We start from the raw sequence: 143,315 nt of genomic DNA on the forward strand, positions 1-143,315 counted from the left end.
TCAAAGATAACAGCCATGCTACATGTTTTCGCTTCTTCAGATGAGTTTGATGAACATGAAAACCAGGGAGGTTTGTTGGGAGGAGAATCTCACTCCTAAGCTTTTATCAAAATCTCCTGACACGTCCGCTCTGAACTTGAGTAATAAGCAGAAGTTTGACAAAAACTCTGAGAAAGATTTCAATCGTCATCCGCTTCCGTCCTCCATCCTTCAATCATCCTTTCGCTCTCACATCTGTCTCAGCAAAAGTTCAGAAAGTCAAAACATCCCACTTTCACAAAGGAAGAACGCTGTTTCTGTCTCAACTCCTCAAACATGAAACACAAATGGTATGTAAATGTCCTCTTTGATTCTGTTTAATGTTTCTGGGGTGCAAGGTGCAGAGAATGAAACAGCCTTCTCCTCTCTCCCTCTAAAGCATTATGGAACACCTTAACAGGACAGCGGGCTCCCTGCTGCGAGGATAATAGGAAGAAATTGTTTTGCAATGAGATGAAGTGATAAAAGGGAAAAGTATGATTTTTCAAAGACTTTTCAAAAACCCTTGATGCGCTCCTTCTGCAGTGCACAAGAGGAAAATGGCTGAGCGCTAATTGAGCGATGGTTGATTGCTGAAGTGCTCATCTTTGATGTTTTCCTTTTTTTTTTTCTAAACTCATGTAAATGAAACATCAAAATGTGAAGGATGTTTTTCGCATTTGGGTGGAGTTGAAGTTTGAAGGGGATCGTTTGCATTAGAGACGGTTGCTGGAGGAGGTGGGAGGCATAAAAGCAAGAGCTAAACGTTTGACCCATTCCACATGAGAGGCTTTTGGTTCCACTGGTTTTGGGTAACTGAGCCCAAAAAGCCTCTGTGTGTGCATTTGAATTGTTTCTAAAATGTACTGTATAAGACGAGACCTCAACTTAGAATGTCTTTATCTTTGGCCGAATCTGCAGCGGAATGAACGTTTCATGATCTGTGGGGTTATATTCTCTTCTAAAGTTGATGTGACCTATTATATTTTCTTTTCCTCAAAGGTTTTTCGTTATTTAACCTGACTTTTATTTAAAGTCCTTTTATGCATCTTCATCAGCTGCTCTGTGCTGCAGCATTCCAGTTCTTCTGTTCTCCTCATGAATCATTGGTAATGACATCCATTTAAAGGAAGACAACTTAAAAAACCACCAGACCTGTTATTTGGTCTAAGAGATTTGCAGGAAGGCTGCACGTTGGTGTAGAGGTTTGCATGAGGTGAGAAGGCCCTGGTTCAATCCCAGCTGGGACTTTTCTGTGGGGAGTTTGCATGTTCTTCTTGTGCATGCGTGGGTTTTCTCGGGGTACTTTGGATTCCTCCCATGGTCCAAAAACATACTTAATTAATTATTCAAAATATGTCCTTAGGGGGGAAAGTGAGTGCTTGTTCACCCTCCGACCGGCTGGCGAGCGGTTCAGGGTGAACCCCGTCTTCATCTAATGGGTTGGCTCCAGGAATCCTGTGACCCCAAGAGGGATTAGGCGGGTTCTGAAAATGAATGAATGAATTTACTGTAACTGAAGATTGCAACAGGAGGAGACTGCAGTGAATCATCCACACCACCAGGGGCGCTAGATTTACGTGAGGACACACAAAAAGAAATGGTTTCTTCCAGCAGTAAATTTTCAGATTTGATGTATGTTTTGTGGGAACAATGGAAAGGAACAACTATGCAGGTTGGTGATTCAGAATAATTTTGATGGATACATTTGACTCAGTTTCATTTTTGAAAAATTAAAATGGTAGCAAAAATGGCGAGCAATGTCAGATCAAACCAGATGTACAGCTGTGATCCAGATTCCAGCTCATACTAGGAAAACAAAGATGTACATGGATCTTTATGTCTGCAAGTGGATTCATCAGAATGGAGTGGAGCAGGAAGCGTGTTGCTCGCCAATTGTAGCACCTACATCATTACTAAAGAAATACTCAAAAAATCCATTTTAATCTCTCTCTATATATAAATCCTCCATCCTCAAAAAGATGCCACACGAACATGTTAAAATCACCCAAAATGGGATTTTCAAAAGTCTTAAAAATTGTTTTTTTAGTTTTTAAAATACAGGAACCAATGTGATTAAAACCACTTTTAGGTCAGACTTTTGCTGTTTGTTTCCTGTCCAAGAAATACTCTGTGTTCTTTCATTCAGTGCATGCATGAAAAACCAGAGTGAAACTGTGGCCCCTCACTGTCCGTTTTAAACACAAAAGCTCCTTTAAGGAAACACGGGTCTTGCGGTTCCACCAGCAGAGCTTCAGCACAGCTTGCTTCAGCGCCAACAAAGCGTGCGTGTGACCGGACCGGCAGGCCTGATCCAGCTGGGCTCGACAGCAGAGCGCACTTGAAAGACAGGGATGGAGGGATGGAGCAGGGAGAAGAGCGAGGGATGAACAGAGTCGCACACTGGGATCCTGCTGCTCACAGCAGCAGGTGCAAAGCCGGGAAGGGGGAAGGAAAAGGAGTGATGGGAGGCGGGGGGGTTCTGTACAAGTGTTTTTGTGTTTGAAAAAAAGAAAAACAGGGCTTGGAGGACTGTTGGGGAGGGCTGCATACAGTATGAGTGGCATTAAATGGATCCCATCTACAAGCCAATGGCGTGGCATCTCTGCATGGGTTCCTCCGAGCAGACTCTTTGTTTGATTTTGTGCTTCCAGGAGGCTCCTCATTACGATGCATTGAACTTCAGATGAAGCTCTGAACTCTGAGCTGCAGAGAGCCGACACTGACAACAGCAGGAGCACGCCCCCCCTCACCGTTTGCTGCTAACGGTGTGAAGGTAAACGCTGCCGAGAGCAGCGACCCTGTTACGATTTTACAGAAAAACATCAGGAAATATGAAAAAGATTGCTCAGAATTAGGGCTTTTTCTGAATCACTGTGCAGCTTCTGCGAGAACGTAAACCTACAACTCCTCTACTGCTTGACTGCATTACAACTCACCTGTGTTTGACAGATGACAGGTGATTTAAAGACCCACTCTGATTAAAAACAGTGTGTTAAACTGAAAATTGCATTCCGAGCTGGAATCTGGTTCAGAACGGCTGCATAGATGGATGTTAGGTCGGCGGTATGAGGAGCTGTAAGCTAGTGGGACATAAAGGGTCAACAGATAGATGATAGGAAATAGGGGTGGGCTTGCTCGAAGCCAACGGTCCCACCCACAACTCAGAGACAGATTTTTGATGAACTGCTGCTGTTCTGCAGAAACTACGTCACGTCAAGTTTTCGGATTTTGGCAAAAAACGGCATAATCATAATTAAAAGACGACTGGATAGCATTTTACAATATAGCACGAGAGGATCAGAGGAGGTCTTATACCAATACACTGGTTTGAGGGTGACACGTTCTAATGAGGTTTTCGTCGTGAAACGCTGAAAATTAATTGTTGATTTCCAGAAATGATCTGCTGTAACTTTTTGTCAGAGAATCCCAATCCTTTATTGTCATTGTACATAATAACACAATGAAATTGTAGCAGCCTTGGAGTGGTAAAAATACTGTAAAAATAATCAAAATATGTACAAGAAACAATTAATTACAAGTATGAAAAATAGAATGGACTGCTATAAAGTGCAGCATAATAAATGTGTGTAGAGGTATATGAAAAGTCAGTTATTGCACACATACGTATAAAAACAGTAATTTCTGCACAACATGAAGGCGGGCATTATTTACACGACCAAGCTTGGCCTTTTGTTTAGGCACTCGGACGCAAACTAGACAAGGAAAGCCTGGTTCTACTAAAAACAAGGATTTCTGTTCATTTAAATCCTTGGAATGGTTTAAATTCAGTGTGATGTTTGCTGTGAAGGCCCCGTGCACCATTCAGCTTGAGGCAAGAGGATATTAGAAAAAGTCTCATGGACAGACTTGGAGACGTTTGGAGGAACATGAACTTGTTGAATTCAAACAAAGCAAAGTTTTAAACCCGTATCAGCGGGTAAATCATTTGCAAGTACGGTGGCCTTGAAGTGAAAATCCCATCAACAAATCACTCAACGCATATTAAATTTCACAATAACAATTAAAAAAGGAAAAACTGTTTTGTTTTTTTATTACATTTAGGGAATCACAACAAAAACCCAAAAATGAAAAGAACATTTCATTTAAAAAAAGTAACATTTACATGAAAAAGAAGAAACGCTTCATTTTTTTTTTCTTCATATTTTTATAATTTCACTTTTTTGGTTTCTGTGAATTTGTTTTCTAAAATGTATTAATGTTTTGTTTATTATTTGCGCAGTTGGGTTTTAATTGTCATTGTGATCCTTAAAATGTTTTTTTGTTGAGTGATTTGGTGATGTGATTTACCCTTCAGGGCCACCGTACAAGAGCAATATGAAAGCAAACCTACCAAAGATCCTTTTTATTTTCAAACCAAACCAGGTGCTCACACTTAGACATACGTCAAGAGCATTGACTGCATATAAGAACTGGACTGAGCCCCCCCCCCCCCCCCCCCCATGTTCCAAACAGGAAGTATCCGCTGGTTCTAAAAAGCCAGAATCCCAAAGACTTCTACATAGAAATAAATGGCTACTACTCAAGCATTATACTTGTCAGAATAAACATTCTTGCTCTGCAACCATTTCTTCCAGCAAACTCACTCTTGATTGGCGAGAGTGGTTGCCATAGAAACTCAGACTGACTAGGACCAGTCACTGCTTACTGACGTTGTCTGTCTCCAAATTGGCGACGTCCGTGTCGTGAAAAAATGGCTACTGATTTTTTTTTTTTTTTTTTTTTTTAACTTGTCCTGTCCAACAGCTAGGCAAACAGATGAGAGCTGAGGGCCTCTTGTGTTGGACATATTTTATTTTAACAAGAGGGGTTATTCATCTTCAGACAAACCAGAGGTATGTCTGAATAAACCCCTTTTGTAATTGAGGCCAAACTTTATTAATTTCAATCATGTTTGAAAATCTTTGGTGTTGGACCGGACGGAAAAGGAAAGAGGGGAAGAAGAGAGAGGGACGTTAGAGAGAGGGGGGGGTAGGAGGGTGATAATAGGAGGGGAAGGGGGGTAAGACCATGAAGCAGCATAGAGCAGACAGGTTTACTGGTTGTTTATCGTTACGGTACGGTTCAAATGTAGTACAGAAAGGGCGGGGCCTGTTCACACACACTCAAATATTATCAACACACCTGCTAGCCGCAAAAATGTCCACATGTCAACATGCACACAAAACAGATAGTGTTCACGAACGCATACCTATGCCTTTAAACCAACTAGTGTGAAATCTTTCATTCATTCAATCATGCAAACTATTAGTGCAAAGGTGAGCTAACACCTGTGCTCAAGTGAGTGTTTATGTTCTTCTAAAATGGATGGTGGAATGTGAAAAGAAGGAGGAGGAGCGCCCAGCCACCCCCACACCCATACCCCCGCCGCAGCAGCAGCGGCAGCCGGAGCTCCCCCAACGCCACACGGGAACAGGCAGGGAACAACCGCCCCCCGGGCGACCAAGCCCGCCACCCAGGCCAGGGCCAGCAGGACCGCCGCGAGGCCCCCAGAGCCAGAGAGCAGGGAGGCGCAGAGGGAAAGAGAGCGCCGCCCCAGCCCAGCCAGGAAAGCAGCCCCCCGCCGCGCCGGAAGAGCCCAACGCAGGGCCCCACCGGAGAGGGACGCCCACAGCCCCAGACGAGCACCCCACCACCACCCAGGAGTTCCGGGCATCCCCCCGCCCCGACCCCAGGTACGAGCCAGGACCCCCCAAGGGAGACCCCCTCCGCACTCCAGGCTGCCACCCACCCGGCCCACGGTTGGTCCAGGTAGGAGCAAGGCAGGGGCCCGCCGCCCCCGCCCAGGAGGGGGGAACCCCGGGGAAAAAAGGCCGGCCCACAAGGGGTGTTATAAATATGGCCCGACCAGGCTCGGCCATGTTGGAAGTTTGGCGGGGCCCAGCGCCCAGGGGCAAGGACCTGTTTTTTGTCCCGGTACAAAGTGAACTGGTACCGGTGGTGAACGTGTCCGCTTTTGTTTTATAAACAGAAGGATCCAGTTGAACTGATTCTATGAAAGGACTCATCCTTTGTGTCACAGCGGTGACAGGAGACGGCGGTCACGCCTTTGCTTTTTAACGTGCTCCTTGCTGTGTGGAAGAAGTGACGAGGAGATCTAACCTCAAAGTGGGTTCACCATGAAGGCACAAAAGCAGAAGAAGAGATGACCCCCCACCTCCTAACCTCTCGGTGTCACGGAGACTATTTTCCTTTTAAGGTTTAATTGTGGCGTTGCTGGTATCTCTGCTTCTGCTCCCACTGCATGTTGGCGCCCTAAAAAAAAAAAAAAAAAAGTAGAAGGGATGGAGTTTGTGTGTGAAGTACATCAGTTTTGAGAAGACTCATCTTCTGACAGACAACAAGAGAACAGGGAGGGGAAGATCGCAGAAGATCTGCGCCTTTGATGAGACATAACAATATCCAAATCCCAGACCGTGTCTCCTTTAAGCTGCTAAAAAAAAAAAGGGAAGTTCTTCCAAAGTCACTCAGAAGCCGCCGCACTTTAGGTGGAGGGAGGAGGGAGCAGGAGGTAGCGTGGTGGGGGGAAAGAAGATACTGTTTATGCATTAGATTTTCAAAGCACCTTTTTTTCTGCAAGGAAATTCAGATTCAAAGGTCTCCTCCTTGCAGGAAGATCTAAAGGATTTTTTTTCTCCCTGTTATTGCATGAGTGACAAAGTCTTTCTGTAGCTTTGCCAAAACTGTATGCACATGCTAACCGAGCGTGAGAGGCCCTTACACGGCTACTGTAAATCCAGTAAAGCCCTGATGTCACTGTGCTTTCTTTTTTACTTTTTTTTTTTAATATAATATTATCTATGCTCTAACTGCACATTTCACATCAAAGTGAACATCACGACTCCAGTATGAAGCCCCAAAGCATGCTTCTGCTATCCTTTGTGCTAAAAGTGCAAATTCAAACTCATCGGAGCGGCGTGATTGTTGATGAGCGCCACAAAAACTGGAACTTTTTTTCAAAACGGAAGTTTAAACTCCAAAACTTCAGAGGCTGAGCGCTCTCAAAGAGCCAAAGGAGCGGATGGGCGGTGTGTGTGTGTGCCAGCTTTCATCGGATAGTTGCTGAGCGCAGCACTCGTACATACGTGTGATTAAAAATTCAAATGAGCGCCTTTAGAATCGATGGAGAGGCTTTGAGCCTCCGTAATGAGGCTGATATATGAAGTTTAAACATTAGAGGCTGCTGGAAGTGCCACCGTGGAAAAAGAGCCACAGAAAAGGGGGGTGGGGGGTGGGGGAGGTGGGAGATTTGTGGCTTTGATGCGTGGATATCACCGAGGGGCATGGCTGGCTGCTGTTTGGGATGCGGAGAGCCTTCAGAGCGTTTCCCCAAGACGCCATTTCTAGCAAGCCCCACCGCCGGCCCAGGACAGACTCTGAGTAAGAAAAGGAGGGAAACGAGTGCAATCAGAGTGAAACTTTGTGCAAGAAAGAGGAGAAAACAGTGACTTGGATGGGTTTGCACCTGGCAGTCATTTAGAAAGCACATGTAGGGCAAATGGAGCGAGGTGGAGAGCACATACATCTCTGTGGAAGCAGCGAGTCTGCTGCCGCTTTGAACTCGCCCACCATTAAAAGCCTGACAGAGTTTTGAAGAGGCCCATCGAAAAAGGGGAACCTGTGCATTTATGATGTAAATGCATTTCACCCGATCCTTTCTTCTCCCCTTTTTCATGAATCTTTGAAATTTGACGTCCAAATTTACCGGTCAGAAAAGACTTTTCCCTCCCTGCTTTCTCGGCTTTTTCAAAGAAAACTGCTGAATTTCTGTTTGGTTTCTCCGATATCAGAGGTGCTGCAGATGATTTGAAGTGTATATTACAAAAAAAAAACGTATTTAATATTTTGAAATCAATCTAAATGCAGCCATGAACAGAAGTGGGCATTGAAATGAATTTAAGAACTAAAGAGCACGTCTAAAATGACCCTGATAATCACAGACCCTTGTAAATTAAAACAACTGCAGCGTTTGATTTCACTTTGATTTGGGGCAAAACTTAAAATCTAGAAAACTTAAGTCAAGGCTTTTCTTTGCTCAGCCATAAGGAGCACCTTAAGGAGCAGTTTTTAACACTTTTTAATTATTATTATTTGTTTTTTACTTCAACACTGTGAAAAATAGGGGTGGGGTTACAGACGTGCTTCCCCATTTAAGCAATTAAGCAAACACTATTAGACATTCTGTGGATTGAATGTGTCGTGTGTGTACTGGGAGAGCAAATATATACATTTATGATTAAGACTAATTATAAAGTCAAGAAGATGGAATCCTTTTTTTAATTAACGGGTTCATATCTTAAGTAGATTTACATATCTATGGATTTTTCTGTATTTATCCTTTGTTTTTATTTCTGCAAATAAAGCAATCGATCGATAGAAACGGAGTTACATTTTATTTTTCTAATGCCAGTTTTAGTAATAGTTTGATTCAATAAGAGTCTTGCTGTTCTCATCAATAAAAATGTTGATTTTGGTTCCTTTTTGTGGAGCCTTAAACCTCTGTGGTTCCCGTAATTGTCCTTTTGTGCATAATACTTCATTAAATATATTAAATTAAATTATATTAATTAAATTTGAGCTTTGCTTTTGCTTAACTGCCTTCTCTGAGTTGACGTCCAGAAACGTTAAGTTGGTGTGAGGTTTTTTCATCCATTTTTGGTTTAAAATAAGAAAGAAAGGTGGGCTCTCAACTTTTCTTCACCTCACAACAAGAAGTTCCAGGTTTGAGTCCCGGCTGGGACCTCTCTGTGTGGAGCTTGCATGTTCTCCTCGTTGGTTTTCCCCGGGAACCCCACTTTCCTCCCACAGTCCAAAAACATGCTTCACCTGGCCTCTGTGTGGTTGTGTAGCCCTGTGACAGACCGATGGCTCGTTCCGCATGTACCTTCACCAAACTCTGAGACTCCAAAAGGGATTCAGCGGGTTCCAAAAATGGATGGAATAAAAGACAAAAATAATCACAAAAAACTGCTTTTATTTCAAAGCTAAATTTTGAATTTTAAGCATCGTAAAGAAAAAAGTGTTACTCTAATCTAGTTTAATTCTTTTATTAATTTAATCATTTTAATTCTTTAATTGATTGTCTTGTTGTTGCTGTTTATTGTCGTTGTGTCTTCTGTTACTCCTTCTATTTTATTTCTTTCTAAAAAAGATCAGTTAAAATTAAGGTTTTTTTTTTCTAATCTGCCATGCCTGTATTAATATTTGATTTGATTTGAAATGATTTCAAGCAATCGAAGCAAAAATAATGCACAAAACAAAGACGTATACAAAGACGTATCAAATTTAGGATAATTTAAAATATCCTGAGTAAATAACGGGGAAAAATATAAATAAATGAAAATATTTGCAGTGTAATACACAAACATTCGTGCAGTTTTTCATGATTAGTTTCAAATAGTTGATGCACACGACAAAGAGCAGGATTAGAGATAATCTGAGTCTTCTGAAATGAAAAAAGTTTTTGAACCTCTGTGACTCATCATTTCTGTAACTTTACTGTGTGTGTGTGTGTTTGTTTGTGTGTGCGTCTACATACTGTAGTTGTTCAGTTTTACTCTCCAAACAATTGCAGGAGCATTTTTAGAGATGAGGGACCTATTAGAGCTGATGTGAGTCTCAGACCACCTGAAGGTTGAAAGCGATGCTCGGTGCTGCATCCATCGCCGGCGCACACCTGTGCGTTGGCTTGTTGCGCCGTTGCCTGGTGGCTGAGTCTTAATAAAGCCTAATCCCCGCCGCGCATCCTCTCTCTGTTCCACGCCTCCCCGCTGCTCGTCCGTCTCGAGAGTGCCGTAATTTACTGTCACAGAACTTTTCAAACCGGCCACCACACACAGCGCTGAGGGCGGGGGTGGGGTGGCGGTGGAGGGGCTAGACAATACAGATCACTGCAAACCTGGAGAAAAGGAAGTATACCAACTTCCTCTTCCTCAAACACACAATAATAACTATAATATTAAGGCAACGCAGGGGGTGAGAAGGAGTTTTTTTAGAGGAACACTCACTGACTTTTTCCTGTCTCGTTGGAGAAAAGGGAGGAAGGGGAGATTTGCAGCGTGGCTGTCTGCAGTCAGAGCTCCAGCTGCACCTGGTTTTGCACCACCGCCCTTTGATCGCCGGTCCAGTGAAATTCCACCACTGGATTAAAGTAGATGGTGGTGACCGACTGGAAAGAGTGACCAAGGAGATCGTGTGTTTGGTTCCTTAAAAAATGTCCTGCATGATCCTTTTGGCTGTTATTAGAAACAATGCAAGGTATTTGATGATCACAAATGATTTCATGCTCCGATTTGTTCTGTAGCTCAACAAGATTTTTGTTCTTTTTGCTTAAGAACATCATCAGATGTGTGTTTATCCTGCCAATCCTGATGAGATGATCTGCTTTAACCCTTGTGCTATCCTAGATGTCCCCACCCTTACATTGACGTGTTCTCCCTACCATGACAAAGGTGGATAAAGGTGGAAAGATTTCATGTAATCCATGGACACCAGTGAAGATCACAAATCATTGAAGAAAAAAGGTTTAGAGCACTGTCAAGTGGGTCTAGATGACCCAACTCCCAACTAGGATAGCACAAGGGTTAAAGCTCTCGTATTGTCTACACCAGGGCTGTCAGAATCCAGGCCTCGAGGGCCGCTGTCCAACATGTTTTCTGTCCAACCTGCCACTGAAGCTCCTTATTGGCTAAACACACCTGATCCAGGTAATCAGTGCCAGATAATGCAGGATTTCTAGAAAACCAGCAGGAGGCCGGCCCTGGACATCCCTGAGTTTACCGGTAAAATAATAACCCTTTAACACTGGAGCTGTCATAGATGACGGCAAAATAACCCGCGCTCTTTGAACAACTACTTAAAGGATTCTGAGCTGGAGAAAAGTGGCTTTGCGCCGATAAGCAATCTGCGTCAACGGCTGAAGAGTGACGGTCCTTCAAATAACGTCAACTCTGGAACTAAAGCTCTGGAGTTTAAAGGTTGATGGGGCAAATTCAAGATTTCCTCACTTTAAAGTGGAGACGTTTGTCTGCTTTTATTTTTAGCAGTGCAAACTAATGAGCAGATTTGTTTTCTCAAACGGCAGCAGCGACTCCTCCTCCGAGCCTCTGGTGTGTTCTGCTGCATGCTGGAGCCCCGATATGGATCTGCAAAGAGGTGGTTAACTCCCTTTTAAACATGCCCGGACATCTAAGCTCAACTGTTGGTGTTACTGAGTTAACACCTACCGTGGGAGTCATGACAGAGCACCACTGCTGCCAATGCTGGGAGCGTCCTTGAGTGAAGCTCCAGGAATCCTCTGCGCTCTGCAGCTGGTTCTCACACACAGTTTTGACTAAGCATGTGCTAATGCTGTCAGAGATTTTTGGGAAGAGATCTGCTGGCACGCTAATCTCATTTCTGCTATGTTTGCCACAAGGCGAAGAGGAGCTGTCCGTGGCATGCACAGGGAGGTGTTGACAGTGGCGCTACCAGCTGGGGGATGAAAGGCCAGAGATTTCCTAGGTTGCTGAGGAAAACCACAGCAACTGCTTCCCTCTTCGGTGGGAGACGTGTTAGTCATGGCAGCTGCATCGACTGATGTCATAATTCAGCGCAGCCAGCTCTGGAAACCCTCCAGTAAAAGTTTCTTTAAAATAGAAAAATAATTTCTGCAGCAGCACAAAAAACAAACAAACATGAAAAGTAAAAATATGCTAAGAAAATTGCTTTATAGTAGCATACAAGAGAAGTTGGTCTCTAGATCAGTTCCGTCATGTGATCAATTTTTCTGTGAGGCTAATTTATCATGTAATTGATTATTACATATTTTTAATCTAACTTAATAACGGCCTCATTTTGTTTGATTGTGCCGCAGTAAAAGATCGAAATACAACTAATAAAATTGGCTTTATGAAGTTTTCCTATTATAGACTTCCCTCCTTACTTTTACACCACCAAGGGGGACTATTTAAAAAAAAAAAAAAGAAGAAAACTTTAGGTCCGGAGTGTTCTAATTTAACACATGAAAACAGTAGGAACACTTTTCTAAACAATCCAACAAATACTGACCAAAAACTTCTTATTGATGCCATATTACATATGTTGGCATCCTTATTCCATGGTTTACCATCCTAAGCGATCAGCCATTCGTGTTCCCTGTCATTTCTGATAAGGGAATAAGCGTCAGCTCATTAGGGTTTCTCCCTAGCACAATAGGTGTTAGAACTTCAAAGTCGCACGTTGATGACATCACAACAGGGACAGGCACGCACTGCCTAGTCCCTACAGAGACTCTTAGAGCAAAGGCGGGTTTTCAGCTGAGCTCAAATAAGATGTTCATGGAGGTAAACAGCTGGACTCTTGTTTTATATGTAAGGGATAATGCCCGACAAAGTTTCAGAAATTAAGGAATGACACGGAAGCCTGAAACTTCCTAAAGTCTGTCAATTTCTGATGTTGGACACCTCAAAGGCCATTATCCCACTTATGTGGTCACTTACTAAATAAATAAATATTCAATCAATTCTTAGTACTTTATTAGTGTTATTTTCTTCAGTTTAAATTGCTTTCTCACATAAAAAATGACAATGCTTTAATAAAGGTAGTTGAAGGCAGATTTAATTGACAAATGTCCATATCATCACAAGTTCTGAGCGTTAAGCACCCCCCCCCCCCCACGGCCGATTCCGAATCTTTGCCCTACCCTTACATTTAGCCCTCCAAATGAAGTTATAATTCAGACGTCACCCCCAATCGATGACGTCATCAATAATCGCTGGTCATCCATGGTGGAGCGTAGCTGCCAGCGCTTGGAAATACATAACATCAGTTTTATGACTTTATGAAGTCATGCTAAAATAAAAAGGCAATACTTGCGCTTCATAGCAAACCCTCGTGCAGAAATGTGTTTCTCCACCGCAGCACAGCGCAACGCGCATTACCCTCGTATCCCTCCGCCGCGAAGGTTTTCGATTAAAAAACCTATTTCAGACACTGCTATCCCTCCAAATGCCCCAACAATTGGAAAGTTAGAGAGAAGCCGGAGGGGTAAGGGAACAATTCAGATTCAAGCTAACAGTAACCCTTGTGCTATCCTAGGCACTTTACCATTGGGAGTTGGGTCATCTAGACCCACTAGACAGTGCTCTGAACCTTTTTTCTTCAATGATTTGTGATCTTCACTGGTGTCCATGGATTACATGAAATCTTTCCACCTTTGTCATGGTAGGAATAACACGTCAATGTAAGGGTGGGGTCGTAGGATAGCACAAGGGTTAAAGAACCTCCAGCAGAACCAGAATCCATTAAAGCGACCGTCTCCTGCAACCGATTTAAAGCAGAATAGAGGCCAGTCAGATTATTATTAACATGAAGAATAAGATGCAGCATTATTAATGTATAGATCTAAATCACGCCATTAAAGCTTGGATTTTTTTATGTTTTTTAGGCTCAATGCGATTTCTTCCCCTACCCCTACATTTATCCCTCCAAACGGAGAGTTAGAGAAAATTTGTCTCTTCAAATTTGGACATGACTCCCACTCGATGACGTCATCAATAGTTGCCGGTCGTCCATGTTGGCGTGTTATGAAAAATGCATACCAACATCAGTTTAATAACTTTAAAAGGGTCGTGCCAAAACAAAAAAGTCTTTACTTACATTTAAAAGTAATCTTCAGTTCTGAAAAAAATATTTCGGACAACCCTACACCACCAAATGCCCCGACAACTGGAGGGATGGGGAGAAGCCACAGGGGCAGGGGCCGATTTGCCCTTACACTAATATGTACACAGAAGATGCTTTAAAAATGGAAAAAAGCTAAACCTGATGAAGGCAACACATAGAAAAAAAACTAATTGTTAACGTTTTTTTCTTTTCTTGGCTAATATTGGGTAAAATGTCACTGAAATCAAATGTTTCAATTCAATTTTTTCAGTTAAAACACAAATGAAAATGAACACAAGAGTTTAAAATAGACATATTAAATAAGACAGTGTGCCGTTTTTTTTAAAACACCTGAGGATCTGTGTATTTCTATTTACAGTTTTGTACACGTTATACATTAACATTACATTTTGCATAGCACCTATGCAGAAGGGACATTTTTGTATTTATTGATCATTTCTTGCCTTTCAGTTTATGAACCAGCAAAGTAAAAAGCCTTTTCTCCAATAAAAAAAAACAACAAAACAGTCCACTATATATTATTTCTAAAGGCTCAGATCTGTGTTTTGCTTGTAAGGAATGGAACAGGATGGTAGAATTACTGACATCTAGTGGTCCAAGTGAAGAATGCACCCACCAGCAAAGTGCAAACATCATCTGTTTGTGCATTTAGATCTTTCTTTAAACATGTATGTTTCATTGGACAAAAGTAAACAACAAATGACAAAAACAAAAGAAAACCTCACCTGACAAAAACACTAATTCTACAAAAAAAGTCTCCCCAGTTTACTTTTGATCATATTTTAAGATGAATATTTTCCATTGCATGACTTGTTTTATTCGTTTCTGTAATTGCATTCATCCGTTTCAAAGTTTTTTATAAATTTAAATTTAAAGAAAAGAAATTTGATAAGAACATGAGAAAAAAAGGAAATTCCTATCATTGACTCTGACCTGAAAGAAAAACATAAACCTGCTTGAAAGTGTTTACCAAGGCTCCAAAATTAAACAATAAAGGTAAATTGACATGGAAAAACTGATAATTTTAGAAAAAAATTGTTGTAATATGTGTTATTTGAAGATGGTTCACTTTTTCTGGCAGATCTTCAATAGGTGTAAAGTCACCTTGAGTTAAATAAAATAAATAAATAAACATAATACAAAAAAAAGCTACAATAATGAATTTGAAATTCTTAGTTAGAAATAAGTTTTGACTATTAAATAAATCTGAAGGAAAAATCTCACATTTCATCCACAGGATGCTCTGCAGAAACTTCTGTCTGTACATGATAAATAAATATACAGTTGAAGTAGAAACATGTTTACCTGAAATTACTGACAACTTTTACGTTCAGGGATACGGACAGCTTGTAATTTGTTTTATCACAAGACAGATTGGAAAAAAGGAGTTGGTTTGTCAGATGCTGTTGGTTTGGAGCCCAACAAAGGTCGAAATTGTAAATTTAGTTGTAAAAGTGTCTGTTTTATTCTCAGGATTTTTGTGTAATCCCCTTTTATGTGGCCTGAAAACAACGTTTGTGTATTCTTACACTTGTTTCAGGAAAAATAACAATTTTAAGTTGCATCTCGTCTTTACCACACGGGAAAGGTTGTGAGAAAAAATGTTGGTGAAATAAAGCACAGAGTGACCCTGCCAACTCCTGGCCCCTGTGCTGCAGCGTCCCTCTCCTGAAGTCCCTGGGAATGCACAAACCCGCACGTTGTCTGTGTATGTCTGCGTGCACGGCTGCATATACAACCAAGCAAGGCTGGGGTAACCGCTGAAAGGCCTTTCCTCTTCGCAATAGTTCCATGGGAACCTGTGTGCAGATAATCCTCCTTTTTTGGTTGGAAAGGGCTTCTCCAAACAAATCATCCAGTTCTAAGACGTATTGCTCCTCAAGTGGGCTCCTGGCTCTCTCTGCCAAGTCCCACCATAAAAATAAAGAGAGAAAGCCTTTTTTTTTTTCATATGGTACACATAAAACAGCAACCTACCGTGAGGCAAATCCCTCTTCTCTGTTTCTTTTCTTCCAAGAGCAAGGCAAGGAGAAAGGAATGGGGTGTGGATAAGCCAAACCAGCAGGAGACTGTCAAGTTGAAGGTATAAGATGACCTGTTTTAGAAGTAGGGCTGAGTCTGAATAATGGCTGCTCATGATGGGGTCATTGTTTGATAGAAGACTCAAGGAAAGTGAGGATAAAGGGCTGGATCTCGCTACTTTGATGTGGCTCCTTCTGCTTTGCTTCATTATACATCACAGTGTGTGCAGCGAATGGGATGGAAATCATTGTGTTTGTTTACCGTGTCAGTCCGCGCCGCTTTCATTTCCTCTGCTGCATGTCTCATTTTCATATTGGGACACCTTGGGAAGAGTCTTCATCTGTTAGGACATTAAAAAAAAAAACACACAAACAAGTGATTAAAGTTCCTTTCACCAACTCTTGTTCCTGCATGCGCAATCAAACTGTTTGGAGTTTTTGCAAGTTTGTGGAGTTTAGAACGTCTGGATTACCTTTCATGCAAACATGGCTCTCTTTTGGATAAAAGAAAAACAAAAAAACACTGTATTATCCACTCATTTTGTTGGTAATCACATCTGAACAGCCTTTGCTGTCCACATCGCCCTCCTCTGGCACATTTTGTTAGTGTAGGTCCGGACATTTCTCAGGAAGTAGTTAAGTAGTCTCTCGTTTGATCAATAGCTGCATTTATGTTAAGGTTAGAAGCCATTAAAGTTGCATTTCTCTGTAGTTTGTCTCTGATTGTTTGGTGAAAACTGTTTTAAAGAAGAACTATTGCATCCTCTCTGCGTTTTCGGCTCAAAACTTTTATGATTTACATCTGACAATAAACAGGATCCCAAAGCGCAAAGGCTACATTTTTATTGATCATTACTTTTGTTCTTTATCTAATCTATTTATTTATTCTATTATCATTCTAATGCTGCATTCAAAGGCATATCCTGTGGAAAGAAGGCTGCAGAAATAAAACCCTGATGAAATTCTGGATATTTCTGAGTTTGAAACAAGGAGAAGGAGCTGAAAACATCAGGAAAGTTACAGTAAATGATGACTTTATGCGAAGAAGGAGACGCAGAGCAGAACAAAACTAGAGCTGGTGACCAGGTGAGTATGATCAGAGTATTTAGAGGACAGGAATTTTATTTAGAGGACAGGATGAACCAGACGGGAGGAGAAGAAGAATCCAGATCAGTGTGAGCAACTCAATCCCTAACTGCTTAAACTCTGGTTCATTTTTCAGACAAAAACAAGAAGGAGGAGGGACGACGAACCCACTAGCAGGCACAGAGAACCAGCCATTCACGAATTTAAATGCAAACGATTGTGATTGGCTGAGAAGATAGGTGGGCAATTCAAAGTAAAGAGCTAATTGATGAGTGGTGTGCAGAGTGACGTAATAACCCAGCGTACCTGTAAGTCAGGTAGATCCTCCTTACTGAAATTGCACTGCTATTTTTCTACACTATGACTGGCCAACCTTTGGGGTCATGTCACCCTCTTCAGCTCAGTGGTCTTGACCAGAATTTATAAAATGAAATGCCTTTCAGAGGTCACATTCAAAGACTTAGCTTTGTTAAAGGGAGGAGAGGGAAGAGATATTATCAATGAAAAGTAGAGTTACATTTTCTGATGAAGAGGACCGATCAGTGGGAGACAAAATTCAAGGTGTCAGAATGTTAAAAAGCTGAAACTTAGGGTAACTGACGGAAGGGCGTCACCAGGAGTGGAGCCTGCGGCTTCATTTGACCCAACACGGGAAATTTGGAAAGGATTGACAGATTGATAGCTTTTCAGTTCTGTGACGCAGGACTTTATGACTCTGGATTTGGTCTCGCAGCAAACTTCATTTATGATCTTGAAGTGAACACCTGACTTTTATCAGTTGGCCCAGATTTTTTGTGTCAGACTTCATCAAACATGAACTTTGGTATAAGGCCCAACTTCGAACGAGTTTTAGGTGTTTGGAAAACACCCAGTTGGGCGTTTTTATGGGGTTGACAGTTGAAATTAGGTTGTCAGTCAAACAGTCACATCCTTAAGGCCCGTACACACCGGGACGAATATTCGCCAGGCGTTATTCGCCAGCGTTTTTCGCCACGTTTTTTGTGTTCACACCCAGGCGATTTTCGCTGACGATGAGTGGAGTGAACATGCAATTTCATTCCCTGACATTAGATGGCGCTTAATGTAAAACAGAAATACTCCTGTACACAAGGTGGCGCTGCGCAACTTTACGCTTCTTAAAGTCGCTTTTCACTCAGAAGAAGAGAGCAAGTATTTACGCGCTTGTCAGAATCATACAAAGAAAACATGAATATTTCAAGCACCAGTTGCTCCAACTGGCGCTTGGTTCAGGGATATTTTAGAATTTCCATCATTATTTCTTCGCGGCTGTGTAGACGCTACTTGGCGTCTATCTTCTTCGCTGGTATGTGTGCTCAGCAAGGCAGTTTTGTGTTTGAGCACCCCAAAGTTGTGTTTTACTGTAACTTCAGAAGCTCCAGACACGTGTGCAAAAGCGCCATTCTGATTGGTTGAGTAGATTTCGACGCGACGCGTCAAAAAAAAAAACGAACCCAAGGTGTTTGTTTTTTTTTTGACGCGTGGCGTTTTTCGCGTCGGTGTGCACGCTCTCATTGGTGCCCTTTGTTCAGTCACGAGGCGTTAAACGTCGGCGATAATCGCGTGCGAAATTCGTCCCGGTGTGTACGGGCCTTTATTCTTTGCTTTCATCTCAAATATAAAGGCAGACAAAAAACAAAAACACCTGAACAAATGTGTTTTTCATTTTAAATCGAACCAGTGGGCTGAAACCTGTTGAAGCCACAGTGTGAATGTTTTATCTGTTGGGAATTCGGCTATGTTGTCTTTGGTGAGGACTCACTGGCTCAAACCATCAAGTGGTGCTCTGGTGAACTGACCGTCCTCCAGTTAATCTCAGTTTGTTGTTTATTATATTTATGGTATTTTCCACATAATGACACAAAATGAGACAAACAATCCAATCCAATCTGAAACTGTGGGTGGAGCTGGGTCCTTCCATTTGAGAGGAAATAAGCGTCGTGATAATAGCGTGGAAAAACAATGATTGTTTAACCCCACCTCAACAATCCCAAACAGATGCATTAGTGGGTTTAGTGTTATACTAATCCCAACAATACAAGTAAATGCGTCACATACATCAGTGGGGTTTTCAAGAAAAGAATGTTTACACTACCCGACTCTAAGCCTGAACTCTGGCTGAAATCCGCCTGAACTTGCTTACTCTGGGTATGTCGGTTCCAAAAGACTGGATATGAGTTGGCGTAATTACGCTCGACTTGGTAACCCTGGGTTAACGCACGTGCACGGCAGGTACATAAAGACATTCTCAATGGATCACCGATTTACAGAGTCACCATGGAAACGCGTGGAGAAAAAAAGAGAGCGCTATACTTCAGTGACACGGAGTTGGAGATTTTAATGACGGGGTATGGAGATAATACGTCCATCAAAAAAGTAATACGGCTTTGTTTGTGTGTTATTGTGCTAATGTGGCTTTGCTTTTTCAGTTACTTTTTCTTCTGATGCTGTTGTGCTTGGTAACTTGGATTTTTTACTTGGACTTCTTCTTTTCTTTCTGTTTGTTTGTTTAGGTTTATTGATATATTCTGTAAAGCACCTTATGTTGTTGAATGACAAGAAAGGTTCACTATAAATAAAGTTGAATTTGAATAAAATTCACCTCAGGATTTACCACAAGAACGGTCTATGAAACGAGGTGGAGCTGCAGACATCTACCATTGTTGGACTGTCAGGTGTTGTCTGTCATTGGAATCTTTCAATTGTAACAAATTTTATATTTAACAAACTTCATTCCCACATTTTGGATGAAATCACTGGCGTCACATCAGGATCGAGTGCATTTTTAGTGAAGACGACACGGAGGAGGAGAAGAAAGACTCAAAAGAATTTCATTCTTTAAAGAGGAGACTTAAAAGGCTCTTTGAAGTAACACATTAATATTGTAGAAGAAAGGAAGTTGGGGTGGATCAAAAGCTATTACACCGCAGTTTTTTTTTTAATAGACTTCCATTTTTCTTTAAAAACTAATTAGTTTCTCAAGTTTGCTTTTGTTATGTTTAGATGGGGGTGTAATCTGTAAATGTATGCGGTGCAGATTGTCAGATGATATAGAAAAGATGGTGCATGTAAAAAGTCCTTTGAACGTGACTTTTGTGAGGGTCAGAGGTCATGATTGAACAAATAGAATAAATTCACGATGGTTCAAGAGAAACATTGCTGAGAGAAAACACACAAACAGTTCATCATGTTTGACAAACTTCCAAATTGATTAAAACTTTGGGATATTTGCACCGGTTTATACAAGAAAGATATAAAGCCAACCGTGGTGCAGAGGTAGGGTGGTCGACCCATGATCGTAAGATTGCAGGTTTGAGTCCCGCCTTGCACGCCCATGTGTCGAAGTGTCCTTGGGCAAGACACTGAACCCCACCTTGCGGGCGCCTGTGTTCGGCAGCGGAGCCGCCACCAGTGTGTGAATGTGTGTGTGACTGGGTGACTGGGTGAATGGGTCTGTGACTGTAAAGCGCTTTGGGCCTTGTAGGTAGAAAAGCACTATATAAGTATACGCCATTTACAGACATGGTGGTGGCAGTGTGATGGTCTGGAGGCCCTTTGGAGCTTCAGGATCTGGACGATGTTCTATGATGGGGGTAGCCTTGAATTCTTACATGTGCTAGCAAATCCTAAAGGGGAATGTCAGAGTGTGAGTTCCTGACATCACAAAGAAAAGATCACCAGCGGGTCACTGATCCAAAAATGTTCTGGGATGGATTTAAAGTTTCAGCAGACTGTAGATCATATTTGCCCAAAGATTTGAGAAAGATGCAACTGGAGAGCAATGAAAGTCTCCAAATACAGTCATTTTTGGTGACATTGAAACACTTTAACGTGAGTTTCATGTCTCCTTCCAGAAATACTAAATGAACACATCAAAATCAGAAAAGAAAAAACAGCAAAAATAGAACACAGATGAAGGAGTTTGGTAAAAAGTTCAGTCCAACCTGGGTGTTGGTGTGTTTACAAGCACAGGTTGGACTTTATAGTTCTGATCTCAGAAGCAGTCGTACCTGCAAATCAAGTCCGTCTGTGTCTCTACAGCATCATTGCACTTTTTCTAACCAACCACACTGTGATGATTTTAGTTTCCGTGGTTCTGAAGGTGATTCTCGAACTTCACCTTCCATTTCCATGAATCCGAACAGGAAGTTCAAAAGTTGGAGTTCTTGGGATGACCACTGGAGGCTGGTGGCAAAATGATTGCATTTCTAATTAAGTGAACAGCAAACAATAAATTATTTTTCATCTAAAAGTATCCAAGTTAAACTGAGAAACAGACAAGGAAGTGGAAAGTGTTATTGTGTTTTTAACATAGCTATTAATTCTGAACGTTTTTTTACAGAGAAATCCATCACTAAAGTAAAAATATGTAAACCAAGGAGAAAAAAAACATCATTCAGATAAGCATGTAAATTTAAATGACTTTGGATCCAAACTTTGATTATCTTTGGATATTCTTTCATTTTGTCTTTATATCTTTGAAAACAGTCCATAGAAGGGACTAATGTTGATCCTAAGCCCCTATGTCATTTGTAGATACTGTTTCTCTGAGTCTCTGGTTATGTCTGAATTCCCACCCTAACCCCTTATAAAGTACGGCACTAAGTAGTGCCGTGAATTTTAAAAGCAATTCGGACACAATGCTCACTACTTTTCTTTTTTTAAACGGCGTATATAACGTCAACGATTTCACAAAGTTAGAATTTAATTAAAATGAGCGTTTTGTGATGATTATCTATGAGTCCACGGTCTTCTGAAGATAAAAACGTTGATGGTTTATCAAAAAAAATACATTTAAACACATTTTTTGGCAAAAGATGTTCCGACGCAATGCATTGTGGTCCATACTCCCCGATCCAGTGAGCATTGATACACACTAGTTTTTCGCAGAGACTTCTGGGAAATTTCCAGGGCATTGGATTTTGGAATTGTAGATTCGGACAGCACTTCTAGTGCACTATGTAGGGTTTAGGGTGAGAATTCGGACATACCCTCTGACTCCCCATCCTGTTGTCTGAACACAGACGTCTTCTTTACATATCGCTGACTCACTAATTATTTGCAGTTCAAGGAAAAGAAAATGCCTTTCAGACACGAGCCATCTCTGATTGTTTGCTTTCAAGGGTCATTCCTTTCTTCGCTTTCTCTTCTTCCTATTGGCACATTAGCTGTTGTTCTTGGTTTAGAAACACACTCTCACGTCGTTAAACAGAAATCAGTGAGTTCGTTTACATACGCAGCAGATATCCAATCACTTTCTGTTTTTTGAGGTTTTGAACTCTTTATGTAACCATATGAATGAGATAATCCTATGGCTTTATTGCCTCTGATAACATGTGTAGTACATGTACACGCAAGCTATTATCCACGATCACTGCCTAAATTATTAACCTTTTCCTGGTAACACTGGCTGTATATCCCACTAGATAATTTTGTGCAGTCTTTTTGCTGGTTTTTAGAGCGTCATTTGCTGAATGTTTTACTGTTTTACTGTTGTTCTCATGTCTGCCCTTTGTGCTGCCTGTAAACCACGTCTAAATAAAGGTTATCATTGAAAAGCTCATTTTTAGTTGGCACAGTAACTCCACCCTGAGGTGTCAAAATTGATAACGTGACACCTTCCTCTGTACCTTTCGACTACCTTCTTTAGTTTTAGCTTCTGCATCCTCATCCTCCTCCTTTACACCCTGATCATCTCAACGAGAACCTCATCATCTTCATCTCTGCCTCCTGTCTAAACCATGGCTCCTCCTCTTCTTCTATGCCTTTCCTTTAATTCTTGCTGGCCTTCTTTTGTAAAGGTTATCTATCATTTCTATTCTAACAAATCTACTGACAGGTGTGTGCATTTCTGCTTTACCCAGACCAATCCTAAAATGATTAGGAATAACTTCTAGAAAATTCATTTAATATAATTTGTTAAACGAGGCCCTTTGTTCAAAGCTTTTCAGAATAATAGCAATTTTCTTTTAAAATGCAACTCCCTAACAAATGAACATTTGTTATTAATTAATTAGTTACATAAAGAAGACTGCCTGTCATGGTCCCGTGGGAATTCGAAAGGACCCAGGCGCTGGAACCCGGAAGAAACTCGGAAACGAGAGGTAAGTATAAGGAAGATTTAATTTCTCTGTAGGAGAGTCTGTGACCAAGTCTTTGTTGCTGCGTGGCGGCTGACTGGAGGGTGGAGGCAGACGGAGCTCGAGACTGAGGCTTGCTGGATCCGAAGGGAAGACGTAGAGGGGAACTGGAGAACTGTAGCCCGAGGAGCACACTCGTGAGGATGATTCCTGAGAGCAGAACGGAGAAGCAAAATCAGCGTGATCAAGCCAAGGTAAGGCACAAGACATGCGAGAGCCAGACTATGCACCGTGGTAAGAACAACGGACTGGCGTTGACGTCAGGTCCTGGATCTCCTGAAGTAGGCGGTTTAACGAGGTGATGATTGGAACCAGCTGGTCGCGTCCAGAGCCGAGAAGGAGAGGGAGGGGGGAAGGTGACTGACAGAGGCGCCATGACAGTACCCCCCCCTCAACGACCGCCTCCAGGCGGTCCAGGACGACGGTCCGGATGGGCGCGGAAAAAGTCGTCGACGAGGGAACGGTCCAGGATGAGGGAGCGGGAGATCCAGGAGCGCTCCTCTGGACCGTAACCCTCCCAGTCCAAGAGAAACTGGAAACCCCGACCCCGGCGCCGGACGTCCAACACCCGGCTGACGGTGAAGGCCGGCGCGCCGTCAATGATACGGGCGGGTGGAGGGGAAGCGGACGGCGGGCACAACGGGCTTTCGCGGACAGGCTTGATTTGAGAAATATGGAATGCGGGATGTACCTTCAAAGCAGCAGGTAGGCGCAGCCGGACGCAGGAGGGGTTGATGATGTGGTCGATCTCGTAAGGGCCGATGTATCTGGGTGCCAGCTTACGAGAGGACGCCTGAACAGGAATATTGCGGGATGACAGCCATACCCTCTGCCCCGGTAGATAGACGGGTCCCACCACCCTGTGACGATTAGCGATCTGGCAGTTGCTCTCCTTGGTGCGGAGGAGAGCCGCCCTGGCCTGCCGCCAAATGTCCTGACACCGTTGAAGATGGAGCTGGACCGAGGGCACTGCCAGATCGAGTTCCTGAGAGGGAAACAGAGGGGGTGAGAACCCTAAGGAGGCTTCAAAGGGGGACATGCCAGTAGCGGTAGAGGAGTGAGTGTTGTGAGCATACTCCACCCAGATGAGGTATTTGGACCAGTCTGCTTCATTTTGCGCCACAAAGCATCGAAGAGCTGCTTCCAACTCTTGGTTTGCCCTCTCAGCTTGCCCGTTGGACTGCGGATGGTAACCAGAACTAAGACTGACCGTGGCCCCGAGGGCGGAGCAGAACGACCTCCAAACTTGAGACGTGAATTGGGGTCCACTGTCAGACACGATATCACTAGGAATTCCATGGTAACGAAACACATGATGGACCAGGATATCCGCAGTTTTGGAGGCAGAGGGGAGTTGTGCTAGTGGAATGAAATGGACAGCCTTGGAAAAGCGATCAATGACCGTTAGAATTACAGTGTGCCCTTGGGACGGAGGCAGACCGGTAACAAAATCTAGTGCAATGTGTGACCAAGGGCGACTAGGTGTGGGCAGAGGCAACAGATGTCCGGAGGGGGGTGAATTAGAGTTCTTAGAGCGAGCACAAACTGAGCAAGCTGCCACGTACTCACGGACGTCTTTCTCCAAGGAAGGCCAGAAAAACCGTCGACGTAGCAGGTTGGTGGTTCTACGAACCCCCCCATGACAGGCAATCTTAGAGGCGTGCCCCCACGTCAACACCTCAGATCTCAGAGAGTCGGGTACATACAAAGTTCCAGGAGGACAGGTAGCATGATCAGGTATCTCACCTTGGGCTTGTTGGACTTTGTTCTCGATCTCCCAGGTGAGATTACCTATAAAACAGGAGGTGGGGATGATAGTGGATTCAGAGGTAGGTTCCGTAACTGAGTATTTTCTGGATAAGGCGTCTGGCTTGATGTTACGACTGCCGGGTCGATAAGTGATGTTGAAATTGAATCGATCGAAGAACAGACACCAGCGGGCTTGACGGGAGTTTAGGCGTTTTGCACTGCGTAAGTATGCGAGGTTCTTATGATCAGTCCAAACAATAAAGGGTTGTTCTGCCCCCTCCAGCCAGTGACGCCACTCTTCCAGAGCCAGTTTAATTGCCAGAAGCTCTCGGTTGCCCACGTCATAATTCCGCTCGGCTGGGCTCAGTTTACGAGAAAAATAAGCCCATGGTTTTAATTTGTTGGAGGTTCCTTCGCGCTGAGATAGCACGGCTCCCACACCGGAATCGGAGGCGTCTACTTCAACAATGAATTGTTTCTTGCCATCAGGTTGTATCAGAATGGGTGCCGTGACAAAAAGTCCTTTGAGTCTTTTAAATGCCATGTCGGCAGCAGGGGTCCAAACAAAGGGCTTATTAACAGAAGTGAGCTGAGTGAGTGGAGCCGCGATGCTGCTGTAATTTCGGATGAACCTTCTGTAGAAATTTGCGAAGCCCAGAAATTGCTGTAACTTTTTGCGGGTTTGTGGGACCTCCCATTGAGTGACGGCGTCTATCTTTGCCGGATCGGGCCGAATGTTACCGGCTTCAATAATATACCCCAAAAAGGGGATAGAAGAAGTATGGAATTCGCATTTTTCCGCTTTTACAAATAGTTGGTTCTCCAGTAGTCTTTCCAGAACCAAGCGAACGTGATGCTCATGCTGGGTTTGACTGGACGAATAAATTAAGATATCGTCCAGATAAACGAAAACAAACCTATTTAGGAAATCACGAAGTACGTCATTCACGAGCCGTTGGAAAACAGCAGGGGCGTTCGTGAGGCCGAATGGCATGACCTGGTATTCATAGTGACCCCAAGGGGTGTTGAAAGCGGTTTTCCATTCATCACCCTCACGGACGCGGACCAGATGGTAGGCATTACGGAGATCAAGTTTGGAAAATATTTTAGCCTCCTTGACAGAATCAAAAACAGAATTAATGAGTGGAAGTGAATACTTGTCCTTAACAGTAATCTGATTTAACTCACGGTAGTCGATGCAGGGTCTCAGGGTTTTGTCCTTTTTCTGCACGAAGAAAAATCCTGCACCGACTGGAGATGTAGAGGGACGGATGTGGTGGAGGGAAAGGGCTTCCTGAATGTAGTTTTCCATGGCCTCCTTTTCAGGACCGGAAAGATTGAACAGTCTTCCCTTAGGGAGTGGGGCGCCGTTGAGCAGTTCTATGGCACAGTCATATGGTCTATGGGGTGGTAGTGTACTGGCTTTGGATTTACAAAAAACAGTTCTGAGGTCGTGATAGCAGGAAGGAACGTTGGACAGGTCGATATTCATTTCGGACTCCGAGGTGATGGAAACAGAGGAGGGAATGGCGGAATGAAGACAGTTTGCCCTGCAATAAGTACTCCAGTTGGTGATGCGAGGAACGGCCCAATCGATGCGTGGATTATGAGTTTGGAGCCAGGAGAAACCCAGGATGATGGGGGTCTGAGGGCATTGTGTGATAAAAAACTGGTGGTATTCTCGATGGTTGCCGGAGGTGAGAATGAGGACCGGTTTGGTACGAGACGTGATGCGAAAAAGTTGTTTACCACCTAATCCGGCAGCGTTAATAGGGGACTCGAGAGGTTCGAAAGGCAACGAGAGGTGGTTAACGAGCTGTGAGTCGGTAAGACTATGTTCAGCGCCAGAATCGATGAGAGCACTAAATTCACTGACTTGACCCTGATGAGTAATTTTGACAGGTACATACAAAAACCTTATTTCTTTGACGTGAACGTTTGACCCCCCGTGGCCTGTCATCTAACGAGGGGCTCTGGAGTTTAAACGTTTTCCACATTGGGAAATTACATGACCGGGACGCCCGCAATAGAAGCACAAACCTTCGTCGCGACGTTTCTGACGTTCCTCTGCCGTTAGTTTTGAATGGCCTATCTGCATGGGCTCCTCCAAAACATGTGTGGGGGACTCGTGTGCGGGAAAAGAAAAAACCTGACCCGGAGCTCCGGGGTTCCGAGGGAAACTGGTTGGTTTGTGGCTCCGTTCGGCTTGACGTTCACGCAGCCGCACATCAGATCGGAGGGCTGCTGAGACTAGCTCCTCAAAAGAGTCAGGTTCGGGTTGTGAACATAAATGATCCTTAATTTTCTCATTAAGGGACTGGTAGAAAATACCCTTGAGTGCGGGGTCAGGCCAGCCGGCCTCCACCGCTAAAATGCGAAAATCGATCAAATGTTCACTCACCGAGCGATTGCCTTGTTTTAAGCTAAGCAACCGTCGGGTGGCTTCCTCTTGTTTGCGAGGCTGATCAAACACGAGGCAAAATTCTCCGATGAAACGATCGAATGGCAGATGAGAAATGGGATTAGAAGCCAAAAAAGCCTGGGCCCACTGGAGTGCTTTGTTACGGAGGGCGTTTACAATTAATGATATTCTGCTGTGGTCTGACTGGTAGAATCTGGGGGCCTGCTGAAAGATAAGCTGACACTGTAGGAGGAATCCTCCGCAGGCTGCAACATCGCCGCTGAATGGTTCCGGCTGCAGGCGGAAGTTTTCGGGGGTCATGGCGTCAGCGGAAGTCGGGTTGTTGCCGGAAGCAGCAGTTTGAGCTGAGACTGTGGGATTCGAGGGTTGCCTTGTTAATTCTGCGAGAGTATGAGTAATACTGTCGAGTCTGCGGAAAAGGTCCTGTTGAACTACGGACAGTTGAGTAAGGGCGTCTGCTTGACGACTAAGGAGAGTACCTTGAACAGATATGGCGTGGCGGAGTCCTTCCGGGTCAGCTGGGTCCCGGAGTAGGGCCAGTCCGTTCTGTCATGGTCCCGTGGGAATTCGAAAGGACCCAGGCGCTGGAACCCGGAAGAAACTCGGAAACGAGAGGTAAGTATAAGGAAGATTTAATTTCTCTGTAGGAGAGTCTGTGACCAAGTCTTTGTTGCTGCGTGGCGGCTGACTGGAGGGTGGAGGCAGACGGAGCTCGAGACTGAGGCTTGCTGGATCCGAAGGGAAGACGTAGAGGGGAACTGGAGAACTGTAGCCCGAGGAGCACACTCGTGAGGATGATTCCTGAGAGCAGAACGGAGAAGCAAAATCAGCGTGATCAAGCCAAGGTAAGGCACAAGACATGCGAGAGCCAGACTATGCACCGTGGTAAGAACAACGGACTGGCGTTGACGTCAGGTCCTGGATCTCCTGAAGTAGGCGGTTTAACGAGGTGATGATTGGAACCAGCTGGTCGCGTCCAGAGCCGAGCAGGAGAGGGAGGGGGGAAGGTGACTGACAGAGGCGCCATGACACTGCCATGTTTTTAAAGACCTATAGTTGAGTTGTTTCAGATGTTGCATCATTTCAGGAGAAAGTGTGCCCTCTGCTGCTGATTTTACATGCATGACCGCATGAACGCCATTCTTCAGTTTAGGATTACTTGGAAGGTAAAACCCCTTCTGTTGCACAGTTTGGGATATGCAGTATGTTTAACTCTTCAACACACATCATTTTAGGTTGGTTTATATCTATCTATGGTGTGCAACATTGAAATAGATGTATCAAAAGTTGCAAGCCTTTAAATTAAACTTTTGTCTTAACACAAAGTTTGAAGGAGTCAGTTGAGGGTGAATATTGGCTTTCATTTGGTAGCAAACAAATATGATGAAACCCTCAAAAAGGGACAGTAGAAGTGAGGTCCACAAAGATTCTGCACTGCCCTCTGCTGGTTGAGAAAAACAATGGAAAAATCCCACTTGAATCACAACAGACACGAGTAGAAAGAGATACAGCAGAGAGGAAGACCGATATGGTAAAGGTCAGGCAAAGGGCCTTTGAAGACATGCATGAGAAGATAGACAGTTTCTCACATTTTAGCCCTTTCATGCATAAGTATTTCAAAAAGAGAGAGATTTTGCATTGATTTTGAGACTGCAAGTCTCAAAATCAATGCAAAATCAAAATCAAAACTTGCTGATTTTTGGGTGATCAATGTTCACCTGAGCTCCTTCTGGCTCCCAGGTGAGCACCTTTTGCCTCACCTGAGAGCCATTAGGAGCTCACCTGAGGCTGACATTTGAGTTTTACATTTTCCATCAAAGGGCAGCGGAACCGTACTTTACTTTGGCTCATCACCTAAAACCTGAGATGAGACAACCTACCAGACTGCATCACCCTCAGAATGACTCAAGCTCTTAAACCCTCCACCACAACTAGATTAGATTAGATTAGATGACTTTGTTTATCCCACGATGGGGAAATAGATGTATCTGTGGCAGCAAAAACAACATTCATTCATTCTCAGACCCGTTCGACCCACTGCCCTCTGGGAGGCGCTACAGAGGCATCAGAAGCAAAACTAACAGACTAAAAAACTGATTCTTTCCAAAGGCAATAACCATCCTCAATTCCCAAATGCACAGATAAAATCCAAATTCCTGTTTACTGACTCTTTCCACATTGTCAACTCTATACCTCATTACCACTTCTTGCACCTCTGACATGTTTACAACTAGTCTTCGTACGCAATTTTGCACAATTGTTTCGGCACTCTTCATTACAGTTTACAGTTTATATTTGCACGCTTTTACATACTTTTTGTTTGTTTGTTTGATTTTATTGTATTACGATGTTTTTGTATTTTTCCCTTCCTTGCTGTTCTTGCACTGATGGCGATGCTTAAATCTCGTTGTACTATGCACAATGACAACAAAGCAAATCTGAATCTGAATCTGAATCATAAATAACAGCAAAAAAAGGACATCAAAAATGACATTCTCATTATAAATAAATACAGCAACGAAAGTGGCGGGTGATCCACTGCAAACATATGATACTTTTTTTTAATATCCAAAAATAGATAAGTACACAAAAAAAGTACACACAATCAAACAACAATCAAACAATAATGTTCTTGGGAAGGAGGGATTAACAAAAGCCAAGAAGTTGTTTTTTTTAAGTTTTAGTTTTAGGTTAATAGTAAAACTTAAAAAAAATAAAACTTGAAAATGAAGTTTAAAAAACAAAGGTCTCAAATTGATTTGATTTTTGATTTTCTTGATTTATTTCAAGCATTGTAGTCAAAGCAATAAAGAATTTACACATATTTATCAAACTCAATACAGAATGATGAAATGCATAGATTAAAAAGACAGAAAATAAAACAAAACAAAAACCTCACTTGAATCACATTTGCTTAATTAAATACAGTGATCATTAACTAAAGTATAAGTAGAGTTTAATTCATTGCTTGAAAAGGAGTGGGAAGAAGCAAGCTTATATAATCCCACCCCTACTGAGTTCATTCATTTGATAGTTTAACAGTGTTTTAAATCCGGTTCTGATCAGATAGATTCTCTTCAAGTAACAAAATCCAGTGCCTAGAAAGGATTGATGATCTTCAGAAAACCTTCATTCACGATTTCAGTAAACAGTAACGATACCGATATGTAATAATAATTGATTATCATTAGAACACATGATAACATCAAACTAGTAATTATTGCTACACATTGCAGATCAAGTAAAAAAAATCAATAGCTTATTGATTGTAATTTAAACATTTCAGTAATCATTATTGCACATTACAATGTAACACTCATTGGTTGTAATTAAATGAGCTTTGATAATTTCACCACAATCAAGTTCACACATGGATTTGGAATTATTCAAACACCTGTTGATCCTTAAATCCTCTTATCTTCATATCCTGAAATAAGAGTTTCTTTATACATTTTCTTGAATATTGGAATATTTGAACATTTCTTGAGCTCATTACTTAAACCGTTCCAAAGTTTAGTGCCACACACCGACACACAGAAACCTTTCTTGGTGGTTCTTATCAGTTTGATCTTGAAGTTCCTACATCCCCTCAGTCTGTAGCCTCCTTCATTTTCTAAGAACTGTTTTTGGATATTGAATGGTAACGATTTCCCACTGGCTCTGTATAAAAGTTGTGCTGTGTAAAAATCCACAAGGTCATGCAGTTTTAAAAGTCTTGATTGATAAAATAGATTGTTTGTATGATCAAGATATCCGGCTTTATGTACAATTCTGACGGCTCGTTTTTGAAGTAAAAAGAGAGGATGTAGTGAGCTCTTGTAATTATTCCCCCAAATTTCTATACAGTAGGTGAAATATGGTAATATTAAGGAGCAGTACAATAAATATCTTCTGTTGTATCCTAATATATGTTTAGATTTATTTACGATTGAAATACTTTTTGAGACTTTAGTTTGTATGTGTCTGATGTGTGGCTTCCAAATTAGTTTGTCATCGATAAAAACCCCTAAGAATTTTATTTCTGTAACACTTTCGATAAAGACATTATTTATTTCAATTGAGAGCTCTTTATTTGCATTGTAGTTTCCAAAAAACATCACTTTGGTTTTATCTAGGTTCAAAGATAATTTGTTTGTAATCCATCCATAATTTTATTTTGTTTAACTCACCCACCTTAATAAGTTCCCTATGATTGTCTGTAGAATAAAATATATTTGTGTCATCAGCAAATAATATGATTTTCATAAGCTTTGAAACATTGAATATATCATTTATGTAAATATTGAATAGCAGCGGGCCCAGAATTGATCCTTGTGGGACACCACAACTTATCTCTTTGGTTTCTGATGTATATTCATCAATCTTGACAAATTGTTTTCTTCCCGTTAAATAGCTTTTGACCCAAGTTTGCGCTAGTCCTCTTATCCCATACACATCCAGTTTGTCAAGTAGGATGTCATGATTGAAAGTGTCAAATGCTTTTTTTGAGTCAATGAAAATTCCAGCTGCATATTTCTTTTTGTCCAGAGCGTTTGTGATTTCCTCCACAGCATCAACGATAGCCAATGAAGTTGATCTATTTTCTCTAAAACCATATTGGTTTTCATTTATAATGTTATGTTTTTCAATAAATAAAGCTAATTTATCATTGAATATTTTTTCTAAAATGTTTGAGAATTGTGGAAGAAGAGAAACAGGTCTATAGTTTGTAAATTGATGTTTGTCTCCACTCTTATAGATAGGAATCACTTTGGCTATTTTCATTTGGTTTGGGAATCTCCCAGTTTGTAATGATACGTTACATATGTATGTTAGAGGCTTAGATACACTATAAATGACTTTTTTCACCACCTTCATATCTATATCCTCACAATCCTTTGAGTTTTTACACTTGAAATTATTCACAATTGATATCAGCTCATTTTCGTTCACATCAGAGAGAAAGATTGAGTGTGGGATCCTGTCGATGCGTGTCTTTGCTAGTTTTGCATTTTGGAATTTCCGCTGCCAACTCTGGACCCACGTTTACAAAGTAGTTATTGAGACCGTTTGCTGCTACATTGATGTCATGGCTTTGACCCTTCTCATCTGTAAATAATCTGGATAAGTTCGCTTTTTTGTCCCATTTTTTAATGATGTTATTTAATACTTCCCAAACTCGATTTACGTTGTATTTATTTTCATTCAGTAGATTATTAAAGTACACTTTTTTACTGTAACGTGTTATTTCAGTTAGTTTATTTTCATACGACTTATATCTTTGTTCAGTTTCTCTTGTCCTCTGTTTTAAGAATTTTTTATAGAGATTATTTTTCTTTTTACAAGTATTTGTAGACCGGTGGTTAACTAAGGGCATTTGGCAAATTTGTTCTTGAATTTATGAATTGGACAGTTCTTATTGTAAAGTGAGCTAAATATTTCTAAAAAACATTTATAAGCAATATCGACATCTTTCTCTCTGTACACAGAGTTCCAGTTTTGTCTGGATAAGTCATTATTTAGAGCATTCATGTTTTTTTCATTTCTTAGCCTTTTGTAGACTGGTTCTTTTATCATTTTCTTTGTCTTCACCTTGATGTCAAATAGTGAAAAAACTGGTAAATGATCAGTTATGTCACATCTCATTAGTCCACTCATATGAGTGTATTCTATATTATTTGTAAAAATATTATCAATGACAGTAGCACTTTGAGTAGTGATTCTGCTGGGTCTTGTTATGGTTGGATATAAACTCATAGCATACATTCTGCTGATAAAGTCGTCGGTGGCTTTATGTTTGCTGGGGTTTATCAGATCGATATTGAAGTCTCCACAGATGTAAAATATTTTGTCATTTAGAGAGTTTAATAGTTAAATTGACAGCATTGGGATGGTTAAAGTCATGTATTTAAATCTATTATAGCGGTAAAACTATGTGTTACTGTACAGTATGCCTGCGACGATTTTTTAAATTAGTTCATATCTGTGGAGGTTTGTGTGTGCTTGTAACAAATGAAAGTTGTCAGTTCTGAAACCGAACTGTGAATAAAGTGACAGCTTTAAAAAAAAAAAAGGAGTTGATTCCGGAGGCACAAATGCTACTTCCTGTCTCCGATGCTCTGCTAATGTTGCAGGTTTGCAGTCACATCCTGCCAAAAACACTGCAAAACACCCCTGAAGTGCATCATGAAGAGTGTCTGCCACCGTTGCTCATCTTGTTGTGGAACGTTTGCATTAACGTATAAAAGCAGGGCAAAAACCACATCTCCTCTGTTTGCTACTGAAATGTTACTGTTTCATTTTTTGGCAGGATTCATTTCTTTAAAGTATTTGGACTTTAAAAGATTGATCTAGAAAAAGTTTCACTGCTACGTCTTCTAGATCAACCTTTTTAAGTTGAGCTGCTGCAAAGAACAGAATCCTTGGATAACACGACCAAAATGACTGAGTCTTTAGACACAGCTATCCTCACATTTTGCGTTTTGGTCAGTTTTGTTCCTCGGCTCAGTTTCACATTTAGAAGGAAGTCATTCATTTCCAGAATAACAAGTTAAAGATATTTTTAGGTTGTCATATAGCTTCATTTAAAAGAATCCAAATCAAGTCAAAACAAACTTTATTTATAAAAATGTGCTTCTCGAAGCGCATTAACATTTAAAATAAAAAACATGCACAATATTACAATAAAGACCCAACCCACTCTTCACCATTCCGTTAACACTCCGTTAGCACATATGACCTGTGACCCATGCGCATTCACATAAGGAATACTTATAAAAGTAACTTCTAAAAGAAACTTTAGGCCTGGCTCTGCTGTGAGGAAAGAGTATTTAGGAATCTCTTCATACCAGAGTCTTTTGTTGAAAGGAAACCTTTTAAAATAATTTTGAGGGGGTTTTCGGTTTTCAGAAACCTAATAGCAAAATTGAAAAATATTCTTCCTGAGTCTCAGACAATGCACACACAAAAACAGTTAGAGGCACCACAAACGCCATCAAGAAAAACTTAAGCCCTTTTTAAAAGGACAATGAAAACATTATTACTCACACAGCAGAAACGGATTAATATTTGATCTCAGTTATTCTGATTGTCTTTCTCTGACAGAAATATGGAATTATTTAGGACCAATTGTTTCAAAAACATTAAAACATAAAGACGCACAACTACTTTTTTGCTAGAAATATGATGTTCAAAATTTCGCAAGATTCAATTGAATAATTAACAACAGAGTGCTCAGTGACAAAAGGTGCTTTACAAAAAAAAAATCAAACATCTTGCTTCACCTTCATTTGTCATTGTCAGAGGTTACAATGAAATTCAGTGGTTTCTGATCTATGCAACACTCATACCTTAAACAAACTATGGTAAAAACTTACAACTGAAAATACATTCAAATATAAAGAAAGTGGATTAATAACTAAAAACACAAACTAAAAAATCATTTGTTGCTAAATACAAGTGCATTTTTGTTTAAAAAAATATCAGGATACCCAATTAAGGTGTTAAAAAATTCAAATTAAATATCCATCGCTGCACAATTTAAGCAGTCTAATAAATAAGATCCAGGTTTAACATTTCCCAGACATGTTTAAATTGTTTATTGCAGTTGGATAAAAACTGTTCTGGTGCGGACAGTTTGCTGTGGATAAACATTTTTATTGCAATTAAATGTATAGATTTTTGGTGCATCTAATTCAGATTCCTGCTGTGTTTTTTTATTTTATTTAAAAGTTACTTCAAATACCTGTAAATATTAACCACTAAACTGACAAATCTGGTGAAGAAAGACAGACATCTGACACGAAAATCAAAGTTTTGATTTTTCTAAACAAATTAGATAAAATCATCCGTTTGCATCAGAATAAGCAAAGCCATGCTCGTGCCGTCAGAGAATAAGGCACCGCTAAACGTGCACCTTGCCGCTTGCACCCACACTCATTTCCATTCACCCATCTCGGCTCATTTTTCCAAGTCTCAGTACGAAGAGGAAGGAATGTTCTTTGCAAAAATCAGCTTCGTCTCTCAGGGGAGTCGAGAGGATTCAGGTTCACCACAGATGAGTGAAGAAACGCTTGTTTATTCTGCAAGAACAAGCCTGCATGTCCTCAAACAATTCTAATTTACTACCGGGGTCTCAGAAAAAAGGGAAGATGATTTCGTGAGAAGTGAGTGTAGGTGGCAGATAACTCTGTTTGCATTCACGTTTATTGTGGTCCTTTGCATCAGCCTCCTGTAAGACTGAAAGTGAGCTGCCACAGCCTTAAACAGGAAGTAGGCGAGGTTTAGTTTCACTGCAACATTCCGCTTCATAAAATACAGAGCAAGAGGTATTATTTCAAACCGTGACTCTCTTTGAAGGAGGACCAGACTGAGTGGAGAACTTAAAAAAAAAGGATTCATCTCTTCATCTAACTTTTGTCTTTTTTTTTTTCATGTTTGAATTGAACTTTTTTTTCAGGATTGATGGTCGGACAGATATCACAGGATCTAAGTGGCTAAGCTTTTTTTTTTGTGACCACATTTTGAAGAACCCGGAGAAGGTGGACCTCAGGTGCCCCCTGGATTGCTCACACTCACCATGCCTGTGATTGTCCTGGAGGCCCGGGACTTCACCAGTCCGCTTTTTCTGACGCGGACATGGGAGGTCATTGCCGGCGGCGTAGCCTTCAGCCTCGCCGCCGTGGAGCACACCGACAGCAACGTGTTCAGGACCTTCTGCATGTTCACCTGGTGTTTCTTCTTCACGCTGACGTTTCTCATCCACGTTCTCAGCATCATTCAGTTTCACAGCCTCATCCCAATTTCCTGGAAGAACCTGACAGTGACGGTGGCAGTGTACGGGGCCCTGATGAGCCTCAGCGCCTCTGTTTACTTCCCTTGGAAGGTGATGCCTCACGAGAAGGCATTTGGCCGCAATGTGGTGGCAACGGTTGCCTCTTGTCTCACTGCAGTGGCCTACACCTCAGAGTCTGTCATGCTCGGCTCACAGGCTCAGGAGCAGAAAGGCTACATGGGCAGCCTGCCTGGGATGCTCAAGATCCTCCAGCTGTGGGGGGGCTGCCAAAATATAACATTGGTCGTGAAGACCATCAGTGAGCTGTCCGGCGAGGGACATACTTGGCAGACTTGGGTGCTGGGTGTGTGCTACGTATCCTGTGTCTTCATGTCTCTCGTCACGCTGTTGGTGATTTTAGGTGACCTGACCGGGCGATGCCTCCTACCTTTTGACAGGTTTTTGACTGGCTTCACGCTGAGTGGCGTGCTGTTCTACATGTTGGCCACGGTGATTTGTTTCACCAAGATACTGCAGCTGCGAGGCCTAAAGGGCAGCATGGAGCTGATCATCACGGAAACGGTGCTCTGCACCATTTCGCTGCTGGCTTACACAGTGGACCTGGCCTTTTCCATCAAACACTTTTTTGACCGGAGTAGCATGTGAAACTGACATGTGCTGGAAAATACTGAATAACGCATGCATTTTGCACATTTGTAAAAGTCAAACAAACTGAACGTTACTGCTTTAAATTACAGGTGATACTTAATTCATTGACTATACTTTTAAAATAAAGACCTGCAGGATGTTTCCATCTCCCCCTGACTACCAGAGAAAAAAAATTGTGCCCATTCTTTATTTTTTCAATCCATAAAACTACAATTCCCAGAGCCTCACTCCTTCACATTTGGTACTACAGAAAAGCCCCAAATGTATGTACGTAGATACTGAAAGAAGTTAATTTAATAGGATGACATGGTAGTTGCTGGTAGTTAGGGAGATATAAAAAAGGAAATGTATATGTTGTTAATGGATTTGAAACAGTGATATGTCCATGAATGAGACGGTTTTGCTGTTGTGTAATAGTATTGCGACATCATTTATTCCACAGTTTGTTTTTTCAAAATAAGACAAGTGTGCTGGGGCAGACAGCAGATTAATGTCATGATGAGGAGAAGGTTTATATGCTGGGGTGCTTGCTGACGTGCTGTCATTAGTGTAAAGAGTTGACCCAACATTTCTGGTTAGAAAAAAAGTGTCACAGAAACCAGAAAAATGCTCATCTAAATTGTGCTTCGTTGCTGACAAGTGAACCTCGACACAGACGTCGTTTCTTAACACGAGATGGCGACACAGCATTTCAAACCTCAGGACTGAATTTTAACTTTAGAAAATATTAAATCTGTCTCTTTTTTTTTTAAATCTATCATGTCAGTTTTTGTTTTGGTAATATATTAATTTGTAAACCTGACTGCAAAATCTCACCTGCTTGAAGTAATTCTATTAATATAAATAAATTTATAAAACATGCTTCATTTTACTTTTTAGTTTCGGGAAAACTGTCAGTTGGGCAAACTTTTAATACGTTTATTTTCGTCGGTGTGGATGAATATCAAAACACTTTACGACATCTCGAAAAGTTTTTGCATTTTATTCTGTTAACGCTTTGCCATCGGATTCAGGCCTGAAAAGACGCTCCGTCGAATAATCGTCCGCTCGGTTCAATCCCATGGAAAGCGGCGCATCCTGGTGCTGCAATCGATTAGTTTGGCCTGGACAGATTCCAGCTACTTTTTTCTTTAAGGAACTGACTCAGTTGGTGGATTGTCAACAGCACGACTTGATGCGTTTGGTACGTGGAGCTGACAACACCTTAGTGCCAAAAAATTCGTTATTTTTACAATATATATAAACATTTTTTTAAATTTGGTTCATTTTCGGAACACCCCGGACAAAATGAAGCCTCCTACTTTCGGTAAGCTAACTTTGAGCCGTTCATTCTGTTCCAAACACTAAGCGATGTGTGTGTGTGTGTGAGAGTTTGATGAGGTGACTCTCCGTCAATTTTTGACTTATTTCGCCTCGAAGCCGACTTTAATTCATCCTTTTGACGGTGAGGTGTTATTTAAACTCACTTTAAAGATAGTTTTGAGCAACAACAGCAACAAAAAAGTGTGTCATTTGTGGTGATCGAACTGGTCTCGCGCGCCTGCTTCACGAGAAAAGCTGGTTTTTCCAGCCGTTGTTTCCAATTAAAGATCAAAACGGTTTTTGACTGACACGTCGGTCGATTAACTTTGTTTCCCCCGAACAGAACTGTCATTTTAACTCGGGTTAGATGCTTTTCTTGTGCCATATGGTTCTTCCGCGGGCCGCTAAGATCTCAGGGGGACTCGAGAAGCTCCTCAAATCGTGGATCTTTTAGCCTCAAATCGTGATTTGGTCTGTTTCTGATGTGGCAGAGGCTTTTTCTGAGGCACCCTGAGCATCATGGATGTATGAAACCTGACTCCGCCACAGGCAGATGCAAGTCTCAGGCTGGATTGAATGGCACTGAGGATACAAGGTAAGCACTTTGCCAGTAAACCTAAACTCATTATTGATCCGTTTCCAGAGCCACAAATGACCTGAGAGGGGGCAAAGTACAGACAGAGGAGGGAATGTGGAGCTCTGGAAAACCAAGAATAATGCTGAAAACCCACTTTAAAGTACCACCAGAAAGGTTTCTGTTAATGAAACATGTGGCGTTACTCTTTAAAGCCCCACTCTGATCATCTTTTGATCTATTTTCAAAGCGTTCCCGGTAGTCTTTCAAGTAGGATTATGTCGTTTTTTAGGACATAGTTTCTGCAGAGCGGCAGTAGTTTATTCGAAATTTGCATCTGAGTTGTGGGTTTGACTGTGGGGAGTAAGCCTACCCTCATTTCCCATCATCCCTTTGTTTAATTCAATTCAATTCAATTCAATTTTATTTGTATAGCCCGAATTCACAACAACAGTCGTCTCAATGGGCTTTCGTATAGGTCATTGAAAAAGTTTAACATAAAATCAAAAGGATCATGAATACATAGAATTCAATAGGAAAATATTAAATTGAACTAACAAACTGACTAAGCCAAACTGGACATCCCTGCCCTTAGACCCCCCTTCGCGGTAACTCTTAAAAAAAACGGATTCCGGAAAAAACGAAGAAACCTCAGGGGTGCCCACATGAAGGAGGGATCCTCCCCCAGGACGGACAGGCGATTTACCAGAACTCATAGAGAAGAATTAACTTATCTAACACTACAACTACATGTATAAAGTCCAGCAGACGAGCTTCATCCAGACGAAATTGGGGGGAGGGCCGGGGGCGCGGAGTCGCGCCGTAGACAGGATCCACAGCCAGGTGTAGGAGCAGGAGCAGAGACGAGGTACTCGGTCAGGTACAGAGCAGAGACGAGCCAGAGGCAGGATCCACAGCCAGGCTACACTCTCTCCTGCTAGCTAAAGGCCGTGTCACACAGCCACTTTGTACATTATGCGAATTTCCCACGTAAGAAATTTCGTTCTTTCGGGATCCATGCATGAAATACGTATTTTGTCCGTTTTTCTTTTTTTACTTTTGTATTGTACATCAGGCCCACATATCATGTTAAAATTATGTAAATGAACAATTCATGTTCTACAGTGAGTAATGATTTCATTGTGTGGTTTAGTCATACTTCTTCTTGGTTTTAATGTGGTTCATTCATTAAAATTTGACCTAAAGAACTACAACTTTTCTTACTTTTTCCAGATATATTAACGTATGACCAAGTTCCATCCATGCAATATGTGCAAAATCTACTTAGAAGCTGTGTGACACGGCCTTTACAGCCCCTCACACCCCCAATCTAACATTAGCTGAGCAAAAAAGTGGCAAGAAGTATCGGAGCTATCCAGGGATCCAGTTTTAGAAGTACATGGTTCTATTTGTCTGCAAGTGGATGCATCAGAATGAAGCGGAGCAGGGAGCTTGTGACCCGCTGAATATAGCCTCTAATGAGATCTCTTTCAAACTGCATTTTTTTTGGGCTGCTCTCGATTTACAAATGTTTGAATCGAGAAATACTCAGAAATGCAACTTTAATCTTAATTTTCTTTATATAGGCCTTCCATGCAATAGAGACATTTTAAAAACACCAAAAACAGGATTTTCATTGTGGGTCTTTAACTGTTAACACGCCAGAACACAGATTTGTTATTTACAGCATAGAAGCTTTAGATCAAATCGGAAGAAAAAAGACTTTGTTACAAGTGGACCCTGAGCATCTTTTGTAAAGTTCCAAAGTCAAAACCGATAACACTGAGGTGTTGATCGGTCCTCCAGGCATCTTTGAAATGCTAAATAACCTGTCGTGCATGGACTCTGTCTTGTGTTTTTTTATCAGCTCATCTCTGTGTTATTGGGTCATCTCTCCCCTCAACAGTTTCCTTTGTGGTCTGTGTGTTGTTCGTGTTTAGCGAGCAACACACAGTGTGGTTTAACAGAGGCTGAAGCTGTGGATTAGTTTAACCTTTCATTCATGCGTTCGTTTGAAGGTAAACTCTCCTTTCCGAGCTGCTCAGTGAGTACTGTTGTCCTGGACAACAGTACTCACTGAGCAGCTCCATTATAGCGTTGTTTGTCTGGAGCCTTGCTCAAGGGTACGTCGGCCACGTGACAGGGGTGGAGCAAACCCTGCTGGGCCCACCTTACCCAACATGTCAACCTGTCGTTTTGCTCCTTGAAGAGACATTTCCATTTGTGGAATAGATCTGAAATTCTCCTATTTCTTTATTTTTCCAGTTCTTGCTGCTCAGACCGTTTTAGTCCTTTTGAATCAGAATAGAATCAAAATCTGTTTCAGGATGTTAACCCAAAATATTTTAACACAAACTCTCCTGTAAATCTATTAGTTACATGAAAAAAGAAAACAATAACGGGAAAGTTCAACCCTCAATCCAACTAGAACTGCATGAACAGGCTTTAAAGGAGCCAAACGTAAAGAAACTCAAGTCAACCTCAATGAATTTGATGAATAAAATGACAAATTTTGAGTTTCCAAAAACAAAAATCTTTTTTGTATAAATTTGACACAAAATATTAATACTTTTAGTTGTCTGTATCTGTTTAGTTTGTATTAGTTGGATTTTGTGAATTTAATTGGCTGCATGTCGGTTCTTGATATTTGATACTTTTAAGATTCTTCACAAACAATCTTGTTGTTTTTAATTTGAGGTAACGGACAATATGACAGCAGAATGTTGCAATAATTCATATGTCTTGATCATTTTGGCTTGAAACCCTTTAAAGAGTCTTTAAAATATTAATGAAGATTGTGATTTGGTGAGAATCAAATGTTAAACGTTCGAATGAAAATCAAGCGAGGTTAAACTAAAACAATGCAGGCAGAATTTATCACTTTAGAACCATTAAAAATGTTAAAGGTGGAGCTTAACTTCAGGCTGGACAGATGTGGACTTTGACTTTTTACATTTACTCTGACAGCTAATGAGCTTTAAATGCTTTAAATGCTGTGGAGGCTTTTTGGCTGCAGGGGTTTGTGATGAAAGCTCGTTTTTGTGATTGCTCAAACGTCTGCTGACCTTCTCTGTATAAAGTGAATACAGTTAAAAAAAATAAAAAAAACGCGTTTTACAAATACTTAAAATAATGTTGAGGAGATTATGGGTGCAGAAATATGAAAAGGTGGAAACTGTTATATTTTATTTACATTTTTAAGTTAGATTTTTTTGTAGGAAACAAACTAAACATTCTTTAATGTCTTTATCTTAACTGGATAAAGTCCTTTGCTTGTATCTCTGCTCTACCATGGCTTTACATTTGGTTCATATATGTGGTACAGTTGGTATTTCTGTTGAAAAGTAAGAATTATTTATCAGAAACTCGTGTCTTTGCCAAAAGAGGAACGGGGTTGTTGCAGATGGAGGGAGGTTTGCTGCTGCAGGTGCAGAGAAAAGGCAGTTATGACTTCAGTATTAAAATGATTTGGAGAAGAAATCTTCTTTTCTTGCCTGGCAACAGCGTTAAAACAACTATCGGTCAGATCTTACAGTCATTTGTGGCTTTAGTTGCTAAAGCTATCATCCATCACAGGCTGACAGTCACCATAGTAGCCATTTCACTCTGGAACTAGTTGCAGCTAAAGATCTTTCACCTCTTTAACAAACACTTCTGCTATTTCTGCGATGCAGTTAAACAGGTTGTGGTGCTTTTATCTTTTTAGGGAGTCTGGAACATTTATATTTCACGTTGCTGTAGGGACCATGTTCCAGTTACTGTGGTCAGAGGCAGAGCCCTTCTGTTGTTTACTGGTTGCATGTTAACCCTGGCTTTAACTCTGTGACCCATCGAGCTTTCAAACAACGGGTTTTAGAAACGCACTTTGTTTGGTAAACTGAGTAAAAAAGTTGTATAATAAAAGATGTTTTCCATCAAAGGAAGTTCTTTCCAGCACTTCCAGAAAATCCAAACTTCATGCCTCTGTCATATGCTAGCTGTGTTTGGACTTTTGGCCCCGTGGCTTTTCATGGTTTCCAGACTCCTGACTCGGCCTATTTGGGTGAAAAGTAATAAAAAAAACAAACCTCCCTTTCTAACAGCGTGACGTTTTGATTTCCAAAACACACCAACAGTCACTCCCTGCTTTGCCATTGGGTTCATGACATCTTCCCTAAATTCCTTAAATGACTTTAATTTTTTTCCTTGTAGAACATGTTGGTGAAGGGATTCTTCTTACCCACACTGTAGTTTTTGGTCGCCTAGATCAAGAGTCAGAAACCTGAAGTTCCAGAGCGGCATGGTGGCTATTTCATCCCTCCATTGTGGCTCTTTGGGTTTTCAAGTAAAATAATTAGTTCAATTATTAAATGAAATGTGAAAAATGTTTGAGCTGGGCAGTCTTGCAGTGATTAATTTTTTCAGACTCCAGTTCCATGACCTTGGATTCACTAGCAGCAGTCTGCATGGTCCCGAATGCAAGCGGCTGAATTGAGCTTCCTCCGTAGGGTGGCTGGGCGTTCCCGTAGAGATAGGGTACTCACCCGCGGAGAGCTCGGAGTAGAACCGCTTCTCCTCCTCATCGAAAGGAGCCAGTTGAGGTGGCTCAGGCATCTAGTCGGGACGCCTCCCTGGAGTGGTGTTCCGGGCATGTCCCACTGGACGGAGGCCCCGGGGAAGACCCAGGACACGCTGGAGAGACTACGTCTTTCGGCTGCCCTGGGAACACCTCGGGGGCCCCCCAGAGGAGCTGGAGGAAGTGGCCGGGGAGAGGGAAGTCTGGGCATCACTGTTTAGACTGCTGCCCCCGCGACTCGGTCCCGGATAAGCGGAGGAAGATGGATGGATGGATGGATGGATGGATGGATGCATGCTAGTGAATCAACAGACATTATGATATCCACCATCCCTCCAGACATAGAAGCACTGCTGTATGTCTCCTGCAGGGTCCAGGTCGTGCGGTCAGCCATCCTGATTCTTTTCCAAACAGGCCTGACATCACAGCCTCTTATGGAGGAAACACACTCAGTCCAGGTAATCAGCAGACAGAAGGACAGGTAAGGGGTTGGACACCCCTGCATTAAGATACATTAATGTCCAATGAGCGGGGTGGGCTGGACAAGAACCTCCAGCTGCGAGTTGAACAGTTCACGAAGGGAAAACACGCTTGGTTTGTTCTAAACTAATACTTTTTGGTATAATTTTTCAAAATAAGGAACCAGATATGACTCAGAGGTTTGTGATTATGATCATCCAAACACACGTGTTCTGATGAAAGACAGGAAACACTAACATGTGTCAGCACCTGTGCAGGTTGTTTTTTTAATTGTTGTTTACCTGGACGTCTGTCTCTAAACAACAATTTCAGGAATCTGACAACTGTTTAACATTTTTGATTGAGATCTATTAAAAATCTGCTGTCTGAGTACCAGTAACCAGGTTTCCAGTCGGCAATAACAATTTGGTCATTTCAAATAGCGAATTCTGAGGATAAAAACCACCCGTTTAGCAGTTCTTTCACACTTTTAAATTAAATAGGGAGTGCTCTTGACGATGAACTAAAACTGTTTTGATTTGTTATTTTAGCCTCATCCAAAAGGCTAAAATAACATTCTCTCAAACTAGTTGCCACCACGGCTGTCATTACACAACATCCAAGTCAAAATTATGGTTTATAAAGAAGTTTTCTTCTTAAATAATGACCCACTCCAATGAAATAGTGTTTTTTGGTGTTTAACATTTTCTAGTGGCATTTTTTTCAGATGATGGAGGACATGTATAAGGAAAATTAAGTTCACAATTTTATTTCTTAGTATTTCTTGATTCAAATCTTTGTGAATTGGGAGCAGACCAAAATGATCGTTGGAAAAAGGACGTATTTGTAATATGGAAAATACGCTCCCTGCTCCGCTCCATTCCCATGCATCCACGTGTAGACAAATTGATCCATGTACGTCTTTGTTTTCCTCGTCCGAGCTGGTATCTATACATACAATCTGTAAAATTGTTCTGCTCCAGGTGGTGTAAAAGCTCCAAATGCAGTAAAAACGGTATAATCATAGTTAAAAGACCACTTTTGACAGCGCAGAAGACGATCAGAATTGTTTTTTAGCATACATCTTTGTTGGTGCAGCTCTCTCTTACCAGAAGCATCACATTCTGGCTCAGTTTCCTCCTTTTAGTCGTCTCACCGCTGTGACGACCATTACGGACACATCAGGAAATGGTTTGAGACTGCCTGCTAACACAGATTTTCAGGTGCTTCCGTCCCTTTGCAGCAACAGCAGTCTCGTCTCGCTTCCGTCATCCTAATGAACACTTTCACCAGCAGAAAGTGACAGACGCACTGTAGGAGGTGGGCAGATGTACAAATATAGCCCCTCTATAAATAACTCTTCAGAGGTCTTTGCTTGATTCTGAGACATCATTCACAAAACTACAGTGCGTTCATTGTCAGGCAGCGTGGAGCAGAAATGCTTTGGAAATCTCCCTTTATACATTTGCAGTTAATTTGAGTTGTGTGGAGTCCACATGCCGTCTCTCAAAAGAAGGCTGTGCCTAACCGTTTCATGCAGTCATTCACCGGTTTAAGATCTGCTGAGCCATTCTTACATTCAACAACAACACCGTCCTTTCAGTCTGTCCAGCAGTCTTCACAGAAAGCAGTTATGTTGTCCATTTTTTGGGTTTGGACTCCAGCAGCAAACTGCTGTAACTTTTTCCTCACATTCTCACCTGACTGCAAAGGAAGTCATGCTATTGTGCCTTCCATTACCCATAAAGCCCTCTTCGTCTGCATTTGCTTTTGTCTCATTTCCATATGATGTTTCCAGGTGGCAGATTTCTGTCATGACATAGCTGTAGAAAAAGTCAGTACTTGAAGCAGAAGAACTGGTTTTCTGTTCACTTCAAAACCCCAAAGCCTTTGAACCAGAACAGAAAACATTTACAACTTTAACTATTTCCCAAAGTCCTGTTTAAGAACTTTTAGACAAACTTTGTCAATTCATTCTCTGTGTGTTGTGGCCTTTATTTAAAGGAGAGGCACTCTTGATATTTAATGAGCGTGTTGTTTTCATTTGATTTCTACTGTCTAATATCCTGGTATGTTTTGTTTTATGATGTTCCCTTTGCAAAACTCAGCTTAGGATAATTGGTACAGACTGTTTTCTGTAAAGTTAGTTCTGGTTTTGTTTTGTTCTGCAGACATTAAAGGCAGATTCGGAGACAAAATCTAAAAATGAAACTTCTAACTGGAAAACAGGAAATGACAAAAGAGATCAAGTTATGGGACAGTTTTTCTCTGCAGGATATAAAGTATCTCACATGGCTTTAGAAGCTTGGTGTCATTAACCATTGCAGCCATTAAAACATTTGAAAAGCAAACCTTCCATGGGTTATTCTGAGGAACTATTTCTGAGTGAAACAGAATCAAATCCTGGACCATTTGATAAAACATCTGTTTCTTTTATCAGCATCTCTTCTAGTAGATTTGTTGTTTATTACTGCTCAAGGCGATTGATCTTAAATCAGGTTTTTAAGTCAGACATGTATTAAATGTACAAGAAATCTAGATGCCTGCTAAGACCTGCAGGCAAATTTTTAGCAAATCTTAATAAAAACTGCACATTAATCCTGTTTTCCTACACAGTATACTTCAGTGCAGCAGCACTTTAGTGCAGTGTCAAACTCATTTTCACAGAGGGCCACATCGGCATAGTGTCTGTCCTCAAAGGGCCAGATAGAACTTATACATGTAACTAAATGCAATGAAAAATAAATGTAACTACTCCTTAATGTTAAATAACTCATTTATTCATTATAACTTTTTAAAGTGACAATTACAGTTACATAGAAAACATGTGTGCTTGTTACTCTACCATAAATCCTTTTAAATTTGACTCTGTCAGGTTAAGTTATATGGACAGTGTTTAAAGTCCTAATGTATAGTTAACCAATTTGATATTTCAAGTCCAATTCCCCCTAGATATGAATAAATACACACCAATTTTTATTTTATTTTTATTTTAAGAAATTAAAAACTTTCATGCTTTCGCGGGCCACATAAAATGACATGGCGGGCCACCTTTGGCCCCCGGGCCTTGAGTTTGACACATATGCTTTAGTGGTTCTGATTACCTGCTTTTTTTGTATCAAAGCTTTTTAGCAACTCCGAGCATACCTGAGGTTTGTGAGGGAAGTTGATCTACGTAGCAGCTTTTTGATGCCGTCCAGTTATAACCAGTGTTTGTTTATGTCTTTAACTATTTAAGCACAGATTGCATCTTCTACATTGACTGTATCTGAGAACTGGACCTGGTGAACGGACGTCGCCAATCATGGCTCCAATGAAATGAAGTCAATTCAGTTGCCATTTTTTACATCAGTTCACGTCACATTTTCTTCCTCAGTAAGCAGTGATCATAGTCAGTTAGAGTCAACATTTCTATGGCAACCACTCTAACCAGTCAAGAGTGAGCTTCCTGGAAGTCCACACCCCTACCACTTGAAAAGTCCATCAAACATTTTGAACATTTGATGGGGGAACAAATTCTTTTATTGAGGCATCTGATTGGCCAGTTTATAACTTGAATAATAATGGACTACTAAAAATATATAAATATAAAATATAGTATTACCAAGAACATGTTAAAAAAAAGGTAACAGAGCAAGAATGGTTATTCTGACCAATAGAATGACTGAGTATTTGCTGAATTCGGTACTTCTCTTCAGACGTCTATGGGATTTTGGCTTCGTGGAACCAGCGGATACGTCCTGTTTAAAATAAGAGGGGGGAGGGGTCACTCTATCCAGTTCTAATATGCACTCAATGATCATGTAACACCAACAAAATCTGGACTGCTGTACGAACATGGACAGAAATTGATCAGAACGGGGCTTTAACTCTATTCCAATTTGCTTATATTTCATAGTCAGTAACAATGAGTGAAGGTGATAGTTTTTGTAGTTGTTCCTGTTTAAAGCCAGAGTTTCAGTTTTTCAGCAATAGTTTTCCTTACATTTACTGTTTTTTAATGTTTGAACTTCCTGGTCTTGACGGACGTTGTCACATTCACCTCACAATCCACAGTGTTCTCACTGATGGGATCTACAACAACAGATACCCTGCAGGCCGTCACTGATCACTGATGCACTTATATAGATGACTATCTTAACCAGTTATAAACAAGCTGCTTACTGGAGTTTGTTTCTCACCTAAACAGTCTTTGTGTTGGTGGTTGTTACGTAGCGTTTTTAACCTGATCTTAGGAAACAAAGACGTCAAAACTGTCACCTCATTAGACACTCCAAACCTTAAAACTTCCTTCAAAAAACGAATCTAAAACCAACCATGACAGGTTTGAAAGAGTTAAGAACGAACCTTCTCTTGTGTTTACATTGGTAAACAGCAAAAAACTATTTGACATTTTAGATCTTTGTTCAGAGGTCACAAACCATTAATCAAGCTGATGTTTTCAGGGACTTTGTGTTGCACTAACTCACAGATTTCCAAACAACATTTTCATAGATGAGTGGATTACGGCAGTGAACATAAATTAATCTTTTTTATTTTTATTTTTTTAACTATGTCATGCATTTCTGGCTCTGCAGAGTAAGGTTGGGTATAATTTCTAACCTGTGAAGTTGCAGCTGTTTGACTGTTGAGAGACTCTGAGCTCACAGCCTCCCATCTCTGACTGCATTTCCTGTTTGCCAGCATTCCTCAATCTTTTGTTTCTTACTTGTTCTCTGTGCTTTTTCCAGTCAGATGTTTTGGTAATTATTAAACAGAAAGTTAAAATGCTTTTACATTTAGATATCCCCCAAAACCTGTGATGCAGAGAAACGAAGCTAACATAAAGGAGCAGTGCCTGGAGCTCTTGTTCTCTGCATTTAGTTAGTGTCTTAAGGGAGCGGTGAGCAGCTGTCGCACCTGCGCTCAGGAATTGTTTGGGGATTTAACCACCAACCCAAACCTGTATGTAAAGCAGGAAGGCAAAGAGTGCTGTTTTCAGTCTTTAAGACCTGCCTGCAGAATCAAACCCTCGATTTTCTTGTCTCAGCCAACATTTTTTCATTAGATATCTGGGACAAACAGGAAAAACCCTGTCAATGTAGTCCCTACCTACAGTTTACCTTCACTGTGCAGACAAAAAGTCATCCTCGTGTGTTGATGAAAGACCTATCACACCTTTGTCCTGCATTCTTCCATCACGTTAAACTCTCAGAACTTCCTAACTTATCAACATGTGAGCAACACAACTGTGAATGAATCTTAGCAGTGATGGGAGCTCTGGGCTTTGAGATTCTGTCTCTTTTGGCTTAGCTTTGCTAAAGGTAATCCAAAGCACCAGAAAACACAATCTTAGTCAATGGCTGGATCCAAAGTGCAACTTCTTATTATCTCTTGCTTGGCAACCTGAGCAGTGTTTGCACTTCTCTACCTCTGGCGGTTGGACTTCCTCAGCCTTTGGGTGTGTGGAAGAAAACAAGACAGATTTCAGGCTTTAATCCCAAATTTAGTCATTTTTGAATTTATGTTTGAGGATTAAGTTTCTCGTATCGGTAATCTGTTTCAAATGAAGCAAACTGGTATAAAAAGGGCCTCTCTTTAATGTAGTCACCTTTATTTTTTTATTTTGCTAGGAACAAACTTTGTGTTGTGGATAAATAAGCTCCATGACATCTCTTTACTTTTCTCTTGTTTAAGGCTTTCAAACAAAAACCTCCGTCCTTCACGGATGATTTGGACAAAAAACAGAAGTCTTAAGAAGATTATGTAGGAGGTACAATTAGTTCATGTTCTTCAGAAGCAGCTGTTTTTACCATCTTGTTTGGTGTTGAAATAATGTGTGCAGTCACACGGAAGCACGTTTCCTTTGGTCCTTTAGTCCCAGTTCCAAAAAAAAGCCAGATGAAATGTGATTTCTGGTTTCAGGTGAGCTTTTGCTGTAGGAAAACTCACCATGCTATCATGATAGTCGATTCATGTTGTTCTCACACACTGTAAACGGAGTAACTTAGTAAAAAAAAAGCAGTTGATCAAATCCTGGAAGGAGTTTGACCCCTTTTCTCTTGGCATTTCAAATATTCCTACCTATAAGGCTGTAAAATTCCACTTTGAAAGTCATGTTAACAAAAGTGTAGTGAGCAGGTTGTATGTTTGGAGTCATGACAGCCATCTGATAGCTCCTGTTTTAGGTTGAAACATTGCAATCAAATGCTTCTGATGTTGCTAACCTTTTTTTTGATTGTTGATACTTAGATATCATTACCTTTAAAAAGCTCCAACCTCCCATTTTCTGGAATCAATACTTTAAGTGTTTGTAATGTTATTTAACAGAGGTTGAGAAAGTCTAGTTACTGTTCTGACACTGATCCCACATCATCCACCTTTTTATACCACTGTTGACTTGTAAGTTGTCTCTTTTTTCCAATCTGCGACCATCTCTGGCCCTTCAGTCAATCCAATTTGAAGTCACTTCTTACCTGAATGAAACCTCATCATAATGCTGTTGGTTTCATGGAGACTATATGCTGTCAGACTGTGCCGCCCATACGACAACAACTGGTTAGGATGAGTTTAAGAGGTCAAAACTGAGGACCGTCGTACTGTTCTCTCCAACAAAGCACGTCACAAAGAGGCTAAAGGAGGAGCATTGGGACAACGAGATGAAAGCAGAGTTGAATCTGTGAGTGGGACACGCTGAAGATTTCTATTAAACTTTATAACAAGAAAATGCAGAAGAAATGAACATTTATCAAGAACTATATTATTAGAAAATTGGCAAAAACAGATAAATCTTTGCTTTTTCGTTGCTTCATGATCTTATTTTCGTGTTCCAAGTACTCTTGAGTCATGAAGCATCATGCGAGACTCATCAGCCACCAGCGCTTTTGTTCATTCTTTGGACTTTAGCTGACAGGATTATTGACATGTTGTGTGAGGTGGGATGGTGTGTCAGACTGAATGCTGAGTGGAGAGAGTGTCTCTGAATGCTTTACTCAGGACTTTAAGTCACAAATCTGTTTTTATGTGGAACTTTGGGAGAGCAAAGACTATTTTTATTGCACCTACAAAATGTTCTGTGTAGTTAGTGGTATAGCAGTGTTGAAGTTACTTTGATTGTTCTCATCTAGGTTTGATTTTACCATCTTTGCCTGCTTGTGCTGACTATTTTTTGTTTTAATTTGTTGAGGAATCGTTCTTGTTTATCTTTTTTCCCTTTATCTATGGTTGATATGCCTTTAAATTATTTTCACCAATGGGTTTTTTAACCTGCAGTGTTACAGTAGAGAAAACTTTGAGCTCTTCTCTGACGGCAGATGGGCGCTCAGGTAAAGCTTTCATTGGATTTCTCTCATCATATGGAGGTCAGGGAGTGGTTTCACCGCAGGCTGCTGTTATATCAGAGAAGCGACGCAGCTGATAAGAAGAAGGTTAAACAATGTCTTAAACATAAAAAAAAAACGTGAATGCCCCATCAGCACATCATGTCGTTTTGTTGCTTATAATAAAAAAAAGTTTAGCAGAGCAAAATAGATTTACTGTTTTCTTGGTTATTCCAATGAAAATGGAGGTTTAGGTTGAGGTTTGAATTTTTAGATGGATTTTATTGAATTATTATTAATGACTGATTCATTTCCTTTTAAAATTAGCAAAGCAGAGATTCACCACAACCCATCTGAACCTAAAAATCTCCATTCAGTGGATGCAGGAAACTGAATCCTGCCCTTTTATTTCAATGTAGTAGGTTTTTCTTGTTTGATTTTACCTCAGTATTTCTTAGATAAAGGTTTTGATATGTTTCTTTCACATTTTTATGGAGAAAGTGTGACGCAAACTTTGATACGTTTGATATTAATTTGCAGGTCATGAAGATTTTACAAAAAAAATCTTTGAAGAAACCTCAAGAACAGTTTTGACGACGCAAACAAATCTTTGCAACTTTAATTTAGACTAATTTGGAGACATGTCAAAATTTGTGGGGGAAACTGTTGTGAATCATTTAATACAGAAGTGTTGTGTTGAAGTGGATTTGACCTTCATTCCTTTCTGCAGATTAACTCAGGGGGGGAACTGAAATGACCAGCCAGCATCCCAACTATGGAGTCAGCTCAAACTCAAACAAGCAGCCACCTGCCATGGGTCCAAAGCTCCAGGTCCAGGGATCCCTGTCAAAGGAGAGCATCACCATCCACTTCTCTGCTTTGGGGAAGGAGGAAGAGGAGGAAGAGGAGGAATTGAATTGCACAACTGTGACCAGCAATTCATCTGTTTTAAATGACTCAAATGTAGTGACGGCTATTGAAGCGAGCGAGGAAATGTTTGAAGGGGGCTCTCTTCAACCGTCTCCTAGTTCAGGCGTGACACCTGCATCATCCAGACTCTCTCCTAGTTCAAAACATCGCAGTCCTCCTTCGCAGACCCGATCCACATACAGTTTTGACAAAACCTCTTCCAATTCTTCGCCCACAAAGTCTTTAAGCTACCCTTCTATTGAAAAACCAGTTCTAAGTCTGCTAAAAAATCCCTCCTCTGACACCGACCCTCGCGATGGAGCCTCATCCACCTCATTAAGACACAGACAACTCATGAAGAATCTTGTGAAGTCTTTATCCTCGGATACATCCCAGGAGTCATCCTCTTCATCCTCATCCTACCGTCTGCCAGAGTCGCGCCTCAACCTGCAACTCTTTAAGCAGTTTGCACAATCTCGACTGCCTGCTGCTGCTGCTGCGTCGCTAGCTAGTGATTCTAAAACTGCGCCCTCCTCGCCACTTACCTCCCCAGACAGCCGCAGCTTCTTCAAGGTTTCTGAAGTCGAGGCACGAATTGAGGACACCAAGCGCCGCCTTTCTGAAGCCATTTCAGAACCTCTGCAGCTGTTTAGTAAGATGATGGATGAAAGGAGTAGCAACCTGGTTGGCAGCAGCCTGTACCGGCCTAAGGTGCTCTCATCCAGCGCCACAGAACTCACCACCATCAACAGTCAGCTGGAGAACAACAACAACTACAGCATCAAGGAGGAGGATGGAAGCGAAAGCCCCAGCAGCTGGACCTCAGTTACCCCTGATGACTCCTCTGCTAACACTAAAAGCCCCAACAAGTCATTCTCTGTGGCCCTGGACAAGTGCACCATGTCTGCTCTTGCCAAACAGGAAGACGAGGACTTTTGCATCCTGAGCAATGAGGACTTTGAATTGTCCCCCATTGCAGAGGCTCTTGACAGAACCGATAAAACCAGAACAGGTAAACAAGTTCCAGTAAATGGCCGTGAAGACAGTGTTGACAGATGTGAAGGTACTGAGCCAGCCCCGGATATTCCACACTACACTCTCACAGGCTTTACTCTTCTGCTCTATGGATGTTTCGTGTTGCCTCTGCCGAGTTACATTGGAGGGATGCTGCTTGGGATAGGCCTGGGATTTTATTTTGCTCTTGGCGTGGTGTGGCTAACGGGACCAAAGCGTTCTGAAGGACGTCAAGGACATTCCTCACAGCAAGGGAGGCCATCAAATGCCACCAAGTTGGAAATTAAGGAACCAGAAATCTATAAGGTTAGTGTTTAATCCTTGTTGGAGCCATTTGGCTGAAATTAGATTATTTATTAGATTTCAATCATTTTTACTGTTCAAGAAAGTGCAAGAAAATAAATTGCATAAAAGGAAGTACAACAACTTTTTTTTTCAAGACAGTTCCTGCTCCCCAAGTTACCTGAATATAACTGCAACGGCAGTTATATTCCTTATTCTTCATTCGTGTTTTCTCCTTAATGTTATTCCTATGTTAGAATAGTTCAGAAGAAATGTAAAATGTTTTTTTTCTCAGGATCATGCTGACGATTCTCTGAAGGTTTGAGTTTATGGTGTCTGGTTTTTCTCCATGAACCATAGACATTTTCACAACCAGAAAAAAAGAAAACACTGATGGGAAAACCCACTTTTAAGTATATTCTGGTCAGCAGCTTATGACTTTTTTTTTGGTCTTTCTGTACATCAACCCAACACTTTGTGCAGCTTGTCCCACAGGAAGTGGTCCAAAGTCCAAAACAACGCAAAATCCTGAGGAATGAAACAGACATGACATTTTTTATTTGGAATTAAACCTTCATCCTTCATGTAATGACACGTCTTCTCTTCTCTGTACCTGAATTGTTTTCCTACCAGGGGTGGATGAACGAGATCTTTAACTATGACCCAGAGACGTACCACGCCACACTGACCCACTCCGTGTATGTCCGGGTGGAGGGCTCCACCATCCGTCTTTCCAAACCCAATCACAACATCGCCCGTCGAGCTGCGCACAACGATTCCAAACCTGACGTAACTTTTGTCAGCCAGAAGATCTACGACCTCGCCAACAGCAAAGTAGGCTTTAACATCTTTACACGGGCATCTCATACACAAAAGTGGATTTGGTTCCTCTGTCAGTTTGACTGCATCGGCTTACAGAAGAGCTGGTCAGCTTCCGAAGGTTTTCAAACGACTCAGAGGTCATTGGTCTCCGTTTTTCTGTCTCCCACAAATTTGTTTCCAGGTGTATTTAGTGCCTCCTGGTTTGGCCAGAAAAAGAGTGTGGAACAAAAAATATCCAATTTGCATCGAACTTAGCAGACAAGATGACTTCATTTCAAAGGCTGAAGGTGATCGCTCGGAGCCCAGTGACGGTGTCGGCACGTCGGAGACCGGAGAGGCGAACCACGGAGCGTCTTCCCCCTCCAGCAAAGACTTGACCCTTTTCCTGTTTGGGAGGACAGGGAGGGATAAGGAGGAATGGTTTCAGAGGTTTCTGTCGGCCTCAAACCCCAAAGTGGACACGAGAAAAGCTTCCCGAGTGGGCAATGGTAAGGAAACATGGATCAAACTTTGCAAGTAAACTGTGAGAGCTGAGAAAATGGAATGATTGTGTCTTTGTTTTGCTGCAGCCTGGAGCTCTCACAGCCGGAACGGCAGTCGCAGCAGCCTTGACGAGCTGCTCGCAGCTCAGCCTCGGTTGAAGGATTCAGCAGGTTCTTCAACAACAAGCAGTGCCAAAAGCAAGCCTCCTCTGGACTACAATGTCTACATGGGCTGCTTACTGCCGAAGCAGCCTGCAGTTGGAGCCTCAGCTTCCTGCCCCGCTCTTCAGAGTCTGCAGAGCAGCCCCGGAGCAGAGAAGAAGGTTTCACAAGCTCCCTTTCCCTTCTTTGAAACAGCTTCTTCTTAAGCAGGTCTCTGATAGCTGACTTGACTTTGTTGTTAGCCTCACAGCACCACTGCAGCTCAGGTTCAGCCCAAGGGGGAGGATGAGGAGGAGGAGGAGACCGTTGCCTGGGTAAATGCCGCTATGGGCCGGGTCTTCTGGGACTTTCTGACGGAGCCATACTGGAGCAAAGTGGTCTCCAAGAAGATTCAGATGAAACTCAGCAAGATACGGGTGGGTTGAAAATGCTGCTTCCTAAAAAAGAAAGCCTGAAAAAATAAAAACATTGGTAGAGTTCCTCGTGTGTTTTTTAATGCAGCAGTGGATAAACCAGAGAAGCTCCGCATCATTTCCTCCATGTTTCCGATCTGCTTTTTGTTTAAGTGTTTATTCAAACAAATTTGTGAAAGGTTTCTACAACAAGCTTAGATTTACTGACCCGTCAGAATTATAAATATGTCGCATAAAAATAATGTTCCTGTCATGAAGTGGCAGCATTTAGAATATGTATAGTTCATTAAAAGACATTGAATCTTCTTCCTTGACTTGACTTTGGACAGAAGCATCAGATTTATCTGACATTGTTAGCAGACTTTAACCCCGTCCAGATCTTGGCTGTGAGAACATCCTTGTTTCCTGGGGTTTGAAGCAACCTCTTGCCTGTCTTTCAGTTGCCTTACTTCATGAACGAGTTGACGCTGACGGAGCTGGACATGGGATCCGCCACTCCCAGAATCCATGCCGCATCTGCACCCTACTGCGACTATCGAGGCAAGAAGGAAACTGCTTTTATTCCTAAAGACATTTGAAGGCTTTTCCTGACATTTGAGTTTAGGAATTTAAAAGATTTAATCCACTGGGATTCACAGGTTAGCATTTCATTTGAAGCAACAATTTCTTAAACGCTTACAAATGAAGAAACAAAATGAATAAATAGATGACATGCAAACACATGGTCTATAAAGTGTATTTGCAAAAACAGAATAAATATCTGATCTTTTATAGAAACAATTAGAATTTTAGCTGTGGTTATAAGCAGATGCTGTCAGTCTGTTCAGCTGTTTTTTTCCTTCAGACCTGGAATCTAGAGCTTTATTTGTTTCCCTTTAATATCATAATCTGCTAAAATTGAAGCTCACTGGTTGTTTCAGTTTTTTAAAAACAAAAAAAGCAGTGACCTTCAGTGACCAATAAAGGCCTTAAAGAGCCTATACCATGCTATTCTTGAGCCTTTCAGTGTAAACTATATCCATATATATGATCATATATTACCTCTAACACACAGAAGAACGATATTTTTAAGGAAATATTAGTTATTTTCACAAATTCATTTTCCTACCCGGAAATAAGACGACTCGATCTGTGAGGCTCCGCCTTTTGCCCCTTATGGGTGCCGCCCATTTCATGACATTATTCTAGAGCCGGCCTCAACAGCTTGTCTGCGTTTCGCCCACGAAAAAGAACAACAGCCAAACTTTTGCAAATATGGATGTGCAGATTGTACATCTAAAATTAAACCGTTAAGCCGATCACCGCTAGCTAACTGGAGAAAGTGTGTGTGTCTGTGTGTTAGCCTGGGGGCGGGGCTGGCAGCGCAGACTCTTCCTGGAAGGGGCTGGTCCTCACTCTGTGATGTCACAATGTGAGGACCCGCTCGTTTTTGTCAACTGGGAGGGGCTGGTGTTCAGAGAGCAGGTTTTTAGAGGAATATTCAGAGATGATTGAATGGATCAAAACATCGCTTTGGGGTTTCTTTGTGAGGAAAATGATAAAACTCTTAAAAGCCCAAAAAAGTTTGTTTTGCGGAATATAGGCCTTTTTGTTTTAAGTATCTAAAATTTTCCACATTATCTGAAATGTTTTTTAGAAAAAACAAATCTTTTTAAATAATAGAATTAATTGTAAACGGCATTTAATGTTATGTAGTTTGGATTTCTTTAAAAGAAAAAAAACAAATTGCTTAAAAACTTTGGAGATGATCTTACAAAAATAACAAAGTTGTATTTCTTTTTTTCTGGCATTGCAATGAAGGGAGAAACGGTAAGAAACTGAAATCTGTGGAGAAAACTTTTCATGTCAAGAGTCCCACACTTTAAAACCAAAAGGAAGTTCAAGCAGAACTCTTAGAAGAAATGAAAAACTAAACAAAAAATGTTAGCAAATTATGAGGAAGTCGCCGAGGCTCCATTTGTTCCAACATAGTGTGATGTCAGCAGGGCATCCCATCAGAGATTTTTGGAGAGATTTTAACTAATGTTATGTCAAAATATAAATATGTCAAAACAAGTCCAGCTGTTAGAGCTCCAGATGATGTTGTACTTTCATTCCTGCGTGACAAACCAGTTTAAACTGTCAGTCTCACTGTGTCACAATCCATTGCTTATGACAAAGGCCTCATTTTGGTCTCATGACGAGTCGTTTCTCTCATTCTGTCCTGAGTCATCACTGATAAATAAGATTCCAACACTGAGGCTGTGCTGTCCGAGCAGAGAACAGATGGTCTTTCAAAAAGCTGCATAAATATTTTTAAAAAATCAGTACGAAACTAACAAATGGTTAAAAAAAAAAGCCTCACTGGCTTCTTTTTTAAACCCAATAGGAGTAGAAAATGTTGAAATGGACAAAAGTTAAGTTTTTGAAACAAGTAAGAAAGTCCAGCTTTCTGAAGAGTTCAGGAAATCATTACACAACAGGCTGTAAACACTTCTTCAATCTGTGTTTACAGGAATGCAATGCAGAGTCTTGATTGTGAGCAAACAAGTGCAGCACAGCACTCTGAGCAGATTGACAGGTTTACATCTCTGCTCTCCAGCCTCTCATCTGTGCGATTATGCAGCTTTCCCTCACGTGTAGTCTGTGCCTCGATGACGTGACGCAGGTTTCCCTCTCCGCTCATTTCACTGCAGGGGCATGCATGCTGCTTTCTTCCTGATTTTCTCTCCCTCAAAACTCTTCCTCTTCCTCCTTTTTGAAGGATATTTCCGCCACCACATTGTGAACAAAAGTCACAGTTTTGAGATCAAAATGTTCAGTTTTTAAAACAAAACTTTCCAAATTGTAAACAAAAATATTAAAAGTTTGCTCTCATAATCTTTTTCTTTGCTTTCAAAACACATTTTTACGTTTGCAACACAAAAGTTATCAGATGTGTTGTCTCTTATCTCGACTTTTTTTTTTTACCTATCTTTGATTTCGCGTTCATAAGTTTCAGTTTAGCGTGACATATCTGCCATCGAACATCCTGCTGATTGGTCCAGATTCTATCCAATCAAATCACCATATTTATCTAACATGGTGTCTGCTGCTGAGGCTCAGAAGCCGAACCGGCTCTTTTCCTCTCGTTTTTGCATCTTTAGCTGAAGAAAAATTCATTTCTCATCATTTAAAAACAATTCCTACTATCTGTCCAACATGAGGCCTTCAGCTTTTATCTTTGCTCATTTGTTGGACAGGACAAGTTGAAGTGAAGAAAATAGATCATACTTTGTTTTAGCATGAATTAAATTTTATTTGGTGGCTGAGGATCCCCTGAAACTGCAAAATAAACCGTGTAAAGTTAATCTGCTGACATGACACTAAACCGGCCTGTGTGATCTTTAAATCCCCGGAGCAACAAATTGGTTAAATGTTTGATTTCCTTTAAGATCTGTTTGTTTAAAAAAAAAGGATTTAAAGCACATATTATCATATGCTGCACAACTGTGTCTTGGATTAGATCAACAGCTGCAGTACAGAATAATATCTTTAATTGCAACTTTTTAAAAGCTGAACATTTTGTTTTGCAATTTAGGAAATTTTGATCTGAAAACTGAGTTTTGTTTGCAATGAGTTGGCAGAAATGTCCCTTTATACCATTTAGCCCCTCTGCAAGGTGAAGCTCTCTTTTTCTTCCATGCTGTGCTTTAACTCACTGCTTCATTTTTTATTTTTGATCTCACATAACCTATTGAGAAAAGCCGTAGTGGAGAGCACAGCAGCACATTCAGAACAGTTCTCACTGAAATATACAAGATTAGCTATTTCCCAACCCAATAATCCCTCACATATTTATTTCACGTTTCCTAGTTTGAATAATCTAAACTGAACTCGATGAAAAGGTTGTAAATTTGGACGTGAAACTCCAACACAAAGCCCATTATGTCTCCAGGTTACAGATTACTGAGGAATTTCTGCTGTGTTAATCCCCGAGCCTGCTTGTATCAAACGGAGAGCAGTTTTTCCTTTTTCTTTTTGCCAGAATGTTAGTCCACACCCTCCATCAGAAATGTTGACTTCTGTCCTACTCCTGACATTTCCCGCAGCAGCAGCAGCAGCGCTGTCCTCCAGAAGTCGTCTCTTCCTAGAGGCAGCGTGCTGAGTGCAGCAAACGCTCGCGGCTTCCCCGCCAAACGGCCATTGTGGGATTTTGATCGTCGGCTAATGTGAAACCAAATACACCTGTGGATACTTTTGCGTCCTGGATGTAAAAATCAGGAAAACTATTTTATTTTTTTTGTGTTATTTAATCCCAAAGGTAGTAAAATACTATCGTTTGACATTAAAGGTGTGTAAAATCAAAATTACTAAAGTTTTATGAACCAGTAGAGTATTGTAAATAATATTCAAGGCAGAAAACAATTTATTACCGACGGATATCCAAAGGTTATTTATTAAAAGAGTCGAGAAATACAATTTTAGGGGGAAAAAATAAATTTCTCATACATAAAGCACGTACAAATAAAAAAAAAAATTTGTGTTTTAATTTGTGGAGTGAAGTTGTGGAACAGAACCAGTAAAGGCTTGAAACAATGTCCAAACATAAAAGAATTTAAGTATAAATACAGAAATATGATCATTGATAAATATGTACAAATACAAAACAATACAGAACATCAGCATTTGTAAATCTGCATACTTAGAAAAAACGTTTTGTTATTCATTTTTGTGTTTTTGGAAATGAGAATTCCATGTACAGCTGTAACAGAATATACACTTGGGTAGGGCGCTGGACTTTGATGGTGGGTGTACTGGGTTTAGTTGGGAAAGTAAAGACTTGAGGGAAAGGGGGTGAGAGCTAATAAGATTTTTCTTCTTCTCACTCCCTTTTGGACTTGTGTTGTTTATATAATTTTGTCTTGTCTTGTTTTATATAAATTTCTTTTTTGTTTTATGTCATTTTTGTCTTGTTTTTGTCTTATTTTGTTATTCTACACTTGTCCAAAATAAAAAAGGTTACTTACTTACCTACTTAAAAGTCAGAGGTTGTGGTTTTGCTTCTGCAGATCTTCACACCACAACAACAGATGTTTGATTCTCACAGCAGTTTCCGTTCGCTGAAACATTCAGCCTATTCATAAGTTAACTCCCTTTTATTACTTTTCAAGGATGTTTGAAATTTTGGCCCATCTGGCTTTACTAGACTACCGTGTGGCTTCACTGCTGCCTTCAGCTTTCCTTCTCAGTCCTTGTTTTTATTTTTTTTAGCAGTGGCTATGTCCGAATTCCTTCCCTAAAGCATACATACATGTCAAATGTTTCCACAAAAACCCTATTCTCGTAAATGTGATGCACTTCCTGTGTGCTGAGAATGTGAAGGCATCCCTCAGGTTTAACAGCTTTCACTTCCTGTATTCTACCATGTGATCCCTTAACTGGTGCTGCCCTCTAGTGGCATAAGGAGACTACACAAAAAAAGCCATCAACTCCACAACACATATAACTATCGAACGGCCACCTACTCACTCTAAGCTGACTCACTTTGTACCTGTCACTGACCAAACTGTCCAAGAGACCATCACCCGTCTGAGCTCGTCTACATGCTGCCTTGATGTGTTACCCACTAGATTTCTAAAGTCTGTCCTGAACAGTGTGTTGCCATCAATTACTCAAATAGTTAACATGTCTCTTCAATCTGGAATATTTCCAGAGGCCTTAAAAACTGCAGTCATTAAACCCCTCCTGAAAAAGAGCGGTCTTGATCCCACTGTACTGAATAAATACAGACCTATCTCTAATCTGCCATTTTTAGGAAAAGTCCTTGAAAAAGTTGTCTACCAACAGCTCACTGACTTTCTCTTATTAAACAATTCGTTTGATGTTTTCCAGTCAGGTTTTAGACCCCATCATAGCACAGAAACTGCTCTTATCAAGGTAACCAATGACATCCGCCTGAACACTGATGATGGAAAAGTCTCTGTCTTAATCCTGCTAGACCTGAGTGCTGCCTTTGATACTGTTGATAATGGGATCCTTTTGCACAGACTCCAAGACTGGGTTGGCATCTCTGGATCTGCCCTAAGTTGGCTCAAGTCTTATCTAGAAGACAGGAAATATTTTGTTGAAATTGGGAGTTGTGTCTCAGACTACATGGGCTTGAATTGTGGTGTGCCCCAGGGATCGATCCTGGGACCCCTTCTGTTCAACCTCTACATGCTGCCACTAGGGCAGTTAATACGCAGTAATAACATATCTTATCACAACTATGCAGATGATACTCAGATCTATGTGTCACTGACAACAGGTGAATATGGGCCGGTGGATTCACTCAGCCACTGCCTCCAACAGATCAGCGCGTGGATGCAGAACAACTTTCTCCAGCTAAACTCAGACAAGACCGAAGTTATTGTTTTTGGCCCACAGAAACAAAGAGAAATTGTCAGCAGCTACCTTCATTCTCTGTCTCTTAAACCCTCAAATCAAGTCAGAAATCTAGGGGTAATCATGGACTCTGACCTGAACTTTAACAGCCATATCAAGTCAGTAACATCAGCGGCATTTTACCACCTGAAAAACATTGCCAAAATCAAAAACATAATCTCAAAGCGAGACCTGGAGATACTTATTCATGCATTTGTCTCCAGTAGGTTAGACTACTGTAACGGCCTGCTCACCGGCCTGTCCAAACGAGCTGTAAAACAGCTTCAGTACGTCCAGAATGCTGCTGCTCGAGTCCTGACCAGAACCAGGAAGTATGATCACATTAGTCCTGTGCTCAGGTCTTTGCACTGGCTCCCTGTACCTCAAAGAATAGACTTCAAAGCAGCTCTGCTTGTGTACAAGTCTCTCCATGGCCACGCACCAAAGTACATCTCTGACATGTTAGTGCCATATGAACCATCTCGTACTCTGAGGACCTCAGGGGCCGGCCTCCTGTTGATTCCCAGAGTCAGAACTAAACAAGGGGAATCAGCGTTTCAATATTCTGCAGCTAAAATCTGGAACAGCCTCCCTGAAGGCGTAAGACAGGCCTCTTCTGTGTTCATGTTCAAATCTAGACTTAAAACATTTCTGTTTAGCCATGTATATGACTGAAAGGTCCTATCTGCACCTTTCTTTCCTTCCTTTATTTTTAAATCTTTTTTTTTCCTTTTCTTTTAAAGTAAATTTTACGTTGATTATTTCTATGATGTATTGTGATTTTAATGCATTTTTCTGTTTTGTGAAGCACCTTGAATTACTTTGTGTACGAATTGTGCTATACAAATAAACTTGCCTTGCCTTGCCTTACACTCCAATATAACACGCTGTGCACACAAAAGCCAGCAAGTCTTTGATTGAAGGAGGAGAAAAATAAACTGCAGTAAATCCGACCAACCAACTATCTTTATTTCAGATTTAAGTGTAAACCTTTTAGGAGTTTGCTTAATCCAGATTACAGCAGACCTGCTACCGTAGACATTAAAGCATCTGTACAATCAAGAGAACAAATGTTTGTCTCATTCCTTTTTAACAATAATAGTAAGCTTTGTTTGTATAGCACCTTTCAAGATAAAAATCACAATGTGCTTCACAGTAAAACACAGAATATATATCTAAAAAAAAAGAATCATGAGAAAGCAACTTTAAAAATATGTGTTTAGCGGCTTTTTGAAAGAAAAAACAGAGTCTACAGATTTTAGGCTGAGAGGAAGGGAGTTCCAGAGGGATGGAGCCACTCTGTCACTGAGTTTTAACCGGTTATATTGACCGCTGCTTGGTTATTAAGAGCTGTGGATGTTAAAACCGAATGGGGTGACGTGTAAAAACCTGGAAGACTTGACATGATCCTCCCAACTCTAACCTTAAAGCTTTACCATCCCACTCACTTGTTTTACTGTGTTGGGGATGGTTACGTCCTGAACTTTTCACTTTCAACTCCTCTCTAGTGTGGATTTTAGGTTTCTTTCCAAGCTGTCTAACCCGTCTGTGTGTCTCCGTCAGGTCTGTGGTTTGATCTGGAGGTGTCCTACTCTGGATCCTTCCTGATGACCCTGGAGACCAAGATGATCCTCAACCGTCTGGGCAAAGAGGGGGAGAACCTCCGCTTAGGAGAGTTTGGCAAAGATGGGTGAGAGGGTCGAGATTTGTCCCATTTTGGCACATTTCCCTCTGTCAGGTTAGACTGACCGTGGTGGTGATGTCCTCATGTGTTTAATGTCTCCTCTGTTGCCCCCCCCCTCTCCCGGAAACTCTCTTTTCTGTGGATTCTACTTTAATGCTGCTCTTACTGGGACGTTTCTGCCTTTGGTGAGTCCTCTCTGACTTTCTACACTTGTCTCATTTTTCTAATATCGTCTTAATATATTGTTGTCAATTAATCTTCCCAATTTCATCATTCAAATAACTCTACACAAAAACAAACACGCGTGTTTTCATGACCAAATGGAAGTGTTCTTGTATTGCCAGAGTTACATTCAGTGGTCTCTCGCTATAATGCAGTTCACGTTTCACCTTTTATTTTTTATTTTTAAAGTGCAAATCTGCATGGTTTGTTTTTTTTCAATAATATATTGTGTTCTGTGTCCTGATTGGCTGTAGACACTTGTCAATCTCCTCTGTGCCGTGTCTCCTGTACAGAATGCGTTCGGTTTGCCAAATCCCCATAAATCTTCACCCGCGAGCAGATCTTTGGTTTCATTCTAGAAAACTGGACTTATTTTTCTATGAAAGTTTGAACTTTTGGAGTTTAAACAAGAGAGATAATTGTGAAAATGTTAACGTCTGTCTGAGAAAAGTGTTTTAAGTGTGTAGTGAGGAGTTTTACAGCCTTAAAACATCTAGAATTACAGTAAAAATACAGCTGTATACTTTCTGGATGTGACCTATTGCAGGTCATTTTTAGAACATAACCCCTCTACTTCATTCTACTTTTGCCTCTCAGAAGCACAGTTTGTGACTTGATGCCTTCTTTCACATCATTTTTTACGTCTGAAAGGGTAAAGCAATATTTTAGACAAAAGCTCAAGCTGTGTGTTTCAGTGTGGTTAGTGAACCTCTGCATGGAAGCGGCTGGACTGCAGGAAGGCTTGTTGAAACGCCCGTTTCCCATGAGCTCACTCTGATCCGTTGGGCTTTCAGAAACAGGCCCCGCACCTACTGCCTGGCCTACAGCGATGAAGAGTCCTCCAGTGCTGGTTCATCAGACGAGGAAGACTCCTCCGAACTGTCAAATGACTCGGCTGGAGCAGAGGGGTTTGTACACAGACTGTCCTTTTAAAGGATTATCAGAAGCATTTCTTATTTAAATGTACCTTTTTGTTCAGAAGCTCTAATATTTTCCTTTTTTTGTGATCAATCCAGCTTTGTGGGCGGACATAAAGCCAGCAAAATCCTGCGCTTTGTGGACAAGATCACTAAATCCAAATACTTCCAGAAAGCTACAGAGACCGAGTTCATCAAAAAGAAGATGGAGGAGGTGTCCAACACCCCCCTGCTGCTCACCGTAGAGGTGCAGCACCTCCAGGGAACGCTGGCTGTCAACATACCTCCTCCCCCCACAGACAGGATCTGGTTTGTAAAAGAGTCATTGTCTCCATCGCATAATCAGAGGAATGCTGAGGAGTGCGAACGTCCATGTTTGTCTGAACGGCGGGCGCATTTTCCCACGCAAACAACAAGACGACTCAAGTTTTCCACTCTCCCTCCGTCTGTCTGGAGTTCTTTGGTTTTTTACTTTAACCCTTTAACGCCGAAGTTTTAGCTCCAGTGTTCTTTAAAGTACGCTTACTTTTTAACTGCTTATGCAATTCATGTAATTCCGATGGATTCAGAAGCTGATGTGCAACACCTCACAGTAGTGACGATGAAAAGCAGCTGATTCAGACACGGAGAAAAGCGGCTTCGCCTTGAACGTTAGTAAACAGGAAGGCATAGCAGCGCAAAGCCGCTTTTCTCCGTGTCTGAATCTGTTGGAACTGCGTGAACGGTCGAAGAGTTGCACTAGTTAAGAGCGTGTGTTATTTTCCTTCCAGGTATGGCTTCAAGACTCCCCCTCGCCTTGAACTGAAGGCAAGACCCAAACTTGGAGAAAGAGAAGTGACTCTGGCTCATGTCACCGACTGGATTGAAAAGAAACTCTACCAGGAATTCCAGGTTGTCAACAGTTTGTGTTAATTAGGTTTTGCACCGCAAAAAAATAGATAAAGTGCAGTTTGTTCAAGTGGTAAAACGGAAAAGTGAAGCTGCAGCCTAAAACGTTACTGCGATGCATTAAAAAACGTTTCATTGTAGGGCGGCACCGTGTGTGGAAAACTTGCGGTATGTGATATTAATGATCAATATTGCGATGACGATATAACTTTCAATACATGAACAAATAGCAAAACAACCAAAAACCTCATATAAATTTCACTGCAACAAGAGTTAACCCTAGTCTGCATAGGAAGCCAAAATCGAACATAAAAAAGCTCCATTCAATTGGTCTAAAACGTGAAGGCGTCCATCCCATTGGTCTAAAACACGAAGGCATCCATTCAATTGGTCTAAAACGCGAAGGCGTCCATCCGATTGGTCTAAAACTTGAAGACGTCAATCTGATTGGTCTAAAACTTGAATGCGTCCATCCGATTGGTCCAAAACGCGAAAGCGTCCATCCGATTGGTCTAAAATGCAAAGGCTTCCATCCCATTGGTCTAAAACGTCAAGGTGTCCGTCCGATTGGTCTAAAACGCGAAGGCGTCCATCCCATTGCTCTAAAACGCGAAGGCGTCCATCACATTGGTCTAAAACTTGAAGGCATCCATCCGATTGGTCTAAAACGCGAAAGCGTCCATCCGATTGGTCTAAAACGCAACGGCTTCAATCCCATTGGTCTAAAACGTGAAGGCGTCCGTCCGATTGGTCTAAAACGCGAAAGCGTCCATCCGATGGTCTAAAACGCAAAAGCTTCCGTCCCATTGGTCTAAAACGTCAAGGTGTCCGTCCGATTGGTCTAAAACGCGAAGGCGTCCATCCCATTGCTCTAAAACGCGAAGGCGTCCATCACATTGGTCTAAATCGCGAAGGCGTCCATCCAATTGGTCTAAAACTTGAAGGCGTCCATCCGATTGGTCTAAAACGCGAAAGCGTCCATCTGATTGGTCTGAGACGCAACGGCTTCCATCCCATTGGTCTAAAACGTGAAGGCGTCCGTCCGATTGGTCTAAAACGCGAAAGCGTCCATCCGATTGGTCTAAAACGCAAAAGCTTCCATCCCATTGGTCTAAAACGTGAAGGCGTCCATTCAATTTGTCTAAAACGCGAAGGCCTCTTGTTAAAATAAAATATGTCCAACACAAGAGGCCCTCAGCTCTCATCTGTTTGCCTAGCTGTTGGACAGGACAAGTTAAAAAAAAAAAAAAAAAAAAAAAGTAAAACGCGAAGGCGTCCATCTGATTGGTCTAAAACGTGAAGGCATCCATCTAATTGGTCTAAAACGTGAAGGCGTCGATCCGATTGGTCTAAAACGCGAAGGCGTCCATCTAATTTGTCTAAAACGTGAAGGCGTTCATCTGATTGGTCTAAAACGTGAAGGCGTCCATTCAATTGGTCTAAAACGTGAAGGCGTCCATCTAATTGGTCTAAAACGTGAAGGCGTCCATCTGATTGGTCTAAAACGTGAAGGCGTCCATTCAATTGGTCTAAAACGTGAAGGCGTCCATCTAATTGGTCTAAAACGTGAAGGCGTCCATCTAATTGGTCTAAAACGTGAAGGCGTCCATCTAATTGGTCTAAAACGTGAAGGCGTCCATTCAATTGGTCTAAAATGTGAAGGCGTCCATCCCATTGGTCTAAAACGTGAAGGCATCCATTCGATTGGTCTAAAACGTGAAGGCATCCATTCAATTGGTCTAAAACGTGAAGGCGTCAATCTGATTGGTCTAAAAATTGAAGGCGTCCATCCGATTGGTCCAAAACGCGAAAGCGTCCATCCGATTGGTCTAAAACACAAAGGCTTCCATCCCATTGGTCTAAAACGTCAAGGTGTCCGTCCGATTGGTCTAAAACGCCAAGGCGTCCATCCCATTGGTCTAAAACGCGAAGGCGTCCATCCCATTGGTCTAAATCGTGAAGGCGTCCATCCCATTGGTCTAAAACGTGAAGGCGTCCGTCCGATTGGTCTAAAACGCGAAAGCGTCCATCCGATTGGTCTAAAACGCAAAAGCTTCCATCCCATTGGTCTAAAACGTGAAGGCGTCCATTCAATTGGTCTAAAACGTGAAGGCGTCCATTCAATTGGTCTAAAATGTGAAGGCGTCCATTCAATTGGTCTAAAACGTGAAGGCGTCCATTCAATTGGTATAAAACGTGAAGGCGTCCATCACATTGGTCTAAATCGCGAAGGCGTCCATCCAATTGCTCTAAAACTTGAAGGCGTCCATCCGATTGGTCTAAAACGTGAAGGCATCCATTCGATTGGTATAAAACGTGAAGGCGTCCATCACATTGGTCTAAATCGCGAAGGCGTCCATCCAATTGCTCTAAAACTTGAAGGCGTCCATCCGATTGGTCTAAAACGCGAAAGCGTCCATCCGATTGGTCTGAAACGCAAAAGCTTCCATCCCATTGGTCTAAATGTGAAGGCGTCCATTCAATTGGTCTAAAACGTGAAGGCGTCCATTCAATTGGTATAAAACGTGAAGGCGTCCATCACATTGGTCTAAATCGCGAAGGCGTCCATCCAATTGCTCTAAAACTTGAAGGCGTCCATCCGATTGGTCTAAAACGCGAAAGCGTCCATCCGATTGGTCTGAAACGCAAAAGCTTCCATCCCATTGGTCTAAATGTGAAGGCGTCCATTCAATTGGTCTAAAACGTGAAGGCGTCCATTCAATTGGTCTAAAACGTGAAGGCGTCCATTCAATTGGTCTAAAACGTGAAGGCGTCCATTCAATTGGTATAAAACGTGAAGGCGTCCATCCAATTGGTCTAAATCGCGAAGGCGTCCATCCAATTGGTCTAAAACTTGAAGGCGTCCATCCGATTGGTCTAAAACGCGAAAGCGTCCATCCGATTGGTCTGAAACGCAACGGCTTCCATCCCATTGGTCTAAAACGTGAAGGCGTCCATCTAATTGGTCTAAAACGTGAAGGCGTCCATTCAATTGTTCTAAAACTTGAAGGCGTCCATCTAATTGGTCTAAAACGTGAAGGCATCCATTCGATTGGTCTAAAACGTGAAGGCATCCATTCAATTGGTCTAAAACGTGAAGGCGTCCATCTGATTGGTCTAAAACGTGAAGGCGTCCATCCGTTTGGTCTAAAACGCGAAGGCGTCCATCCGATTGGTCTAAAACGCGAAGGCGTCCATCTGATTGGTCTAAAACGCGAAGGCGTCCATCTGATTGATCTAAAACGTGAAGGCGTTCATCTGATTGGTCTAAAACGTGAAGGCGTCCATCCGATTGGTCAAATGCATAAATGGATTTGATTCGTTTAATACTTCAAGCTGCCATAAGATTGTTTTTTAACATTTAAGGAAACCATTTATTGGAATTTTCACCATCTGTTGGGATGTGCGTATTGCACAGCTTAATGCTGCGATAACTATATATTTGCAATTCATTGTGCAGACCTATTTCCATCATCCAAACTGGTTATGTATACCAGTTAAAGACGTCTAGCATATTCGGAAAGACAGATACTAACGTCCTTGGTGCCTTTCCGCAGCAGTTTGTTCATAAAAGCCTTTTAATAACCAACTTCCTCTATTTTCTCAGAAAATCCTCGTCATGCCAAACATGGATGATGTGTGGCTGACCATAATGCACTCTGCCATGGACCCACGCACAGCTGGCGGACCCTTAGTTGGCCCCTCAACCGACCCGCCCCTTTCCTAACTGGGAGAGACGACTCCAGCCAGCCATGAAGATTGTTTACAGTATTACCTGACTCTCATGAAGTTTTAAAACGGGATCTGGAACCAAAGTCTTTACTTTTGACTCCGCTAAAACACAAACTCTGTCTCCTCTGGAGTTTCCTCACACCTTAAACTATGAATTTTACAGGAAAAAGGTTTGCTCAACCAAGTAGACACTAAAACAAACTTCTGCTTGCTGCTATGTTAAATACTACAACACCAATAAACGCCTTCGTGCACAGCAACAGATATTTGAAGGTGAAGTTGTTAGAAGTGGATGCAATCACCAGATACCTTATGGTCTGCAGATGACATAAAACATATGACGCAAGAGCTTAACGTCCTGATTTTTGCAGTTTGAGTTGCTTTTAATGCTGCACAGTCAGAATGTGATGGAGGAGCTGAAGCGCTTGATATCTCCTTTTTTTTTAAAGTCTTTTCTGGGTTAATTCTGGTGTTCAGAAACAGTATTTTTTGTGCTGTGATCAGACTTTAAACGCACCATTCCCCCTTGCTATTTTTGTTTTTGTGTTACTGATTGGATGATCCTAAATGGAGTTTAATGAATGTGGAACTTCCACATTAAGGAGCAAATGCACAAACCGTGTAAGTGCAATGAAGGATGCACACGCGCTTGTAGAGATCATAACAGAGTGTGCAGAAGGAAAAATGTTTAACAAATGTATGAATGGATGTTTTTGATCCAGTTGTGTGAAAGCAGTTCTTAGCTACGATTGACTGGAGTTTGCAAATGATTGCACAGTACAATTTTCCTTTTCTGTGATGAGCACAGCGTGTCAATGAGGGGAGGGGGAGTGCTGTGTTTGGGGAATGCGCCACTTTTACTGGCATTAACGGTGATCCCGGGAGTTCGTCCAGACGACAAACCATAAATGTGCTAGTGCTTTAAAATGACCCTAAATGCCATACTGTAGGTGGACAGACGCCTTGATGTGGTGAGCATCTGAAGTTGAGGTACACAAACCATCTATTGCCAGGCATGTACTGCCGTGTCTACAGGTTTTCTAGTTTAAAAAGAACCTTTTTAACCATGTTTCCAATCTTAGCCAAAGTCTGTGAGTGCAGGATTGTTCTCCTGTGCCTGAAGGTACACAAATGAATTCCTAAAGCATTGTGGGAAAACATTCACTAAATTACATACATCTCTCTTGTTTACAGAATTCTTACCTTTTTAATCGGTTTGCTATAGTAAAGCACTGTAACAAAGTTGATTTTTGTCTGCATAATTACCTTACTTTCCTTTATGCCTTTGTTTAATTTTGTAAAGTATTCCTTAATGCCAATGTGGATGATGATCATGTTGTTGTTTTTTTGTCTGCTTCTTAACCCAGAATGAAGCTGTTTTGTTTTTGTTTTTGACGGATATATGGAGAATATAATTTGTTTCTGTACATTTTGAATGAATTTTTTTTTCTAATAATTTTAAGGCCAAATCCAGTGATTATAAACCTGCCTTATTTATAAAGCACAATAAACCTGTTAGCCTTGTTATTAAAGATTCTGAATGATCTGTTTTGATTGGGGTTTTTGTGAGTGTCTGCTGAGTTGGACAAACGCAGTACAGACGGGTGTTGTCCTCTTTACTGTCGACCTTTTGTAAAGTTTAAGCGCAGGGTAATGTTGCTTTTATTGTCTCACCTGATCCTATATAGTATATGTTTGGTTGTAACTAAACACACAGGAAAGAGACATAATCTAGATGACCAGAGTGGTATACTTTATTAGTTAGCTTGATCATAGATCAAACATTGAAAAAAAAATATTTAAACATTAGTCAAAGTTAAATATTTTTGGCGTGGAAAATCCTGGAGTTAATGCAGCTTGAAGAGCTTTATTTTGAAAATGGAGCTATCAACCAGAAACTTCTGCGCAAAATCCAATCGCATCACAACTCCTTTCAGTTGTATCAGTCCGCCTCGAACACCGCATGAAACCAGATCTGACGGCGGTGCAGCTGCCTCCTACGGCTTTGAAAATATATTTGTTTGTGTATCCTAACATTAATGGTTTGTACACAGTGGAAAAAACCCTAAATCCTTCAAGGCTTGCGGTCTAAATCAGCGCGCGCCCACCGAGTATTTTCATGTTGCACGCGAGACCCCAAAACAATGCGAACCTTTATCGATAATACAAACGCATACAAAATCAAAATGTATACGGAATTTTGGTTTCAAAGATTAATTTGCACTTAAAAAAAATCTCTGGCCAAGCAAAAATTGATAATTTTTTTTTATGCGAAAAGATCACTCCGCCAAAGGAAGTTTGCGGTTGCCTAGTAACGACACTCCATTGATTTGGAAACAGCAGCTCCACAGAAAGGTACAGCTCTAATGTTAGATCGTGTGAAAACTCAAACTATGTCACTTATGTGTTTAGTACAATTTGTGCTCCTGTTGCTATCCGTAGATCTCTGAAGATTTTTTTAAACATTTTTTGTTAAAAAAAAAGTGAAGTTTTCTAAAAATAAAAACAGCAACATGAAACTGTGAATTATTCTAGACTTCTTAATAACTTTTAAGGCTGATGGAGGAGAGCTCCAATACAAGGGAGGAGGGCGAAGGTCCTGAGCCATCAGGCGGCGATGGAGCGGCTGCTGCCCTGTCTTCAGAGGTCATTAGCCTACACTATTTTTGTGTTTGAAATTCTCCATTTTTGGGACGAACAAAATGTCCAACAAGTTTGTCTCTTATCATATGTGTTTAAAAAAAGGGGGGGGGGGGACTTTTGTCGAGAATAAATTTGAAGAAACGTCATGAAAGATCTGCTTTTATGGTCGATTCACAGGATTTTAGCGCAGTCCAGCCGGAAGAGCTCGTCCCTCAGTCAGACCCTGAACCCTGTGCAGGTGAACGGCATGCAGAAGGCAAGAGTTGCACAACAGTTGCAGCTTTTAGTGTGTTTTCATGTGTGTGAATCAGGCAGTTAAATTCATCACACCTGAGTTCAGTTTAGGAATCACAGCAAACCTGAATACTAAGAATGTTCATCTTTATTAGACATACGTTTAAAATAAAAAGCATTAAAAAAAGTATTAAACAAGCATAAGAATTAGAAAATATTATCTCACAAATACTATGATTCCTTCAAATGTCTCTCTCTTTTTTTTTTAGTTCAAGAAAATGTTTCTCTTGCGCTTCTCTCACCTCACCTGTCGGGTCTTAACACATCAGAAGACATGATGGACTCTGAATCACCACAGGAGGAGTTTATCATCCTCGACTACGAACACGTCTGTAGTTCATATTTGGATTTTTTTTCAAGAGTCACACACACACACATGTAGTTCATAAATCTAAGCCTCCGTCGTCGACGTTTTGTGTCATTTGTTTGCAGCCTCTGATCAGTAGATATGCAGCTGCTCTGAGCAGACAACTCCAAAATCAGCTGGAGAGAATCAACTTGACGCTCAATGAAAAGGTTGGTTGCTTTAAAAACATCAGGTAGGGGAAAAAAAAAGGTCAGGAACCATGTTCATGTGCATAATCACAGCAAATCTGAAAAGATTGCATGATTTAAAAAAAGGAAACCGGATGAGCCTCTGGTTGAATTCTTGCATCTCTTTAGGTGGCAGCTGAGAAGGAGCAGGACAGCGGCAAAAATGAAGTCTGCATTCAGATGTACAAGATCCAGGAGCAGCTGGCCCGGGGCCAGAACAGGCTGGAAGCCGGTCACCAGGCGAGGGCCGAGGCTGAAGCCAGACGACTGCAGGCACAAGATCAGCTTCAAGAGACGGAGAGTAGATACTCAAATGTGAGCGGCCTGAACAGTCAGGCCACAGCCAAAGGTGGGAAATGATCACAAGAAAGTGTTGCTGCCCACTCGGTTAAAGGTGTATCCATGTTTCATCTCTTTAATTTGTTGGAAAATGCGCTGATTAGTGGAAAAAAAAGAAACTGTAACCCTTGAGCTATCTTAGATGACCCCACCTTTACATCGACGTGTTCTACCTACCATGACAAAGGTGGATAAAGGTGGAAAGATTTCATGGAATCCATGGACACCAGATCACAAATCATTGAAAAAAAAGGTTGAGAGCACTGTCTAGTGGGTCTAGACGACCCAACTCCCAACGTTAAAGTGCCTAGGATAGCACAAGGGTTAGATATCTACATTGTAACGTTTTTTTTTTTTTTAAAGAAACACATCATATTTGGTGTCATGTGAAGGCATTAGGTCAATCGCTTCCCAGGACAACTATCAGGATCAGTTCGACTGTCCTTGCAAAGGATTCCTTGTATAAAAGCAGATTTGTCTGCTGTTGCTGTTGTGTTTTTCTGCTTCTAATTCACGTCTTCGTTTTCTCTCAGTGTCCAAACTGCAGACAGAGTTAGACAGAGCGATGCAGGACCTCATTTTCACTCAAAGAGTCAGCGAGGAGCTGAACTCCAAAGTCAAGACCATGAACAACGTCAGACACAAAGCAGGAGCCAAGAAGGCTCATGCAGAAGAAGAGCTGCTGAACCAGGTGGCTGCAAGACGGCATTAGGAGAGACCTTTTAATATTTTGATTAACTCAACAGCTGGTGTCCCTTCTCTTCTCTATAGGATTTATATATAGATCGACTGACAAAGGAGATGTTCAGACTGACGGAGCGCAACACCATGCACCAGCTGTACACGGAAGCTCAAGCAGAGGAGACACTGACAGGCAGAGAGGCTCTCTGTGAGGTAACGGCTGGTCAGCAGCAAGAAATCAAACAATTTCTGACTTTTTAAAAAATCGCAGGTGAAGTCCTTACAGCTGCCTTCAACAAGAAAATGTTTTCCGGGTTAAATTTAAGTGGAAAACTTTCTTTCTTGAAGTTTTCTTTTATTTTGCTTATGCCATTTTTAAAAAAATAAATCTAAAGTGTGATATGAAGATCTTACATCTAAGTTTGATGAACCAATCTGCTTGAAATTGTTACAGGATTTAGTAATAGACTGGTCCTGTGTAAACGTCTTCGGCATCCGTCCTTTCTTATTAGCGAGTCAGTATTCCTTTAAAATTGGTTTCCGGCAGGGAACAGCTCAGTCTAAAAATTCGTTCTGACTCATTTTTTCTTCTTTTACTTAAACATTTCAGTGTTTTCCTGAAAAGCATCTTAACAATAAACCTTTAGTCGCTCAGGAGCTTTACGGCACCAAATAAGCTAATATCTTAGCCATAACCTAATTGGAAACATTTTCCAAAAATCCCTCTATGATGAAAAAACTAAGAATTAGTTGGTTATTATCTCTTGTACCACAAAATGTTGTTCACTATTTTTAGTAACACATGAAAACAGACATTCATTGGTCTTACTGACAAAAAGGAAGCAGCTTTAGACATAAAAAAGGATAAAGTTGAAGCCAGATTTTCAGCTCCAAACACACAAACATCTTTGATTAAATCAAACCTCTACCTTGCTGAGAAAATTGTCCACTCTTGACAGTCGTTTAGTAAGGATCCCAGTAAGGGTCAATCCAAAGACCAACTTTCATTGCCACATATAGAACCAAGAGGTTCATAAAAAATCACCCCATTACATTTTAATGGACATTCTGTTGAACCACACGAGAAAAGTGTCCTTTTTGTCAAATGTATTTCTGTCATAAAGTTGGACCATTTTCTGTAAATCTGAATAGGGACAGACCTAAACGTGTAAAAAGTCACCTAGTTTAGGCAGTTGATTTCCTCTGAAGTCTGTGTGTGTGTGCAGGCAGAGGCAGACATGGAGCTGCTGCTGATAAAGCACAAGCAGCTGCTGCAGCAGTGGAACAGCAGCCTCAGGACCATCATGAGACAGAGCGAGGCCCTCTGCGCCATGCAGGAGGCAGCGCGGTGAGAGCCCCACAAAGAGCCTCAGGACTTTTGGGAGCAGAATCCTAGGATGACATGGACTCGATTGGTCGTGCTTTTCTGTGTCATTGGGACTCAGTGACTCGGGTTGTGCCTGTGGATGTGTTTAAAGATAGTTTACACGTCTTTGCTGCTTTGCTTTTTAGTTCGGTCAAGAACGAGGTGATAGTGATGAAGAGAGAAATGGAAGGTTACAAGAAGTCCAACAGTGAAGAGCAGGAGAAGAACGAGAAGCTGACCATGCAGCTGAACTGGTTTGAAATAGACTGCACCACTTCTGAGAAACAGATCAGTCAGAAGCGAGCTCAAAAAGAGGCCATTCAGGCCCACTACAGCGCCTGCCTGCGCACCCTTGACGAGACCACCCGGACCCTTGACATCCTCACAAAGGTAGAAGCAAACGCCGCCTCCTCTATCCATGGGTGTCACCGTTTTCCCATGTGAGCGCCGTCCTCCGGCCTTCACCTCTGTCTCTTTATCATCCAAGGAAAGTCATCTATATGAGAGTGAACTGAGTGAACAGAGGAAGCAGCTGGAGAAGCAGAGCGCTCTCCGTCTGGAGCTGGAGGACAAAGTCACGACTAAAATGCAGCAGAAGCTCACAAACGACAGAACTGCAAAGCACTACCAGCAGCTCAATACCAAGATGACAGCCCTGAAGAAAGAAAAGGTAAAAGTCTTCATGGATACAAGGACCCAAATAATCAGACATAGCTTTTTTTTTAAGGTAAAACCATTGGAGATCATTTAAGTTTTCCTACAAATGTATAAATTGGTGGATGGGACTGTGACTGTAAAGCGCTTTGGGCCTTCCAAGAAGGTAGAAAAGCGCTATATGAGTACACGCATTTTAGCATTTACCAAACTCAACTGATAACTTGTTTTTTTAATCCAACAAATGTCTGGAAAGTTCCACAATAATTCTGCATCCAAACCAGTCTGTTATTTCTTGGATCAATTAAGTTTCAGACGTTTAATCAGCCTAAAACATGCAGCAGGAAAGAACTGCCGCTGTTTTCACCCCATCTGTCTTCACAATCAAAGACCTGACTTGTTTGTGCGGTTAAACTGAAACATGTTTACACACAGCTGGATTCAGAAACAAGCCTCAAAACAAAATAATCAGTTTATTATTTTAAATGTAATCTACAGCTCTTAGAGTGAGTTCTGTCTTTTATTTGACACACTTTGGTTTGGTCCATTTCAAGCTAAGAAAATAAAAGAAAAACACAATAAAAAACATAAATATATCAATTTTCAAGATAATGATCCATGAATGGGATAAAAAAAAAAAAGAAAGATAGGGAAAATGATGCTATCTCCATGATATTATATTGATCCTAGTCATAAATGGACTCATTTACATACACTGCAAATTGTTACCATAAGCTGGCTCATGATACATGCTTGAAGTTATTAAAACTTTATCGGTCCAAGTTTAACTTACTCATCAACTGCTTTAAAATATCAACATTTAAAGGCAGCTGGGAACACGTTTCATTGTTTCTAAATAGCATTTTTATAATTAAAGAAGTTTATTTATAATTTAACAGCAATGTGTAAGGTATGATAAAATGCACCAGTTGGAACCTTTCAATATAATTTTGTTTTTTCGTGTAGGAAACACTAAACAGAGAAATCCTGTTTTGTCTGTGTCTAATTGGTAAATTGGGTTCAATTTTCTTTTAGTTTCTTTGTTGTATAGTTTTCAGTGAGTTCATGTTAAGGTTGCTCTACTTCAGGACTGTTTTTACGGTTTGGAGGAACCTGATGAGCAACTTTGCAACCTTTTCTTCCGGATACATTTCAAAATAAGAGCAGGTTTCTTGGATCCTCAGTCATTCATTCTAATACAACAGCAAACTCTCTGAAACTCTAACATTAATAATGAGTAAAGATCTAGTGAGCTGATTAATGTGGCCATGAAAGCAGGTCTGAATTAAAACATGAAGTGATAAATTACCCTGGAAAACGATGACATTGAATAAAATGGTCCCATTTGATTAAAAGAAGATTCGTGTTTCATCATCGATCATCTTTCACATATCGGTGAGATCTGCGTTTGTTCATAGAAAATAGTCTGAAAAACTCAGGAAATGAAAGTGATAAAATATATCGCCAGTTAAAAAAACAGAAGAGCCATTTTGAAAACTGATTAAAAGTAATAAAGACAAGAGGAAGTGATCTGTCATTAAAAGCAGTTTCCTGTTTGGCTTCATAAGCAATGTTGTTACTTTACCTTTGTTTCTTTGCTCTCTATAAAATGAAATCCCCTTCTGAGTGTTTTACTACACTACAATATGTTCTAATAGTTTCTCTTTAAAACCACTTTTAAGCCAACATTTGAAATCCATCCTTTTAGCACAAACCCAGCTTTGTTTTTAAATATATTATATATTATTTCCACAATGAGCCTGAAACTGCTAATAAACTTATCATTTTTGTCTTTTTTTTAACAGCAAAAATAAAAAGAAATTTAACTACATATTTTTATGTTTCCTAACGACAATCCAAAGTGTGGAGACAAAATAAAAATGTCTAAAATGAGACACTGTTTTTTTACATTTTGGCTAAAAATGTCATGTAAATAATCAAAAGACCACTGGGAACGTTTTTAAAACAGATGAAAAAGATGATTTGAGTGGAACATTAAGATTTTTATCCAAACAATTTCAAAGTTTGTTCCCAAAAGAGAAGCACATATCTATTCCTTGAACCTTGTTGCACTTAGAGATAATAAATGATTCAGATTTTTTCATTAGTTTTTACTCTGCATGATTCAAACATAAACAATGAATGCACTCCCAATTTCCAATATTCTAACAAGAACAATATCCACACATTTTCATGTATTTGAATTTTTTGAGTAGTGCATTTGTAGATTTACGAAAACCAACCTTAGTTTTGACCTTATTGCTCCTGTCTCAGATGCATCAGGTGCATCTGCTGGAGAATGAGTTGCTGGCGGTGAGATTGGAGAGCCAGAACTTGGAGGAACATCTGACCAGCCTGGCCTTCACCCAGAAGGCTCTCAATGACAAGATAGCAGATTACAACAAGACACTAACTTTAAACCAAGCCAAGCTGTCGTCACTTCTTCAAGACATCGAGCAAAACTGGGCTGCAGTCAATCACTGCAACAAGAAGATAGCTCAGATCATGCTCAACACGGAGGTAAAATACGCTGCACCCACACTCAGGATTTGGAAACTGGACTTAAAACGTGGTTTGTGTGGTTCCGTAGCGTGAAGATCTTAGTCCTCTGCAAGTGAAGATCAAAGACGTCCAGTCTGAGATTGAGACGATTGCAGCACACATCCAGAAGGAACAGCAGCTCTGGATGAAGCAGCAGAGCACGTTCCTGGAGATGATCCAGGAGAACGACGCCAAAGCCAGGGAGATCCGCAAGCTGCAGACAGAGCAGACGGGCCTGGAGCAGAGGAGGATTCGCTTACAGAGTATGGAAGCACACTCACACTCTGACGCACAAGTGTCAAGGAGCAACGAGTGCAACAACTTTAGCTTGAAACCCCCCAAAAAGCATGGGACATACCGCAATAGATTTGTTTGCAAACTTAGTTTATGCTCTCTGCTGTTTTGTTAGTTAGTTTTATTTATTTTTATTTAACTTTTATTTAACCGGGAAAGTCCCATTGAGATTAAAAACCTCTTTTCCAAGGGAGTCCTGGATAAGAGGCAGTCATGAAAGTTATGAAAAACAGTTGCACATTATTGTTGCTTTAGGCTTTTTCTTAAAAGATTAAAAAAGAAACTAAAAATAAACACGGCTACATGAGAAAATTATTGATTCATGAAACAATTTTCTGCCTTTTAAGGTCCAGTATCCCCCACTTGGCAGGTTAGGATTTATACCATTAAAATTTATACAAAATAAATGTGAAAAAATGGAGAAATCTATAAACTAAACACCTATTTTAATCAGCTCCAGAGGCTAAACCGGAAGCTTTCTCATCTTCTCTGATAGTTTCCAGACTCCTGTCATCAAATCAAGTTTTTCTTTTCATTTACTGGACAAACCAGATGTAAATGACCTTTTCTAGTGGATAGTATTGGTTTGTTTTGACTCAAAATGTCATGGTATTTAGATCTTTTTATTTTTGCTGTTTGGCATTCATGTAAAACTTAAATTCATCCCTTTCTCCATGTGTATCTAGCAGAATAGCACTTGTTCCAAACGCTACAAAGTTCATTGCTTAGTCTGACAAAAGACATTGTTGATGTAAAACCATTTGCTTGTCCAAGAAAACAAACCACTCCTTATTTCTAAAGCGTAAAGTCAATTCGGTCACGTCTGCTTTCAGTGTTTTTGCTCCAAACGGAGCTTAAAGCAGTTTGTTTACTTTTTCCTCTAAGGTTTCAGCAGAAATGTGACCAAGATGGCTGGACTTGTTTGTGGCTCTAGTCCTTTGATTCATAACAGATGGATTTGTTTTCCATTGCTGTGTGTCAGAAAGTGGTCATCACATCATTTTGCTCTAATGGGAAAAGCTCTGACTGTGGTGCCGTCAGGTCAGGTGAACGTCGCTGAACGAGAGGTGGCAGAGCAGGAGGAGCACCTGAACTCTCTGAGGAGGGACCTCCTGAGCCTCATCTGCCTGCTGGGCCGAAACCAACACCTCAGCCAGGCCGTGGAGTACGAGAACACTCTGATGGAGGCCGACTTCATCCACGCGCTGAGGGTCTGACCTGCCTGCTTTCACTCTTTGTCTGTGGTTTCAAAACAGACCATGATTTCAACCAAACCATGTTTCCAGGAAGCAGAGCGGGAGTCTATCACCACGCAGACGATGCTTGAGGAGGCGCAGGAGGAAACCCAAATGCTGATCAACAGTCTGCTGGAGGCCGAGTCAGTCACAGATTTTCTTTGTGTTTTACCTTCATAACAACCTCAGTGTTGTGAACTCTAGAGAGTTCATCAAAGTTATGCAAACACTCAAGCTGGAAGTTGAATATTTTGTTAAAAGTCTGGCTGTTTTTACACGATGTGACCTGCAGGCGGCGCATTTTACTGTGGGATAAGAAAACCCAGATTTTAAAAGAGACCCGTACGGCTCTGGAATTGCTGATGAAGGATGACGAAATCCAAAAGACCAAAGACGACATCCACCATCTGGAGGTAAATGTGCCCAGATGTTTCTGATTTATTGGACTGTTTTATTTTTATTTGTCCTTTTTTTTCCAGGAGTTAAAGGAACATTTTCTTTGTTCAGCTAAATAGTTTCCTAAATTAAAACAATGGATGATGACAGTTTGCTCAAGAGCAACAATCACAAGTATTTCTGGTTTGTTTGCTGGATTACTAAGAGCTTCTTCAACTATAGGGCGTCACCGGAAATGAACATAAGTGTGCTAAGTGACTTTAAAACAAAGTCTGAGTAGATTTAATGGATTGAGCATTGCAACAATTAGAATGCATTAGTCAGAAACTCTGATGGCTCTGTTTGCTTTCAAGGGTGAGTCAGTGAGTTAGCAGCAGAGACAGCTGGGATAGGCTGGATGGAAGATGGTTTCATTGACAGTCAGGTGACTGCGGGGGAATGAAGAAGTCCTTTCCTAAACTCAGATTTGTGGAGCTTTGTTTTATGTCTCTGCATCACGTATGTGCAGCTACGAGCCACCCAGCTGAGGAAGCAGCAAGAGCGTCTGATAAGAGAAAGTGAGGCCATCGTAGACAAAAGGGAGAGCATCGTCCGGCGCAGGGAGGCCGTGGCCCACGCCCCACCCAAACAGAACACCGAAGGCGAGCTCCAGCGCTCCATCAAATTCCTGCGCTCCAAGTGCCAGGAAGCACAAAAGGTACGAGGCGTGGTCTGCACACACCTGTAGAGGTGGGAATGGGATTTCTTCACGTTTGTGTCCTCAGCATCTGGTGGAGTTTGAGCACACGGTCAGAGAGCTGCAGGAGAACCAGGTCAGCCTGACTGACGGACTTGTGCAGGAGAGGCTGCAGCTATCAGAACTGCTGTCCACCGGCAACATGCTGGACTCTGAGATGGTGAACATCCGGGACACCAAAGACAGGGTACGAATCCCCTCCACGATATAACCCACCTGCTACTTTCACCAAAGGTTAACCCAAAAAAAAGATGGTCCTTTTCTCTCCTGAGAGGCGGTCCCAGCAAGTTCCCCTCCAGCTCTGTAGAGCACGATTGCAACAAGCGACAAACCTGCAAGTCTCAGTTAGCATTTGGAGTTTTCATGACAGGGAATTTACAAAAAATAAAGCCACGAGTGGTGTTTTTTAGCCTGCAGGCGTCACCACCCCCCTTTAACTCTCCCTCACTGGCTTAGCGGCTGTTACACACCCCTCACTCACCTTCTCTGCCCCTGCCAGCCTGGTCAGAGCTGCACATGGTCAATTCTCGAAAATATACACTTGTTTCAAAATGGCGCAGTTTCTGTTGGTTTTTATCTCCATAGCAACCAGTTCCTTTTCTGGTCACCTGGGAGTGACCAACAGGTATGCGTCCTTTTTAGAAGAATCTGTGAAAGTATATTTTTGGATTTCCCTGGCAACCGTTTTTTTGTTAACCGCGTCCACATTTCTAATGTAGTCATCATATATTATATAGTTCTGCTCAGCTTGAGTCAACGATTCTTGTATTCAATTTCAACAGTATTCAGGTATGTGTGAGCAACAGGGAAATGGCCATTTTGTGAGGTCTTCACCCTACCGCCATTCAAAATCTACAAACTTTAAGACCAACATTTTTTCCCAGTGATGCTCGAGGAGTTAGGAGGTGAAAAATCCCTGGCAGGTTTTTATATTTCTAGAAGCTCCTGAAAGTAATTGTTTTTAAATTTAAGATGGCAGCATCTTTCAAAGGTTTAAAGGTCAACAAAACCTTGGTTGTGTTCAAGTGTTGATACCCCCTTATCCCCCCCCCCCCTTTTTTTTACATGGGGTGGGGTCATTTCTCTGACTTTCATATTCAGCTTTGGGGTTCCTAAAAAAACAGTTTTTTTTTTCTGACTGGGCCTTAGCTAACACGCTTAGTCAGAATGTGGATTTAGGTTAAAAACAGAGGTCAGATCAGACCCCCCCATGACAACAGAAAAGCATGGGGGTGGAAGACTAATGACCTGTTTTACACAAACAAGGAAGCTCACAGTTGCTAAATATACCCACTAAAACTTTAAAAGTTAAATGTGAGACTCTTTGTTCGACAGCTAAAACTGACTGAAATAGTCTGACAAAAATACACGTCTTTCCTTTAATAAAAGTGAATTATTTTATTTATTTCAGGTAGATTCTGATTATTTGAAAGACTGAATAATTGTTTTGTTTTGCAGCGTTTAAAGTTAAAATCTTTTCATTTTCTCTGTTTGTGTTTTTTGTAAAGTATTTTTCTTGGTTCCTTTTGACATGATTCTTTTCAGCTTTGTTTCCATATTACCCGGAAAATTGTCCACATTTGCAACTGTCCGTTCTTGGCACAAAGTCAGTGTCTGTTCTGATCTTTCTGCAGAGCTCGGCTCGCTTAGTTGTTCTGCAGAGTCGGAACAAGAAGCTGCAGCTGGTGTCTGAGGGAACCTACAAAGCTTCATCCTCCAGCCAAACAGTGGAGGCCGTTCTGCGGGATCAGATGGCGGCTGTGCGGGACGTCAGCAGCATCTTGAGCAACGCGTGTCAGGAGTTCCCACAGCACCAGGAAGCGCTCTGGAAGGTGTCCCGAGTGCTAGCTGTGCATACAGAAGGAAGTCTTTCTTAGTTTGGACTGATAAGTATAAAAAAAATGATTCATTTTTTCTTCTTAATCAAAGACCATTTTTTCAAACTTTAGGAAAAAATAAAAGTTGTCACAGATGCTCAAATACATATATGTGCTGTGTTGTTTTTGTTTTTCTTTTTGCATAAACTTTATAATAGCCTTCAGATCCATCCATTCATCTATTTTCTAGTTGAAGTGGTTTGGTGCCTAGCTACCCTACAAAAGAAACTCAATTCGGACGCTTGTATGCGGGACTTCGTTCTCGATCATGATCCAGATGACCACAGGTGAGTATTGGAACGAAGATCGACCTTCACTTTCTGACTCAACTCTCTCTTAGCACCAACTTTTCAGTACAGCGACCGCTTAACAACGCGTGCTGCCCAATCAGTCTGTAGATCTCAGGCTCCGGTTCCCCGAACAAGACTCCAAGACACTTATACTCATACATATATATATACACATTTGTGAAACAGAAATGGTAGATCTGTCCTTCTTGGCCTGTTGAGTGGATCAGGATGGTGTCATGTCAAACACCACTTTGTGATTTTTCTAAGCATGACCTGAATTTGAAAACATACAAATGTCATCCTTTAGTTGCGGTTGATTCGTATAAAATTGTTATGCAAGACTCGACTGTATTGTAACGATCGTGAATGCTTACAATTGTTTGGAGTATAACACTTCTAAACAATTTTGTTTTTTCAGCTGTTTAGTGTAGCGCATGGAAACAACCTTTGTCGTGAACTAGAACTTTCCAAACTAAGCAGGCATTTCATACCTGGCACTTTTTTTCTTTTTGGCTCAGTTTGATGGAAAGTTATGACAACCCAAAATGTGGTAGAGCTGGCTTCTAAAAATGTTCTCTAGAAAAATTCTTTCCACCTTCTTGGAACTCCTAATCACTGACTTGTTACTAGAAGGCCGTACAGAGTTTGAAGTGAAGCAGAACCAAGTCCAATGTTCTAAATAAAAGCTTGTTTCATCATTGAAGGGAACAGTCGCCTGTTAGGTAAACGCTTTGGCTTCATGTGCGTCTGCCGGCTCATGGGAATTCAGGAGAGCAGGATTTGGATGAGAGGAGAAAAGTTCAGTTTGAAGGTTCTCATTTTAATGGTGATGCATTTGTAACAATGTAAACTCTAATTGGTGCTGGTTCCTTTTTAAAACCCTCTGGTTAAAGTTTGAGTACATAGTTTTAGCGCCCCGTTGACACTATGACCTGTACAAATAGCTGACATACTTTTACAGTTTTAAGAGTTTTTCTAGTGTTTGGATGTACAATATTGTGTCACAAACCTCAAAAATACAAGTTTTGCTGTATATAGTCAACTCACTGGCCTTACAGTGTTGTCACCTTTGCTTTTCAAACATTTCAAGGGTTAAAGATCTGATGTCTAAGCAATACCTGGAAAAACTAGTTCATGCGTTTTGTCTTTAGTCAACTTGACTGCTGAAACTGGAAGCCCAAAAAATCTCAGAACTCAGCTGCTCGGGTTCTCACAAGGACCAAATGAGTAGAACACATGAGTCCAGTTCTGAGGTCTTTACACTAGTTGCCTGTCTGACATAGGATAGACTTTTAAGTTCTATTGGTCTATTGGTTTATAAAGCTTTGAATGGTTTAGCCCCAAAAAACAAGATTAACCTCCTTGCCCATGTAGACAGAACTCTGCATTCATCTGGATCCAGTCCTTTGTCGTGTCCCGGAAGTCCAAACCAAACATGGAGAAGCTGCCTTCTCTGCTCCACAGATCTGTAACAGACTCACAGAAAGCCTTAGCTCAGTAGAAACGCTGTATTTAAATCCAGGTGAAAGTTCAAGTTTACATCTGCACTCTTATTTTCAGCTTACTTTATATTAACATCATTTGAACTTTCTTCATCAGAAAAACGCTAAATGTAAAAACACCAAATACACCATTTTCCTCATAGTGGATCGCTCCTTTAATATTTCCTTGAAATGTTTCTTTTAATGTTTTATATATCTTTGCTCTCAAAGTTTGACTTAAACGTGCCTTGTTTCAGTGATCTCAGTGTATCTGCTCACCAAATGCAAAATGGAACCATGTTTGTAAATTTTAGGCATCTAATTTCTATTGTTTTTCAATTTGCTGCATCTTAAACAGCAGGTTACTGTTTTGTTGTGCACAAATGTTATAGTTATTAAACTGACAGTTTTGTGGGCGTCGTTTTGCAGGTGTTTGAATGAACATTTACAGTAAACAGCAGATCCACACATGGAGCTCTTTGACCTTTTCCCGGCAGGTTAACCTTCACCTGAGCGCTGCTGGCCGTGTGGCAGACAGGACTTTGCACCTCAGTGTTTGCTCCCGTCTGCGTGTTTGCCTTGTTGTGATTAAGAAGGAGCTGGGAAAAGCGGCTGTTTGTTTGAGCTGTCTGCGCTTGAACACAAACGGGCTGCGCGTCACTCATTAATAAGGATGTGCACAGGTTTATTATGTGTGATAAGATCCTATACAATAAATGTGAGCAATGTTATGAACGGAAAAGACCCTCTGAGCTGTTTGGAGGTTGAGTCGGTGACGTGGAGTCGTTCGCAAAAACCTTTTCTGTAAATGTGTGTGCCGCTCTGTCTATGAAGGTCTTGTTTTACAAGTTTTCCCACACGCCCAATCACAGATGCATGCTTTGGAATAAACTCCCACGGGGCGTGGAAAGCACTCCTGCTTTCTTTTTTATCATAGAGCCTCTGTGGCTCCTCCACTCTGTCTGCTGATCAGCGGAAGCTGATCGCCTGCTGCCGGGACGGTCCCTTTGGCGGCACGGATCGGCGCACTCAGAATGGCTGGGAACTGCGTTCCCGAGAGCCAGGACCTGAAGGAGATGGGCGAGGAGGAACTGTGGGAGATGATAAATGACAACCGCCATAGGATCTCCTTGGGAGTCCGGCCTTGCATCTTGATCCCGTACCTGCGGCAGGCCAGGGTCCTCACAGATTTGGATGAGGATGAAATCGTCTCCTGCCACAACCTCACCAATCGCTGCATGAGAACCAGTAAGCAACCACTTTAGTGAAAGACCCACTTGGAAGAAAATTTAGTTTTTGCTGTCTTAACATGTTCTTACCATTTTTCTGATGAATGACATAAAGGGAGAAAATTAAGCTTATACTGCACTTCAGAGTATTCCGTCATTCAAATGATTGTGAATCAGGGGCAGATGAAAAAATGCCCTTTGATAAAGCCTGTAGCAGTGATGTAGTCAGCGGGCCACATTCCAATGCATCCACCGGCTGACAAATAGATCCATTTACATTTTTTTCTTCCTTGTCTGAGCTGGAATCTGGATAAAAATGGATGGCTGGATAGCTCTAATATTGCTCGCCATTTTTGTTATGCCGCTAATGCTAGGTTGGGGTTGTGAGGAGATGAAAGCTGTCAGGAGAGAGTGTAAACAATGGGATTATGGGAAATGAGGTGGCTTACTCCACACCAATAGTCCCACCCACAACTAAGAGTTTCTAATGAACTCTTGCTGCTCTGCAGAAACGATTTCCCAGAATCCAGCAAAAATTTGGGATTTTGGCTAAAAAACGCATCGACATAATTGAAAAAAACAGTGGGAACGCTTTTACAATAGATCAAAAGATGATCGGAGTGAGACTTTAGGGGCCTTCAAATGAAGGTTTACTCCGAGGAATGTTGCTGTGCACTTTTTGGAATAACCCTTCAGGGGACACAACTGTATTTTACTCTGTATTTTTTCCCGGGCTGGGGACCGGCACAGGGAGGCCCAAACTTGGGCCCTCTTGTGGCTACATAGTTAGGCAGCAGCTTGAAGGGTCTGACCCAAGGACTTAACCACTCAACCAACTGAGTCATCCAGCCACTGTTTGCTCCCAAGAATCTGATTTAGACATTTTTGTTTATCTAGGCTACATGCTGGATCTGCTGAGAGCTCAGGGAAGAAATGGAGCCATTGCTTTCCTGGAGGGTTTGATGATACATTACCCAACTCTCTACACCCAAGTCACGGGACGCAAACCCAGCACAGAACCCTCAACCTTCAGCGGTCAGCACCCTGCATGGTCTTCTTCCTCCACTTCTTTTTCATGTGCAGCTTGTCTGAAATGCATTCCTCTCCTCGCAGGCCTGATCAAATACTCCGAGCTGACAGAGTACCTGATCAGAGCGGTGACAGGGATGCAAAAGGAGCTGCAGGAGGCCCGCGGCGAGGCGGGCAGGATGAGCGCTCGCTGCGCCTCCCTGGAGTCGGAGATGGGACAGATGATGGAGCAGGAAGAGAAATCCGGACGCCTTCAGTCTGAGAATGATCGGCTGCAGAGACACCTGAGCTCTCTGCAGCGGGAAGTCGCCAAGCTGAAGGACGAGAAGTGTGATCTGTACATACGATACACAACCGCCATTGAGGAGAGGTCAGCCATAAACGAGCGCCTGCACGACCTAAACCTGCAGGTCAGTGATGGACAAACTCATCCGTCTTCCATGGCTGTCTGAAACCAAGGCGACACAAGTGTCACATGTACAAAATATTAAAAAAGAAAAACTTCTAGATCATCATTCAATTTATGACAAATTATGAAACACATCAATTCAACTGATTTTCAAGATGTCACAAGATTTGCAACTTCAGAGGAATACTTTTCGCTAGGTTTCCTTTTGTTTCTGAGTAAAAAAGTCATGCATAAACCAAACCAAACACGAGAAATTCGTGTTTTTAAAAGGGTTACTTTCCTTCATGAAAGTTTTTTTTGTCACCAGATGTTTAAGACAATAAACAATGTTGATGGAGATTGGTAATTAGAACCTTTAATCTAGCTGCTGCGAACTTTTCATGACAAATCACTGGAAAATAAAAGCCTCCTGTGGTCGAATGGAACTCAAGTATCCAGTTTCTTCCAAACACACAATAGGCTCTCCTGGGGAAAACTCAGGCAGCTAATTCTGGTTTTCAGAGCTGTTATTTATAGAAAAAATAAAAAATAAGTGATATGTTTATTAAATTTTGACGCTATGTTGGGATACATGAGCACGATGTGTTTTATTAACATAATCTAAGTTAGAAAGTCTTGACAGCGGCTGTGAAGGGACAGACTGAGTACAGTCCATCACAGCTGCTTCCATGTCTTGCTGCAGGTCTATCAGCTGCAAACGGAGCTGCAGAATGCCCAGATGGACACCAAACGGCACCCGCTCAGGTTCGTCTCTGCTCCTGAGAGCCCACAGCTGCAGGAGGAGGTCCGGACACTGCGCAGCCAGCTGGCGAAGGCTCAAACCCTCGACCCTGTGAGAGGAATCACCAGGTCTGATTGACGGGGGCTGCTGGTTATCTGTGGCTTTATGGTTCTTTTTCACCCTCCAGGCCCGTCAGGACATCCTGGCCCAGGACTTGGCGGAGGCCATCGACAGTCAGGTGCAGCTGGCAGAGCAGCTTCGGTGTTACAGGGAGGAGAACGAAATCCTACAGAGAGACAAACAAGCGGTATGTCGGAGTGTCTGCAGCCCGACGAAACCAGAACATAGAAACTCTCCTTGACACTCACAGCAGAACTTTCTTCCTCATACCAACATGAAGTTGTGTGAATCTTTTATTACACACCTGTGTTCACGTCAGTGGAACAGGTGTGATGGAAAGGACAAAACTGTGTTTGTATTGTGCAGCTTTTGGATCAGAAGGAGAGTCTGAGCCTTCAGGTGCAGCAGCTCACTGTGGACTGCAAAATGCTCCAGCAGAAGAGCACGCTGATCCAGAGCCAGATCAAGGAGCTGCAGACCGAGAGAGACCAGGTCAGGGGGTGCTCACCTGAGGTGACCAGTGTTTATTATTAATGATGTGTTTTTTTAAAATAAATTAAGTTAGAAAAAAATCCACCCTCACAGGAAGTATTTGGGAAACCGTTTTCTGGCTAAAATCCTACCTATTCATTCTGACAAACAGTTCCGCTTCTTCTTTTCACGGGCAGCTGCAGGAGATTGAGTCTTGCTTCCTCCTTTAATTGTTTTTGTAACAGTCAAAAACTGTTCCACCTTATGCTCCTTCCTGAAGTGTAGGATCGGGCATCCACACCCGCAGACTGTCGGGTGGCGTGGAGCTGCTCGCTGCTGCGCCGAAGCTTTGCAGAAAAGCAGCAAAACAGGACTGTGATTCATTTCTATAACAGGCAGTTGGCACCTGATGTGGGATGAATGAAAGGATTTAAACGCCTGAAAGACAAAGACAACTTGAAAACACAGCTTGATGAATTATAAAGGCAGACAGCACCAAATATGTTTCAAAATTCTTTTAATTTTGCTTTTTTACAATACTTTCAGTGTTTATCCTTTCTCAGTTGCAATTATATTCCTCATTTTGCTCCTTTTTGATGTAAGTTCATGACCTATATGCAAAAATAATAATTATAAATTTCCTTTGAGGGCACCTTGAACTCCCAATAGATCATCTTTTGATCTATTTTCAAAGCAAATTTGACAATCTGAATTTGACATATTTAATGTGCATTTTGTCGATGAGCTCAAGAAATGAGAAACTTTCATGGCTTCAATAACTGTATGTTGATGTGTTGTCTGGCTTTATTTATTATGTAATTTTTCTTTTCTCACGTTCTTTACTTACCGCCTCTAAAGGTCGTTGTTTTTTGTTTTGAATAAATCTGATCAATGCTATAACTTGATACACGTGATAAGAAATAACAGCTGAGGAACTTGAGGCCATTCTGTTTATGCATACAGCTTTTGTCTTTTTAACAGCTCTTTAATAACTCCATTCATACGGTTTACTGCCTGAGTGAAATTCTTTTCTATTCTAAGTTTCCATTAGTCCTCACAGACACATTTAGGAATGTAGAAGATTACTCCCACACGACTGTTTCTGTAGCTTTAGCGGCAGTTTGCACGTAGGCCACATCACTGTACTCCCTCCTCACCTACATCGACACCTTTACCTTTCCAGCTACAGACAAAGCTTGGCATGTTTTGACAATATGATTGTCAGGGCCATTTTCTTGTTGTATGTGACTCAAGAGTCTGAGACGAAACCAGGGCGTGCCTTTATCCTGCCACTTCTCTGTAAACTTTCATTGTTTGATAGATATCAACTCTTTCATAACTTTCAGGCGTACCTTTCCAGAGAAGAGGCCCAGGCCACGATAGCCCAGATCTTGGCTGAGAAGGATGCCCTTCGGAGCCAGCTGGTGGTGATGCAGGAGTCTGTGTTCACCCTGCAGGTGAAGCGCAGGAGCAGCGTCAAACAGAAGGTTTCTAAAATGACTAAAACACGTCAAAAACATGAACATGCAGAAACAAAACTTACGGTTTATTTTTTTATTTTTGAAGGTGAAGGACGTGAGGTGGCAGAGCTCAGTGTCTAGCTGTGATGGGTGTCCCCGCCCAGAGCGGCGAAAGCTTTGTCGCATGGATGCGCTGCGTCCTGAGACTTTCAGCAATTCAGAGGTGTGCAGCCAGACTCAGTTTGGTTTAGTGAAACAGATGCCCCAAACGGCAGCACCCAGATTATCAAAAAACATGAACTTTAGTAGATTAGGTATTAAAGTTAAAAAAACGGTAGATGGATGATATGAAACAAAAACAACCCCTTATGATGGGCTAAAGAACAAAAAACAAAAAAAAACAGATTCCTCTAAGCAGCCACTTCCAATGAAAAGTCTATCTAAATGCGTGTTTTAGGCTTCATAGTTCAAAACAAGTTTCAACGACCATTTCCGGGCTCTACGTAAAAAATCCATGGCCTTTGAAAGCATGTTGCTATTATTTAAACCACGTCGAACTTTGACCAATCAGGGATTTGGTAGTGAACTTATGTAAGGCGTCCCTTTTAAGTCACCGAAATGCAAACCCTTTAAAAAATTATCATGGAGGAAAATTTAATAATTGCACCAATTCTTCCATATGTCAGAATAAAGCTGTAAAAGAAACGGCCTGGTGCAGGATGTACGAGATTGACATTGAGCCAAGCCTGTTCCAACTGTAGGTGGTGAAGATGCGCTTGTAAACAGTAGAAAGAGAAGAAGAAGAAGAAGAAGAAGCCCCTCCCTGCTTGTCCAGCATGGACTAAAAGCATGTTCTAGAACACGCTGTTAGCACATTCAAGTACGCGCGTCTATGTGTACCTTATCAATGCTGTTGATTTTACAGCTCCAAGAATATACAGTTAAAAAAAGGGATCCTAAGACTGAACCTTGTGGCACTCCAACTTTCAAAGTAATTTAGTCAATCAAAAAAAAGCAATGAAACTTGGAGAAATTATTCCTTATCGTATACAACATAAACCACAGTTTTTAGATGGAGCACAGTATATTTCACCGAGGGATACAATTAGAAATAACGATATTTTCTTTCCTTGCAGCTTTAATATTCCACCCAATAATTAACCCCAAAGCAACACTTTGGAATCAGAATTTTTGTACAGAAATATTCGAAATTCAGTGAAAAAAAGAAAAAACATTATAGAATTGTACACATGGCAACTCCTTTAGAATAACTGAAATTAAATTTGAACTGTCAAATATTATGATGATTTGTAGTCTAGGTCAACTTTTTTTTTATTTGTCTGCCTTGAAAAACCCTCCAGTATTAAAACACATCAGAAAACAATACTTTTAGAGGGTGGGCTTTGTTTTTTTCTTGTCTCAAATGCTTTTTAAGCTGTCTGATGGTGACATCACTGTCATCTGATGGGTTATAATGGCTTTATTTGCATTTAGGAAGAGGATGCTGTAATGAATAGCATGCGGTCCAGAAATGCAGAGCCGCCCGGCCCGGAGTCTCTCCGCCGAAGAGAGGAAATCTTGTACGCAGACAGCAGGTGTGTGTGTGTTTTTGTGTTGTCAAGGGCAGCCATTGTGTGAATGTGTTAGAATAGCTCAATGGGGTATTGTGCAGCTTGAAATAGACTCCCACCATGAAGGATTTATGGCAGATGATTTCTGCATTCCTTTCTGCTGCAGTCACATGAGTTTCAGGTGGATTATTGATTTACAGGTGAGAGGAGGATGGGTTTGGGATTCACGTGAAGGAGGAAATGATTGAGCAAGAGTTAATCATATAACAGGAAGTGCAACATTTTATTCAAACACAGAGTTGAACTGTTAATTTGATCATTTTCATTTGTTTATCTTTTAAGACTCGACAGAAACACGTAAAGATCTATAGAGTGAGATCACACATGGAAAAAAGTGGCAGACTTGTTTATGATCTCATTTTTTTCCTCACAGCACAGAAAGTGCAGAGACAGACCCTCTTTTGGACGACTTTGTGCTGCTGACGGATGGTGCGTATAACCAAACCTAATCATTTAAGGGTGTGCTGCTTTTCTGCATTAATCCTCATACAATGGTTCCCTGAAAGCATTCCGGAATTATTCTTGTTTTTGCAGGAAGTGAAGACAGAAATGAGCTTGAGTCTCCTTCCCTAAGTAACTCTGAGTCCTCTGGGTAAGCCGCTCCATTAGTGAGTAGTTATGGTGTAATTATGATGCAATTTTAAAGAGCTCTTGCTCTTGTTGGATTAGCTTTCTGTGTTTGTCTCGTTTTAGTTTTGCTTTCAGTGAGTCCAACTGTGATGTGAGCCTGCAAAGGTTTTCTGAGAACTTTGTTTTTTGGTTACAGTTAATTTGCTTTTCAGAGAAACATGCTTTTTTTGGTTGATTAATAACAATGTAATATAAAAAACATTAATATTTCACATTGACACAAAAGAGCTAAAGAAAAACGGGTAACATTTTCACTAATTTTTATACTTAAATTTTTTTTTCTAATATAAAAAGTGTAAACACAACATAGACCCAGGAGACGTTGTCTCATCTCTATAGTAAAAACATTCAAGAGAATCTCAACTAAAGCAATCAGGTTATTTTTACAGCACTTTTCCTATATTTTTATAGCTCAAAGTTCTCTCCGCGTCCCTCGTTGTTTCTCCCCATCAGTATAGAATGAAACATGGCAGATCCAGTATAAAAACCAGTGAAAAAACAAATCAAATCCAACTTTATTTATAAAGTACTTTTCATACTAGAGTAACACAAAAGGCTTTACAGACTTGAACAATAAAGAATGAAAGTTTAAAACACAAGGGTCGCCTTGACCCTCCCTACCCCTCACAATAAACATAAGGAAACATAAAACTGCATATAGATAAAACTTGAAATGAAAACCAAACGGAATTTACAAAAGCTTACCTAGAAAATGCTAAATTAAAAAACATTTAGGAGACACGCAAAATAAATGAAAAAGGTAAATAAAATTAAAAAAATGTTATAAAAAGGTACACAAAATAACGAATAACACAATACTGAACTTACAGTGGAATTAAATAGGAATATGTACATAAACATACTGCTATTACTAGAAATAAATCCATGAAATTACATATAAATAAAGCAAATAAGATTATAACTTTATGTTGTTTATTTTTATTAAAGCTGCTGAGATGGAATAAATATATATTTATTTATTTAAAAAAAAAATATATATATATATATATATATATTATTATTTGCTGAATTTCCTCCGTTTTTTCCATTAGTAGTTCAAGAAAATCGGCCCCTCCTTTCCTGGTGCGCTCTCGCCCCAAAGCCATCCGGGTCATCGGTCGGGTCATCAGCATCTCCTTCCTGGGTGAGGCTCTGCTGAGCCAGCTGACAGTCGTGGGGGGCAACAAGAGCGGGGTGTTTGTGCACCAGGTGACTGAGGGCAGCGCCGCCCAGGGGGTTGGCATCAGCCCGGGGGCGCAGATCGTAGAGGTATGCGTGAGCGTGGGCAAGCAGCCGATGTTCTGCCTCCTGGTGTTCCTCACTGTGTGCTTCTGCTGCAGGTGAAGTATGAGCACAACCAGAGGGCTCTGAGGATGGTGCTGGAGGACTCCACCTTGGAGGAAGCCATGTGGGCTCTCAGCCAAGTCACCGGCTTCTGTCACCTCTCCCTGCGGCCCAGACCAGATGGTACGCCCTACTACTTGTAAATAATAGTTTCTGGTTTCTAAATTTAGCCCTCCGTGAACCATCAACATGCAGATGGGCTGATGGACCAGGGGAACACAGAAGTTTATGGTTGTGGCTGAAGCAACAGGAAGCAGATTGTCTTTTCTGCAGATTAAACTAATTGGCAGCGGCCGTGTGAGGCTCATCTGTCACAGAGCGGAAAAAACAGAATGTTTCTTTGAACGGCTGCGTTTATGACGTCCTACGTCAGTTTGCTCAGCTGGGCTGAAGGGTTATCTGAAGTGTAAAGCAAAACAAGAACATTGCTGATGAATCAAAAGAGTCTTCCAGAAGCCCAGTTAGTCACTTTGTTACAGAAATGTTTTCAAGTGCAGGAAATAGTTATTCTTAACCCTTGTGCTATCTTAGATGACCCCACCCTTACATTGACTTGTTATTCCTACCATGACAAAGGTGGAAAGATTTCATGGACACCAGTGAAGATCACAAATCATTGAAGAAAAAAGTTTTAACGCACTGTCTAGTGGGTCTAGGTGACCCAACTCCCAATGTTAAAGTGCCTAGGATAGCACAAGGGTTACATGCACAGAAAGGAAACCAGTGAGTCTTGTTTGATCAAGAACTTTTGCCCTCAAGCCTTCAGCTGATGGTTTAGATAAATTAAACTCAGCTCTCTTCATGCAGTTTCCATGCAGCAAAAGCAGTTTTATTTTTTTCAAATTTATTTTTTATTGAAAAAGCACAGGATAAATTGTACATTGTTTTGACGTGTTACAATGTTCATGCTTTCTCAGTTTTTTAATTGAAAAACAAAAAAAACCAAAACAAAATAATAATAAATAAAAAAGGAACATGTGAGGAAGCAGGGAGTTTCAAAACATAAATGATATGACATGATTTCAGATGAAATCCGATCTTACAGGCTTAACATATTCTGTCCATATAGACCAAGTAGCGTAAAAAACATCCAGCCGTATTTGTAAAGAGTGTGAGATTCTTTCCATTATATAAATTCTTTGTACAACATCAATCCAGTCTTCTATCGTTGGCTGTTCAGGTTTAAGCCATTTTCTGGTTATTGCTTTCTTACTGGCTGCCAGCAGAATGTAGAGCAGTTTCTTATTTTTGTTGTCTAGGCCATCAATTTTACTCAAAAACAGACTTTCAAAAGACAAGTGGAAAACAATAGAAAACACATTTTGCAGATGTTCATGTATGTCAGACCAATACTTCTTGATAACCACACAGTCCCAAAATATATGGAAGTGATTGGCTCCATTGTTACCACACCTCCAACATTTACTATTTCCTAGGTATTTTTTTTGCAAAAGCAGTTTTAAACTTAAATAATAATGGAACAATTTGGAAACTAAGATCATTTAAGAAAAAAATTAAAAACATAAAGGCTCAAGAGGGCAGAAAACCAATAAATTAAATAAAGAAATTGAATTTGGAAGAACTAAAAACTTCCTTTAAGGATAATAAAATCATACAAGACATAGAAAACCCAATTAAGATTTGAACATTATAGTATATTAATATTATATTTGTCAACATATATCTAAGTGTAGATGTATTTTGGTTTGTCTTTTTTATTGCTTAAAACTCCAGTTCCAAAAAAATCCAAAAACATTAACAGTATGGAAGTATTTCTGCTTTAGCAAAACCAATAAAAAACGAAAAATCGTTTTAAAATAAATTATTATTAAACTAGAAAAGATATAAATCACACAAGATTTAGTGTAAATCTAAATAAAAACGTCATTTTAAGCGTCTCTTATCTCAGATAGCACCCTTGTGCTATCTGAGATGACCCCCCCCCCTTACATTGACGTGTTCTCCCTACCATGACAAAGGTGGATAAAGGTGGAAAGATTTCATATAATCCATGGACACCAGTGAGGTTCACAAATCATTGAAGAAAAAAGGTTCAGCGCACTGTCTAGTGGGTCTACATGACCCAACTCCCAATGTTAAAGTGCCTAGGATAGCACAAGGGCTACAGATGAACCAATCAGCTAAAGCAGAGGGACATGAAAAGGATTTCATGACTTTCTCAGATTTCAGAGAAGGCTCATGTGTAAAAATACACTTCCACACCCAGTGGGAACAGAACGTTGTGCAGAATTCACTGTAAATTCCCTTCTGAGTTCAGAACATTTCTTTGCGTTATTTAAGGAGGCGGCAGGTTGTTCCAGATGAAACTGGAACCGTCAGAAAAGCAGGATAACTCTCTGGCATTGAGACAACAATACTCATGGATCAATGAATGAGCGTGATGGTGGTTTTGCTACTGATAAGTGAACTGACATCTAAAGAAACCGAACACGCCGAGTGCCGTTGAAGATTTGCATCACAAAACCGGCATGCCCAGTTTTCCTTCACGCTTTGGCTAATTCACATTTTTATTTTTCTTGTTGAACATTGTGCAACCTTTTATTTTCCTTTTGAAACTACTTGAAACACAGAGTTGAACCAAAAATTCTTGATGTGTGCTGATTTTATGACTTCAATGGCTTTGCTCGTTTAGAGTACGAGGCGCTGCTGCAGCAGCTGCAGAAGAGCGAGACGGCGTCTGGAGACTCCTTCTACATCCGGGTCAACGTGTCTCTGCCCGCTGGCTCGACTGGAACCCTGGCCGTGACCTGCAATGACATCCTGCATGTGACAAACACGCGGCCCAGCGGCGCTGAAGACCAGTGGCACGCCTGCCAGGTGCACCCCTGCCAGCTGCTGGACCTGCAGAGTGGAACCATACCTAACTATTACAGGTTCATTGACTGCCATCCACTTATGGATCAGAACTTCAACCCTCCATCCTGAACTTAGGAAGAGATTTCTTATTATTTTTGTGTTTTGTCACAGGGCGCAGCGACTTCTAATTCGCACGATTGAAGAGATAAACTTTCAAACTAAGAAATGTCAAAAGGTACCAAAATTGTCATAAGGCTTGGTGGGAAGATGCAGAGCTCCTGTTTGCTCAGCCATTTGTGGGATTTTTTTTTGGTACCAGGCCGGACGTGAAGTTTGCTGGAGAAAAGAGAAGGCAGTGAGGATCGTCAGTACGGGCCGCCAGGGGAGGAACCCAATGTGGGTCAGCGTGGAGGACAAAAACAGCGAGAGCACAGAGTCAGGTATGAGCCTCAAACCAAGGGGTGAAGCTAAAATATCGATTGGTTTATTTCTTAATGAAAAAAAAAGTCCTTCAAAACACTCCCAGATTCGTCTTTACGCTGATTGTTGGCCCCTCTCCACAGTCCACAGCATCCTCATGTAAATTTTGCCTCACTCCTCTTGAAGAGTCACTTCACAGCCTCCATCTTTGTCTTAACATTAGAAAAACAAAACACATTCTTTTCAGTTGGAGGCCTGATGTTGCCCCCTCTCCAATGATCACTGGCAGTGATGGCACGGTCTTAGAACACGTTTATGTCTTTAAATATATTTGTCTTTCATCACCCCCATCAGTAACCTCCAAACCAAAATCAAAGCTAGAACAGCCTTCCTCTTCCCCCTTCACTCATGAAATCAGACACACCTTAGATAAAATTGCTGCACTTCCTATTTTTGACTGTAGAGACATAATTTTCTAAACAATGGCACCAAGTACTGCTCTCAAACATTTGCTTTGTCCTCAAAGATCCACTTAGATAAAATTCTTATTTTTTGTGTTTTTAACATGTTCTTGTGGCATTTTTCTTGTGATGGAGGGCATATGTTAAGAACATTAATATTAAAACTGCATTTCTGGGTATTTAATTATTCAAATCATTGTCAATAAGGAGCAGATGAAAAGGTGGCATTGAAAAAGAGCTTATTTGTCATGTAGAAACTATGCTGTGCGGGCCACAAGTTCCAATAGTCTTCACCATTCTGATGCATCCACTTGTAGAAGACTGGATCCATGAACGTCTGAGCTGGTATCTGGCTCTAAACTGTACGGCTTAATAGCTCCAATATTGCTCTTCATTTTTATTGCATCAGTACTGTTAGGTTGGGGTTGTGGGGAGCTGTAAGCTAGAGGTAGAGCGTGTTAACAAAGGGATCATAGGAAATAAGTGGAGGCTCACTTCCGTAACTCACCACAACTACCAGAGCTATTGCCGCTCTGCAAAACCTATGTCCTAGAATTCGACAGATTTTTGATTTTGGCAAAAAAAAAAAAAAGAAAAGTGGTATAAACATAATGAAAAGACCACTGGGAACCCTTTTACAATAAATCAAAAGATGATCGGAGTCAGACTTTAGGGGCCTTCAGATGAAGGTATACGTCCAGGAATGTTGTTGTTCACCTTTTGGCATAACCCTTCAGGGGTCGCCACAGCGAATCAGCTTTCACCGAGTCATACAGGTGCTTTGGCAGAGATTTTTACACCAGCTGCCCTTCCTGATACAACCCTGTAATTTTTCCGGGCTGGGGACCGGCACAGGGAAGCCCAGACTTGGGCCCTCCTGTGGCTACATTATTAGGCAGTAACTTGAAGGGTCTGACACAGGGACCCACACTGGATGAAGCTCATTGCCCTTTTTTTTGGCTAAAAGCAACAAAATCATATTTAAATAAACCACTGGGAGTGCTTTTTTAAATTATTGAAAAGATTATTGGAGTGGAACTTTATTATTCCATTTCACACCCGTCACTGTGAACTCTATAATTTGTGGGTTGGCCTTCTCTTCAACCATTGGTTTATTTTTCCTCTACCAAACAATCCTGAATCAAACTTCTCTTTATATGTCGTCTCTCCTATCATCCTTGGTCAGGCATTCATCTCCATCTTTGGCGGTAATGCCTTCAGCATTTCTGCTGCGAGTGACTGGAACACATTTCAAACCATCATTAAAGTCTATATCTGTGTTCAAACTGAGAATTCAACAGGTCATTGTTGATACTTGCTCCTGCTACAGAAGCTAGTAATGTGTTTCTGTATAACCCTGTGTATGCACTGTTTTATGCTACTTACATGCAGCCTCTTGGTCAAGTCATGCGCGGAAAGTAGAATTTGTCCTTAAACATCTCATTTTGGATAAATAAAGGTGCTAGACTGTACTAAACAGCCATCGGCTTCAACTTCTTTGTCTCCACAGGAACTCCCAGTTCCTCCAAATGTTGTGTGACCCTCATGCCTTACACTCTGGTCACCCCTCATTACCCGCCCATCTGCAGGCCGGTGCTACTCCTGCCCTCCATACTGGGACGGATCCTAGACAAGAAGCTGGCAGGCTGGCAGGGCTTTGAGCTCTGTGAGGCCGGTAAGAAACCTGTCTGTTCAGACTCCTGATGAGGAGTCTTTTATTCCTGAAATTATTTCTATTTTCTATGATTAGCTCAACAACAGTTTTTTTATTTTATTTGTTGGCTTAGCAAACATAGAGCCTCCTCCACGGGGTTGAATATTTAATGATTAGTTTTTTTATGCTCACAAGGAAGGAAATAATTCCACAAGTAAATAGCTGTAAAAGTCCAGAATGCTGCAAACAGCAAATGTGTCCCTGCAGTAATAAGCGTGGAGGGGAAGTTTGCTCACTCGTGACCACACCTGGAGCCAAAAACAATAAGGAAAAAAAAAGGTTTTATTGAAGAGAATCAGCACATTCCTGATTCCTGCCTGCTGTTGGTCCCCAGAAGTGCTGATGTCCAGCGAGCACGCCGCCCGGCTCCAGAGGTCCGAGATCCTGGAGGAGAGCGAGCAGGGCCGGTGCTACACCCTGCAGAGTGTGGAGAGGGTCATGAAAAAGGTCAGAACGTGACTCCACAGCCGTAATCGGGCACACCTGAAACATTTCTGATGGTTTGATTGGCAGAGAGTACAGAAAAATAAAAGTTCTAATGTTTGAGTGGCTTCACATCGAGTTTACAAGAATAGAAAAAATAAATTCATTTAATGTTTGAATTTTGCAATTAAAAAAACAAAGCACAGTTAGTGTCTGTAACTGTGCTCCAAACTAGTTGTTAGTCAGGCTCACTCCTGAAACAGAAGCTATTTTATTCCAACATTCTCTGCTGTTTTAGTTTGCTTTAAACATGTAGAGTGACACATTTTCAGGTGTTGGTTGGACTACAGGTGGAGAAGTGTCTATAATGTGACCTTATTTTCAGTTGGACCTGTTGCCCTCTGGGAGGCGCTACCGATGCATCAGAACTGAAACAAATAGCTTTGAAAGCAGCTTCTTTCAAAAGGCAAAAACCATGATAAACCCATCCTGACCACACATACAGATGTATATTTGCTTATTTAGGTATTTACTCTTTTTAACTTTTAACTTCCTGCTCGCTGACGTCTGCTCAGCTCATGCCAAGAAATTCAAACAATAGGGGTGTCACGGCTCATTTTAACAACGATTCGGTTCATATCATAATTTGTGGTTTACAATGCGATTCATAGTCAATATTGGTTCGTTTCGATTCGCTGCCCTACATTGGATCCAGGGCACCTTCAGCCAAAAGTTGTACCAGTGTGACTCAGAGATAAATACCTGATACGGAAAAGTACAGGTGAAGTTTTCAAGATGTCTCGTGTTTCCTGCAAGATAATCAAGTGTAAATTAAATATGTGCAAAAACAAACAAGTCAACAAGAACTAAAGGCACATCCATTCAGACTTTAATTTCATAAAGTCGACTTGATCACTTTTTACTGCCATCACATGCTGTGCTGTGATCCACTTGTTTTCATGTTACAGTTAAATAAACCTACAGTACCTCAATCCAAATGGTATTTCCCAATAGTTATAATAAACGATCTGTTTCATTTTAAAACGATTTTATAATGATGCAGGTCGATTCGATTAACAACTTGCCTCAGTCAGATCCATCTGGTTAGATCCTAGGAAAATAAATCCAATAATTACTGAAATTGAATCTAATACTTTAGAGAAGTGGTTTGATCTGTTTTGTGTTGATGTAAAAAATCTTTTCACAGTGATTTAGTTCTAAAGAAAATGTAATTCTTTTTTTTCCTTTTCTTTGTCTAATCTGGATGTTTTCTGCACATTTAACAGGGAACTCACTGCGTGCTGCCGTTGGGCCTGGACTGTGTGCGCCGGTTGCACCGTTTCCAGATCTTCCCCATCATCATCTTCATCGGCCAGACTTCTCGCAGTGCACGAAAACTCAGGTAAATCCAAAAATATAAATATTTTCCTTTCTGTCAAATTTTTGTGTAAAAACAAATAAAGGTTAAATTTGGCTTTTTTTCCAGTCATTGAATATGTGGAGCTTTCCTTGTTTCCAACTAAATATACTCCTATATTCAGATGAACATTGATGATGCTTGCTTGCTTTAACAGGTCAAAGCTGCAGCGCCACAGCCAATCAGAGGAGCAGCTTCTGGCGTGCTCGAGGAGCGAGGAGCCGCTGCTGGACAAGCTGTCGTGTTTGTATCGCAGCATGGCTCCAGACTCGTGGTGCGACCAGACCTCCCTGCTGACCTCTCTGCGCACCGTCATCTGGGAGGAGCAGAGGAAGATCGTGTGGGTGGAGCCTGATCTGTGGTGACCTGGGGGGTATTCCAGGAAGCATGTTTAAACTAGCCTGACTTTAACCCTGAACTCTGGCTGAAGTCCTCCTGAACTTGCTTACTCTGGGTATGTCGGTTCCAAAAGACCGGATATGAGTTGGCGTAATTACGCTCGACTTGGTAACCCTGGGTTGATGCGCGTGCACGGCAGGTACATAAAGACATTCTCAATGGATCGCCGATTTACGGAGTCACCATGGAAACGCGTGGAGAAAAAAAGAGAGCGCTATACTTCAGTGAGACGGAGTCTGAGGTTTTAATGACGGCGAATGAAGATTATGTGTCCATCAAAAAGTAATACTGCTGCATCATCAGCAAAAGAAAGAGTTTCTGCTTGGAGAAAAAGAACGGACAAAGTAAACGCACGAGTTTCTGATCTTATTTTCATTGTGATGCATATATATATATAACTTATCCAACTTAAATTAATTCAATTGTCAACAAGTAATTGAGTTAAATTTATTTAACGTAATTCCTTACGTCTATCCAACTCAATATTTTTTTTACAACCTTAAATTTACATATTTATCTAACTAAATGTCATATTACTCCAATTCAATTAAAGATTTTCCATCTTAATTTATTGTAATTCTTAAACTATCATATGTCTAAATTTGAGCCTGCAGATATTCTCATTTTTATAACAATAAAATGAATGAAACAAAACAGATTTGAATCATGAAACCATATACCATATCTCTGAATCTATCATAACACTACAACACAGTAGGGCTGCTAAATAAACTCATCATCCTCTCACTCATGGTGCAAAAAGAATTAAACATAACTGGACGAATAACTGGGCAAAACACAGTAAAACAACTAAACACATTTGGTCAAAAAGCCACACTTGAACCCAAATCCGTCCAGACAGGCAAAGGGAATGGTATCCCACAATTCCTTGTGCTGCCGAGGTAACAGCAGCACCAAAGTTACACCTACTTAATTGAATTAATTTAAATGAAAGTATAATAAATGTCTGAAAACTACGTGTTATTTGTAAGCTGACTTAACTTAAAAGAATTGATTTATCTTAACTGAAGCAAATAATTCAGTTAGATCAAAGTAAAAGGTTTATCTGTCCAACATCCATATGTGGTCTAATCACCCTCAAACGGTGGAAAAAGTATTATCTGAGCTTCTTCATCCACTAAATCATCTACAAATGGACACGCCATGCTGCTTCACCTCTCTGAAAACAAACTAACCTTCAACTAAACCTGCTCCAGACCAGGTTATGTTCAGAACATGAGTTGCTAGGGGAACTAAGCACACCCTGAAACATACCTCTGTATTTGGAACCGAAAGCGGTGGTTGTACACTTCTTTAGCCTCAAACTTACCGCGGGAGCTAGCATAACCTGCTTTCTGGAATACCTCCCTGGGGGGTGTTTATAAGTAGTTTTGTTTACCTACACTAAGTAAGAAATGTTTTCTGTAAACGTGGGTATGTATCTATGATACTTTGACTAAAGAATAAGTATGAGTATGCAGCTGTGATGCTGAGGAGTAAAGAAATATTTTCTGTTTTATTGGTACATTTGTGTTTTTTTGGTAGGTTTTGTTTTTATAGCAAACACTTTTTCACTATGGAGGATTTACTTTCTTTGTAATGTTGGTGATAAATAAACACTTTTCTAAAGTGCCACTCCAAACATCTTTTGATCCATTCATGCCGTTTTTTGCCCAAACCAAAAAACCTGTCATCGTCTAGATAGAACATAGTTTCTGCAGAGCGGCAGTAGTTCTTTAGATATATTTACCTCTGAGCTGTGGGCAGGGCCGTTTGGCGCCGCCGTCCTTTCCACTACTCGTCTGCAGCAAGAGCACTGCATTATGGAGGGGTGGTTCAGGGGGGGCCCAGATCCAGACCTTGAGGGCCGGTGTCTAACATGTCTTCGAACCATACTGCCTCTGAAGCTCCTTATTGGCTAAACACACCTGATCCAGGTAATCAGCAGCAGGTAAGGCAGGGTTTCTGGAAAACTAGCAGGAGGCCGGACCTCGAGGCCGGGATTTGGGAACCCCTTTACACCACGTGTCAAACTCAGGCCCAGTGCAATTATAATTGGCCCGCGAGATCATATCAAATGTGCATTAGAGCTGGCCCTCGGTATATGTACCTATAATACTACAAGTCCCACAATGCTTTGCTAGTGTGGCAAAACCAGCAAGCGCTCCTTTTTTCTGTTGACAGTCATTGACGGCCATGCTCCAGTCACATGGGACAAATTACTTTCCCCCTCCACAACAATGGCCAAATGAAGGATGGACAACAGGAGCTTTGAAGACAGGTGGGAGGGAAAGATTATCTGTTCACGAATATAAAGGATATAATGGCTGCAACATAATATAATATAATGGCTGTAACGAAAGAATATTACATAAGAAGACACTATGTGAAAGGGTTAAACATTACATATCAGTTGTAGTTCATTTTTTTAAAAATATTGAGTTTGGCCCGTGACTTTATTTCATTGCTTAATTTTGGCCCACTGTGAATTTGAGTTTGACCCCCCTGCCCCCCCCCCCCCCTGCCTTACACTGTCAACTTCCTGGTCCAGTTCAGGTGAGTTCCTGTAAAGTCTGCAGGCCCTCCGTCTCTTGGTTTTCTGCAGATGCTCCTCCTGCAGGTGAAAGAAGGAACACGCCTTGTTGTTTGCTCCCATGATGGACTTTGAGGGTGCAGGTGTGATGGATCTAAACCCCAAACATGAACAGAATGAAGGCAGTGCATTACAGTAATTCTACCTTGAATATTTTTAAGAAAATGTGAGTATGTTTTGTTTTTCTGTGCTCCTGCTGTTGATAAGACAACAAATCATTTCATACCTTATACATAAATACTGTTGTTTAAATTATACCCTTTAAAAAATCATGAAGTTGTTTTTTTTAATTTGATTTGATTTGATTTGTTTTCAATTAAACAACTGAATAGATATGTGACAGTTGATGGCTAGAGTGAACTAACATAAACTATTAGTAATTGGAGCCAGAAGGAACAAATTCAGAACAATAGATGATGCTAAAGCAAAATAATCATGCTGTGTATTTTATTAGCTTCCATCAGGTAGAATTTGATCTAAAATAACTTTCATTCAACCTGTTAACGAATTGAAATAAAATGAAACAAAAATTCAAGTAAAGCAAACAAAACGAATATTTAACAATCAAACAAGTTATAAATGGACACATTTTTGCCCAAACGTTTTTATTCTCAGTGTAAATTCTGTTAACAGATCGTACTTTTTCACATGTGTGTTTTCATATATTTTATGGATTTTATGTACAGTTGCAGTTCAACCAAAATAATTTAAAAATTGGGTTTTCTTTTCTTCACTCCAAAGAATTTTGCAAGGAGGAGGATTAAACGACAACACTTTTTCATTTCTCCAAATGATTGCAAATGTATAAAACTAAATACTGACTACATGATTTCTGGTTTTAAAACAGTTTGGTATAAAATATTTATGTTTTGTTGCAGTCAAAAATAAAATGGTCTGTCGTTTCAATGGAGTTTTCACACAAACTGCCTTCAATAACAAATAGTTTGTATTAAGTATTTTCATGGGTAAATAGCATTCACGATTTAGAAGTGTTAAAGCTAAATGTGTTGTTATTTTATCGTCATGAAGCCTATCAAAATAAAGCCTTTTTTTTATCTTGCGCATGCGCACACTAACAACTTTTTGGTTCTTTTACGACGTCTCAGCGGTCGGTTTAGTGTTACTTTTTTTCGGCGAAAACGCGGCAGAGTTTATTAAATTGACGTTTATTTACATTTTCTTGTACTTGCCTTCAGAAAGGCTCACCTGCCGGATTCACACCTGTCCCCCCTGACCGGCCACGCCTCCACAGGTGAGAGAAATTATAGAAATGTTTGTCGTCAACATGTCCACCATGACTGATGATTCAAGCAAAAAGGAGTGGGATTTGGTAAAAAGAAAAACGGTTTCCTTTAAGCAAAAATATATAAAAAGAAGTTTGCAAACCACTGATAATTTATTGTTAAAGTCAAATGAGTGACTTGTGGTTTTAAAGGTTTTAGTGCTGATGAGTCCTAAACAGTGGCAAACAAAAGTTACATAAATGAAAAATTCATTTTGTTCATATTTGCAAATATAATGAAACAATAAATTAAAAAATAAATCTACTAAAACATTAATTTCTCCCTTTTTGCTTGGAAAATGAAAGAATTGTAAAGATGGTGGCATTTCGTAACTATGATAATTGTTTATTGGGAAATGAAAAGTTTCTTTAAAACTTTAAAAACTTTGATCCTACAGAACCAGAGAATCTGTTGGAAAATGGCACCAGAGACGTTTGCAGGTTAGAGAACTGGAGTGGCTCTAAAGTACAAAGACTCAGAAAAAAGCAATTGATTTGGTGCAAATGGAAGTAAAATGTAGAGAAACTCCACCCTGAGCATCAGTGGGGGTAAATGTTTAATTCACTTATGGTCAGATGCTGAGTTATAACTATAGTCATCAGTTTAGAACAGGAGTCTGCAACCTTTAAAGAGCCATTTGGTCCAGTTTCCTACAGACCAGAACCCGGAGCCGCACAGTCCCACCTCAACCATTCAGAGAATGCACTTAATTTATGGGTTTTTTTAACCTTCGCCACTAAGTCGTTCCTCTGTAAGCAGTAGCCTTTAAATATTTACAATAAGTGAATAATAAAAGTCTAATGTTAGCTATAAAAAATAAACATTTTAATTTGTTTACGTTTGACAGTAGCACATCAGAGTTCCTTTCAAAATAAAATGATCCTGTGTCCAAAAAGAATTAAAAATAAAACTCAAACATGACATTTTCTGTCAGTATGCAGAAGATCTTGTTTCTGGGAAATGAAAGGAAACCGGAGAAAACTTTTCTGTCCCTTTTGTATGCTTGGAAAAAAGCAGAAAAACAGAGTAAAACCCTATTTTTAGCACAGACACACCATTTCTGCTATACTGCTATATAGCACAAAGGTATGCTTCCGGTTTACATCCAAATGTTCGACACTGGCAGGTTTGTATCTTATTTCAAACATTTTTAAATAAGCAATTATTGTTGTGTTAACAGACAGATTACTGTTCCATTCAGCAGTCAATAAGTCTGTTAGTCTTTTAAACAGACAGTTATTTTATTTTATTTTTTGTTTTTATTCGATTGACATGGTAGTCTATTTAGAGAATATTCATATTTTTAGATTGGAAAAAAAAGGTCCTTTAGAAAACGCTGAGTATTTAAAAATAACACATCACAGTTTTTATTCCTGATTGCTTTCTTTCATTAAAGTAATTTTTCAGGAGTTGACATTGTAGAGTTATTCATTTAGTGTAAATTTATGCTTTTAGGGAAAATTGGGTGAAAAGTGAGTTTGTTTTCTGCAACCTTTCTACAGTCGGAAAGCTGCTGTTACTTAATGTGACCACTGGAGGGAGGCAGAGAGAAGCAAATGTGTCTAGGGAGTGGTTTGGATTCATTTTCCTGGAGAAAAATAACAAGTAGAGAGATGCAGGAGGGAAGATGCTGAGCAAAGCCACGCCTCCCGCCCCACATTTACCCTCCCCGTGTATTTATTTTTACACAGTGGCAATTATTGACTACATCTGAGGCATTAAAACTGCCTCTGAATCAATGTCTTCTCGATTAAGACACAGCCGGCTCCATCATCAACCCCCCCCCCCCCCCCCACCACCACCACCACCCACCACCACCACCACCATGTTGCCAGGATACCACTCCAGTGATTTGTGTGTTGTCAGAATGCGTTATAGACGGTGACGTGAGCAAGATGAGAGGAACCTCGGCTGGAGAAAGTAGCGTAAAGGGATGCGGTGATGCGGTGGAGGAAAGACGTGAATAAACTCTGAATCTTTACCGGCTGCTAGTAACCAGGTTACTAACCCCTCACCTTCTCATCTGTCTGCTTTTTTCTCAGTTGATTTGGAAGCTTTATCAATAAAATACATTAAAATTGTTTGTTTTTGTGCATTACTAGGAAAAAACAATTTATTTGCAGCTGCTCCAAATATGTGCATTTATGGGTTTGACAGTTCTGGTTCCAACAGCTGTTTTAATGAATCTAAAACAGATTAACTGTCAGCTTTCAAACTACATTCAAGTGAAATAAAATGATGACAGTATGCAGCTTTAGAATCTGGCTGGACTCTTCTGCACACAAAAAAGGAGCTAATGGCTCAATATTTACTCACAAAACCAAATAATACTTTTATTTTGATTGATAATAGCTCTGCTTTTAAACAATGAGTAATGTTTTTATTATGAAAAATACTTCCCTGTGGCCCTGGGGGGTATTCCAGGAAGCAGGTTATGCTAGCTCCCACGGTAAGTTTTAGGCTAAGGAAGTTGATAACCTCAGTTTTCGGTTCCAGAAATGGAGGTATGTTTCAGGGTAGGTCAAGTTGCCATAGCAACTCATGCTCTGAACATAACCTGGTCGGGAGCAGGTTTAGTTGAAGGTTAGTTTGTTTACAGAGAAGTGAAGCAGCATGGCCTGTCCATTTGAAGAGGATTTAGTGGATGAAGAAGCTCAGATAATACTTTTTCCACCATGAGAGGGTGATAAAACCACATATGGGTGTTTGAAAATTCAACTTTTTTACTTTGATCTATCTTAGTTATTTGCTTCAGTTAAGATAAATTATTTGTTTAAGTCAGTTTAAAAATAACACGCAGTTTTCAGACAGTTATTTTACTTTCATGTAAATTAATCCAATTAAGTAGGTGTAACTTTGGTGCTGCTGTTAGATCGGCACCGCAAGGGATTGTGGGATACAATTTCCTTTGCCTGTCTGGACGGATTTTGGTTTAAGTGTGGCTTTTTGACCAAATTTTTTTAGTTGTTTAGCTGTTTTACTGTGTTTTGCCGTGTTTTGCTGAGTTATTTTGTCCTACTGTGTTTAAGTCTCTGCACCATGAGTAAGAGTGAAGGAGAGGATGATGAGTTTATATAGCACCCCTACCGAGCACTAGTGTAATGACAAAGACGGATAATTCTTTAATGAATCTGAGTGCAACAGTCATTTTTTCCCCGTCCTTTTTATTGTTATAAAAATGAGCATATCTGCCGGCTCATACTTAGACAAATGAGAGATCAAGAAATATAATTAATTAAGATGGAAAAAATATTAATTGAATTGGAGTAATATGATATTTAGTTAGATAAATACATAAATTCGAGTTGTATAAACAATTATTGAGTTTTATAGACGTAAGAAATTAGGTTGATTAAATTTAACTCAGTTATTTGTTACCAATAGAAGTATTTCATTTAAGGTGGAAAAATTGGATAAGCATTTTCCTTGTGACGCATATATATATATATATATATATATATATATATATATATATATATATATATATATATATACACACGTCACAAGGAAAATGGAAGTAAGATCAGAAACTTGTCGTTTACTTTGTTCTTGTACTACAAGCAGAAACTCTTTCTTTTGATGATGCAGCCGTATTACTTTTTTGATGGACGTATTATCTCCATACGCCGTCATTAAAATCTCCAACTCCGTCTCACTAAAGTATAGCGCTCTCTTTGGTTCTCCACGCGTTTCCATGGTGACTCCGGAAATCGGCGATCTATTGATGATGTCTTTATGTACCTTCTGTGCACGAGCATTAACCCAGGGTTACCAAGTCGAGCGCAATTACGCCAACTCATATCCGGTCTTTTGGAACCGACATACCCAGAGTAAGCAAGTTCAGGCGGATTTCAGCCAGAGTTCAGGGTTAAAGTCAGGCTAGTTTAAACATGCTTCCTGGAATACCCCCCTGAACTGCAAATCACACCACTCGACGCACAAACATGTTAAAGACCACAACAAAATTAAAACATGCAAAACAAACATTGAAAAAAAAGACATTTTAGAAATCTAAACAAAATTCCAAAAATCAAAACACAATGTCAGAAAAAAAATCAACAAAATAAAAAGGAAACGAAAATGAAACAAAATAAGAAACCAAAAAAGTTACGTATTATGGGACATCACCTGTTGGATGGTGACGTTTATTCACCTTTTTGTCAGCGATTTCTTCTGACCGATGATATTTCTTTGGGCTTCTGTCCACTGCAGCCGGTGTAAAGGTTCGCAGGTAAAACATCCTTCTTTTTCAAAACTCAAACGTTATCGTCCAATCCGTGACATCCCATTATGCCTACCTTTTCCGGATTCCTATTTTGTTACATTTTTTCAACATTTCATTTTAAATTCTGGACATTACTCTTTTTAGTTTTGTTACGTTTTGGTTTCTGTGATTTTGTTCCAATCTCTAAAGTGTGATGTGTGTTTGTTAGTTTTATTTTGCTTTTTGAATTGTCGTGATCTTTAATATGTTTTTGTGATAAATGATTTATTGATGGGATTTGCTCTTCAGGGCCACTGTACTTTTGATTCACAAAAATGACTCTCTTTAAACCGAAATCTTTAAGAAGGAACAGTTTGGGATTCTGGAGTCATAAGGTAGTACAGATAACGCTCCCTGTTCTCGCCTGGTGTTTCTGTAGCTTCAGCTACAACAAGCCAGCGGTTCTGTTTAAATACATTTAACTCTGACGGTTGCTCGACATTTTTTCCTCATGTCTTTAAGCTCTTAAATCTGGATTTATGCTTTCTGTAAAGTGTAAAAACATAAAAGTTGTTTTTCTGCAGTTGTCTTCCGGGACGGAGGAGTGACCGTCTGATGACCCAACACGGCCTCAAATGTGCCACATCAAAATTTCTTTCATTTTTTATATATTCTCCTCTTTTTTTTTTTTTTGGCATCTGCTTTTCTGATAAAATACTGCATTATATTGAGTTTGAAGTTGAACTTTTGCTTGCAGACATTCCTTGGGTTCTACTTTTGCATTTCTTCTTTTGGATCTTGCTAGAGGGAATTTCCTGTTGCCTTTATTCAATCAGCAGTTTGAATCGTCTGTCAGTTTAAAGCTGACACACCAAACAGAATTGGTTTCAGTTCCTTAGCGTAGCTGATGAGTCTTGTTTTCATTATCACATGACAAATCTTTCCTTTCTCATTGTTTTTTCTCGCCGTTTCATAGCATGGAAACTGGAAACGTGTGAAGGATCTCACCTTTATTTTCTGTTTTTTTCCACATAGCAGCACAAGCCTTAATATGTCTGCCTGGAGAATGTGCACGCTCAGTTTAAGGAGCGCAAAGATCAGCAGACACAGGTCATGGGAACTGATAAGAGGATATTCAGTCATTGTGAGTCAAAAATATCATGGTCGGTTGAGTTTCCTCGGTTTTCCGGGGTAAGGTTCACCAAAATGACTAACCTGACCAGATAAGGGGAACCGGTTCTCCCATCCCTAGATAAGTATTTGTAGTGTGAATTTGGTGATCCCGATTTTAGGATATAGTTAGAAAGCTTGGAATCCTCCGGGGTGGGGGTGGCTGGCCCCTGCCGTGCTCCTCCCTGGACCAACCGTGGGCCGGGTGGGTGGCTGCCTGGAGCGCGGAGCGGGTCTCCCTTGGGGGGTCCTGGCTCGTACCTGGGGTTGGGGCGGGGGGATGCCCGAAACTCCTGGGTGGTGATGGGGTGCTCGTCTGGGGCTGTGGGTGCCCTTCTTGGGTGGGGCTCTGCGTTGGGCTCTTCCTGCGCGGCGGGGGGGCTGCTCTCCTGGTTGGGCTGGGGCGCCGCTCTCTTTCCCCCGTGCTTCCCTGGTCTCTGGGGGCCTCGCGGCGGTCCTGCTGATCCTGGCCTGGGTGGCGGATTTGGTTGCCCGGGGGGCGGTTGTCCCCTGCCTGCTGCTGTGTGGCGTTGGGGGGTTCCGGCTGCCGCTGCTGCTGCGGGGGGGGGGTCTGGGTGTGGGGGTGGCTGGGCGCTCCTTCTCCTTCTTTTCACATTCCACCATCCATTTTAGAAGAACATAAACACTCACCTGAGCACAGATGTTAGCTCACCTTTGCACTAATAGTTTGCATGATTGAATGAATGAAAGATTTCACACTAGTTGGTTTAAAGGCATAGGTATGCGTTCGTGAACACTATCTGTTTTGTGTACATGTTGACATGTGGACATTTTTACAGCTAGCAGGTGTGTTTATAACATTTCAGTGTGTGTGTGGACAGGCCCCCCCTTTTTTTACTACATTTGAACCTTACCGTAATGATAAACAACCAGTAAACTTGTCTGCTCAATGCTGCTTCATGGTCTTACCCCCCCCCCCTCCCACTATCACCCCCCCCCCCCCCCCCCTGTAGCATCCTTCTCTCTTCTTCCCTCCTTTCCTTTTCCGTCCGGTCCAACGCCAAAGATTCTCAAACATGATTGAAATTAATAAAGTTTGGCCTCAATTCCAAAAGGGGTTTATTCAGTCATGCCTCTGGTTTGTTTGAAGATTAATAACCCCTCTTGCTAAAGTAAAATATGTACAACACAAGAGGCCGTCAGCTCTCATCTGTCTGCCCAGCTGTTGGACAGGACAAGTTAGAAGAAAAAAAAAAAGAAAGCTTGGAATCCTTCCAGAAGTCCTTGGGCCAAACATCACAAAACAGTATGAGGGACACTAAAAGCTATAATAATGCGGCTTATAAACCAGGGTACATGGATTAATATATGGGGATTGTATATTATAGATATGGTTGGGTATTTTTGTGAATACGCTAACGTGGCTAACGTGAAGCCGTGTCCAACTGTAGCTTTTCATTTTTTTTAGGAGTTGGCGTAGTCACAATTACGTCTCTTTGAACGATACAAACTAGTTCTAGACTTACTCTGAACCCAGTTACAGGAAATCTGACTGACGGACAGACGTATCTCTGACTCTTTTTCCCTCGCTTAACCCTTGTGCTATCCTAGGCACTTTAACATTGGGAGTTGGGTCATCTAGACCCACTAGACAGTGCTCTGAACCTTTTTTCTTCAATGATTTGTGATCTTCACTGGTGTCCATGGATTACATGAAATCCTCTTCACCTTTATCTACTTTTGTCATGGTAGGGAGAACACGTCAATGTAAGGGTGGGGTCATAGGACAGCACAAGGGTTAATGCAACTTCTATATGGCATAAGTTCGAAAATAGAACATTTATTGACGGTATACATTATAATACAGTGTGGAAAACACGATAATTCAGCAATAAAAGTGTGACAACATAATAAAATAGAAATTGTTCTGTGCTGAAAAAAAATCAAACCCACCTTTTTTTTTTAACGCTTTTCAATGCCATGAAGCGGCTCAAAATACTTTACTGTTAAAAACAAACAAGGTAGCCACAAACAAAAGGTTAAATGAATCAAATAAACATTTTAGCATCTTTTTGATGTGGAAGTGTAACTCTCAGCACTGAAGTCACAAAAATGTCCGATGTTCAAATTTAAACCAGACAGGAAGTTCAAAGCTGGTTTTTCCAGTTTTAAAGTTAACAATTTTGCTTTATTTTTATAACAGATTTAGACTTTTTAAGGAGGCTTTAAGGGCAGGGATGCCCAGTTTAGGTTTATCTGTTTAGTTTAGCCATCAACTATTTAATTCTATGATTTCATGTTCTTTATGATTATATGTTTACCAAACAATTACCGGTATGAAGCCCATTGAGATGACTATAGTTGTAATATTGGATTGTATAAATAAAATTGAATTTAATCAAATTGAATGTTTAATTATATCCTAATTTATCCGTACAACTTGTAAAAAAAAAAAAACTTTACCTGGAAAGTGATTGAGGCTGGTTTTACTGGTTTGAATCTTTTGACTCGGAAGTAAAATACTTTACTGGCTTACTGGGACTCAACAAAACTTCCTGAACGGTTTGAATGCTGTGTTAAACCCAGAGTATTTGTGAATCTGGGTTCATGTGCTGTTTTGGCTGGTTTGCCGCTCAAAAGACTAAAGCTACGTTCACGTTGCCCTAAAAGTCGGGGGACATCCTGGACGGGTCGCCATTCTGTCGCAGGGCCACAAATCACAGACCCATGTACTTAAATTAACTTCTAGGGACAATTTAGAGGAACCAATTAGGCTATGACAATGAGGCTATGAGACTTTGAAGCAGGAGTCCCCAGAGAAAACCCACGCACGCACGGGGAGAACAAGCAAACTGCACACAGAAAAGGCCCCCATTGATGTTGTTTCAGGTCCTCCAACCGGGACTTGGACCGGGGGCCTTGCAACAATTCAACATGACTCACTAAAATGATATGACAACCAAAACTCCAAACCTGAAAAACTCGAAGTAAAGGAATCCTCAGGCATCCATCATGATGTCTTATGTTACCACTAGTGTTTAGCACGTCTGTTATATCTTTTTCCAATGTGCAGGATTGTCTCACTGGAAATCAGGGTTTGATTCCCAGGGGGCGCAATGAGCTTCATCCAGTGTGGGTCCTTGGGCTACTGCCTAACTATGTAGGCAGCAGGGAATCCAAGCCTGGGTCTCGATAGGTGAACCACAACAGTGTCTGTGGCTGACTGATTGTTTACTGAGGCATGCCGTTCAACCGGAACTAGAACACATAGTGGTGGATTTGTGGGTTAAATACTGGTTTATTTGTGTAATCCTTTTCCTAAAAAAGTCTTGAAGAGTTGGACACTAGGGTTGTGCCGATGGATACCATCGTTCTTCATGATGGGTGACTGACCTCACGATGGAGAGACACCACCGTGATGCCACGCTGCTAATCGACACCATAAGCCGCGGTTACATGTGCAAAATATCTTGATCGGATCAATGGTCGGATTAGAATTCAACTGTGTATATGGGCCCAGAAAAATAGTTTCAGAATATAATAAACGTTCACATGGGGTCACACTTTCGGGTGGAATAAATCATTCGCACATGCGCAGTAGTATTTGAAATACCGGAAGAGGATCAGTTCCGCCGAGCGGCTACATACATAGATACGTCAGCTCGGTAATATAGGAGACGATCTTCTAAACGTGCTTTTATTAATGTTACGGTTATCATGAAGCGCCTGTTCGCTCATCATTTTAATTTTATTCTGTGTGGTCAGTGCTTTTTCTGTTGAAGAATGGTGCCGGAAAGACGCCAGGGTTAGCAGTATGCTAACACGGGCTAACAACACTAGCTTTGGATGAACATGAATCCATGCGAACATCGGACTTTATTTTGTCAGGACACGACTGGAAACACAGATCCACGTGATTGTTTGAACGGTTTCTAAGGACTGAGCGACATTTCTGCTTTGAACACCTCACACACCACCCAAAAGCTGCTGTGTGTGCTGGCGGTCCGAGCTCTGCCCGGACACACACTTTTAGACCCGGTTCTGAGTTCGGTAGCTCGTTCACCTAGAGCTGCGAGACGGATCGCAGTCCTAAATCTCCCACACATAGCGCACACGTAACAAAGCATCCCCCCTTCCCCTCAAACACAAAGCTGTAAGTCCGGGCTCCACCGGTCCACTTGACTAATTAAGTGCGTTAGCGGACTTCTTCTTTTCTATTTTGTTTGTTACTTTTTTTGTTAAAGTCACTTCCCTCAGTTTATACTGGATCATCGTGGATGAGTCATTAGTTGGGAAATAAAATAAAGAAATAAAGTAAAATAACGAATAATAATTGTTTAAGAACGAAAAATTAAAAATACCCCCACCCCCGACGATATCATCGTCCATCCCGATGGTTTATTGCAAACATCGTCAGCTGCCAATTTAAGGGACATCGCCCAACCCTATTGGACACCTGCTTTTAAATGAGTACATGTCAAACTTCTTTTTTTTTTTTTTTAACTTGTCCTGTCCAACAGCTGGGCAGACAGATGAGAGCTGAGGGCCTCTTGTGTTGGACATATTTTACTTTAACAAGAGGGGTTATTAATCTTCAGACAAACCAAAAGTATGTCTGAATAAACCCCTTTGTAATTGAGGCCAAAGCTTTATTAATTTCAACCATGTTTGAAAATCTTTGGTGTTGGACCGGACGGAAAAGGAAAGAGGGGAAGAAGAGAGTGGGATGTTAGAGAGGGGGGGGGGGGGTGATAGTGAGAGGGAGGGGTAAGACCAGGAAGCAGCAGAGAGCAGACAGGTTTACTGGTTGTTTATCATTACGGTAAGGTTCAAATGTAGTACAAAAAGGGTGGGGCCTGTCCACACACACTCAAATGTTATCAACACACCTGCTAGCTGCAAAAATGTCCACATGTCAACATGTACACAAAACAGATAGTGTTCACACGCATACTTATGCCTTTAAACCAACTAGTGTGAGATATTTCATTCATTCAATCATGCAAACTATTAGTGCAAATATGAGCTAACATCTGTGCTCAGGTGAGTGTTTATGTTCTTCTAAAATGGATGGTGGAATGTCAAAAGAAGGAGGAGGAGCGCCCAGCCACACCCAGACCCCCGCCGCAGCAGCAGCGGCAGCCGGAATCCCCCCAATGCCACACGGGAACAGGCAGGGAACAACCGCCCCCCGGGCGACCAAGACCGCCACCCAGGCCAGGGCCAGCAGGACCGCCGCGAGGCCCCCAGAGCCAGAGAGCAGGGAGGCGCGGAGGGAAATAGAGCGCCGCCCCAGCCCAACCAGGAAAGCAGCCCCCCCGCCGCGCCGGGAGAGCCCAACGCAGGGCCCCACCGGAGAAGGACGCAATGTACAATACATGTCAAAAATACATGTCAAACTTTTAAACTTCGGTTTCTGACTGTGTTCAAGGAAATGTGAGTCATTGTGCTTCACATTATTAGAGGAAACTTAGAAGAATTTAGAAGCTTCGAACTGGAAGTGACATTTTGATTTATTTATTTTTTTTTCCACTTTGTTAACATTTACATTGTTGGATCAATAGTCACACACGTAGATTTGTGTGAATCAGTAGTTTCAGCCTGGAGGAGCTCCAGTTTACAGCTGCAGATCTTCCATTGTTTTGTATTGTAAATATCAGGCTTGATTACTGTGTCTTGAGATTAATTGTCCATTTTCATTGCACTAATGCCCCCAACCAAAGAACTCTCAGGACATTAATAAAAGAAAAAAGAACACCATCTATTAACTGCCCTGCTGCCACTCGGCCACACAGCGATCAATACCCGCTGATAATGAAGCCATTGACTCAAGAGTGCAGCACAGATAATGACGAGACTGGAGGTCTGGCCTCTTCTCACACCTTTGTCTCATTTGCCGCTTCTTCCTTTGTTGCTCACAAACAGGTTTCTCCTTGTGGTTTGAGGCCTTTGCATGGTTTTTATGACATTCTAAGAAATGCATAAGCTCATCTAAATGCTTCCTGCTCTGAAGGAAACTTTAAAACATTAAAATACAGTCTTAGGATTCCATTATATCCTTTAAAAAAAAAAAAATACAACTAAAAGTGGAAAAAATACATATAATTTTTAAATAGTCATGAAAAAAGATGAAAAATGAGTCTGTAATGCTAGCATTAAAAATTCACTTTTTTTTAACACTTCCTCCATTGCAACATCCACTCCTATGAAAACTGTTTTTAGTGTGTGTTTTTAACAAGTTCATGTGACATTTTTATGATGATGGAGGACATAGAAGAAAATCAAGCGTAAAATAATAAAATAAAAGTGCATTTCTCAGTATTTCTTTTGTAATTGTTGAGTATCAGGAACAGATGAAAAAATGCAGTTTAAAAAAGATCGCATTTGTGGCGTTGAAAGATGGAGACTTTTCAAAATCAAGTCTGTTTTGCTTTTGCTTACCACAAGTCAGTTAAAAAAACATCATTTATTTAATTACAGAACTTGTAAAAAGGATTAAGAGATGTAGAAAAAAAAGAATTTCAGTCAGACAACTCATGCAGTAAAGAAAGCTTTATATTTCATATTTTCTTTTAGTTTGGCATAAGGCTCCATTCAGACGCATAAAACAAAGGTCCCCATAGAAAACTTTGGGTATTAAACTACCCCTAACGGAGCTCACAGGTGGAAGGAGGGTGGGGTGACGAACGCAGAGCCCCCGGAAATGGAAGAAGAGGGATTGGACTGCACACCTGGAACTTAAGTAGGACGCTGAACAGGTGAGTTGATTAGACTGAACCGCCCGCAGGGAGGAGTAACCAGGTAAACGCACTGCTCGAGTTGCCTGCCCGAAATACTCCCAGGGTTGTTCACTTTGCCTTAGTAAAAAAAAAAACCTTAAAATATGTCAAACCTACGACATAACTTGTTAAAAAATGGCTTTCTTTCCGGCTCCAACCAAATGAACTCAATTCAGTTGCCATTTTTTTGCGATATGGATTTCGTCACGTTGGAGCCAGAAACCGTCAATAAGCGGCAATTGGAATCAGTCCGAGTCATCGTTTCTATGGCAACCAATCTCTCACCACTCAGGAGTGGGCTTGTTGAAAGTCCACCCCACTTGAAACCGGGCTCAGGAAAAATTGGCAGATGTTTCAAACATTTGACGTGAAACCAGACACTTTTATTGAGGCGTCTCAATGCTCAGTTTGTAACTTGAACAACTTAAACTGCAGAAACAATATCTTGGAAAAAGGGGCAATGATTGTGACAAATATAAAGACTGAGTTATAGTTGTTTATTTCTCTAGAAGTCTATCGGGTTTTGGCTTATTGGAGCCAGTGGTACTTCCTGTTTAGATCACCAGGGGGGGAGGGGCTACTCAGTCCACTTCTCATGTACAGTCAATGGTTTAATTCCAAAAAAGATGTTCTTGTTCATTTGAGGCCTGACCTTGTTCTGATCCAGTTGCAAATTTTGGGGTTCTTCTGTAATTAAGCAACTCCCTGTAAATTCAGACTTCCTCTGTCAGCTCAACAGAGTTCCTTCAGTGGTTTTTGCAGCACGTCTTCCACTTTATGGCAGTTGCTGTTTAGACTCAGCATGATTTAGGAAGTGCTTCTAGATGGTGGTGGAAGAACCTCCAAACTTACAAGCCTCACAGAAAGGAGCCTGCTGGACTTCCTCTGCTGCTCTGAATCAGTCAGTGGTGTAAATGGGAGAGTGAGTTTTTTTTTTTCTGTAATGACTTAAAGACCCACTCCAAGAAAAACTGTGTTTCTATGTTATGGTACCATTTTCGTCACGATGGAGGACATTTATGAAGAAAATTAAATTTAAAGTGCCTTTTTCAAATATGTCTTTATTCAAATCGTTGTAAATCAGTAGCAGAATAAAAAATATGCTTGTAGGTGTGACGTAGCTGCTACAGTCGGCAGGTGTCCCACTTCATTTTTTTGCACATGTAGACTACTAGATCCAGTACGACTTTTCTTCCTCCGAGCTGGCATCTGGGTCAAAACTGTACTGCCGGATAGCTCCATTATCCTTGTCATTTTTGTTGCATCCAAAAGGTGAGGTTGGGGGTGTGAAGGACCGTAAGCTAGCGGGAGTGAGTGTAAACAGAGGGATGATGGGAAATGAGGGAGGGTCACTCAGAGGTGAATTTTGGATGATCTCACGCTGCTCTGCAGAAACTGTCCTGGAAAAGTTTTTGATTTTTGCCTAAAAACATGATCAGGATGATGAGACCACTTATAACGCTTTGAAAATAAATCAAAAGATGATCAGATTTGGACTTTAAAAGTGCTCTCCTGACCCAGTCTAAGTCAATCTAGCCTGTGTGTAAATATGTTAATAGTAAATTGCATGTCTGATCTTAAAACAATAAAAAACCTTGAGGTTCACTTACTTGCTCGTGTGTGTTGAGATTTAGCCGTGGATACCTGTGTGCGCGTGTGTTTGTAAATTGCAGCTGAGGTGAGATTCTGGGCCTCAGGTTGATTCAGGGTTCAGAGTCAGAACCTGCCTGCAGCCAAATACCCCCCACTCTGATGCACAATCTCCTGCTCACACACACAGTTTTACCCCTTCATTTGTGATGCCTCCATCCCTGCTCTGCTCCCACAGCATGCGGGGAAAGACAACCAGCCTGAAGTGAATGTCGGTGGGAATTATACACCGGCAGACAATTTGATTTCTCTGTCTTCAAGCCTTTCTGATCCTCCACAGAGAGCAAAGGGGGGGGGGGGGGGGGTAAAGCGTAGCTCGGGGAGGATAGATAGACACGGAAGGAGATTGTGAGGTAGAAGGATTGAGCCAAAAAGAAGAGGCAGTGCAGTTTGGAGATTAAAGTTCAGTTTGGAGTATAAAAGAAAAAAAGGTAATTTAGACAGACGTAATAAATAAAGCTAAAAGGCTGCCTAGGAACGAAAAAAAATCGGAGCAGTCAAAAGGTTATGTAAATCAATGTGAGGAAAAACTGTGGAAGACAATAGCGGACCATATAGGCAGCCACTTAATAGTCCACCCACTCGCTGCTGTCCAAATGGGATGATTGACGTCTCTTAGCTCCTTTAATAGCCTCAGTAATAGACCGCAGGATAGGTGGGCAAGCAGAGAAGAAGCCGCTCTGTGGAAAGTAACTCAATTCCTCTGGCCCTGTTCTCCGGTTTCAGCCCCTTTCAGAGCATCGCGGTGGTGAGCAGACCACTGTGCCGTCGACCAAAACCATAGATTTACTGACCCACAAAACACTGGGGTGAGATGAATTATGGCGAGGGCGGTCGACTTCTCGCCGGAGGATCGTCAGTTTTGGTGGTGTCTGCTGGTGCTGTGCTCGGAGGTGGATGTAAAACCTTTAGAGGAAGCAAGTGATTTAACGCAACAATTAAGCAATAATTCTTGTTTTTTTTAACACCTTTTGTAGTTTTTTTCTCATTATAGGACTACTTGTAACCTTTTAAACCTTTAACACCAGAGTTGTTGCAAGAGGCACCTTAATAACCCGCATTCTTTGACGTACAATAACTGTATGACCATTTACGCAATGAACGCCATTCAGCTGTTTTTGACATTTCATGTCCCCTTCTGGTCATTATGGTTTTCATGCTCCTTTGTGTCTTAACGGGAAAAAATCACTCAATACAGTGTGTGAGTGTTTTAAAGTATAATTTTTAAACTTTTATTAGCCACTGTTACCGCTCTTGTATTGAAGGCTGGTTTATGAACATACAATTTTAGTTATTCACATTTCCTAAAATCATTTTGCAGGGGTGTCAAAGTCCAGGCCTCGAGGGCCGGCCTCCTGCTGTTTTTCCAGAAATCCTGCCTTATGCGCTGCAGACTACCTGGATCAGGTGTGTTTAGCCAATAAGGAGCTTCAATGGCAGGTTGGTTGAAAAACATGTTGGACATCGGACCTTGAGGCCTGGATTCTGACATCCCTATGGATGTCAGAACTTTTACTTTTAAGGTTTACCTCTGTAAAAAAAACAAAAGTCTTTTTGTACCTAAATGTTCTCAAATTTGCCAAATGTTAACTCAAGCCAAAATTAAAAACACCATTGAAATACAGAGATTGTGGCGCACACATGCTATGATGCAATAGCTGTAAGAAATTAAATGACCATTTGCATGATGCCACTATACATCTTAACCCTGTATTTTTATTGACTGAAGATTATAATGTGGAGGATGAATGTGTTTTCTCTGGATAATGAAGGGAAAGACAAAAAACAGGTTTAATAAATGTAAACTGCAGGATTTTGTTAAATGGCAGCACTTTAAGTTTTATGGACAACCTAAAACATTTGAAAATTCTGAAACAATTCAAAGATTTTTCAAACAAATGACGTTAATACTTAAGTTATGTGTTTTTTGTCATCATGCAGTAGATGTACAATTTTCAACCAAATTAATGAGATTATTGGTATATATATATTATTAGAATTAAATGTAACGTGTTAGTTCTATCATGGGTTCATGTTATAATCTACACAATTTGACATGAAATGTATAGAACTGGATTATGACAATTTGAGTCGACTTGAAATGTAATTATTAGCTTTAGTTTTGAATTCTGCTTTAGTAGGTTTCAAGGAGGATTTCTTTTGTCGTCACAAATGACCATTTATTCATGTTTTTCTTTTTACCTTAAGGGAAATTTAAGTAATTTGCAATTACAGCAACAGTTAAGCTCTTAAACCGTTTAAAATTCATAAAATACACTTACGGGAATGTTTAGGGGAGCCATAATGCACATCCTAGATCAGTAAAACACACCTTAGACAACCTGGCACAGATTACTACCCAGATGCAGCACTTGCATGTTTTTGTTTGGGTTTAAGATATCCTCCTCCTCCTCCCCCCCCCCCCCCCCCCCCCCCCCAGAGCCTGTCGGGTTTGGCATCAGCAGAGGAAACCGAACATCCGTTCCAGTTGCTGCCAGACCTTAAACGCACCCATCCTGACTTGTGAATTGTCACCCCTGCTACACTTTGGCCCAGCAGCTATGCTTTACATGTCTGTCACTCATCTTCACCAGCTGTAGGCTGCCAGGCTCTCAGTCCCCACCCCCCCAGATGCAGGTTCCCACATCATAGTAAGCCCATGCAGCTCAGAGGGGCTCTGAGGTGCTGGCTGTGGCCTGGTGCCATACTGGGCCTGGATATTAGCTCCAGATGACATCAGCGTGAGCAGCAGATGCCTTTTTGGCCACAGGGAACAAACAGACTGAGAGGAAACGGAGTGTCTGCACGCTGCTTATGGCACCATCAGGCTATTTATTACCTCCCCACTTATCCGACACAATTCTGTCACACACTCCCAGATGAATCCTTTCTGTAATTGAGCCCGTTCACATGCTCAACAAGGATCTGATCACTGTCTGATTTTTTGGGGTTATCGTTTGACCATGTGACCATGTAAACAGTGACCATGTAAACAGAATGTTGTAATCTGTTCATTCAGATCAGGTTCAGCTCAGGGACGCCACTTCTTCCAATCACACTCCTCCAGGTGCCAATGTTTTTGCCCATTTTGGCACTAAAGTCCCCCAAGAGGACACTGGAGTCCCCCGTTGTGGCATTTTCCAATACCCCTCAGAGAGACACCAAGAAAACCAGGGACTCTGAGCTGCTGTTTGACCCGTAGGGCAAAACCACAGTCAAGTACCAATCCCCCGTCTGAAGGCGAAGGGCCTCTCGTCCACCATGGTGAAGTCCAACACTTGGTGGCAAAGCTGAGGTCTCACGTACCTACATAATCGTACTTTCCATACTATAAGGCGCTGTTAGAAGCCATATCTTTTTTTCAAAAACTCCTGTATACCTTATAAATTTATTAATTCTGGTTGATATAACTGATGTCGAAGAGATTTTGAGAGACAGTGCTCTGTCAAAATGTTGGTCATTTTTCTTGTACGAAATTTCAACAAGGTGTAATTGTGAAGATGCTTAAGTGGCTAATACACGTGTTCCAAGCAAGGTCAGGAGTTACAAGCATTCGGAATATGCTAACAGTTCCAACATGACTAACACATGCATGTCACAAACTAAATGGTAAATAGTAAATGGCGCATACTTATATGGCGCTTTCTACCCTCTTTCGAAGGCCCAAAGCGCTTTACAGTCACTCACCCAGTCACACACACATTCACGCACTGATGGCGGCTCCGCTGCCGAACACTGGCGCCAACCTCCCACCAGAGGCAAGGTGGGGTTCAGTGTATTGGCCAAGGATACTTCGACACATGGGCGTGCAAGGCGGAAATCGAACCTGCAACATTACGATTATGGGTTGACCGCCCTAACACTGCACCACGGCCGCGTTCACAGTAATTCTAGTTCTAGAATTACTGTGAACGCAGTTAGGGTTAGGGTTAGTGTGACTGACTGACGGATTGTTCTCTGACTCTTTAGTCTCGCCTAATTCCTTGAGAGGGGAATTTACTTGGCCGTGCCTGGAGGTGAGCCCGACCATATCCAACCAGTACCTCTCAACATCACGCACAAGCTCAGGGACATTTACCGCCCCAGAGAGATGATGTTCCAAGTCCCAAAATCTAAGTTCCATTAGGGGTTTTGGACCACAGAGGCAATCAACTTTGACCCATAAAACATTGCGCTCTCCTACTGGTGGTGGGGCCATGGCGGAGTGATTCCATGTCATCACTTCGGGCTAGACTTGAATGGGCCCCTTGAAGAAGCCCTCAGTCAGTTAGTCTCTACCCGAGGCCTGGCTCCAAGTTGGGGTCCAGGTGATACCAATCTGGACGATGTGGCAGAATCTTGACTTGTTACTCTCATAAAGGGGTTCTGAACTGGTCTTTGTCTGGGTCACCGAGGATCCTTCTGGCATGGGACACCCTACAAAGGGGCATAAGCCCCGGACAGCTCCATGGGATCACTCGAGCTCCCAAACCCCTCCACTGCAACAAGATGGCGATTCATTGCAGCAGGGTGCTGAAGCAATGCACTTCAGCAAAACTAATTCTACAACCTTCAATGCCATCAGAGCCCTTAGAGTTTTATTCTCCAAAATATTTCAGTTAAATCACATAAACCGGGATTTTTTTAAAGATCACATTTCCAATTACCCGATTTTTATGGGCATGTAAACAGGTTTGGTGATAGTAACACTATTGATGATGCTGAAAAGAATGAATCCAAGTCAATACAGTAGTTCCTCAGTCATTGCCAAATTATCGTCTTAAAATTATCAATAGAAGTAGTCATCCTTAACGTTTACAATTGTTATATGAATTAAACTCCTCACTAAACACTTACCACAACTCCTTTTTCAGACAGACATGAACAATTCCACACAATTTTTTTCTCTTGTGCAGCCTCTCAAAGTTCAAACTTTCATAGAACAGTAAGTCCAGTATTTTAGAATGAAAACAAGGATCTGATCACGATTGAAGATTTGTCAATTTGGCAAACTGAATGCATTCTGTACTGGAGACACGGCACAGAAGAGATTGAATGACGGTACTCTACAGCCAATCAGAATGCAGAACACAATGCAATATTTAAAAAAATAATAATAAAAGCATGCAAAATTGCACTAAAAAATCCATGAAACAGCAAGGCAGCAAAACGTGAAGCGCGAAAAACAACAGTACTGCAAAAAAAAAAAAAAAGGCCCAAATCATTATAACCGTTTTACTAGTTTGTGAAAATTTTCATCTTTTAATATTTTTTCGTTACACTTTATCTTGTATAGACCAATTTGGGGTTGGGGGGGTTAAGAGCCAGCACCTCAAAGGTTTTGCCTATTTGCAGTCGTTATCCATGAGTGTCTTCCTCTGCCTGTTAGCCTGTCTATCACCTCAGTTATTTTACAGTCCCCCACCCCTCCACAGCTGATTATATACTGTGAATCCATGCCCAGGTCCGACCGCTTTAATGGAAAGGAAAAGACCAGCGTCAGGAAATGATATTTTTAATCAGAGCACAGCGAACGTCTTCTTTTATTAAAGTGGGGGTGCGTTCTCCTCCCGTGGCCCCGTCTGTGTCGGAGAAGTCTGCAGGGCTGATAATGGCCTCGGCCGACCTGGTGTCATCATATTAAAGCATTGAACCCCCCCCCATTACCCATCCCCAGGCGCGGCGTTCTCCATCTCTCTACCGGTCCCTCATATTCTTCAAGCTGTACTCCATTCCACTGAAAATGGACACCTTTGTTGTTCATTCTTTTATTGCCACGAACTGAAGTGCATAATGCCGCACGCAAGTCATTGAGTTTCATTTAGTTCTTCAGGGTCAAGCAGTCACACTTTGGCATCCCCCCCCCCCCCCCCCCCCCGCCGCCTGCACCTTCATCTCTGCTGCTTTTTTCTTTCTTTCTGTATTTTTGGCCGAAGAAAATCAAAATCAGTGAAGCCTTGTGGATTTTTAACGAACCCCAGCTTATGATCTCACCTAAGACGCCTCAGTCGTGTTCTGTTCCAGCAATGTTAAACCTGCTAAGGTGCCTCTCTGGAAACATTCAAGAGCTGACACAACCCTTTACTTCCAGATAACCGGTGTATTGGCTTTGTAATTTATAATTGTTTTCTGTTAGTTTGAATCCTTGAAATGCTTGCAAAAGATTCCTTTATGACTTTTACTCGACTATAATGTTGCTCAAGTTCATTGATTCTTTATTAATCTCTCCAGCTAGCTTACAGGCCAACACACCTCAACCTAACATTACTGGTGCTACAAAAACTGAGAGCAATATTGGAGCTGTCCAGCCGTACAGTTTGGAACCAGATTCCAGCTTAGTTGAGGAAAACAAAGACCTACATGGATGTAATCCTCTGCAAGTGGATGCATATGAATGAAGTGGAGCTGGGAGCTGTCGTATTTTCTACGTCACAAATAGGCTCTTTATACAGCATTACAACTCCAAATGTCAAAGTGCCTAGGATAGCACAAGGGTTACAGCGACAAATTCATTTCTTTCTTTCAAAGTTTTTGTGTCTATTATGTTTTTGTGATTAAATACATATTTTACTTAGAGGTGTCCAACTATTGCGTTAATCATGATGAATTAAGTACAATTTTTTTTTTCTTGTGGCGCTAATCTCAATTTTCGCGTCGGAACTTTCGTGATCACGTCTGATAATGCGTATCTGGAAGAGCATTATCATAGTCACACCATGGTCATTCATGAAAAATAGAAATATTAAATCAACAACTAGAACTTCAATCCTGTTTTTAACTTTAAAATTGTTTTTTACAAAAAGCAGACTATTAAAAAACACGGTGCGTGGTGTTGTCGTGGGAACTGCCACAGCGCATGCACTGACCGCTCTGCTCTCGCTTTTTCCCCTCTGGAAAGAGATCGTCATGAGAAGTTAAACAAAGGACCATTTCAGTGGGAAAAGTCACCTCTTAGATCTTCTTTTTGTCCAGATGATGAAGTAAAGGTTTGTTTTAAAGGATCAAACTCAAAGTAGTTCAATTCCTCCGCAGTGTTGCTTTCTCCCGTCTCATTTCCTCCTTCCAATGTTCTAATGTTATCTCTTTTGCTTCATCCTAGGCTTCAAAATGATCAAATTCACCAAAATGGGTAAAAGAAAACTATGAAATCACTCGTCTTTCCTACGGTCTTTTTGTTGTAATAAACTGTGCCATAAGGTATGTCAACGTTATTATTGTGGGATAATAAAATGGTAAATGGCGTATACTACTATAACGCTTTTCCACCTTCCTTGAAAGCCCAAAGCGCTTTACAGTCACAGTCCCATTCACCCATTCAAACACACACATTCACACACTGATGGCGGCTCCGCTACCGAACACTGGCACCAACCTTCCACCTGAGGCAAAATGGTGTTCAGCATCTTTTCCAAGGACACTTCGACACATGGGCTGGGAAGGCGGGAATCTTACCTGCAATCTTCCGATCAGATGTCGACCGCGCTACCGCTGCACCACGGACGCCCGTTTTCTAATTAGAATTTTGTGTTCAATATTTTTTGGATTGCCCTGAAAAGTGTTCCTACTGTTTTTTTTTATTGTGTTATATTGGAGCAGTCTGGACCTGATGTTTTTCCCCCTTTTGTGTGTGTATGTGGGGGGGGGGGGGGGGGGGGGGATAAAAGTTGGAAGGCTGTTATAAAAATAAAAAAACTTCATAAAGCCACTTTTTATCTTGTGTTTTAAACTTTTACTACTCCACCGTGTCACAAATTCAAACAAAAATACCCTAAAATTAGCCTTTTCCGGACTTTTCAATTACAGGTCACAATTAATCATAGAAAAACTAACCGTGCGACAGTGCCAATTTTAATTTTCATACATCCAGTAAAAAGACACACATATAGGGACCATTGAATTATTGACTGAATCAGATCCCCACCTAAGTCAAATCCACAGCCCTAATAGCTGAACTGGTTTTAGTATCTTAACCAAAGCCTGTTAGTCTGATTTTAAGAGTGAAGAATCGTTCTGCCTGCGTCACATTTCCGCTTAAACTGAGTTCTAGTAAGAAGGGAGTGTTTTGAACATAAATTCCATCTGATTAGCTCTGTGTGAACAGCCAAACAGGAACAACAACAGCAGCTTAGCAGACATATTTTTTACCTACAAGTATGGGGTAACAGCTGTGTGATAGTGAATCTTAGTTCTTGTCTTTCCCAAAGGTTTTTGCTGCATGACCCAGTTCAGGCTAATCTTTAGATGTCAGACAGATGGCCGCTCAGAATGTTCTGCTATACGGAGGATTTCATGTTGGACTTGCCTGAAAGTCCTCCATGTTCTGTGGCATGAAACTAGTCGTTGAGTTCCAGATCCACCAGGACAATTTGAATTAAAGAAAGGAAAAAAAACAAAGATGTGTAGAGAACATTTCCAGTCTCACATAAGTATATTAATAAAAAAAAGACATATAAGTCGCACCTGAGTATAAGTTGCTCCTCCGGCCAAACTATGCAATAAAAATAAACGTAATACGATAGCCTATATAAATTTGCTTCCTTACACTCTTTTCAAAGAAATGTGAAGTTTTTGTCAAACTTAACATTTAATTAATTCAATTTATCATATACTGTACGTTCACTTGTACACATCTATATATGGGTGGGCATCTTTTTCGACTTTTTAATTTTTTATTTTCCAGTCATGACCTGTGTTTAATATATTTATGAATAGATATAGATTTCTTTAGTCTTCTTTTGTTTTGTTTTTTTGTATTATTGCATGAACTAAACCAATTCCTAAAAATTCCACAAATCCAAACACACGTGTGAGGAGGAAAACGATACTTTTTCTACTGACCAAATCTCTGTTTTGGTTTTATCAACCGCAGACCACATGAGTCCCTGTGTGTGTTTTGGAAAAAAACTGCATAAGCCATGAGTAACTTGATTACCCGCATGTCCCAACGAGCTGTGTCAAAAAGCGCAGAAGATCTCAGTCTTCCTGTGTGCTTACTGTCTGAACAGGGAGAGACTAAACAGTTTCTCTGGGTTGCTTCAGGTATGGTTTCGTTGTGCTGCGCCATATCATCACTGAGAACCTAAATCTAAATGAAGTCTTAATTACAGGCCGCTCTTGACTGCATGGGAGTTGTCCCTGAGGCAGTTGAGAGTTTGCGCTGAAACAGAGAAGAAACGGTCATACAGGTAACCAGCAGGGCAACATTCCCTTTCTTGTTTTTTGTTTTATCTTCAAGAGTGGCATGAACTGCTAAACACAATGAGTTTAAGTGAGTCACTAATGCATGCCACAGTGGCAAAGATTGACTTTAAAAGAACAGTTTCTTTATGCTTCGGGATCCTCCTTTGGCTTTGAATGCTGGAAATTTACAAATAGAACCAGCAGAAAATACAGTACAGTAAACAAATATGTGAAACAAGAAGCATTGAAATGTTTGCTTCAATCGCATTGTTGCTCTTCCCATGTACAGACACAGAGCAAGCACACAAAACGACGTAAACATGTCGCTTTAACCGGTTTACCAGCTCACACTGGGCTACAAGCCCAGCTGTAGCCTCTGATGCTCACAGACACACACTCTTTATATTTACATAACGGCTCACCACGGCTGCCGGGTGCTGTAGGGGCTTGTGTCTCGGCCTAGTGTTTTAAATCTAATTTTTTCAATTTTTTACACCGTGTGACACATTTCAACAGCAGACTCACAACGATGCAATTGCACATTTATTTCCATTTGTGTGTACAGATGACTATTTTTTTTTGTACCTCATGCTCGTCTGAGAAAATCATAAAATGTAGTTTGGAATAGGAAAAGATTTGTGGCACCTCTATGCCTTAGTCACAACCATGGACATGGCGTACCTGCATGCCTAAAATGAGGAAAGTGTATATAAGATCATTGACTGCTCGATGAGCCCGTAGAGGAAAAAGGTTCAAGCAATTTTTCTTTTTATTTTATTTTTTTTTTTGCTGCGGGTATGCTGCAGGCGACATGTATTAGAGAACACTTATGCAACACGTAAGGGTGAGATGCAGGCTTGGCAAACGGGTTTTTAAATTTTTCTGCACCACACAGAATCTGTGCCGCTAAGGCTTTTAAATGATATCTTCCGGGCAACTGATGATGTTGCCTTTCTTTTGCAATATTTGTCAACTGCATTTGACACTTTAACTTTTACTTTACATGTTAAGCTTTTGGCTGGGGTTTACACTACTGTACTTGACTTGTTCTCATCCTTTTTGGTGTGTGTGTGAGCATGTCCAGGGGCTATTTTTTCAATTGCTCCACTGTTTTTTTTTTAGGTTCCACGGGGTTCTATTTTAGGGCCTCTTTTGTTTGGTACCTCCTTCCTCTGGGCTCCATCTTGAGAAGTTCACTGCTCTGCCAACGAAAGTCAGATATATTTGCCAATTAACCCTTGTGCTATCCTAGGCACTTTACCATTGGGAGTTGGGTCACCTAGACCCACTAGACAGTGCTCTGAACCTTTTTTCTTCAATGCTTTGTGATCTTCACTGGTGTCCATGGATTACATGAAATCTTTCCACCTTTGTCATGGTAGGGAGAACACAACAATGTAAGGGTGGGGTCATAGCATAGCACAAGGGTTACGAAAGGTTTCTCCGTTATACGACCTCTGTTTTGCTTACAAGAGATCAGAAACTGGTTGGCCCCTTAGCTTCTTAAGCTTTAATGACAGGAAAACAGAAGTGATGGTGTCTGGCCCGAGATGTGTGACGCCACCAAGGCGGAGGTGGGTCCCCTGGCTCCACATTTAAAACAATCTGTGCCAAACCTGGATTATAAAATGGACATTAATTTTAAGCTTTGTGCGTGCAGCTTTACTGTAAGAAATGAGCAAATTAGACAGAGTAGGATGTGTGGACAGCCTATGAATTGCTAGTGTATCACGTGCACACTCAGTGTGTGCACAGTCGGTAAGAGACAATAGTCACACCCTACCAACGAGTGCTGCGTAAAGGACATCACACAACGCCATCAATGGCGTGTCATGAGGGCGTGTATTTAACAATACACTTGCTACACGCATGACAATGGCACATTCCGTTTTCATGACCCTCCCTTAAGGTGTCCGCATGAGCCACAAGAGAACTGCAAGACACACCTGCGCTCCCTTTAAGATCCAGCCGCACCCCTGTGACCCACCACAGGCCTGGACAATCCAAAATCCTGCAGCAGCCGTACAGGTGAACCCCCCACACGAGTGCATGTGTGTAAGACATTCCTTTGAATTTACCTGTTCACCAAGCAGAGCAGATAACAGGTGCTCCTCTGCAGCTTTGTTTTAAAGCTGTGCTTCAGTACAGCAAAAGCTGGTCGCCGTTCCATAAAAAGCTGCGTCTCTTAAGGCAACCATTTTTAATGGGTATTGACGGCAGGTTTTAGCTACATTCTCTCACCACTCCTAAAAGCCCACGTTCCACTAATTAGCTAATTAAAACCTCCAGCGAGGGCCATCGATCTATGGAATGGCAGTAGGGGGGCACCTGTCTCTCAGCTTGAGATGGCCTCGGTGCGATCGTGCTTTCGTCCAATACACACAAGCACGCCCTTCAGTTAACACCTGAAGGCAAGGCCATTTACACCCCATCGAATCCATGGATTAGCTTGGAGTTAAAGTTATCACCTCTGTTTTGAGAACATATTTGGTGGTTGTCAGTTGAAGAGGGGCTATTTTTGAGGAGGCCCAAATTGGATCTCTCCCTTGGCAACCTTTGGGTAATGGTGGGTATTTATATCCAGAGGATTCAGACACCTGATGGAGGCAGATTACAGGCTTGTGGCTGGGCAGGTAGCTATAACGGTGACAGCCTCACTTTAAGGGAATCAAAGCTCTTTCCTCTTTTTGTCACCTCAAATTAGAGCTAATATAGCCGTAGGTATGACCAAACTGAAGTTATTTTTCGCGTATAAATAAATATAGTGATAGATGTAGGTGTGTGTCACATTTTTTGGTGAGAAAAATGTTAGAAAATCACTGATAGAGATTTCTACAAGGGAATGATTTGGAGAAAATGAATCAATTAAATGATTTTAATGCATGGGGTAAGATAACTATCAAAATGAAACCTATGCATACGGACAAAGTTGTGCACAAATTAATACGTTGTGCATGAAAACAGTTCATGATGGTAAAAGCTAATGTACAAAAGGACATATTTAGTCTGGTTTTATTACAGTGAAGCATGTGAAGGTTGCATAGTACAGAATATTAAAACCTGCAGAACAGCAAAGCAATGAGGTGTCAATTGGACATCTCAGAACAAAGAAAATTATATATTTTTGAATTAAGTTAAAATCCCGATAAGATTCCTTTTAGACCATTGACATTGTCTAAAATATTTCTGGAGGAGAGGTGCGGGATGTTCAAGGCTCAGACATTATCAACTTTCAGCCCCCGAAACGCTGCCATAAATTATGACGGTATGTCTGCATTGGGCCCCAAGATAACATCCCTTTTTTTTCATCAAGATTGTATTGTAGATAGGAGAGAGAGTCTTTGTATTTTTTTCTTTTGAATAAAAGGTGCACAAACAGCTTTTGAACAATGTTTGTGAAGCCAGATAGTGATGCCAGAATAGGCGCACGATTGCAGAAAGGTGTGAAGCTCTCCAAATGTGGCCACTGATACCCCCACATATTATCTAAACTAAAATTTTCTAAGTACCACCAGGTTCTTGTAACATTCAGGTCACACTCAGCCAATGTTGCACATATGGGGTGTGCAGATTGTACAGGTGCCCTTTAGGACGCCCACACAATCTAGGATCTGATGGTCTAATTTCCTACATTAGGCGGCGTGTCAGTAGCACCAACGGGCTCTTTGAGCAGTGCACAGGGTTTGAAGAAATTCAAAATTTGTACAACACAACTGCGTCTCACCTACTTCACCCTTACGTGTAATCTAAGTGTTCGCTACGACTTGTCGCTTACAGCATACCCATAGAAAAAAATTATGCATGAACATTTTAGCTCTAGAGTGGTCTACTACCTTGATATTTCCTGCGGGCCACCAGCATGCCCTATACAGGCTTAACAGGTAAAAAAAATCTTCATAAACATTTTTGTTCCTTGGCAAAAAAGTTATTGGAACTAAGATGCATCAGTGCATCCGTCCAAGCACTGAATATGTATGTGTACAGTGATGGAGAGCATTTGATTGCATGCAACATGCAGACTCAGATTTCCCCCTCTGTATTCATTAGCCACCCGCTCATCTCTCCTGGGATGGAGGATTAGCTCTACAGGGGAAATGAATGCTTTCTGGAGAGCCGGCGTTCTCTCAGCCTGCAGCAGGAGGTCCATTGTCTGGTTTGATATCCAGGCAGGACACGGGACATCTGATCTGGCAGCCCTGACACACTTGACACAGCCGTTGGTGCAAGGAGCACCAAAGAGGAAACTGAATCATGCTGACAGGAAGCGCTGCTGTTTGATCGGTGGAACAAAAAAAGGAACCCTCTCTGTGATTGACTTGTTGAAAAAAAAGTGGTGGACATTAATGAAGACTCTATTGGCTTTTTGTTGACACGTGAGGACACGCTTGCAGCGGGAATCATTAAAACGTGTTAAGAATTGATTTCGATTGTTGCAGGATGTGGAGAGTCAGCACTAACGCTTTACTGGGTAGGAGGAAAGGGAGAAACTGAAAGGTTTTGCGGTGATTTTGTGTGTGTGAGCTCTGCTCTGAACCACTCTCAGACAAAAGTGGGTTGAGATTTTATGCAATCAATGCCAGCAGCATAAATGCAAAGAGGTTTTCATAATGCATTAGTAGACTCTTGTATAATTCTGATTCATTACTGAAAAACGCTACACCAGTAATTTGTGTGTGGGTTTTTTTTCCCTAGACCAATGTCAGAAAAATCTGCAAGCCAAAATTACCCTCTGCAAAATGGTAGCATTAAGCCTCAAAGGATAGAGCCCATCTTTTAGTACTCTGCCCCTTTCCCCTTTCTCTGCTGTCCACAAAATCCATCGAGGGAATTTAAGTAGCTGTTAATTACTTCCCTGTCCCCGCTGAAAAATAAAAGGAAGAGTGGGGAAATAAATTTACCGAGGGAGAGATTTTTAAAGAGCCAGAGCTTTGTCGTGGTGCAAATCCTCTGCCTAACAAAACCAAATCAATCCATACTTCCATCCATCTACAAACCGCCCTGCACGCACACATACACGCAGAGGAAGATGATCCTGTAAATCTGCCGTCTCGAGGGGCTGTTTGAGTGCTGCTCCAGGGGTTTTGGGCTGAGGGGGGGGGGGGTGTTACGGATTGAAGGAAGAGCGTAAATGCCCCCAAATTGCAGCTAAAATGCAACTTTAGGAGTGGTAAGCCCCACTTTGGTCCGTAATAGTTCCCTGCACTAAACCATTGTACTAAATGACCTCTATTACAGAGGCTGAACCCATCAAAGTCAATGCAGGACAGGCTACCTGTGAAATGGAGGCAATGAGCCTCTTCCTTTGACAGACATGTCCCCCCCTCCCACAAGAAAAAAAAAACAAAGCCAGGGGCAAAATTAGATTTAGGACCGGGTGTGGTCTTTGCCTTCAGGCTAGCATTAGATGATGTAGTATCAACCTCCACTTGTTAGATGGGAACGTGAGTTTTGTTCACAGTACAAATGATTTGGATCAAAAGCACGGCACAGTCGGTGGAGTTTAAGGTGCTAAACAGAAGGTCTCAGGGTTTTTTCCCAGAGATGTTCCGTGTTTCTTAATTTCCCTCCAACCAGTTTTATACCGGCTTCTGTTAGTAAGGGTCACAGGGTGTGCTGGAGCCTATTCCTGCTGTCTTTGAATGAAGCTAGGGTGCACCGTGTACAGGTCACCATTCTTTAACAGGACTGTGTTCAAACATATAGAAACACACTTACTCTGGGCTTCCTTTCAGAACAGCTGGGTAACCTTTTGGCCAGTAGTCACAACTGGCCTTACAGGTGGATGCGGGCTCTCTGCGGATGAAAAATGGGCAAACCTGCATGAGATGCACAGGTGGCCCACATGAGATATTAAGGTCATAGACTCCTCATTGAGCCCGTTGGGTGAAAATCTTCGTGCACATTTTTTCCACGGGCATACTGCAAGTGACGTGTTCGGGTCAATCACCCGTTCATCATAAGTGTATGGAGCTTACATCTTCCGTAGAAATACTACAAGATACAATCAGTGGCGGACTTAACAGTGTGTGTGTGGGGGGGGCTCCATGCAGGCGGACAATAACACACAACTCAGTCTGATCAATCGGAATCAATGCTTACTGATGATTTCCTAATTCAACCCGTTTTCCCCCGTAGCGGGGAAAAACGGCGACTGAATTGACTTAATTTCTGGAGTAAGCCATTTTCTGTGGGTGACATCACACTCGGTCCAGCTCTCCTATACAGTCAAAGCTTGCAAGACTCTTGTTTTTAGGTAGGACTTGGTTCTCGTGCACCAGATTTTCAGTGACCTGTTCCAATGACTCGGATGATCAGAGGACACAAACTTTGGTCCCGACTAAAAAAATCCTTCAAAATCTTGTTAGCATCCAAAAAAGTGTTTATAGCACCATCTTTAAGCACAATTAAACTGAAATGAAAGGAGAAACGAGTCCTGTGCACAAGCAAATGATTTAAAGATACCACATATTTGTGCTGGGAGACAATACTCGAATGTTAGGTCCCAGATTATGGTTGAAACATGCGGACAACCTTTTTAGAAAATGCGGTTGTTTTTGAACACGCTGCTCTTTACTTCAAAATATGGCTAACTGTACTGAGAATCAGAGGGATGTTTTTATCGCTTTGAACCTTTCTTGCATCCATGTAAAGTGGAGCCTGTAATCATTTCTGTGCTTCATGTCGTATTTTCACTATCATGTTCTGAAGGCTGAAAACGACTTTGGACGTTTGTGCGAATGTTGCTGCTGTTGTCTGTGAGCTGCATGTCCGGGTTGGTGTGTAATTCCGAGTGCGGAGCCTTCGTGTGTGTTGTTTGTTGCCATAGTGGATGTCCCGCAGGGAGCGGACAGCGGTGGAAATGCAGGGAGGACGTTCTAAAGCACTTCAAAGTGGCCTCATTCCACACAGCTGAGCTCTGAGCTGTGTGTCTGTGTGCGACTATTTTCTTTGCACAATTGTTTGTGCACAAATGTATAGATGGAATTGGGCGTTTATGTGGGTGTGTGCGTCTCGGAGCTTGATGTACCTGGCTTTGTTTTTAATCTGAGTTCCCCCCTGGGAATAAACTGCAGACTGCGCTGGGCCTGTGTGGGCCTCATTTTGAAGGCATCTCCACAAGCTTTGAGCTGTTTCATGTGTGTTTAAAACAAACTGCATGTCTCTCACGCAAAATAGAGGGTCTGATGGAGAAAGAAAATGATGAAAGACGGCATTGTGACGAATGCTGGTCTCAGCCGCGACTGCAGTGAAAGTGAAATCCACTCTCCACTGCTTTGTCTCCTGTCTTCCCGCAGGAGAAAATGGAAATTGCCAACATCGAACCAACGCAGTCAATACTACTCTCAAGGAAAGAGCTGAGAGGGATGCTCGCCACCACAGAGCGAGGCCCAACGGAGGGAGGAGTGGGCGAGAGCTGGAGTCTGTCAGGTTTCATCTGCCCCGGCTGACACGCCGCTCCCTGACAGCGCTGCTATTCTCATTCTATAGTCTCAGAACCGTCCCATTCTTCACACACTCCTCTCTTTGTTTCTGTCGTTCCCCTCATGTCCACGTCCCCCCCCCCCCCCAATGCCTCCTCCTCTTTTTCTAGTTCTGACTTACTGTCTCTCCCCTCCTCTGGGTTTCAGTTTTGCTGCATGTGACTCTCCCACACAAGCAGTTGCAAGTATGCATTTGCTCACACTACTTATTTGTATCAGAAGGAATAGAAGGAGCTGTTGTCTTCTTTTGTAACGGCCTTTCCTCGTTTCTGACCCCCTTTGATTGGTTAAGCTGACTGTTAGTCAGCAAATCCTGAGCCTTTATTGTGGAAAATCTTGATTTGACATTGACATCCTTATACGTCTGCGTCAGGACGAGCTGCAAAGCTCAGCTGTTGAACCTCAGGCTGCTTGAAACGGCGACTGCGACTAAAGCGGGCGGTTGTCAGTTTACGTTTTTTACTGAATATCTCTTAGATTTCCTTTCTGGCCTCTTTAACAAACATCTCGTACTTATATTTAACCCTAATGGGTATATTGTCTTCTCCAGAAAACCCATATTTGAACATACAGTTTCAAAAATTATTCTAATGTGTTAGAATTACTGAAACTTCATGCATATTTTTGCTAGAGCTGGTTCTAATTAGTATCCCATTGATATTTGCATAGAAAATGGGAATATCCACTCATCAGAACCTCAAAACAAAATGACAACTTGTATTTTTTCCAAGTTAAAAATTAGTTTAAGTTAGTTAATTCAGCTTTAACTTTTTTTTTAATTAATCACGCCCCCCCCTTTTGTTTAGTTTTGTCATTAGTTATAATAACTCCACCAATTCGTCTTTATGGGAAAAAATCTCAAATAATGAGCAATTTATCTGAAGACATGGAATCACAGAGCAAATCATCAACTTGTGAACTAAACTCAGTGTTTTTGCAGTAAAACTCAGCACTAATTTTGATCTATTTTTTTAAATAAAAGATAAAGGTAACATTTTTGTCAGGGAGATGAAAATATCCTGTTTTTCTTGTAATTCACTTTAGTAACATGGATTTATTAGGTTTATTGGTTATGCATCAGCTTATTTTATGTTAGCAGTAAATACAAATACATTGGCAAAATTGCCAATTTTGCATGTTTTACTATTTTTTATTATTAGTAGACACAGATGACAACACAGCCCAAGACATTTCATACAATTAAAGCTATGAATTAGATTTAAAAACAACAAAATGTCAATTATTTAATCTCCACGTCCTTTAGAATAGCATCAAACCTTAGAAAAGGTGTGAGATGTGGTAGTTCAATTGTCCTTTGTAGAGAATTCCAGTCTGTTGGCGTCCAACACGGAAAATGATTCGGACAAGCAGTCTTTCTTAAATAGTGCAGCCTGACTTTCAGGATGTATCCATTACAGATCAATCAAATAGTGTTATCAGTGAAATATGTGCTTTTGGTTAAAAAAAAAAAGACATTTGACGACTACAGGAGTTTGACTAAATGAATTCTTTCAGATTTGTAGAGAAGTACTCCAGCTTAATGGTTAAATTTGTCCTTTTTGGTAAAAAAAAACAAAAAAAAACGAAGACATTTCCGACTGCAGGAGTTAAAAATAAAAATTCTTTCAGCTTTTATAGAGAAAAGTCTAGTTTAATGGTTGGGGAAAATTGTTAAAAAGGATTAACCTTTAAAAGTAAGTGCGAGAAAAACTTTTTTTTTACATTTACCTTGTCAAGTAGTAGCAAATCAATGCAACAAAGAAACGCACAAATCTTTACAAGTCATGAAAAATATGAAAAACTGGCAAATAGTCATGCAAAATTGAGCTTGTCAAGTCTTCAGTAAACAAGTAAAATTGCATAAAGAAGTAAAAATCCATCCTTGACTCCATAACACATCAGGAATGCAACGCGAGGCGAAGACTTGTTCTGTCAGTGCTCGACAACTTTGTTGCTACAAACTCGCAGTGAGTCTCCACATGTTGCAATGAATAAATAAACGGAGGCCGGGTGGTTGACGCAAACGCCCTGGAAGGCTTCAGCATCAGAATTCCACCGACAGGATGTCACAGAAATCTGCTGCTATCAAACTGAAGGTAGCAGAGTGAGGAGATAAAAAGGAGCTGTCAGTGATTTATGGCACAGCCCTTTGTTTGACAAACACAGCTACGGTCCTGTCACGCAGAGCCTGTCATACTCACACAATGCAACTCTTAATGATTTCACTGCTGGCAGAGGCAACAGCAGGAACTCACAGGTGTATCCAGCAGCCCTTTTCTATTCAGGAATGCATTCATACAGTAAATGATCCGCCAAAAAAAAAAAAAGACAGGTTTTTATCTAAAAGAAATGGTCGATGTTTTTAGTTGGTAACGCAGCTTAATCCAGCCTTCAAACGTCAGATTTGTGAGCAGAAGATGTTTGCGGTGAAAGACCCGGAGTCAGCAGGGAACACCCAGAGCAGGTGCTGATGGCTGCTAGTCAAAGACTTTAGGCTCACAGTCAGCATAGACTATTCCTGCTCCAATACTGTCATCTCTGTCATTGTGAGAGTGAGTCCACCAAGGAGCTCACTCAAACAAAGCAGAACTCCTCTAAATCTTAGTTCCAGATGTGAATTTATGAATCCTAAAGGCACCTTTCTGGATTGGACAAATTTAACATTTTTGATGGGGGCATCATATTGTGTCAGCTGCAATTATTTAATTACATTTATCGTGTTAATCTCATTTTAATATATATCTGCTATCTATTATGTATGGAACAATGGTGGACGAGGTTTCTGTTATCAGAAATTAATGTCCGATGTAGAAACCTGATCGTGTCGGACTGTTGCTTCTGCAAAGTTCATTCATTTCTGATAAAAGACGTCTGGTGGGGCACTATCCGCCTAACATAGTGGTCACTTACCAAAGAAGCAAAATCAATTATTAGTACTTTAATTTCATTCCTTTTTAGGTCTAAATCGGTTTCCACAAAAAGAGGACTATCTGATACAGGGTGCGGCGTTGTTGTCATGGTAACGGCTACTGAGCCTGCACCAACCTCTGAAAGTGTTAAAAAAAAGTTTAAAAAAAAAAACATAATTTAAGAGGGAAAGTTCACCTTTTACCATTTGTGGAATAAGGTTACATAATTAACATACATAGCACATGGTATTAATAAGAAGTTCATGGTCAATATTTCTTTAATGGCCCTGAAAATGTTCCTGCTTTTTTTTTTTCGTGGGGTAAATTAGAGCACTATGGATATGAGTTTTTGCTTTTTTCTGAATTGTTCAAGCCTGAAAAACATCCCCCTTGCTGGCGTAAAAGTAGAGGTTGAAAGTCCGTTAAAGTAAAATAAAAAAACTCCATAAAGCCACTTTTTTGTAGGATTTTGATCATTTATTGTCCCACAATGTCACAATTTTAAATAAAAATTACTCAAAATGAGGCTTCACACATCAGGAGAGATTAAAAAAGATTAATTATAGGTCATATTTAATTAATCGCCTAAAAAAAATGAATTGCATGACAGAACTTATTTTAAATACTTTTGAGTTTTGATGCAACAGCCTGTAAGCTGTGGGAGTGTCAATTAGCTAGCAAAAAATTACTTTTAATTAGCTGAATTATGTAAGTTTGTTAAAAATACATTAAAAAAATACCTTCAACCTCAGGTAACTTCTTTAAAAATCTGCATTTTTGTGAGGATTCACCAAAATAAAAATTTGTGGCCAAAGCCGAATAGAAAATACAGAGTGAATATCAAATTATGACATTTCGGTCTTTGGTGATACAGGCATGATATTGCTTAAGCGTTTCTTGTCTCTTGATGTCCATCGAAGGATTCGGTCGACAGGTCTTTACTTGAATTCGGTTTTGAGCTGTTCAAAATTTATGGTCGGTTGAGAATTACGTAGTTTGTACATATTTGGCGTAGTATATACGCAGTTATTACACAAATCCAACCCAATTGTGTGTGATTTTTGCAAGATACATACGCTAAAATCACCACCGTTCCACGTACGCCTAACAGACTTTTCACACATGTGCCATCGGTGTAAAACTTTTATAGCCCTTATGGCGCACATATCACGTTCAAATCATGTAATTGACACACGACTCACTAATGAATTGCATATAAACAGCCCAGTAATCACACACGGTTTGTGTTCTACGTTCTTTGCATGGTTTATTCGTACTTCTTACGTGGTTTCATTCGTGATACATGTGTGAAAAAATGTACGTACAGACCACAACTCTACTAATTTTTTCCACGTGTATTCACGTATGAACAATTTTTTATCTGTGCAATATCCACAAAATGTTTTCTCTCATGTTCGACATGCTGTTCGGGATGTTTGGCTTTTGAATAGCATATTGTTGCAAAGATGAGACGCAACTTTCTTATTATATGTCCTCCATCATCGGAAAGATGCCACAGGAACATGTTAAAAACACCAGAAACACGATTTCCATTGAAGTACGTCTTTTAAAGTAGTTTGTTAGACAAACTAGTGATTTAGCAAAGACCTCTCCATTTTCTGTTGGATTTTATTATTCCAAAATTCATTGTACAGGTAAATTGGTTCAGAAGATCCACATGTTTATTTCAGAACAATGTCATCAATTGTTTTGTGCTCATTGCAGAATAAAATCCTGTTTTTTATTCATTTTCAACCAGAGCACCCATTTGTTTTGTAAGTACATAGGTCAAACTTATAAATTACAGTGATAAAAGCATTAAATTGTTCAAACTAACGGTCAGACGGGGTAAAGATTACATAAACTTTATTGATCTCTCTGTGGGGAAATTCAATTGTTACAAAATTGTTGCAAAACAACTGACGGTAAGGAAAAACAACATAGATATAAAATAACGTTATACAACTCTTCAAAAAATGACGTCTTCTGCACTGTACATGCAGTGCTGGAGAAAACGAAAAACACCAGAACTAGAAAGGCAATAGCGTAATGAATGTTTTTGGAAGGAATAAACCAGTAAAAGAACAAACTAAAGTATTTTTTCCCTTTTCAAATGGGTGACGGGAAAAAATTGAATTAATATGTATTTATTGATCATTAAAACACATTTAATTAAAATAAACAAACCATTGAATTGAACAGAAAGGAGAGATGCTGAGGATGAAGCCTGTGGAGAATCCCAGCATGAAGATTCCAGCTGATTTTTAAGTGTTGGTAGTTCAGAGGAACACTTAAGAGGATTCCCCTTTGTGTTTTTTTTTTTGTTTTTCTTGCTCACAGACACACACAGTTTAGTCTGAACATGGCCATTAGTGCTCTCTGTAATCAGCAGCGGCTCTCCTCCATTCTTTCTTTCCTCCTGTGATTACATCCCACGTTCTGCAGCGAGCATCCGCCCCGAGTCCTCATCCCAACGCTCCGTCTCAGCAGAACCCTGCTTGTCTCTCCTCCCCGTCGCCTTCCTGTCTGTGGCTTCGTGACAGAATGAGGTCCTCATTCGACAGCTTGATCAAGCAAACGCGCACAATGACAAGATTGCTCAGCACCTTCAGTGCCTGATGTGTTCAGATGCGGTTTCTGGATCAAAGCTGAGCCTTTATTGTCTAACAAAAGTGCAGTTTAGCGCGTGTTCCTGTCCTGGGTGAATGTCGGTCATCTGCGGCGGTTGTCATGCGCTCGCTCTGCCCGTTCAGAATCAATGCTGCCAGTTTGCTTCCATGTCCATAAATTGATCTGCCTGCGGAGCTAAATGAGCACATGTTTGCTTCCTCCTCCGCTCAAGGCTTCGTCCTTCACTCTTCTCCCACTTGCTGCTCTGCTTTGTGTGTTTTTCACGACCTGTGTGGATTGTGTGATTGCAGCAGGCTGTGTGGGTGTGTGTTTATTTGCATTTAGATGCAAACTTGTGCGTTTGTGTTGTTCTCTTTTCATTGTTTGAATCAGGAGGTGACATATTTCTCTGCTTTTTTTTTTTTCTTTTGGCGTGCAGGTCGTCTGCGGGTTAACCGCCGTGATCAGTGCATGTGGGACGTGTGTGTGTGTCACGGGAGAGGTGGGGGTCTCAGGCGCTCCTGTGGCGAGATTGCATTGACCGCTGTGTTATTGCTCTTTAATTATCAATTACAGCAGCCCCCCATCCCGAGCAGAGTTGGGGGGGTGGAGGCGTATGCGGAGGTGATAATGAATACAGAGCTGCCATTAGGACAGTAACCAGGCTCTCCGTCTGTGGCTGGGGAGCCAGTGAGGAAGAGGAGGGGGATGGGGATAAAGCTGTGGGGGGGGGGGGGGGGGGGGGCTGGCTGGTGTGCTAATGAAACGGGCTGCAGCTCAAGACAAAAGAAAAGCTACCATCCCTCCCTCTCTGCCCTCGCTTCTCCACATCCCATCTCGATGCTCTCTTCATCTTTTTTTTTAACTGTCTCCCGTATTTTCCTGCTCTCTTTGCATCCCACGCCTCTGATGCACACACGCTCTGCCGCCGCCACCTCTGTAGACATAACTCGTACATATTCAAACACGCTTGCAGGGGAGCGCGGGCTCAGAGACAAACAGAGATGCTGTTTGAGGTGGGGGGTCATCTTTGAAGCTGTCTATTTGAAATGGCCTTTTTTAGACGCCATCTTTTTCCCGTACACGGCTAATTGGGGGGGAAAATAAACATCTCAATTTCAGATGAAAGAATTCTTTGGATTTGTTTTTTATTTTGGCGTCCGTGTGTGTTTAAATGTGAGCTTGAGGTGTTAGTGGGGGCCCTCATTCTCACTGAGCGTGCTCAGATGCTTTTTCGGAAGGTTTAGAAATTATTTTGGGGGTTAAAGGGTCGTTGGACGTTCTAGAAAAAAAAACAGATTATTGGCCCTCTATAAAGTGGACAACACCCTCTATTCAGTTTTCCCTGCCGAGTCACGTTTTTATTGTTGCGTGGAAAAATGGCGGAAAATTGAGTTCATGTCCTACGCCTTCACAAAATGTGTCTATTTAAAAAAAACAGCTGCTTGTGGAGGCTTTAAAATGTAAGTAATTGCATTCGTGGATGTTAAAAAAAAATGTGTGTTTTCCATTCTAAAACATTAGTGATGCAGTCAATCACTGAGGCAGCCCATGAAGAGACGCTGCATGGCTTTTTGACAGCGGCGCTCACATGTAAACAGCCTGGTTTATTTAGCTGACATGTAAATTCCACCATAGCAGCCATGTATAAAAAGGCGAGGGGACAGACGCTGAGGAGCTCTCCTTTGTCTGTTCACGGCATGACTGATGAGAGCTGCTTCCAAACTGGATCAGGCAGTCACATCCTATTTTTCCTGGGTAAAAGATGGCACACATTAAAGGAAACCGTGAAAAATAGGCGGAAATAAGCTTGATAATCCGAAATAAAAAAGGCTGTAGCATCCTCTAAGCAATGGGATGGCACTTTTTATTTTAATTTTATTGCACATGTGTAGATGAGACGCACCAACACGGAGGAGTTTGTTTTCACAAACCCAAACGTGTCGCAGGAAACGTGAGTGAGAGGCGGCCATGAAGCGCTTCGTCACATGTGCCCTCCACCTGAGTGGAGGGCATCCTGCCAACTGGAGACGCTCCACCTGTCGTCAATGTGATGCAGAGGCAGATAAAGAGCTGGAAGCTGCTGCATCACTCTTAATCCGATAGGTCAGAAAGATCTGCATCGCGGCTTAAAAACGTCCCTATTCATATAACCTGAAGTCATCAGGTGACCTCAGAAGCCCTTGTGGCTCCGACACAGTAAATGACAAAGACTTAAAGTCCTTCTCTTATCATCTTTTAATCTATTGTAAAATCCTTCCCATTGTTTTTGTTTTTATTTTATTTTGATTGTGACATATTTAGCCACAATCCAAAAACCCACTTTGTTATCTTGGACGCAGTTTGTGCAGAGTGGCAGGAGTTCATTAGAAATTCACCTTTGGTGCAACAAAAATGGCGAAGAGTATTAGAGTTATCCAGCTGTGCAGATTGGAGCCAGAGGCCAGCTTGGGCGAGGAAAACGAAGATGTACATGGAACTAGTTGTCTGCAAGTGGATGCATCAGAAAGGAGCAGAGCAGGGAGCTGTAGCACCTTTGTCACCGCTACAAGTTACTTCCAGAAGGCATTTTTCCCCACAATTTGAATAAAAAAAAATAATGAAATGCTATTTTAATCTTCATTTTCTTGATACATTTCCTCCATAATCAGAAAAATGCCACAAGAACATGTTAAAAACACCAAGAACACCATTTTCGTCAGAGTGAGTCCTTCAAAAAATGAAGCATGTTAGAAATTAACTACTAAATTTAAACAAAAGTTTAACCTATCCTCCAGGAGGAAGACTCTTGTTTTACAAA

General features: G+C 41.2%; 4 protein-coding genes and 4 long non-coding RNA genes across 21 annotated transcripts in view; 5 read left to right on the forward strand and 3 right to left on the reverse strand.

Moving 5' to 3' along the window:
• Positions 1 to 27,756: 27,756 nt before the first annotated feature.
• Positions 27,757 to 28,168, reverse strand: LOC144994940 (uncharacterized). The gene is made up of 2 exons (XR_013658678.1): positions 28,022 to 28,168; positions 27,757 to 27,941 (listed from the first exon to the last, which is right to left on the reverse strand). It is a non-coding gene; the product is annotated as an uncharacterized LOC144994940 (long non-coding RNA).
• A 7,529-nt stretch (positions 28,169 to 35,697) lies between these two features.
• On the forward strand, positions 35,698 to 36,558 carry LOC101159165 (myeloid-associated differentiation marker homolog). The gene has a single exon (XM_011491617.1). The coding sequence runs from the start codon at positions 35,698 to 35,700 to the stop codon at positions 36,556 to 36,558; it is 861 nt and encodes a 286-aa protein (XP_011489919.1).
• Positions 36,559 to 37,701: 1,143 nt separating this feature from the next.
• Positions 37,702 to 70,206, forward strand: LOC101158917 (testis-expressed protein 2). Of its 5 annotated transcripts, none has more exons than XM_078947055.1 (14): positions 37,710 to 37,867; positions 38,355 to 38,458; positions 43,363 to 43,450; positions 51,480 to 52,978; positions 53,588 to 53,788; positions 53,958 to 54,264; positions 54,346 to 54,581; positions 54,663 to 54,836; positions 55,274 to 55,373; positions 62,781 to 62,907; positions 63,918 to 64,031; positions 64,140 to 64,349; positions 64,811 to 64,931; positions 68,536 to 70,206. In XM_078947055.1, the coding sequence occupies exons 4-14, from the start codon at positions 51,503 to 51,505 to the stop codon at positions 68,653 to 68,655; spliced, it is 3,186 nt and encodes a 1,061-aa protein (XP_078803181.1). In that variant the 5' UTR covers positions 37,710 to 37,867; positions 38,355 to 38,458; positions 43,363 to 43,450; positions 51,480 to 51,502; the 3' UTR covers positions 68,656 to 70,206. The 5 variants fall into 5 exon arrangements, 4 of the variants coding, with proteins under 4 accessions (XP_011484041.1, XP_078803181.1, XP_078803191.1 ...); XM_078947065.1 differs by having other exon boundaries at positions 63,924 to 64,031; XM_078947059.1 differs by lacking the exon at positions 43,363 to 43,450 and having other exon boundaries at positions 37,726 to 37,744; positions 37,855 to 37,867.
• Positions 70,207 to 70,803: 597 nt separating this feature from the next.
• ccdc40 (coiled-coil domain 40 molecular ruler complex subunit) lies at positions 70,804 to 82,357 on the forward strand. Of its 6 annotated transcripts, none has more exons than XM_011485580.4 (19): positions 70,804 to 71,015; positions 71,216 to 71,306; positions 71,481 to 71,559; positions 71,807 to 71,925; positions 72,030 to 72,113; positions 72,261 to 72,480; positions 73,004 to 73,161; positions 73,242 to 73,364; positions 74,378 to 74,499; positions 74,664 to 74,907; positions 75,005 to 75,187; positions 77,446 to 77,691; positions 77,762 to 77,975; positions 79,048 to 79,217; positions 79,293 to 79,384; positions 79,534 to 79,654; positions 80,146 to 80,334; positions 80,402 to 80,560; positions 82,008 to 82,357. In XM_011485580.4, the coding sequence occupies exons 2-19, from the start codon at positions 71,220 to 71,222 to the stop codon at positions 82,248 to 82,250; spliced, it is 2,853 nt and encodes a 950-aa protein (XP_011483882.2). In that variant the 5' UTR covers positions 70,804 to 71,015; positions 71,216 to 71,219; the 3' UTR covers positions 82,251 to 82,357. The 6 variants fall into 6 exon arrangements, with proteins under 6 accessions (XP_011483882.2, XP_078803227.1, XP_078803222.1 ...); XM_078947101.1 differs by lacking the exon at positions 82,008 to 82,357 and adding an exon at positions 80,648 to 80,998; XM_020709457.3 differs by having other exon boundaries at positions 70,878 to 71,015; positions 71,481 to 71,541.
• A 2,549-nt stretch (positions 82,358 to 84,906) lies between these two features.
• card14 (caspase recruitment domain family, member 14) lies at positions 84,907 to 102,351 on the forward strand. Of its 5 annotated transcripts, none has more exons than XM_078947068.1 (20): positions 84,907 to 85,269; positions 86,148 to 86,285; positions 86,364 to 86,689; positions 87,371 to 87,520; positions 87,597 to 87,716; positions 87,896 to 88,042; positions 89,347 to 89,487; positions 89,567 to 89,683; positions 90,955 to 91,055; positions 91,465 to 91,520; positions 91,626 to 91,683; positions 92,774 to 92,990; positions 93,062 to 93,188; positions 95,719 to 95,959; positions 96,054 to 96,117; positions 96,202 to 96,322; positions 98,274 to 98,438; positions 98,812 to 98,924; positions 100,187 to 100,302; positions 100,475 to 102,351. In XM_078947068.1, the coding sequence occupies exons 1-20, from the start codon at positions 85,056 to 85,058 to the stop codon at positions 100,680 to 100,682; spliced, it is 2,940 nt and encodes a 979-aa protein (XP_078803194.1). In that variant the 5' UTR covers positions 84,907 to 85,055; the 3' UTR covers positions 100,683 to 102,351. The 5 variants fall into 5 exon arrangements, with proteins under 5 accessions (XP_078803194.1, XP_078803195.1, XP_078803199.1 ...); XM_078947069.1 differs by having other exon boundaries at positions 92,777 to 92,990; XM_078947073.1 differs by having other exon boundaries at positions 89,347 to 89,457.
• LOC111947430 (uncharacterized) lies at positions 98,757 to 100,332 on the reverse strand. Its single transcript, XR_002873265.2, has 3 exons — positions 100,196 to 100,332; positions 99,663 to 99,709; positions 98,757 to 98,894 (listed from the first exon to the last, which is right to left on the reverse strand). It is a non-coding gene; the product is annotated as an uncharacterized LOC111947430 (long non-coding RNA).
• Positions 102,352 to 102,900: 549 nt separating the features above from the next.
• On the forward strand, positions 102,901 to 109,441 carry LOC144992140 (uncharacterized). Its single transcript, XR_013655955.1, has 3 exons — positions 102,901 to 103,475; positions 104,506 to 104,561; positions 109,381 to 109,441. It is a non-coding gene; the product is annotated as an uncharacterized LOC144992140 (long non-coding RNA).
• Positions 109,442 to 139,516: 30,075 nt separating this feature from the next.
• Positions 139,517 to 143,315, reverse strand: part of LOC144992142 (uncharacterized) — a 5,614-nt gene continuing 1,815 nt past the window's right edge. Inside the window, exon 2 of the long non-coding RNA XR_013655956.1 lies at positions 139,517 to 142,269. This is a non-coding gene — a long non-coding RNA (uncharacterized LOC144992142). The remainder of the gene's footprint in view (positions 142,270 to 143,315) is intronic.

The sequence above is a fragment of the Oryzias latipes genome, chromosome 1, assembly GCF_053564925.1.
Source record: "Oryzias latipes strain Hd-rR chromosome 1, Olatipes_Hd-rR_3.1".
NCBI classification, from domain to species: domain Eukaryota; kingdom Metazoa; phylum Chordata; class Actinopteri; order Beloniformes; family Adrianichthyidae; genus Oryzias; species Oryzias latipes.

Coding starts and splice junctions, on each gene's coding strand:
- ccdc40 (XM_011485580.4), top strand. CDS start 71,220: ATGGAGGAGAGCTCCAATACAAGGGAGGAGGGCGAAGGTCCTGAGCCA. Junction 72,114..72,260: donor ACTTGACGCTCAATGAAAAG/GTTGGTTGCTTT, acceptor GCATCTCTTTAG/GTGGCAGCTGAGAAGGAGCA. Junction 79,655..80,145: donor ACGACATCCACCATCTGGAG/GTAAATGTGCCC, acceptor ACGTATGTGCAG/CTACGAGCCACCCAGCTGAG.
- LOC101158917 (XM_078947055.1), top strand. CDS start 51,503: ATGACCAGCCAGCATCCCAACTATGGAGTCAGCTCAAACTCAAACAAG. Junction 54,265..54,345: donor AGCTTCCCGAGTGGGCAATG/GTAAGGAAACAT, acceptor GTTTTGCTGCAG/CCTGGAGCTCTCACAGCCGG. Junction 54,837..55,273: donor TGAAACTCAGCAAGATACGG/GTGGGTTGAAAA, acceptor CCTGTCTTTCAG/TTGCCTTACTTCATGAACGA.
- LOC101159165 (XM_011491617.1), top strand. CDS start 35,698: ATGCCTGTGATTGTCCTGGAGGCCCGGGACTTCACCAGTCCGCTTTTT.
- card14 (XM_078947068.1), top strand. CDS start 85,056: ATGGCTGGGAACTGCGTTCCCGAGAGCCAGGACCTGAAGGAGATGGGC. Junction 87,521..87,596: donor AGGCTCAAACCCTCGACCCT/GTGAGAGGAATC, acceptor TTCACCCTCCAG/GCCCGTCAGGACATCCTGGC. Junction 91,684..92,773: donor AGTAACTCTGAGTCCTCTGG/GTAAGCCGCTCC, acceptor TTTTTCCATTAG/TAGTTCAAGAAAATCGGCCC.